This window comes from Protopterus annectens, chromosome 3.part1, assembly GCF_019279795.1.
Source record: "Protopterus annectens isolate FY-2018-M chromosome 3.part1, PAN1.0, whole genome shotgun sequence".
NCBI classification, from domain to species: Eukaryota; Metazoa; Chordata; order Ceratodontiformes; family Protopteridae; genus Protopterus; species Protopterus annectens.
Window position 1 is genome coordinate 1,778,865,614 of NC_056732.1, and position 125,623 is coordinate 1,778,991,236.

Here is a 125,623-nt window from a genome sequence, read left to right on the forward strand (position 1 = left end):
TTTGTCAGCCAGAGTCCCTTCATGTTGGACTGGATTTCTGAGAAGTAGATACCAAAAAGAAGAGGACCCAGGACCGATCCCTGTGGGATTCTACTACTGACTGGTCGGCAGTCTGACTTGGAGTCAGCTACTTTCACATTGTGGGTTCTATCTGTGAGCCAGTTTGCAACCCTCCTAGTGATATAGGGGTTGATGCCTAGATTAGTGAGTTTTTCTATGATTCCTGAGTGGGCAATGGTATCAAAGGCCTTGGCGAGATCAAGGTAGGCTGTATGAACTACCTTGCCTTAATCCACAGCTCTGGTGACTGACTCAAAGAAGTTGACCAAGTTGAGCAGGCATGATTCCCTATATCCTTGTTTATTAAGTCCATGATGATGGGTTCCATAGCTTTGCATATCAGACTTGTTAGGCTAATGGGGCAATAGTTCCCAGGGTCTGTAGTCACTCCTTCTTTGTGGAGAGGGATGACTATAGCAGTGCACCATTCGGTAGGGACAAAGCCTGACATGAGGCTGTGATTGAACAGGGCACACAGGTGAGGTGTCAGTTCACTCTGTAGTTCATGTATAACACAGCCAAGGATATTGTTGGGTCCCATAGAAGCTGTATTCTTGGCCTTGGACAGTGCTGTCTTAACCTGTGCAGCAGTAATACTGGGTGTCTGGTATTCTACTGGTATTGTGATTGGTCCTTTTGGGGGGAGAGAGGGGAAAAGTTGGCACTGAATCAGTCGGCCAGTATATTGGCAATATCTGTTGGCTAGGTATAGGAGGTACCATTGTGCAGTAGCTCAGAGCAAATCTGAGTATTGCTATGGACATTCTTTACATAACTATAGAAGGCCTTGTGGTTGTCTTTACTATCTGTTGCAATTCTGTTTTCATAGCTAGCTTTAGAGGATTTGATGAGGGATCTCAACTTTTTATTGAGGGTGATAAGAGAGTTTTTCCGGTCTTGGGACTTCACCTTATTCTGCATCAGTTTCCTCCTTCTGTTGTATAGCTTGTTTACGGCAGGGGACCACCACAATGGCTTCCTTTTTGGAGGAGTGCCTTGGTTCTATTGGGTATGGTGAGATCCATGCATTTGTGTACGTGTTTGTACAGTGCATTGGTGTATGATTCGGTGGTCATGCAACTATTCTCCATTTGCATGGGTGCCATGAAGTTTGCCACCTCTGTTGTAAGGAGCCCAAAGTTAGCTTTGGAGAAGTTTGTCATGGTGGTTACCTTTGTGGGGTGGGGTGGGGTGGGAGGGATGTGGATTTCCAAGGTGATTAGATTGTGGTCGGATCTAACCAGGGAGGAGTTGACTATTGGTGTAGAGCAATGGTCGCCCATGTTAGTAATGACCAGGTCAAGGATGTTGCTACCTCTAGTGGGGCTAAGAACAAGCTGGTCAAGGGCAATGGAATTAATGAATTCCAGGAAACGTTGGGCAAGTGTATTGGTACAGGAGTAGTTTTCCCACTTAATGGAGGGGTAGTTGAAGTTGCCCAGTATGAGTGTTAGGTTGGACCCTAATATTCTCCAGGGTGCTTAGGAACATGGAGTGAGTGTTTTGAGACATAGTTGGGGATGTGCAACAAGCAACGACCTGAATCGATGTCTTACCCAATGTTAGCTGCAATTGAAGTATCGCTGATGCATTATGTTGGGCTACCAGTCTGGAGGTGTGCACATCCTTTATGAATATTGAAACATCACCACCTTTGGAGCTTCAGTAGTGTGCTACATGGTGGAAGAAATGAATACTGCTGGTCCTCTCCTCATGGGTGTGGGTGAAAATAAATGTGCTCACTGACATGTGTTTGCATGGCATTTAGGAACTGGTAGAGTAACCTGGATGCTGATGCCTGTGAGACTCCCATCATGTCCCCAGTTGGTCTTTGGAAAGTACTTGTAGCTCGTATTCTAAGAGCTACACATAACTTTGTTTCCACTGGCATGGGTTCCTCACCTGTTGGCTCTGGGTCTGAGTTGTGGGTGGCAGAGCTCAATGAGTTCTTGTAGTATGTCCCTGTCCACCCGGTAGTGCTCTACAATCTCCAGCTCATGTAGATCCTGGAAGGTTACCCTGGGCCTGAACACTCTTCTCCTTCTCAGTCTAGGCCTATTGCCAGCATCAGCATCAGCAGTGATCTCAGCATCTAGCACATACAGATTTAGCAGACCTGTGGTAGCCCCTAGTATTCTCTCAGTTAAAATTCTCAAGTCTGTACTTTAATGGTGCAGATTATGGGGGGAAATTCAGATTGTAGGGTGTATGCATACTTTACAGTGCTCTGCTGTAGGTGCTGACTGTGTGATTGGCTACTTATGATGCATTCCACCTGCCCAGTACATCATTATCAGTGTTTTACTTGCCCAGGTTAAGTGGTACAGGGATCATCAGTAATTAATATATGACTGGCTTTCCCAGGCAATTTTATTTCTTTTATTTTAACAGCCTTCCCTGCTAAGCACTGCAGGTATAAACATTGCTCAGCACTGAATGGGCACGCCCCACTGAAACACGTGTCCCAGAGGTAAACAAAGCTTAGCCACCACTGGAAACACCCTCCTGCTCAGCAAAGAGGTGAGCTCTACAAACAGATGCTGCCGAACTCCAATGTGCTAAAAGTAATACAGACACACCAACTTTTGATGTCAGCTGCCTCCTCTGTGGATACCGACACAGTTCTGGAGCTACATGGGTTTGATTTGTGGGCACAGATACCTATTTTTGCTGTTCAGTAAACCCAGATCATTTGCATACAGATCCATGCACACAACTAGAAAACTACACTACTCCAGGCCCTGCCTCTTTAGCAACCACAGAAATCTACCATTGTACATACTCCATGCAAGGCCTTATAATGCATTGTTGCCACATATTCATATTTTTCATTTTTACACTTTTAAATATATTTTTTTGCATAACGGCACGTTTTGCGCACTGCTGCATGATGCTCAAACATGGATCTTGTTATTAGACATAATGAGAAATCTATTGAGGCCTTGAGTATAAAGGTATATCAATTAGATAATTTAATTTTACGAGATCCATTGTATGTATCTAATAGTTTTGAATATGTTCAGATTTTTAAGTAGCAAAAATGAAGACTGATTTATTTTAAGCGCTTTCGGAGGAGACAATACCCCTCCTTCCTCAAAAAATATAAAAGAACAAACAAGATGTGCAGACAACATAGCCTATTTAAGGCCAATTAAACAAATCACATGACATTCTGTTACTATTGTTGCTTTATTCATTAAAGCAACCTGTACAAGTCATCTAAACACGTAACAACTTATTTTTAAATAGCTTATTTTTAAATACAAACGCAGTTCTGCCGCATAAAACTAAAAAAAGGTCAAGATGTCAACAGCATAAGCTACTTAAAATTAAATAATAATGCTTAGTTGTTAACATGATCATGAATATATTTAAAAATGCCCTATAAACCACATTAAAAACATAATATGTCAGTCTTTTTAAAATCAATGTGTTAATATATTAATAATCACTAGGAAGTGTAACTCTAACTTTCAAAAACTTGGCATAACAAAAGGTGACTTTACTACTAAAACGTAACTTGCAAGATCTAAAATCATTTAGATTATCTCCTTAATGCCAATTTTTTTAAAATGCATGCAATTGAGATATTCTCATTTAGCCCTGGAGGGAAACTGGCTGCTGTTTTAATTTGCCACTGTAACTCTTCTATTTCCAATTGAATCTGCCATGGGCCTGTGTACGGAGCATCATCCACTTGTTTCAAAATTGTAAACCTAAACTCGTGACTGGGATGCTCGTTGATATGGCAAGCCAGGGCATTTGTTTGTTCCCTCTTAGAAATGGCATAAGCATGGTCATACATGCGCTGTTTCAATTTGCGCTCAGTCTTACCGATGTAAAAAGCGCTGCAGCCTATACAAGTTGCTGCATAAACCACTGCCCTAGTATTACAGTTGTATTTACCTTTCACTTTGTAATTGATACTATTAATCTTTACAAAAGTGCCTTCCTTTATAAGTTTACATTGTTTACAGAAGCCGCATTTTCTCATACTGCTTGGATCTCCCAGCTTCTAAAAGGGTCTTGAGGTTCACACCCCTCCTGAAAGTTATTGGTGGTGGGGCCTCAAAAGTCGCACAGATGTTTTTATCCCCTGCCAGTAGTTTCCAATTTTTACATAAAATGTCCCTGATGAAATGATGGTCTGTAGAAAATGTACATAAAAACCTCAAAGTGTGCTGATGTTTGTTATCAGGTGAATTTGTACTAGGGGCCCCAACCGCTTGGGTGGATACCAATTGTAGGCTCAGAATGGGACGAAAATGCCCTACGGAACGTTTATGTATTACTTCCTCCCTAATGTCATCCACCAATTTACTAGGGTAGCCCCTGTCTCGAAACATTCCAGAAAGTTTAGTACATTCCATTAAAAATTCACTCTCATCAGTGACCATCCTAGCCGCCCGTACCATTTGCCCTTTCACTACCGCTTTTTTTGATGGTACGGGTGGCAACTCGAATAATGTAGGAATCCATTAGAATATGTCGATTTTCTGTATATTCTACTTTTAAATCTGGAGTTCAGGTTGTCTTTAGATAACCAGATGTCTAGAAAACTGATCTGAGTGTCATGGAAATCGAAAGTGAATTCCAAAAAATTAGTTAGTTTGGTCATTGTAGCAATAAAACAAGGGATGTTCTCTGGGGTTCCTTTCCATAAAAAGAACATGTCGTCCTGGTATGTAGTGTATCAGGCGACATGTCTTTTAAAGGTGGAATCCTGAAACAACAGGCTATTCTCCCATTGAGCCATGATGCAATTAGCGTAGGCTCCCCCACAGGGACTGACATATTATGTTTTTAATGTGGTTTATAGGGCATTTATAAATATATTCATGATCATGTTAACAACTAAGCATTATTATTTAATTTTAAGTAGCTTATGCTGTTGACATCTTGACCTTTTTTTAGTTTTATGAGGCAGAACTGTGTTTGTATTTAAAAATAAGCTATTTAAAAATAAGTTATTTAAAAATAAGTTGTGTTTAGATGACTTGTATAGGTTGCTTTAATGAATAAAGCAACAAAAGTAACAGAATGTCATGTGATTTGTTTAATTGGCCTTAAATAGGCTATGTTGTCTGCACATCTTGTTTGTTCTTTTATATTTTCTGAGGAAGGAGGGGTATTGTCTCCTCCGAAAGCGCTTAAAATAAATCAGTCTTCATTTTTGCTACTTGATTGTCTCTTGGGCTTGGTCTTCGCATTTTGTGTTTTCGCTAGTTTGTTCAAGCTTTTGTGGTTCATGGTTTGTTTATGGCAAATGAAGACGTAGCCTCTGCACATAGTTCTCCATCTATGTTTACTCAGCATTTTGGGCATAATACACCCACTGGTAACAGGATAAATGATTCTACGGACGAGGTCGGAGAAGCGAACGCTGACGTCAACCTCACAACGCTTATACAGGTCATGCTGGGATGTTTAGACTGCTTAACTCAACGCATTGACAGGCTGGATAATACTTTTAGCAACGTAAATGTTAATCTCCTGAATGGCAAGCAGAAAGAAGGAGCAAACGAGTGCCCCGAGTTACTTCTTCAACAACCTGCTGCTTCTAACACTGGTGGCAATTTAGTTCGGAGTGGCAATGCTCATGCAGACAACACTATATCGGAGATTTCAGACATACCAGCAGGGCAACGACGTGCTGATATGTCAATGGGAAGCGCGGTTCAAGCTGCTGCAATACCACACAACAATGAACACTGTTTACCCTCCATTAGCAACTTTTTGAGCAAAAAGGATTTTTTTGGGATTGAGGCTGTTAGTGAAAGCAGCCCTAAACAACAGCAAGAAAATGTGAGTAATGACATTACTACTCTTATTAGTGAGCTAGACTATAAACTGTTTAAATGTAGGAAACTCCAATTAGAGGTGGCCTACCTGGAGGAGTGTTTGGATAAGAAAATTGTTCCAAAAGGGTTAAGGCAATGGAGGTTCCCAGTAGGTTTAATTAATGGTTCCACTTTACACAACAGATTATTGGACCTATTTGATCAACAGGGTTTCGAATTCATGCGAGTGTTAGTGGGACACTACCTGGAACAAATTGAGAACTACCAGCACGATCTGGAAGTTTTAGAAGTGGATATTAAAGGTAGCGTGGACTTTACTAGATATAAGTATGAATATACACGTATATTTTCTAGCATTGATGCCACTATGAAAAAACTATCCGCTAACAAGGAAAAGAAAATCAAAAGGGATTTATATCAATATGCTAACCATAAAGCATATCCCTTTCCCCCTTTGGTTACTCAAACTAAGTTTGCGTTTAAAGGAATAAGTAACTCTAACAATAGTAATTATCAGGAAGCAGGTGGGTCTTCATCGTTCCCACCTAATGTGGTTCCACACCCTGAACAAGGGGGGCTCCAGCAGGAAGCTTTGGATGAACAGGGTTTTAATAGCCAAAACCAACATGATGACAATTACATTGGTAACCATCTGGAAGGTAATAAAAAACCAGTGCACAACAACAGAAACATGGAAGGTGCACAAAACATTCAGGGTTTTCCACAGGGACAGAATTTCCACCAAAGGAACTTGAGGTCCAACAAGAACCAGAATGTTCCGACGAACAAACGGAACCAGAAGAGGAGGTAGTTGTACCTCCTTTAACATTGGATATAGTACATAGTACTGAAGGAGACTTCAAGATGTATAATTATACGTCCTTTGGTGTAGATCAAAACACTTGTGACTTTTTTTCTAAAGGACTCACTTTTGTCCCTGATTCACGTTTTGATATAGTAAAAACTATTATTGATCTGAAACTACTTGTACTCAAACTGAATTTGAGAATTTTGTTGGGGGATAGACCCACCCTTCTTAACAACTTCAGAATGTCTAGCGTCTTTAATCCACCATTACATAATAAATTAAAAATCTTTGAGATGGTTTGTGAGTTACATCTGAGACACCTAGCAGGTCAACATGGTAGGGGCAAGGGACTCAAACCTAACATCACTTTGCAGGAAAGGGACTTCATTAAGATCTTAAGGGATTGTAACATCAGGGTCTCGAAACCTGATAAGGGGAATGGCCTCATTCTTATGGATTATCACATATATGTCAACAGAATGTTGGGCCATTTGGAGTCAGGACCATATCAGGAGATCAGCATTAATGAGATCAATGTTGCCTATGGTAAGGTCAAAAGTATATTGGAGGACCTGTTTTTGGAAAACACTATAGACACAGATTTATATGCGTATCTAACTGTTCCATCACCTAGGTTGCCGGTCTTCTTTGGAGTGCCGAAAATCCACAAATCGATATCTGACCCTCCATTTAGACCTATTGTTGATGGTAGGGGGTCCTTATTGAGTGCCGCGGCCACTTACATTGACACCTTACTTAAACCATTTATTGAGAAGGAGACACAAATCTGCAAAGATTCGTGGAGTTTCCTGAATGGAATCAATAAGGTCCCTTTTAATCCAGATTATGTCCTTTTAACTGTTGATGTGAAAAATCTATACACAGTCATTCCCCACAACATAGGTCACGACTGGATCAGGGAATTTTTATTAGTAAGGAAGGTGAACGACAATACCATATGTTTGGTTGAGACACTCTTAGAACTGATACTTTGTTCCAATTTTTTCCGATTTGAAGGACGCACTTTTATTCAAACATCAGGAGTAGCGATGGGCTCGCCCTGTGGGGAGCCTACGCTAATTGCGTCATGGCTCAATGGGAGAATAGCCTGTTGTTTCAGGATTCCACCTTTAAAAGACATGTCGCCTGGTACACTAGATACCAGGACGACATGTTCTTTTTATGGAAAGGAACCCCAGAGAACATCCCTTGTTTTATTGCTACAATGACCAAACTAACTAATTTTTTGGAATTCACTTTCGATTTCCATGACACTCACATCAGTTTTCTAGACATCTGGTTATCTAAAGACAACCTGAACTCCAGATTTAAAAGTAGAATATACAGAAAATCGACATATTCTAATGGATTCCTACATTATTCGAGTTGCCACCCGTACCATCAAAAGAAAGCGGTAGTGAAAGGGCAAATGGTACGGGCGGCTAGGATGGTCACTGATGAGAGTGAATTTTTAATGGAATGTACTAAACTTTCCGGAATGTTTCAAGACAGGGGCTACCCTAGTAAATTGGTGGATGACATTATGGAGGAAGTAATACATAAACGTTCCGTAGGGCATTTTTATCCCATTCTGTGCCTACAATTGGTATCTACCCAAGAGGTTGGGGCCCCTAGTACAAATTCACCTGAAAACAAACATCAGCACACTTTGAGGTTTTTATGTACATTTTCTACAGCCCATCATTTCATCAGGGACATTTTATGTAAAAATTGGAAACTACTGGCAGGGGATAAAAACATCTGCGAGACTTTTGAGGCCCCACCACCAATAACTTTCAGGAGGGGTGTGAACCTCAAGACCCTTTTAGAAGCTGGGAGATCCAAGCAGAGGACACAGATGTGCAGTATGAGAAAATGCGGCTTCTGTAAACAATGTAAACTTATAAAGGAAGGCACTTTTGTAACGATTAATAGTATCAATTACAAAATGAAAGGTAAATACAACTGTAATACTAGGGCAGTGGTTTATGCAGCAACTTGAATAGGCTGCAGTGCTTTTTACATCGGTAAGACTGAGCGCAAATTGAAACAGCGCATGTATGACCATGCTTATGCCATTTCTAAGAGGGAACAAACAAATGCCCTGGCTTGCCATATCAACAAGCATCCCAGTCACGAGTTTAGGTTTACAATTTTGAAACAAGTGGATGATGCTCCGTACACAGGCACATGGCAGATTCAATTGGAAATAGAAGAGTTACAGTGGCAAATTAAAACAGCAGCCAGTTTCCCTCCAGGGCTAAATGAGCATATCTCAATTGCATGCATTTTAAAAAAAATTGGCATTAAGGAGATAATCTAAATGATTTTAGATTTTGCAAGTTACGTTTTAGTAGTAAAGTCACCTTTTGTTATGCCAAGTTTTTGAAAGTTAGAGTTATACTTCCTAGTGATTATTAATATATTAACACATTGATTTTAAAAAGACTGACATATTATGTTTTTAATGTGGTTTATAGGGCATTTTTAAATATATTCATGATCATGTTAACAACTAAGCATTATTATTTAATTTTAAGTAGCTTATGCTGTTGACATCTTGACCTTTTTTAGTTTTATGCGGCAGAACTGCGTTTGTATTTAAAAATAAGCTATTTAAAAATAAGTTATTTAAAAATAAGTTGTTATGTGTTTAGATGACTTGTATAGGTTGCTTTAATGAATAAAGCAACAATAGTAACAGAATGTCATGTGATTTGTTTAATTGGCCTTAAATAGGCTATGTTGTCTGCACATCTTGTTTGCTCTTTTATATTTTCTGAGGAAGGAGGGGTATTGTCTCCTCCGAAAGCGCTTAAAATAAATCAGTCTTCATTTTTGCTACTTGATTGTCTCTTGGGCTTGGTCTTCGCATTTTGTGTTTTTGCTAGTTTGTTCAAGCTTTTGTGGTTCATGTTCTGATTTTTACGAGCATTAAAGACCAACTGGCTATTACAAAAAACAGGAAGGTCAAAAAACTTATGAGAGATAAGAATGAATGTAACAATAATCTAACATACCCTCAACTCCCCAATCACAGAAATGGGGAAGCAAACAACAGAAAGGTTCTAACACCTTTCATAGTGGTGATAGAAGTATGAATAATGGGGACAATGATGATTTTTTAGATGAGCAAGAATATCCAACATTGAGGTGATCAGAGCATTTGTGGGACCGATATCAAGGACAAAACAACCAATGAAGTTCACAACAGTCCAACAAGCCTCAAAAAGGGGTGGCTTCAATGCACACAGAGTGAAAATGAGAGGGAATTTCCATGGCAGGAGACAGCCAGCCTAGTTGAGCAAGTTGATAATGAAATGAACAGTGTCTGACTTCCACTAGTTAATATTGTTTTAAATAGTGAAAAAGGCTTTAAAGTTTATAACTTGTCATCTGTTCCATGATATAAATACCACAGTAAACCCTCTGAATATTTCAAGTACATATAACCCCCTGATTCATTCAACCTTACAATTATTTGAAAAGTTATGTGAAATTGATGTATTTAATCTGAATTTTGATAATAATGTGAGTAATTTGAATGCTGATGAAATAAGTAGATTAAGAATTTAAAAAAATGAAAAAAAGATTAGAATTATATAGACTGATAAAGGTAGTCAGCTTGTGATTATGAATAGTAATGATTATTTAAGTAAAATGAGGGAAATCCTTCACAATGATATTTAAGGGATGGCCTTGTTGAATCAATTAAAAAAGGGCTTATAGGTGTATAAAACGCTTTTAGCAGGATTTATTTATCAAAGGTAGTATCTCGTTTGATGAGTTTAACTTCCTGAATGTACCTTATCCTATTACTCCATAGATATTTGGTTTGACTAAATTGCATAAAACCATTGAGCAACCTCCAATGCACCCCATCATTGACACAAGAGGCTCCATTACTCATCCTTTAGCTAAGTTGTTAGATATCAATTTAAAGGGTTTTCTAATGATGAACCCTGTATCTGTAAATATTCATGGGATATCCTACAAATGATTAATTTTGCAACTTATAATGAGTCATGTATGTTTATTACAATTGACATCAAGGATTTATACATGGTAATTCCCCATGAACTGTGTGTGAAATGGTTTTGTGAATATCTATATGATAAAGCAATCTCCCAGGCACAAATAAATATGTTTGAACGACTTATTTAATGGTGTTGAGGAATAATTTTACAGAATTTTTCCTACAGACAGAAGGAGTAGCCATGGGGTCAGCTTGTGGCAGTTTATATGTAAATATTATTATGTTACAGTGGGAGAAAAATATTTGTTTAACTCACCATATTTTGCTTTTTGTCATCTTTATACCCATTTTTGGATGACATTTTATACTATGGAATGGTCCAAAAAATTGATGGGTTTTTGAAATACATAAATGAAACAACTTCTTTTTTGTGTTTTACACACACACACACACACACACACACACACACACACACACACACACACACACACACACACACACACACACATGCACACACATACGCACGCACGCACACACACACACACACACACAAAATTAATGATATAGGCATTTCATATTTGGCTATATGGTTAACAAAAGATGTACATAATAAGAGATTTGTTTCTGAAATTTTTCGAAAAAAGACATATTCTAATAGTTTATTGCATTTCACTAGTGCCCATAATTTTAAACAAAAACAGACTGTTGTCAAAGGACAGTTTGTATGGGTCGCTCAGATGGTGATTACTTTAGTATCATTCTTGGATAAATGTGAAGTATTAAGGGACATCTTAATTAAGCAAGGTTATCCTACATATTTACTGAATGAAGTTATGTTAGAAGCTGTTAATAAGCAGGAGAGGGGACATTTTGTTCCCATTTTTGATGAATCTCCAGTGGACCCTGTAACAGGAGCAACTGCAGAAACTATATCTATAGAGGGAGGATCTAGTGATCAGTGCTCACAGTGTATGACTGACAGTAATATGAATAATATGATTTTTAAAAGCTCATTTATTACCATCTTTGGTAATAATAGCCACCAAGTTAAGAATATTTTATTTAAAATCTGGGAGATTTTAAATAATGATAAGGACATTATGGATTATTTAGGTGACAGACCTAATATTCTATATAGAAAAAGGATAAATTTGAAAAATTATGTACTAGGTTACAAGTAGTGAGAAAATGTGGTTCCTGTCCCTACTGTACCTTTATTTTGGAGGTCTGTGAAGTTAATATCAACAGCCTGAAGGTTAAATTACAAGAGAAAATTTCATGTAATTCAGATAGAGTTGTGTATTGTGCCCTGTCTTGAGTTGCTCTTGTCTTTATATCTGTAAGAATGACAGAAAATTGAAGAACAGAATATATGAGAATTTTAGGGGCATAAAATTTAAAAAAAGGTTACAAATGCACTTTCTAAACATTGCACAGAAAAAGCAGGTCATCGTTTCATATTTATTGTACTGGAGACTTTAGTGATGAATGAAAAGGTGGGCCATGGACTTTAACTTTGGAAAGACATGAGTTGCTGTGGCAAATGTGTGAAGGCAACACACTGACCCAGTTTAAATGAACATGTTGCCATCTCATGTATGATTAAACTTAAAGCATTAGAAAGATGTCTTTTTAATTTAATAATTTTATTTTATTTATTAATATTTTTAAGGATATGTGTGTGATTTCAACTACTTAATAATATTTTATTTACATGACTAGCAAAGGTTTCATGTGTTCTGATATGCTATGCTGGGGGGAGGGTGTTTAATCAGCTGTGATGACTTTTATTTTAATTTTAATATAAATAGAAGGGAATCGATTATGTTTTTTGTCTGATGAAGTTTCTAGTTTAACCAAAATGAAAGTGCTCATCTTTACTCTGAATAAAAATATTTTTGCAACCTTCAGTGTGCTTTGGTGGTCCTGCTTTACCAGATAGCTCTTTGGATTTACTCACCCCAAGGATGCAATAAACTCCATGCAGGAGTAGTGCTATTCCTGCATGGAGTGAACTGTGTCCATTTCTGCATAGCTTTAACAGCAGTGCGCCTGGCATATTCATGAAGGTGTGCTAATGCTAAGGCTAAGCGGACACAAACATTACTGAGTTCAGGGGGCATGTTTAAGTAGTGCATGCAGATCTAACATGCCCCCTACACTCTCAAAGTGCCGTATGGCACTTTTTAAATGCTTTTCATTGTCGGCGGACACTGAAAGCAAATAAAATAGTAAAACAGTGCCCGTGGACACTAAAATAGCCAGGTGATCAATAAACAGGCAGATCCCAGACATGCTATGGTGTTGAGGTTATCCAAGATATATTGGTTAGTCATCAACAAAACATTTCAAATTTAGTTATAACAGCATGCATGGGTGATCCAATTAACCCAAACCAACAGATGTGAACCAGTTACATAGCAAACAGAACACATGTATAAATGGAACACCGTAAGCATTTTAACAGCATGCAAGTTACATTGATGGCAACAGGCCACTAATAATAGTATTTGAACAAAGTATATTAATATGCAACCAATTAAATATAACAATAATGAGCACATGTTCCAACAATAGGTTTTGAGAACAACATACCTGTAGTATATGAATAATAATGGGGGGAGAGAAAAAAGTCCATTAACAACTGTATTGGCTTACATTTTTCACAACAGTACTACTCAATACTGTACAGGTCTGCCCTCAATTTAATTCTACCTATGGCCCATAGCTTCTGTAGCACATACATACCCATTAGACTGTCAACCTGTAATGGTGTGGGACAGACTGGGAGGACAATGGCTACATTACTGGAGGGGGCTTGTACATGTCAGGGTTACATAGTTGACAGAGATGGGGTACCCTGCACTGATGTTGTGTGAGTCTGCTACTGGCATACTTCCCTGGGTTCCTATATGTGTCCAAGGTTATTGGCAGCACTGACCACTAGCCATGACAGCATGATACTTGAGGGAAATGTATAGGGGGGAGTGCATGGTATATGAACCTATCCTGCTGTCATTGCAGGCATATGGGTTTGGTCAGTGGAACAATTGTACACGGTCTATTAGTATCCCCTTCATACAGCTACTGCACACATTTCTTTAACTGTAAGACTTGTGGAGAAAATATCTGTTAACATTTTCTGACTGCTTCTACAAATATTCAGGATTTCTTTAGTGTATAAATATATATATATATATATATATATATATATATATATATATATATATATATATATATGTATATATACACACATCTCTGTACCACTCCCTGGATTTGAACCATGTCTGGTTGTGCTAAAATGAACAACAGGGCTATTGTCCATCACACTGAGCTATTGGGAAACTGATATCTGTGGTTTGAATGATTTCTGCCTAATACTTTCTGGGTTAGACAGTCTGACCTCGTAATCCTTACATTCATACATGGCAGATAGTTATTGTACTGTGTATTAATCCTTTGAAATAATACAATCTGTAAAGCAAAGGTTAACACAAGAATGCAATGCTGCTGGGGACACACTATAATACTGTAGACATTGCTATTCAGGGTTCAAAACTTAGTTCATGCAATATTTCATATTTCCATTATATCTTGTTTTACAGCTACACATTCTACTGTTTTGCATACTAGCGGGTTCTCAGAACAATCTCAGTTACGTCATGCTGTCAATGCCATATTTGCTGTGAAGAACCTGTACACATTCTATTTCTACAACAACATACTAGAGTAAACACAACAGTTTGTGTTATATATCTTTATTAGAGTGAAATGACACTTTTATTAATGGATATCCGGTACATCAATATTAATGTGACAAACGTCATTTATTCATTAGACACAGTACACACTATTCCTACTGGCAGTAAACAATGTACTCCTTTTACTTTATGCCACTATATACTGCAAGATAGATCTGTACTCACCAGCCTGTTGACGCATCCATGTCAGTCTGTCAGCATGAGCCTCAATGTTACTAGTCCTCTCTGGTGCAGCTATAGGGGTGAGAAACAAGCATTATACATACCTGTCTAAGACATACTCGGGTTAGAATCTGGTACATCTATATCTGTGATACTTACAAACTGCTAGAGTTGTCCTGAGCATCGTGGATATATTGGGCCAATAGCTCCCCCTTCCTCCACTTTAGGTCAGCATAGTGATGCCATACCTGCTCACCAGTTTGGGGGATACCATTGCCACTGGTGAGATTGTGTGCCAGGTGATCTCTGGCCTCCACTTTATACTGTGAGCCCGGGAACTACCCCTGCAGCAGTCTGTCATCATGGTTTGATACGAGTAGCCCCGCCATGACCCTAGACTGCAAAATGTCTCAGCACTGCACCCAAAAACATAATCACTCTCAAACACCTGACATGGTTCCTGTAGAGATCAGACACGTTATGGCTGTATTCCCACCTGTGCAGTTTAAATAAGGCCATATCCCCACCTTTTTCTGTTATTGGACCACTTTGAAAATGCTAAGCTCAGCTAAGCGGTGCGCAAATCTGCTAAGATGAGTTGAACAATGCTTAAAGGGGTAAATGCTGAGCGCTGTTTAACAGTGTGCATATCTGTTTAGCTGAGCTAACTTCTGCTTTGAATTTACTTCTAAGCAATGCTTAAACTGGCTAAGAATAGCTGAGCGCTACTTACCATTGCTCAGTTTTCATTTAAAAAAAAATATCAGGATTGTAGATTAATTCATCATTACTAACATATTATTAAGTATATATGATTTACTTTACATGGCGTACCCCTATATGCTTTCATTACATTACCTTGGGGTGTGACTATACTGTATGGGACACTTGTGTATACATGGGTAATTTCACATGCTATATGCACTCACACTTCCATTTTGGGCCAGCTGCACTACCCTGGGTGACAAATATCACTTGCTACATAATTTAACATAAAAAATTAATTTTAACAATTCTTTCCCATGTAAAAATTAAGTGCCTCTCCTTGTATTCGAACCATTAACACCTGTATGTAAAGTCAGGACTCTAACCACAGACTCTAACCACTACGCTATTGCATCATTGAGAGTTTAGCTATACATTTGTATTTAGCTGCTATAAGATATTTAAGCAATGCTGAGTAGAGGGCCCTAACACGCAAACCCTCTCAGCTTTGCTTAAACATGCCTTAGAATGGAAAAGAGCAAATTAATAAAACCACTTTATTTAAATGTATCAATACTCCTTGTCAGTCACAGTAAGGGCAATTGCAAGTAGACATAATGGGGGCAGATTTTAAATATTGCTCTTACATACCTAGAAAGTTGATAAAATAATAGGTTTTGCAGTAGCATGACTTTTCCAACATCTTAAACTCAATTTTTTATCATTATTTAATGACTCCAGTCCTCTGCTATTTGCCAGGTAGGGACAGATATTTGGAGGAACACACCAAAACAAGAGTCAGTATACCTCTCAACTGTACAGATTTTTGTAAAATGTCCAGCTTATTGTTTCATATTTTTGGTCCATTTCTCATATGACTGTGGTTTTCTAGCAAATCACTGGTAAATCACTCAGGATTTAAGTCAGAAAATAATTACAGACATTTGAGTTTCAGATTTCATATCATTCAGAAAATCCATGCTAATACAAAACCTGTTATTTTATCAACTTTCCAAGCTCATCTGGGACCCAATCTGGAAATTCCTGCACCACCTTTGGGTGGAATAGCCTCAGGGGATGAGGTCTGTTCACCCGGGCATGGATGCTCACAGAAGCCTGTCTCCTGCCACAAATTCCAGGGTATGGCGCGCAGTGTTTTCCACTCTGAGTTGGATGGACATCTGCACTAGATGGAGGGCCACCTGGTGCACCTAGAAGGCCAGGCTGCCCATGTTGTCCAGCCCCCAGCACAGCTTCCTTCAGGGCTGTGAAGGTGGAGTGGTGACTACTTATTGCTGGGGACCTCAGTCCCACTGTATTCATTTGGGGGCTTGTGGACCTCTGATTCCCAGCCATCCTCACCATCCTAGGTGTTTACCCCCTCATGTGTCATATACATCCCTGACTGCTGTCTTGTGTTTCTTGACTGCCTGCGAATGCAACCTATCCTCCCCAACCTACATCCCCAAACAATACCTACAGCCCTTTCCCAACATCCCACTCTAACCTTAATAAAAAAGGGCATCTGTCCCACAAAAAATCATTGCTCCATACATAGCTCTACATTTTGCCCCAATGTCGAGTGACATAAATCAATTAACACTAAAATTAGCCTACACATGTATGTTGCCAACACCCCTCCCTGTGAGGTGTGAAGCTATAAATCCCAAATTTTTAACATCAGTCACAGCTGTTGCTGCAGTAGAAATGTAGAGCTATGGTCTTTTCCTACACCCATTCTAAACATCCCTACCTGATTTTCCTAATGTTTTATCCCCTGCTTGCCCCCATTTCACCACTTTCTTATCATCCTTTTTTTCTATACTTTAATTAAAATTAGAGTGAATGTAAGCAGGAGTAAGCACTGCTAAGCAAAGCTAAGAGGATTTAATCATCTGTTAGCATTGCTTAGCTTCGCACAAAACTGCATAAACCCACTTACAACTGCTTAAAAGTGCTTTAATCACTCTGTCTCCAGCAACCCTTGTTTTGCCCAGCAACAAAAAAAGTAGCTCTGCCAGGTCTCAAACTCAGGATGCAGTGCACTACAACCACAGTAACATACCCCCACACCATTTGAGCTGCAAAGATGTGCAATGCTTTTACAAACATATCATGCATTATGCTCATTTAACATTAATGAAAAAAGACATCTCTAATAATTCTTGAATGCAGGACACTGTGCACTACAATCACAGCAATAAACCTCTACACCATCTGAGCTGGGGGAATTGGCAGTGCTTTTACAAACATATCATGCACAACAGTCATTTAACACATTTAACATAAGGGAAATACATATCCATAGTAATCTGATATACATATATATGTGTGACACACACACACACACACACACACACACACACACACACACACACACACACACACACACACACACACACACACACTGAACCTCTTACTGAAAGACATCTGCAAAAAGCCTGATCAAGTGGGGGATAAAGGACAACCAATAGTGACATATTTGGAATATAGATGTTATACACATAGAAGCCTGCTAGAGTAGCATGGTGTGTATTAACATATATTTTCTGATAGATTCCAGGTTTGGAACACAAATGATTGTCATCATGTACTGGTGTCAATGCTCACATCAGCCCAGTGAATTGTCAGAAACCCACAACTGTTATGGGGAACAGACCAAATACATGAGACATGCATGTGGATAGTGTATAGACATCTGGACCGTGGAGAGGTATGACTGCAGTCATGTAACAGAAGAGAAAAACAACTGACAGCTGCCAACCAAGTCACCCAGCACCTTCTGAACTACAGTCAGACCAACACGACACTATCCCAAATCAGCTCTGGAGAATTACCCATGCATTTTCAAATATATCATGCACTACAGGGATGTAACTGTAGGGAAAAGCAGACATCAGTGGAAATTGTCCACCCACAACCATTTGCACCACAGTCACAGCAACATACCAGTACCTCAACTGAACTCTAGAGTATAAAGACTGTTTGGCCAAACATAGCCTGATTTCCAGTGACACACTACATCAACATATACTGCCCCAAGTCATAGTCTACTGGGAATCCTGAGCGGTTGCAGGACATTTCTCAGTCTACCCCTACACACCTGATAGACCACCAGAAACTGTAGAACATGCACAGTAAGATAGAAATGGATCCATGACACTCACATATGTCACTTTACCTACTCAGTCTGACAAACATTTACATACTACACTGCTACACAATCTTGACAGTCTGTTAACAATGGCCACACATACCTAACTCTCACCTGTACAGAGTTCCCCAGAATGTCCAGGGTATGGGACCATATTCAAGTCTACTGCCACATACCACTTCTGAGAGTCTTCTAAGTCATTGGGATGATATCAGGAGTGAAGGCACTAAATCATGATATACCATACCTCTGAACCACTTACTGCAAGACGTCTGGACAAAGCCTGACATACTTAGGGGACAGGGGGCCAAAAAGAGGGACATAGCTCACATAATTGTGTTACAAACTGAAACAGTTGCTGGTGTTGCAAGCTTTGTTGTAACATAACATCCCTGAAGGATATGATGTCTGAAAGAAAAAAGGATGTCAACATTTACTGATTACAATCCTCACATTATTCTACTGATTTCTCAAAAACAGAAATTGTCTGAGGAACAGAACAAACATAACAGACAAACCTCTGGGCAGTCTGTGGACATCTGGACAGTTGAGAGCTATGTCAGAGATATATCACTGTCAGACATCAAGTCACACAAACAATGCATGTCCAGACAAACCCTGTTAATCTAGCAATCTTCTATGTGTATAACTGCAATACGTACTTACAATCTGTACCCAATTCTGAAACTTTGTCCCCCATGTTTTTAGACTGTCTCCACATTTCTTGTAATGAGAGGTATTTTGACCTACCATCTGTGAAGCTGTAGTCCCCACACCTCCATAATGTCCTCCTCACAGGCAAGGAAAAGTGGCAAGGCCCACATGAAGGACTTAATTATAGCACTATATTGCTATGGCATTGGCTAATGGAAAGACAGCACAGCTGCTCTGGATACAAGTAGCAAGTGGGAGACACCATTTGGTGCACAGGCCATCATCTGCTCATGAGCATTACCCACAAAAGGCAAGCTGCTGCATATGCAGCACAGTTCTGAACCCATCTACACAAAGGCAGACTGGGACTACACAAACCTAAACATTTTCAGTATTCTTAGGATACTCTTCAGCACTATAACTGGTATGGCAACCACTTAAGCTTGTAATGGAATGCAGAAGGGGATGCAATAATGTGAAACAGGAAGTTAAACACTAGATCGCAACAAGACCAGCTGGACTCACATGCTGCTATCCAGCACCTATGGCCATACCTGCTTGCCCTCTCTGCAGTGACATGAATCACAGCTTGGGCCCCTGAATCACCCCAGCAAAGGTCAGCTCATGTATGACTACTACCGGAGTGTCTGTTGTCCAATGCTGACTGTGACACTGCTAGGACAGCTACCTGGGATATTACAAATATTTTTGAAAAACAGTGGTGCTAGTACCAATTATCACACCATATACGAAGTTACACCATAAAAAATTTATTCGATAAAGCTTTCGGGTCTACACCCTTCATCAGTATAATTTTACAACAGTAATAACACATTTAAATAGGAGAATCAATTGAACACATGCTTCAGCCCAACCCACTCATTCAACAAACTAGAAATAATTAAAATTATTTAAAAGGGCAACACCATATAACATAGAAATTGTACATGCTATAAGCTTACTATATCACTTGTAGAATTATATAAATATGCTTCAATAAATTTAATTTAGACTAATTATATATAACTATACTTATGAATGTATGCCTATACTAACACAATACAAACATAACAAATTCTAATACCCAACTTTTACAACTAACTCAATTGCTACTTCATAGCTTCTCTCTCATCAATCGGATGTAAGGTAGAGATTATTTTGAACATCTGATTGATGGTCAAACTTTTAAAATAAATACATTAACAACATGTAATGCAGAAAAAATTGTGTACTTAGCTACATGTTCAGCTTGCACTTCATTTTATGTAGGGAAAACCATTAGAAAACTTAAAGAAAGAATAATAGAACATAAATCAGAGATTAGGAGAAAAATACCAACAAATGCTTTAAGTAAACATATCATGGAGAAAGGAACAAATCATGTATTTAAATTTAGGGTACTAGCAACAGTTAATATTAGTATAAGAAAAGGAGATATTAATAATCTCCTAGAATTAAAAGAACTGGAATGGATCATCAGGCTTCAAGCTGATGTAAGTCCAGGTTTAAATAATGCTGTGAACTTGAAGCCTTTATTAGTCAAGAAACAGAGAGAGAAGGTATGAAGTAGCAATTGAGTTAGTTGTAAAAGTTGGGTATTAGAATTTGTTATGTTTGTATTGTGTTAGTATAGGCATACATTCATAAGTATAGTTATATATAATTAGTCTAAATTAAATTTATTGAAGCATATTTATATAATTCTACATGTATAGTTTTTAAGTTATATTCAAGTGATATATTAAGCTTATAGCCATGACTCTGGACACCCATCACACCTATCTGGACTTGCTGGAATCTGTCAGGATTCAACCATCTACCCTGCTCCTGGGTGAATTTAACTACCCAACCATAGTGTGCATGACCTATGCTACCTGAACATGAATGCACAGAGAGTTCTCGGCTTTGTCAATGGTAATGCAGTGGATCAGCTGGTCAACACACCTACGGCAGGTAGAAATATCCTGTACCTGGTCCTAACCAAAATGAGTAGCCACTATAGAACTCCTACAGTGTCATCCTCATTGGTAAGCTCTGACCACATAGCCATCACTATTCAGGTCACCATCTCCCCTGCCCCCCACCCCCGCCAGGGTCAAACAAAATAAACTTTACAAAAATGACTATAAATCTCCTTAGAGCAGGTAGAAGTAGCTTTAAAGCTATTGTCCCATCAGTTGAAACTAGCAGTAATGTCCAAGCCCACACCACAATACTATATGAGCACCTACATAACTGTATGGACTCAGCAATACCTGATAGGACAACATCATCTTCCTCAAGGTAGTCAGCAGCAATACACAAGTACCATAATAGGTGGAAATAATTGCTGGACAGGGCCAAGAAGGAACAGGTGACTTATTGGAAGCAATGTCACCTTGGTCTGAACAAGCAAGTAAGGTCATAGGTGAATTATCCTATGGCTAACTTTGAGTGCAAATTGGACACATCTACCAAGGCCAATCGCTAGGCCTTCCACACACATGTCTGCAATACCAGAGGCAACACCCAAATTTGCTCTATTATGGTGGTCAATAACACCACATACGGCATAGATATAGCCAACCTGCTGCAGACAGGTGAAGTGTAAACATCCACCCCCTTGTCCCCCCATTGGTACACATGTGCATGCACAGCACCTGTTGCCCTCCTCTCATCATCAGGAAGTAGGTCTGTAATGCCTTCTCAAAGAACACACACAAGTCTCCATAGGCCTGATACCATCCCTGGCTCCATCCTAGATGAACTCAGGCATGAGCTCTCAACTCCATTACACACTGTAGTCAACCAAAGCCTGAGCACCAGTGTCATCCCATCTGCACAAAGGACAGCCACTGCCATCCCTATACACAAAGGTGGAGCAATCCACTGGCCCAGCCAATCATATGCATATCAGCCTAACTAGCCTGCTCTGCAAGGGCATGGAAGGCAATATCAAGGACATTATGAACAGGGACATCGGCAACCTCAAAATGCTTGAGTCCACACAGTGTGGTATTGTCAAAAGGAGATCAGGCCTGTTAAACCTGGTCGACTTCTCTGAAGTGGTCAATAAACACAAGGATGAGGGGAAGATGGTGAACAATGCCTACCTTCACCTAGCCCAATTCTCTCACAATAATCCCCAGGTGGTCAGGATACATAAGCCTACAAAGCTATGCGTCAACCTGTATGTTACCAGATGGGTAGCTAACTGGGTCAGTGATAGTACCCACTCGGTCAAAGTAATAGAACCCACCTCTAGAAGTAGACTCTTCCAGAGCAGTGCACCCCAATGATCAATATGGGGGCCTCTACTGTTTGAGATATATGTATCTGAGGTATAAGACAAAAGCAGTAGTCGGTGTCTGACCAGGTTTACAGATGTTTGCAAGCTGGCTACTGTCTTACATTCCCCCACTGATGTGAGCATCCTCCAAGAGGCCCTAACCCAAATTAATGACTGTTGCAAGAAGCATTGCCTCAAACTGAATGCCAGGAGATGCATAATTTTCCCTGCTGTGGCAGATATCATCCACACTAATTATGACAGTAATAATGTACTGAGCATGCAATCCATTGTGAGGTGACAGAGTGATGAAACCTGACAGTTTCCCACCATGTGGGCACCATTGTACAGAAGGCTGACTACAATAACCACCTCACAAATACGGGTATGTTATCCAGGAACCAGGAAGCCACAGCATCCCTGTACTCCACCCTTATCAGACATATTACCAAGTACAATGGCTCCTTTGGCATGTACCTTGCCAAGCAAATGCAGCAGTTGCATAGACCACAGTGGTTCCTGACCAGGCAAATCCAGGGTCTGCAACACTTATCCTATACAGATAGGCTGAAAGCCCTGCCACTGTACTCAGTCTCATACAGTCTGATCACAGGTGACCTGTATCTGGCATACAAGGCCATTTCCAAACCAGCCTTGATGGCATTTCTGCATATCTGTAAGTCAAGCCCCACTCATGCAACATACACGCAAGGCCCTCACCTGGTCTGTGAAATGTATAGTACTTGTTAGCAGGATAGTGTAGTGTCCCACACAATACACTGTCTGTAAAATACACTCCCACCCCATGTCTGTCAGAGTACATGTATAGCCCTCTTGAAGAAGAAGCTGAATGACTGCATGGGAAATGGATAAGACACCCCTTGGATCCTGCATGTGTCCCAGCTGAACAGGGGAAACAGGTGCTGGCTTTGAAGGGATATGGGTGAAATTCTGGGCTAGGCTTATGAGGGCATCAGGGCCAATAGCCTGGTATCATCTTATGAGGCTATACACCTAGTGCTTTACATGTTTCCTGTATGTATTACAGACGGTCTTGCAATGTTGTCTAAAATTAATCCCTGTGAGTCTGAACTGTGCAAGTATTGCAGTGATAGTGTATACTCTTGTTCCTTCATCAATTATCATCACATATTGTTACACCTTGTCATTGTGTGTGGTCTGTATAGCAGTAATTCAGCTCTTAAAGTACTTGCATATGCACTTGGTGACACTGTATAGCTCACTCCAATAGCCTTGGTCTTGGTCACAATTACCATTCTGCTAATAGACCCATCACGCAGCAGGATTTTTCACCCTTTGTTGTGGGCCTTACAGTAGCTGTGAAAGAGATGGATTGTTGCAAGCAGAACTACCATAAGGTCTGGCCTGAAGGGCCCATAGGTGTCAAAGCTGTGCCAGACATTACCAGGAGTCTGTATGTGTGTGTGTGTGTGTGTGTGTGTGTGTGTGTGTGTGTGTGTGTGTGTGTGTGTATGAGCAAACATAATACTGCAGGGTATTAATTTACATATGTCGTCTTCCCCTCTCAGGTAAACATGGGGATTAGTGTCTCTCCCCTTCACAATCTGATGTCAGTGTCTTAGTGGACTCCCATGACGATGGTGGTCATAGTGAGGCACAGGTGGGGTTGTTGGGGCCTGAATCTGTGCCATTGTTTGGTATCCCACTTTCACCCATAATGTCCCCACACACAGTCAGTATGCCCATACATACCCAGTCCCCAGCAGCCATAGATAATGGACAGTTGCAGGGTGGTGGCATGGAACAGGCTAGTGTGTTGACTATGGCAAGTGTTAGCGTAGACACCATGTAAAAAATAAGAAAAGCACTAAACACACTGAGAAAAACCAACGCATCCAAGGCAAAAAGAAGGAAGCTGCAATCAAATAATGTTAAACTGATGATATTTTAATCTATGCTTTTCATTCGAACAGAGTACAAACTTCTTCAGACAATGAATTAATTTAAAAACATAACATTTAAACTCTACAGCACAAATCACATGATATTCCATACCCTATATGAGGGAAGCTGATGAATAATTAATTAAATCCATCATTAATCCCCGCCAAACAAGCCTCATTCATAAAAAAATAAAAGGATGTTTATTGGGCACCCTGGTGCACTAAATATACGATATACTAACATATCCTCATATTCTAATAAGACATCTTCTTATATCAAAAAAATAGACATATATTAAACAAGCCCATAGTGAAGACTTGTCTCATTACATAAAATAGAGGCATCAGTTCTTTTCTATACAGCCTAGCTCATTCATACCTCTGCAAAATTAGCTTACCATATGAGCATATTCTTGGGGTTCATAATAGGCTCTGAATTTAAAAATAAAATAGCTCCCACGTTGAATATCAATGGGTGGGGATTAATGATGGATTTTATTAATTAGTCATCAGCTTCCCTCATATAGGGTACAGAATATCATGTGATTAGTACTGTAGAGTTTAAATGTTATGTTTTTAAATGAATTAATTGTCTGAAGAAGTTCGTACTCTTGAAAAGCGTAAATTAAAATATCAGCAGCTTAACAGTATTTGATTGCAGCTTCCTTCTTTTTCCCTCAGACCCGTTGGTTTGTCTTCGTGTAGACACCAGCCATAGACAGAGAGCAGGCGAGGTAACATACAGGCAGATGGACAGGGGTGCTCAACGGAGGACTGCAGCCCATCAAACCCCTGTTGCAAGTGCCACAGCAGGTGTCACCAGATGCATGTTACAGTCCATCATGGAGGCACAGGTGCGTACTGACTGCAACACAAGACAGATGCTAAGGATCATGAATGCTGTGCTTCCTGCCATGTGTGATGAACTCCACGGCATTTGTGATGCCATACATCATCTTCCTGTTGTTGTGGATAGACTGTCGGATGAGACGTGCAATGTCTATGCTTGAGCATGTGGTGGGAGTAGGGCATCAGCCAGGTGGACGTAGGTTAACAACATGATCAGCTGAGAGCCCACGTGGCCATGCACATTCACAGTCGCATAGTGGCAGTACCAACAGCACTACCAAAGGGAGGGTGCTTTCTACTCCACACTGGAGCAGGCCATAGACATGTTGTCTGGCTAGTCCCATCAGGGATGCAGATCCAGCAGACTGCAGGCACCATCAGGGAGTAGTACTGCATCTGTCCTTGGGCCTGGTAGTGCCAGTGAAACTCCTGGCTTACCCAGTTCCTGGATCACTGCCAGGAGATGGTGAACCTTACATCCTGCCATGTACAATTCATGACTTGATGATGTGCAGACAAACACTCACACATTCCTATCACAGGCCAGTCACAACAAGACATGCACAGCTCCTCTGCATGGCCCAGTTGAATACCAAACCCACACACACACACACACACACACACACACACACACACACACACACATGCACACACAATGTCAGCAATATGGCCCAACCTAGGCCTCTGGAAATCCAACACCACACCCTGTGCATGTGATGAGACTTGTGCCACAGCCCTGTTATCCATGCCATCAGTGCACAGACATGCTTATATGGGTCTGATGCACAGAATGACTATGGTACAGTGTAACAATGTCATGCTGTGTAAGGTGCTGTCTGCTGGCAATAGTTATGGGTACACATCGAGGTGTATGTACCCTGTTAGCCATGATGCATTATTGCTGTTAGTACCGCTGACTGACATTAATGTCACGCACTGTATTCTGTTTGTGTTCCAAGTGTCGGTGTGTCTGCAGGCTGTGGGGTTGTGGATAGTAGCAATGATAAGGTGGAGTGGAAACACAGTGACCTTTTTATTGCCAAGGTACAACTGTAAGGTAAACACCTTAACCATTATGCCATCCTCCCACCAAAGAACAATCCTGATCCCCAGTCAGACAAACCTAAACCTGGAAGACCATATGAACACCCTGCATATGTACATGTTTACCAGGTGTGTTTACATGCAACAGTATGTGCAGGGAAAGTGTGGCAGACAGTGTTACCTTACATACATACCCTCACACATACAGAGGAGGTTACTTGAATAATAGCACTAGGTCCCTCACAGGCTTATCCGTTACTTTAACTGCAACAGATTCAGCTATCAGCACCTGTTGCCCCTGTCATTTCTGTCACATCCACTCAACCATCAAGCAGAAGATGAGGGTATGCCTGGTACTGTGTATGACAGGTTTGGGATATGTATTCCTGACACAGGTCAGCCTGTGTTAGTCTAACCTGACAATCACCAGCATGTATGTCTGCTATCTAATATGCATGTCTGTCCTCTCGTGCTAGTAGTGCACACAGAGTCATAGTCCTGTATATGGGGCAGCTGGTGAAGGGCTGAGCACAGCCCTGACCTGCATAGTCTTATGAATGATAGCACTAGATACATAACACAAATAGGACAGCAGTACTGTAGGGTGGCAGTGTCTGCCACTACTATTGAAGTGGGTGACAATTGCAGGGGCTGTTAGGATTGCCAATGGTGGGTTCAGAGGCTCTTAACATGTTAGAGCCATCACACACACACACACACACACACACACACACACACACACACACACACAATGCTGCTGCATGAGGATATGCATTGAAACACACATGCACATGGAGGTGACACTTCTCAGTGTACATGACCTACCCATCTATTAAAGTACATACATAGTGATATGACCATTGCATGCACCACAGTGGCTTGGTGTTAGAAACTGTGTAACTGTGCTTGTCCAGTGGGTGACATCTGTATGGGCTGACACTAGATTGGCAATGGGGAGCTCACAGGGTGGAAGAGGCACACAAAGTGGTATAGCCATCACATACACACAATACAGGCAGCCACAGTTGCTGCACATACAAAAACACATACACATGTGCCAACAGACATATCAGTAACCCTATGTATCCACTTGTATGCACTATAGTGCTGCGTACACATGATGTGCTCCACACAGATTATATGTCTGAGACATAACACACAAACTCTTACAACAGATAATCTTGTGAATGCCTTCATGGATGGTGGTATAATCCACCAGACATGGCACTTGGTCTCATCTACTGCTACTACAAACCTGCACAAGTGATAGAGTGACAGACTTTGTATCAACATGATGTGTCAGTTAGGTACAATGTCTGATCCTGGCATGTGTGTCACTATGGTAACAGTGACATATTTGGCAATGATATCACAGGAATGCTCATTGTTAGGGGACACAGACCATATATATGCTGCAAACATGTGGTATTCCATGTACATCTGTACAGATGACTGGTATAGGCTGTATAGTCGTACATGGTGCATGTGAGGCAGATGCCATTAAGAGGCTCTTAAAATAATGTCATGGGTAGGGCATCAACAGGCCTTAAAATGGTATAACCTACACACACAACAACCACAGGGAATATGCTTCACACACACTATTATAGTTGTCAGTATTGAGATTAAAACCCCTACCTATCTAATTATTTCCACTCTAGTATTACGTAGTTATTGCACACACCACAGAGTTTAGAGAGCTAAGTGTATACAGGTACATCTAACGTGAATGACATCAGCAGGTCTTGTAAAGTAGGTCAATGGGACATGTACTGGGTGATACATGCCTCAAAATGGTATAACCCACACCCCAGAGGATATGATTTTTACTCACACACATACGGATGATGTGATTCTCACACACACACACATACACACACACACACACACACACACACACACAAACACACACACACACACACACACACACACACACACACTTGCCAGAACTGAGTGTAGAACCCCTACATATTTAGTTATCTGTCCTATACTGTTAGTTATTACATGTTCCACAGAGCTTATAAGGTAGAGTGCTGTCCAAAAAAGGTATTTATAAGGGCAATGACATCAGCAGGACTGTTAAAGTAGGTCACTTGGAAGTGTTGTGGGTGGGAAAGTCCTCAAAATACTTCATTCTACAAACATACACACTTACAAACTTTTGTACATACACTTATACACACACACACACACACACACACACACACACACACACACACACACACACACACACATTTGTCAGACCTAAGAATAGTACCCCTGCCTATCTAATTATTTGTATTATACTGTTACATAGTTATTGCACACACCACAGAGCTTATATGGCTGAAAGCTCTTCAAAGGTACCTCTGGGTGGAATGACATCAGCAGGACTGCTAAAGTAGGACTCTAGGAAGTATAGTGGTTGGGAATGACATAAAACTATTTCCCCTACAAGAAACATGCACACATACTTACATTTGCCAGGATTGGAATTAGAACCACATACCTAACTAGTTATTTGTACTATAGTATTAAATGGTCATCGCATGCACTACAGAGCTTACAGGGCTGATAAGTGCCAAAGGTACTTCAAAGGTGAATGACATCAGCAGGCCTGCTAAAGTAGGGCACTGGGATGTGTACTGGGTGGCAAAATCTTCAAACGTCTTCATCTAAAAACACTTGTACACACACCCATACATTTGCCAGAACTGGGAATATAACCCCTACCTATTTAGTTATTTGTACTACAGTGTTACGCAGGACTGTTAAAGTAGGGCATTGGGAAGTGTTGTGGAAGGGAAAGTCCTCAATATACACACTTGTACACACACATACACACACGCACACACACACACACGTGCGCGCACACACGCACACACGCACACACACACACACACACACACACACACACACACACACACACACATACCCACTTGCCAGAAGAATTGAGAGTAGAACCCCTGTCTATCTAGTTATTTATATTATAGTGTTACATAGTTTTTGCACATGCTACAGAGCTTATAGGACTGACATCTGCCCAAAGGTACTTCTAAGGTGAAAGACATAAGCAGGACTGCTAATGTAGGGCTCTGAGAAGTGTACTGGATGGGAAAGTCCTCCAAATACTTCATCCTACAAACATACACAAACACACATTTGCCAGAACTGGAAATAGAACACCTTCCTTTTTAGTTATTTGTACTATAGTGTTAGGTATTGCATGCACTATAGAGCTGAGATAGGTGTCCAATGGTGCTTCTAATATGAATGACAGAAGCAGATCTTGTGAAGTAGGGAAATGGGAAGTGGACTGGGTGGGAACAGCCTCCTAATACTTAAACCAATGGAGACACACACACACAAGGCAGGTGATGTGATATTATAACTCCCACCTCAGTACTATTATACAATGGAGCTCACCTTTATGCTGGCATGTGCGACTGGTTATGACCTGTATGCCACTGTCCACAGCAGGACATCACTCTATGCCACTCAGAGTATCCCTGTGTATGACTCACTGTCTGTGTGTCCCCCTGTGTCTCTCTCTCTCTCTCTCTCTCTATCACTGTCTATCTCTCTCTCTTCCCCACGTCTATGTGTGTGTATGTCTGACATATTGTTATATGTTGCCCATATATATATATATATATTTGTGTATCACATGCAACAGATGCAGATATATCACATATAGGACATCTACAGCTTGCTGGGGGCAATCCTGTCTGATGTGTGTGTGTGTAGGGACAGTTAAGGTGTACATAGCTGTCTGTATGGAAAGATATATATGCACAATACAGTTATATAGTCCAATGTGGGTTCCGACGGCCTGTGATCTCTAAGTGTAGGAGCATGCCCAGTTTGACCTACAATAGTGAGAGTGGGACTCCATTTCAGAGATAGTTATACTCTTGCCTGGGATTTTGTGTGCTACAGCCATACCTCTCAAAAGTAAACAGGAATTTGCTAGAGGTACTGGGTTTGTTTTAGCAGACATTTTCTGACATATCTGAAGTCTGACTCTGAAATGTATTGTGTCATTACCTAGTGACAGACATCCTCATATCATCACAGTGCTTTACCAGAGGATTACAAGATGCATGTTACACAGACCAATATTATGAGCCCAACTATATACATTCTTGCCCAAAAAGGCCATTTGAGAGGTGTGGGTACAGCCGGTTGACTGATGAAGCTGTGTAAATAGACCAGTAACTTGGTGGTATACTGGCTGGGTATTCTTCTTACCTGAAAAGTCATATCCTGGTGTGGTCATACTTCTCAACTGTACATTTTCTGGCAGATTGTCCAGGTGTTTGTCTAGAAGTTTCATCCAGTCTACATAAACTTGTGTTTTTATGTCAAGTTAGTTACATATAATTGAAGACTGACATTACAAAATAATGACAGACATTAGTTTTTCATACTTCATAAACTTCAGACAATTCCTGCTAATGCAAAACAACTTATTCTACCAACTTTTTCAGTATGTAAGGGTAATATTTACAACACGTGCCTATCACTGGGCCTTTGTCCCACTTTTATTTATGACCTTGTCCAGATGTCTTGCTATCAGAGGTTGAGAGGTATGGGTGTGGGTACAGAGTGTATTCTACTGTGCATAAATGTCCATCATATGTCTAGTATATTCCACATAGCAGTGTAACTGCCAGGTATGTCAGTGGCAGAGCAGTACAGAGTAATGTGGTAAACCATTGACAGACAGTTGTGTATAGATTGATAGGTTGCTATGACATTAGTAGGGAATTGGCCCTGAAGCTCTTATAACCCACACAGATGAGAATGTAGCCCATGTTATGACATGTCAGTACACAGAGCCCCTGTCCAGCAGGGACACTGGTGGAGTAACAGGACTGTATTTTATGTTTTCCATGCACTTCTACAGGGAGCACATCACTAGGGGTATTGAGGCACTTGGCTTGCTGTTGACAGGGAGTGTATTCCACAGATGGGGGAGTGTGTGGTACATGTATCTGTCACACTGACAAGCCATACTGATATCACAGCCCAGCTTGAACCTGTACCTACAGGATGATGGAGTGGGCCTTGAGTTCCAGATGTGCAAAAGTCCCATCAAGGCAGGGTCTGGATTGCTTTGTATGCCAGAGAGGGGTCACCTCAGCAGACTCTGTATGGAACGAGGTAGAAGGACAGTGTTGTTAGCCTATCTGTGTAGGCATTAGTGTTTGCAAGACCCTGGTGTGTGGAGTCTACATGGTCTGTGGTGTGTAGGTTTGTGGAGTTCTCATGTGATTTTGCCTCTGAGGTGTCCATTGTTTGGGTTTATTTTTTGTTGCAGACCTCCACTTACATGGGTGTGTGTTGTGTATTTGCAGGCAATGTTTACTGACTCCATACACTGCATGGCACCTATGTTACTGCACAATTTATTCTGGTATATACATTCTACTTTTGTCTGGCCAGTGGTTCCCCTTCCCCTTATGTGTGTCTCTTTGTCCTTCTGTAGTCCAGTCACACACAGGCTTTGGCCACAGTGGCTGCTATGTATTTGTAATTCTGATTTGAGTGGGGTAAATGCTGTAACATCACACACAAGGTTGTGGACTTAACACCTCTGAGTGCACCTATTTAGCTGGTTGTCCATCATTGTACCACTCCATTTGCTGTGGTCCTTAGACGGTTTGTGTTGCTATATGTTATTATGAGGCTACATGTGAGCCTAGCTGCCATACCATCACAGAGTGACATCTGGACAGGTCCAAATATGACAGTCAGACAAAGGCCCACACATGGGTATAGGGTGTTAATAATGTTCTGTCAAACATAGACAGTTGGGAGATCAGTTTGATAGTTGCTTGTTTGCTCTTATAGGTATGATGTCTGCTTCCCCACTGATTGCCATTGCTGTTTTAACATGACCCTTTCTTGTTTTGCAAATAGTTGAAAGGCAAATGCAATGTTAAGACAAGCAGAGCAGATATACAAGGCATACTTGTGCTCCTTCTGTGACAACCTGTGTCATTCAAGGGGTATGACTGTTGGCCAGTGACATGTCAGTGCTGACACAGAAAGGTATCGGTCTTTTATAAACTGGCAGTACCCTGACCTTCAGGTACATGCTATCCTACTAGGCACCATACCTCTCAAATTCTGAGAGCCAGACATCTGGACAAATCCATAAGTCATTGGGGGGGACAGAGGCCTAAATATAGGGACCTTTTTTAAGTATTGGCCTTACAACCCTAGAAAGGTGATTCAATAACAGGTTTTGCATTAGCATGCATTTTTCTATAGGTTATGACGTCTTACACTACAATCTGTCATTATTTTCTGACCTTAGTCTTACGTGATTTGCCAGTGAATTGCCAGACAACCACTATTTCATGATATACAGCCCACAGATATGATGCACAACTCTGGACATTCTGCAATAGGTCTGTACAATTGAGAGGTATAGTAGGCACTGTGTAGTTACTCCAAGCCGTGTACTGACCATATGTCTTGCCCCCTGTCCATGACCTGTCCAGCTTTCCTGCAATAACAGATATTGATGTCTGGATAGTGTGTACAACTCCTACCATAGGTGTAGCTGACATGCAGAATAGTTAGCACTGAAGTTCTTGGAACATGGCCCTGTCAACCACAGTACTGTGCGTAGGCCACTACGATACAACAGCCGGGATTAAGTGCTGGCCACATCCTGACAGAATTAATCACACATATACATAGCTCATTGAAGGACATGCAGCAAGTTGTCACATTGATTGGGACAACCCTGGCAATGTGTGCTCTGCTGCTATTTCCCTACAAACATGCATGTTACTGCATTTTATGGGACTATGGGTGTGGGAGGGGCACATCTGTCAACTGTACAAATTTGCACAGACTGTGCTAATATTTGCTTTACATTTTGGTTCCATTTAGCATAGTATTGTGCCCTGTTGTGGACACTAGAGGCATGCCACTAAAGACCACAGGTCAGATTGTAATGGCATACATTTAAGTTTCAGACTTCTTACCCTTCAAAGCCTTACTGTAACTGCAAGACCTGCTGTACTATCACTGTGGAAGTCTGTAGGGGGTATTTCATCAGTGTCGCCATTTGTGGGCCTTTGTCAGACATTTCTTTACTGTTTTCTATGGCTGACTTGCTGGGTGAGGCTGAGAGATGAGTATGGGACCCCCCACACTTACATCCATGCCTGTGACCTATGACACCCAAGTTAGTTGGCCCTTCACATATACTGCAGTGGAATTTGTAACACTGAATATTACTGCATAGTGTGGGGAAGCCAGTATTAGGAAAACATTTCCTGGTGTCCCACATAGCTGTCAGTTGTCTGCTGATATCCCAGTTGGCCACCCTATTCCCTTGCATGCATGCCATGATACCATAGATATGCTACTAGAACATACTACTCCATTCATTTATTGTTAAGAAGACTGACTTACCTTGTGCCTGCAGCAGCTGTGAGGATGGTGTCTGAGGGCTGCCTATGTCAGATGCATGCAGTACTCTGCCTATACATGGTAAGGTACAGGTAGTGTGATGTGTGTGGCATCCATTTTACTGTGTGTGTGAGTCAGAGAGAGGTGTCAGTCCCTGGGTCCCTAAAGTGTCAGTGTGTGTGTGCTATGCATTGCCTCTTTGCCAAGGCCAGAGCATATTGAGCATGCCTCCATCTGCCTACAGGAGCTTGCTCAGGGGGTTCTCCCTTCAAGTCTCTATGTGCCTGTGGGGACTTTGGCAATGGTGGGGTGGCTTTGTGTCCCTTATCCATGCTGTTCTTGCCACACATGTTTCCAGAGGATCATATTATGTAACATGGCACATACTATGAACATGTGTGCACATGTGTCTGGAGAGTACTGCAGGGCTCCACCAGATATGTCAAGGCAGCAGAAACATTACTTGAGCATCCCAAACACATGCTCTATAATGATCCTGGTTTGTGTGTGTGCCTCATTATGGCCTTCTTGACTGCGTGTGTGTGCACTTCTGATGGGTGTCATCATTCACGGATCCAGTGCATAGCCAGCATCCCCCACCAGATGGCAACACAGGATGTCCTCCCTGGCAAATCCCTGGTACAGCTGTGAGGAATGCCAGATGTAGGAGTTGTGATAGCTTCCAGGGCTGCCAGTGCACACATTAATGATAATGCCCTGGGAATTGCACATGGCTTGGCAGTTGATGGAGTGAAAGCCCTTGTGGTTTAAGTAGAGCCTACCCTCTTCACTGGGTGGTGCTGTGATGTGGATGTGAGTGCAGTCTATGGCACCGAGTACCTCCGGGTAGGCTGCTACACAGTGGAAGAGGTGCATATTGCTGGTCCTCTCCTCCCAGATGCTGGGTAAGTAAATGTGGTCACCAGCATGTGGTAGCATGTCATTCAGGAACTGGTAGAGTACCTTGGATGCAGATGCCTGTGAGACCCCAATGATGTTCCCAGTAGGTCTTTGGAAAGTACCTGTAGCTATTATTCTTAAGGTACACATACCTTGGTATCCAATGAGATGCGTTCCCCTATGTTGGCTCTGGGTCTGAAGTGAGGCCGGCACAGCTCGATGAGTTGCTGAAGTATGTCCCTGTCCACCGTGTAGAGCTCTAGTATCTCCAGATCATGTAGCCCCTGGTAGGTTACTCTGGGTTTGAACACTTTACTTCTCCTCCTTAGTCTAGGGTAGTTGTCAGAATTATGCTCCTCATCACCCTCAGCCTCTAGGAATACTGATGTATCAAAGTGACAGCAGCCCCTAACATTTTGTCAGTTAGAATTCCACCGAGTGTGTACACAAATGGTGCAGAGTTTGTGGGAAAAAATAGACTGAAAGGTGTTTGCATACTTTATACTGTTGTGCTGCAGATGCTGCCTGTATGATTGGCTGATTATGATGCATTCTACCTGCCAGCTATATTATTTGTACTTAATTGCTTTTATTCTGTTATTTCCCATTTTTTCCCATTTCTGCCCCCTTTTAAGCTCCACAGCATGCCACACAAACCTGCTGCCCAAATGAAAACAGTTCTGCTATTTCTGTTTTTTTTAAGACCCAGTGCATGCCATGCAAACCCATTAACTAATATAAACACTTTTAAGCAGAAATGCCCCTCCCCTGGATGTAAACATGCTCCTTATTTCATGGAATAAGTAAATACAGCCTCAGCCACACACCCTTGCTTAGCTGTGCTTAGCTAAGCTCAAATGGAAGCAGTGGAGCTCCAATGTACTTACACCAAGCATGGCACACCCCCTTTTCATGTCATCTGTTCTCCTGCTTACACCACTGCATTATAGCGCCTACATGGTTAGATGCATTCAGACAATGGTCTCCCATTTTGCTATTCAGTAAATGTTGCTCATTTGCATACTCCACTGCCTTAGTCCCTTGTTACACGACTACACCAGAGCCTATGTCCTTAGCAACCAGTTCTTCTTGTTATTCTTTTGGTTCTACATACTACCCACTATAATGGCAAAATTCATATTTCACATAGAATTGTGTTTTTACACTTTTTTTTATTTTTTGCATGATCTCATTTGAACACCACTGTGCTATGCATAAACGGATGAAATTGGCCCCAAAAAGTTTTGATTTTTAGAATTTTGACACAGTTCTGCATACCAATGGCCATATTTATGGCCACTGGCATGCCCAATGATCATAATACATGCTGTCATGCCCGTTTTGATTTTTTCAGAAATGTACATGGTTAGTAACCAAATACATTTCTGCAGCGAACACTGTTCTAGCACGGATTCTGTCTGCTTACTGAATCACTAATTCACCTTCAGTTTCACCAGCAAATGAGATAATTAGCATTATTCAGTGGTGTCCATGCCAAAATAGTGCTGTCAGATTTGTGCACTCCCCAGCCTTGTTTAATGAATCACTCGACGGCCATATTCCATGCAGAAGCTGCTACACTATTTTGGCACAGTAAAATTGCTTTATTGAATCCCAGGGTGAGTCTTGTAGTTGGAATATATAAAAATATAACTTTAGATACTCCACCAAAGGCTGCCTGCTCACAAAAAATTCCAAAGGAAAGAAGAAAAAAGCAGGTACTAGCCACCATGCTGAACAGCTTCAAAACTTTTATTAAACACACAATTAAAAGCAAAATAATGAGCGCCTTCAGGACTTCAGATATTAAACTCAAATGAAACTGCAGTTTTTATATAGTTCTTCAGTTAACATTTAGTACTGCACCCTCCTTTTTCTTAGTGCAGGTCTTAAAGGCATAATCCCATTTAAACCTGGGGTTTTGTATGCTGCTAGTTCAATTATGTATTTAGTCTCATTCAACTATGTCTCATTAATAAAATCACCTCCCCATTTGTTTTTATTTACATATTTTATAACCATAAACTTAAACTTATGATATTCATACTTAGAAATGTGCTGGAAAAATGCATTATGTTCATGTTTTAATCTTACTGAATACAAATGGTTCATAATTCTGTTTTTCAGCATACTGTTAGTTTTTCCTACATAGAATGAACTGCAGTCTTGACAGACAGACAGGTAAGCATCATTCTTTGTTCTACAGTCTGCATACAAATCAAAACAATATTGTTTTCCTGATACGGGTGTACATAAGATTCTGCCTCCTCAATATACTCACATGCTTTGCAATTTCTGCACTTTCGAGTACCTGCATGTCGTGTAAAGTTGCTCCTACTTTTTTCTATCTTCCCTTCATAACATAATAAATCTTTCAAATTTTTATTTCTTCTTTTTTTTTTTAATTCTTTTTATTTTATTTATTTTTCAAAAACACACATTACAAACAAAACCACATAAAATCCACACACCACAAGTAAATAAAGAAAACAAGTATATACAAATTGTTCATAGCCCAAATACAACAACTATTATAAATGCAATGGTATAAAAGTAAATGCAGGATAAACAGAAAAGATTAAATGCTTTAATGTGGTAGTTGTTGATCATAAGCCTCGAGGGGGTAAAAGAGGGTTGCTAATTATGTTTCATAATACCCTGTTAGTAAAATCATCTTTGATTCTCAGAAGTGGTATAGACAGATTGTTAGTCTGGTTGAGAACCATAAATAATGAAATATGGGTGATTGGCAACATTTATGCACCTAATAAGGATGACTTAACCTTTCTTGAGGACTTCCTAAAAGTATGGAGTGATGAAACAGCTGATATCCCTTTAGTATCTTGGAGTAGGATTTTAATCTGGTCCTAGATGACCACATTGACAAGCTTTATGGAAGGCTCAAGCATCGTAAAAACCCCCAAATACTACTGAATGCCTGGATACATAAGGAAAGCTGGACTGACATGCAAATGCAACCTGGATGAGCAGACCACTTATTTTTCTAGAGATTTGGCTCTACAGGGGAGTGCAACTGATTTCATGTTAATTGTGAATCACTGTAGGCCTAACATGCAAACACCAATTATCCACTCTTCTGCCTTGTTAGATCATAGCTTCAAAGATTCATAGTAAGACTAGTTGCTGTTGCAGGCCATTTTAATCCTCAGCAATTTCCCTTTTTGTACTATAAATAATCTAGCCCATTTTGTTATAGAATGTCCTTACCTATCCCATGGTTGACAATTCTATATTACCCCTAATAAGAATAACTGGGATTGTACCAGATATAAACTTAGGGAAGTAATACATGGGATAAAGCATTTAAAAAGTGCCTCAGTCCATTAGTAGTACAAGGGAAATCTTTAGGTAAATTTTTTCATTTCTATCTATATCTCTAAGTTGCACTTGAAAATGGGCAGGGATGAGTCTATGTGGATGGGGAGTCTGTTCCGCAGCAGCATTGTCCTCTATGGCATATACCAACCCCTCCAAACCATTTGCTGATGTTGCAGAAGAGATTAAGATCCCTAACCTGAGTATTTCTGATATCATATGACTTGCTGATGTGCAGTAAATCTATCAGTAAGGAGTTTGAGGATGCCTTGCATGCCAGACACAGGTCATCTCTTAGTCTGTAGAATGTTGAGTATAATAACAGGCTTTTAGTCAGAGTTGGTCCATGTAGGACATGTTGTTTAGGCCTTGTATCCTTTTTGTGAGGTATCTTTGTGGGTGTTCCAGTTGTTGCTTGTGTCTGGACATCTGGGATTTTCTACTTGCTAGTAAGACCTTTAACGGATAAAAAAATCTCAGGATTTAGCCCCATTGTAAGATTGGGTTTCACTTAAATGTAAATTGTCAGACATAAATACAATATTCTCTTTACATATTCCAAGAAGTATAGGTATATTAAATCAGGCCTTTATCTTCATTTTCTGTTTTACATTTTACTTGCAGTTTCAGTGAATGCAATTTCAATACAAAGGAAAGTTTCAGTACAAATGCATAACCTTAAGTAACAAGACTGATAAGAATGAAATGTGCTAACAGAATGTGCACTACACTGAGTACAAACAGATCTTCATTAGATGGTACAAGGCTTGGGATGCAAGGTTAGAAAGGTGTGTAGAACTTGTAGGAAATTTACAGAGTTTTGGTATTATTAGGACAAATATTTCAGACACATTAGTCATTAAGTTAGTTTGGACTGATTCATAGAAAGTCACTGCAGTCTAGTCCACAGAAGTTCAGTACAGACACTTGAGAGTGAGTGCAGAAGTCAAATATCTAGCATTTCAGAATACTAATTCTGCCATTCAGGAGGAAAGGAATCATTCTGAATACAGAATTTGCAGACAGTATAATGACTGTAGAAGTTATGGACATTATAATTCAGTCTATTTCAATTTACCAGTGCTGTTATTAAAGTGCAGTAAGATTTGACCAGATCTTGTGTGCAGACCGCTATTTTGACAGGTACAAGAAGATTGGCACATGAAGGAAAGACTGGCACTTTTTCAACACAGTTCTAAGTAATTAACAGATAAAGGCATTCTTCCAGTCATTCCAGCTTTGATACAGCATCTTACAGTTTCACACAGTCCTTTTGATTACTGGCAATTATGCATATAAGCTCCAAGGAATAGATGTTTCAGATAAAGTGACCCTCTCCCTCTTAATTAAGCTAGACTCTGAGGTACCAAAATGTGGGTCATGATGCTGGGCACATTTTAGATAGAATCCTGATAAGGTGAAAAGCAAACTGAAGGCTATTGTTTATGATGTGCTACAGAATAATACCATTATGGATAATTCTCACTATATTTTATTGTGGGAGGGCTGCAAAGCATTGAAAAGGGGTAATATTATGGAAGGAGAGGGATGGAGAAGAAAACACACTTATGGCTTGTTAGCTGTGCTATGTATGGAGTTTAGGGAGCTGTAGATGCAGATAGTGACTGGACAGGCAAATGCAGTGCTTAAGTGTAAGAAAGGCAGTCTTTCAAACTAGGAATAGTATGTTAGAAACAACCCAAGTGAAGGAGAAACTGCTCAGAAGGGGCCAATTTTGGTGCGTCAAGCGGGAGGCTAACCCCAGATGCATTGCATGGTTCTGTAAGCAATCTGCCTCATGAATGGCCATAAATTCTGTTACCACAGAATAGGACCAACTCGGAAAGGAAAGCAATGAAGTCAGAAATGCCTTTAAAGATTTTTAAATATGATTTATGATAAAAGTTAAGAATGCTGGCCATGCAGATTGGGATTTTTCCACTGCACAAACTAGACTTTTAACAGATAGTACAGGCAATGATGCATATAAGCTCTTACATGGTACCCAGAATAGATGTTTTTACTTTTCTGTGCAATTTTACAAGTGGACTGGTACAGATATTAATGACATTTAGGAAAGGTTTTTAATTCCCGTGAGCCTAGAGGTGACCTCCTAGCATATCTGAATCAGGCAATTGCAAGTCACTGCTACGAATGTAAGGGAACTGATCTACTGTTGAATAAATTTCATCCTATCTCTTTAATATATCTTGAACAGAAGATTTTTGCTATAGTATAGGCCTCAAGGGTAGAGAAGGTTATGAAGACTTTGATCATTGAGGCCAAGCTAGGGTTGTTAAGGGAAGGAAGTGGCTTGATAATTTATATACTTTGACTTATTTTTTTGTGGAGCTATGGTTGTTTCAAGAAAAGTGTGGATGTCTTGTTCTTCAATATTAGGAAAGCTTTTGACACGGTGAGCTGGGACATCTTTTTTATAACCCTCCATAATAGGAATCTAGGCCATACATTTATCAATCAGTTTAGGTCTCTGTATGCTGAATCTTCTTTTAGGGTTATGGTTAGTGGTGGCTTAATGTCTCCCGTCATTACTAAAAGAGGGACATCGCAAGAATGCCCTCTTTCACCATGTCTTTTTCTACTGGTCAAGGAAGAGATGGCCTATGAGATAATATTCTTTCTATAAGCTCAGGTGAGGGTTGATGGATCTTTCCAGGTTTTTATAATGTTTGCGGATGACTGTGCTCTTTTGAGCTTGATGTTATAGGTAGCATTGGAAAGGTTTTGCAAGTCTTCTGTCACTGTGGATGTTTCAAGACTCCAGTACAACCTCATCAAATCAGCTTTGATTAAGTGCGGTCTTTCTAAACTTAATTTAGTCAATTCTTTCATATTCATGATAAATCAGGTCATGCCCACTCTAGAGGCCACTATAGACTGTAATATGCAAGAAGTGCTTAGTAAGGTAATTCAACTCCTTCCTAAGGATAGTAATTTCCAGACTTTGTTAGGGGGAACAGGGCAGTTCAGAACATGATTCTTCCACATATCCTTTACATAATTAGGAATTTACCCATCCAGCCATATCACACAGTCGTGGTTCATATCCAGGAACTTACAGCTTCAACAGTGCTTGGTGCTAGGGGGCAGAAGATTGCCTCTTTCAATGGCATACCTTTCCAAGTTTTCCTGTGGAATTGGTATTCCCCAATTGAGCACCTATGTGGTAGCATCCTTACTTACATTGTTTTGACAAAACCTCCTTGGGAATTGACTCTCAGTCTTGATGGAGTATGTAGCACTAGTATATTTGACATGTCCCAGGAATGGTTATATCATCTCTATAAGGAAGGAACATATATCAGTGGCTTAAGTTAGGGGTAGGGACCTCAGTGGCATAATATGGCATCATCCTGAGGTATGAAATATTGTAAATAAGGTAGGCATTTCAAAATGGCCCTTTAAGGGAATAAGTGACTGGAACCCGATAAATGATCCAGCAGATAATTGATCTAGATCATCCCACATCCCAGAAATGCTGGAATAATCTGCAGGAGGAGTTTCATTTAGATAGGACTGATTGGCTGCAGTACTGGCAAAGAGGGCAAATATGGGCCAAGTCAAGTAAATCTTCAGAGAAGGCAGGGAAGTTTTTTCCATGAAATAAGTGGATATGTTCCCATTCTGGAATAATAATAATAATAATAATAATAATAATTAATATATAAGGACTTGTAGAGTCTCAAAACTATTGCATTGAAGCAGCTGATTTGCAGGAACTGGAAAAGGCAGGAGCAGGTTAATTTGTTGCATTATCAATGTGAAAAGGTGTAGGAAACCATGATGAAGTTAACTAAATTGTCCAAGTTTCAGAATCAACAGTTACATCTTATCTTTCATTGGTGTGCTACTCCTCAAAGACAGAAACGTATGGGGCTTAAGAGGGAGGGTAGGTGTTGCAGATGTGACTTACAGGGTGCCGATAATCTTCACATGTTTTTGGACTGCCTGGTTATACAGTTGCATTGGGATGTTCTTTCTGGCAAACTAAGTAAAATGTTTGATCTACCTTGGTACTGAACTAGACCTGAAATTTGGATTTTTATTAGACCTGGAAGTAGACCTGATATCCATGCTGATCTGGAAATGAAATGGGTTCTTGCTAGGGTGGTTAAAGTGTCTGAGGCTAGAGCTTAGAAGAAAAATATAACACCCTCATCAGATCATGTCAGCAATCTTAATCACCAGCAGATAGGGAATATTTTATATGCTTTTAAAAGTGGTGACATTCCTGGTAGTCTTCTTTATCAGTGCAAGTGGTTTGGACAATGTATTAATATTAGGCTGCCTTTCTGAGGTATGAAGCTGGGGGGCTTTGTTGTATTACATTTCAGATAGTAGATTTTAGTATACTAACTTTGCTTTGTTGAGCTTTGTATGTATTGTAAATAGTTGTTTGCTCTTTTTTGTTATTATGTTGTTCTTGTTATATTGGAAGATTTTATCATTTCCTTGTTTTATGTAAATTTAATGTCACATACCAGGTTAAGGTCTTTAGAATGAGTAACCTGTGTACCATTTGACTTGAGGATATTCAGCATTTACAATAAAGCAGGGACAGATATTGCCTTATATGCAAGGCAGAGATCACCTCTGAGTAGTGTGTATGAAACAGAATAATATGACAGTGATTTCAGATGATCCAGATAGGACAGATGCTGAAGAACTGGAATTTTCCTTGTGAGGAAACTTTGTGGTTTCTCCAGTTGCTACAGGCACCTGGAAAGTTACATACCAAAGGGGGCATTGTACTCAATTATTGGCCTGATGAGGGAATAGTACGGGGAGGTTATAAGTTCTTTTTTTCTGGAGGAAATGCCCTTACTTATGAGATGAGCAATGTAGAATGCCCTTCTTACAACTGTGGAGACATGGGGGTCAAAGGTAAGGTTGCTGTCAAACTGTGTGCCTAGGTTCAAACAGTAGAGGTCCCAGAACTTATCCCTATGGAACATCACTGGATACAGGTCTGCTGTTGGAGGTATATTCCCCTATTTTGACTATGTGTGTTCTACCATTATCATCATCATCATCAAAAAATGTAAGAGTTGATATCTAGCTGAGTGAGTTTGTCAATGATGCCTGAGTGGGGGAGAGTGTCAAAATCCTTGCCTAAGTCTAAGTAGGCTGTATGCACATATTTCCCCTCATCCAGGGCCTTGTGACTTTCTCAAAGAAGTCTACCAGGTTTAAGAGGCATGATCTCCCTTTGACAAGGGGGTCAACTGTTGGGAGATTATCTATATCTTTGTTGATAAAGTCTATGATGATTTGCTCCGTGGCCTTGCAGATAAGGCTAGTCAGGCTAATCGGTCTATAATTCCCAGGGTCAGTGGAAGCACTACCTTTGTACAAGGGAATAACAGTGGCTGTTTTCCATTTGGCTGGGATGAAGCCAGTGTTTAGACTATGACTGAAGAGAGCACCCAATGGCATTGTTAGTTCTTGTTGAAGGGAATGTAGGGCATAGCCTGGGATGTCAAGTCCCATAGATGCTGTGTTTTTGACTTTAGAGTCTGTTTATGACCTGCTCTTTAGAGATACAAGGTAGGGGCAGGTGGTAGGGATGTCATGGGACACTACTTATATCTCCTTTTCCCACTTTATTTACTAAAACTTTACTGCTTACCAGACAACCTTATTTGTCTCTTTCACCTTTAGTCTCATGCAGACAAACAATATGAGCTTCCTTTTTCTTAATCCATTGAAGTATCCTTGCACTATGGATATGGTGGGAACTTTCTCCCAAATTCCAGGACATAAGCTCTAAATCTGATACTGGAAACACAGTCAGTGTAGTCGAGGTACAAACCCTCCTTAAAACAGTCGCTGTAAGATGAGCGTCTCTCCTCCGCCTCCCATTCAACAAATCTAGGGGCATCTCCCAAGCTAGGCTTTACAAAGTAAATACCTATGCCTGGTATAGAAGCTCTGATCAGCTATTTGAATGGAAGAAAGCCTAATCTAACCATCCCCCCATCCATCCCAAGCCTTGAAAGGGCACTAATGACATCTGATTTGCCCCTGAGATAGACATCTTACACACCTGTCGCTTTTGTGTTGGTATACAAATAAACGAGCCTTCATGGATTCTGTTTAAGCAGCTTTATTCTATACAAACACATTCCTGTAAAGCTTATTTGACTATAACTAAGTAACTTATATACAAACTTACTGCTGTGATTGTACATGCTTACACACTGGCTGCTTCTTCAAAATGGGACTAGGAATTGCACGTTTCTGGAATTTATATGTGCATGCACAGCCTCGCCTATGTCTTAAAGACATAGCGTACACACACTACACTCTGATCTATAACATCTAAGTTGGAAACTGATGTATGCAGCAAAATGCAAACAGCACAATGCATTACACCAACATGATAGTACACATAAACATGAAAGCAAAATAAATGGCATCCAAAAACTTGGAATGGAATGGTGAAACAGCACACTGATATAATACATTAAAACAGTAAACTAAGTTAAATTAAATACAGGTTAGGTACCTGTCTGTCACAGTAAACTTACCTCCCTCTTGGATTTCAGCACCACTGTAACAGCTAGATAAAGGTGTCATGACAAGAAAAAGAAAAACTTAATAAAGGTGTGATATCAACATAAGGCACTGTGGTTTGATAGGGAAACCACCCACCACCACCACCACCACCAATAGTAAGCAAAAGAAAAAAAGCTTCACATATGGTTACCCAATTTTATATTGTCCTTAGAAGAGTGAAATTAATAACAATGTCTACCGCTGGGTATATCCTCAAACCGATCAGCCAAGACCATCCTTTAAAGTTTTATCCAACCTTTCCAATCCCTTAGCATCTCAACAGCCCTTGCCAATAGTAATCAAGGACCCCGAGAAAATGTCATACCACACTTTGTCACATGAAGGACTTGACTTTTCTGGAGTAGTGTAAAACTGGAGCTCTTTTCTAGTGTCTCTAGACCCTTGTTTGGACCATTTCTGAAACTCCTCTTATTACCAGTTAGAGCCATCTCCATTTTTGGACATAATAGAGCATGAGGAAGCATTGGTTTTCTGAACAGAGCTCTGATCCAAACCATACTGATGTTTAAATTCTGTTTTGGAGATTTAGCTGGCAAAGTTGGTCTCTGATGTTTCTTAGTCCCCATTTCACACTTTAGCTCTCTTTCCATCCAGTGGGTATTGCTCCTCATCCACTGTATGTTTCAAATGGTTTCTGCTACTGTTCAGGAATGTAAACAAAATAAAATGCACAGACTACTATAAAACAAACACAATACTGGTTAAAAGCCATAGCCAGTATTGTGTTTGTTTTATAGTAGACTGTTCAGGAATGTGCTGGCTTCCTGATATGAATGCCAGAAAACATGATTTCCCACATTCATATCATAGTGACTTGCCATGCATATCAGTATTCTTAAAGTGAATGCATGTATCTTTTCATTCCAACATTGCCATCAAGTGTCTTCACCTTTTATCAGTTGCTGTTGGGACAAACGTTACAAGAAAATAGACATATAAGGCTCAAGGTGATTGAGAGAAAAATAGCTATGGAGCCATCTTCCTCGGGCTAGCCACACCCCTCATTGTAAGGAAGACATGTTGGTGAAAATTTTGTGTCTGCACCTTTTTAGTAGCATTTACTGTTCTCAAGATATTTATATTTGTTTGACTTACATTCTTGAAACTGCCTTGGGATTCAGAAACATTGGCCATATCAAGGTCAGCAGTTGTGTGCAGTGAGTGACAACATGCAAGGTGTGTGCAATTTAGAGGTGTATTTAACTCAAATATACAAGGTCAAGCAGCAAGGCTGCTTGCAGTATATTCTAATGGCATTATAAGCAAGATGATAATGAGCAGCAGTATCAAAATTAGGTGCTCTGTACATGCAAATTATGTGAAAGAAAATGGTGGAGCAATTCAGAAATGTGTAAAGAGCAGAACATGATGAGGCAACACCATTTTTAATGACCATAGCAAAGGTTGCATGCATATAGTGGAATCATGTAAATCTGCTAGGGGTTGTAACAGTATTTGAAAGCACGTGTATGTAGCAGGCTAGTATTGCTGCCATGGTGCATGGTCATGCACACTGTCTGTCATAAAGGTACAGTGTCATCTTGCCATGCTTAACAATTCCTGACCTTGATGTCACAGACATTGTAGACCATTTATATGTGGATGGGGACATCATAAAGGAGCTATTTGATGTGCCAGCCTCCTCTGTAGATCAGTGGGAGTCAGGGATTACCTATCTCAGTCTACTCAAAGTATGTGTCTCTTAATATAAACATGCTATCTACAGAGGCTTTTCAGTGACCAGCAGGGAACACAGTGGGGGTATGAAAAGCAACTGCTTTAAGAATACTCCATCAGTTTCTTGATGCCATGCTACAGTATGTAGGGAAACATATGTAGATACATTTCACCATAGAGGTGAAAGCCAACACCATGCAGAAGTTTATGAAATAGTCTATTTTCCTGAGGTACTAGTGGTCATAGACTGCATCCACATTATAATAAAGGCCAATCTGGTGACCTGGGAAGAAGGTATGTGAAATGTAAAGGTTATCACTCCATCAACTGTCAGATGGTCTGTAATGCAGGATATCATCTACAATGTGTATGCAAGCCACCCAGGCAATTATCATGACTCCCACATTTGGCACACATGTGACCTATAACAATTATTTGTGAGGTGTGACGTCAGACAAGGGCATCTTATCAACAATGTTAGCTATGCCTCAGAGTCCTGACTGATAGTACTTATTTAAAATACACAGACTGTGACAGACAATGCATACAGTCATATCCTATCACAGTCACATGTCATTGCGAAACATATATTTGGGCTTCTGAAGGAATGTTTAGCTGCTGAGATGTATCTGGTGGTGCCCTGAAATATGTCTTTGGTGCATGTTAAAAAATATTTTCATTATGTGCAGCGCTGCACCATATATAATTAGAACAGTGCTGCACCATATATAATATAAACAGTGCTGCACCATATATAATTAGAACAGTGCTGCACCATATATAATTAGAACAGTGCTGCACCATATATAATTAGAACAGTGCTGCACCATATATAATATAAACAGTGCTGCACCATATATAATTAGAACAGTGCTGCACCATATATAATTAGAACAGTGCTGCACCATATATAATATAAACAGTGCTGCACCATATATAATTAGAACAGTGCTGCACCATATACAATGAGAACAGTGCTGCACCATATATAATTAGAACAGTGCTGCACCATATATAATTAGAACAGTGCTGCACCATATATAATTAGAACAGTGCTGCACCATATATAATATAAACAGTGCTGCACCATATATAATTAGAACAGTGCTGCACCATATATAATTAGAACAGTGCTGCACCATATATAATTAGAACAGTGCTGCACCATATATAATTAGAACAGTGCTGCACCATATACAATGAGAACAGTGCTGCACCATATATAATTAGAACAGTGCTGCACCATATATAATTAGAACAGTGCTGCACCATATATAATTAGAAAGCAATTGCAGCAGAAAAGCCCTTGAAAAGATGAACATCTCCCAGCAAACCAGACAGTGGAGACTGAGCCGTATGAGGAGTTACTGGAGGACTGAGCAGCAATGCAAGAGCATGCTAGACAGAGACAGGCAGATTACACTCTGGCACTGGCACATGCAGGTGGCATGCAGCTTTTGTAAACAGTAAAGCATGCACACAAAAATAGAAGTGATACATTCAAATACACTACCGGACTATGCTTACACATGCTTACTTTGACCATACTGTGCATCAGACATTGAGAACACAAGTGAATAGAAAAAAGGGCAGGGCACAGTCATCATACTATACACAGGTGGGTGGGGTTGGGGAGGACCACAAGTGTGCAATGTCTTCCACAGGGGAATGTGTGAGGGCTGTACAAATTGAAAATAAATGATTGCAATACATGTGAGTTTGTGTGAGTGTGAGGTGGGGTTACAAGAGAATACATCAAATTTATTTGTGATAGGTCACTGTCACGGGTTTTGAGAGCCTGTGAGGTACAGGGTACTGCAGTGGGATACAGCCTCAGCAGTAGATGTGACCATACTGCTTGATTTAATGGACATGTCCATCACATGCATGTAAGATGAGCAAGCATCCTGTATGCCCCAGCTCATGGAATCCACCTCCACCAGAAGTTTCACTGGGTGTCCTATAGGCCTGGCCAAGTGTAGGTGTGTCACATGACTGTGATCATCTGTTACCAGAGGTGCTACTGCAATGACTGCAATGACCTTGAGAATACCCTCACCTGCTATATACATCCACACCTAATTTCACTGTGGAAGTGTCGGTACTTGTGACCATGTCCTGGCCATACACATTCAGAGTTGGATTAGCTGCATGGGCCACACTCATCAAGTGGCACATGAGCCTGGGAACACCCACCTTGAACAAGAAGCTGATCTGTTTTGTCAAAATTTCCCTCATACAGGACATACACTCCCATAAATCATCCTGCATGTGCTATAGTACTGGCATCGTCTCTATAAAGGGGGCCTGGTACTAGGCTGCTCCATCATGATGGCCCTGCTCTTACACTGGGTTGCAACCATCAACACGGGTAGTTCAGGAGGAGAGCCGTACCCATGTTTTCAATGCTCACCAGTACACACACCATTTGGTCAACTGGGTTGATCGGGAAAAAAAAAGAGGTGGTGGAATAGCTGTTATGTATAGAAGTACCCTTAATATCATCATGAATCCTATACAACCGCCTAAGGTTGCTAATGCAGAGTTAATTGCCCTAAAACTTTGCATAAATAATCTAAAAAGTATCAATCTTATTGTAATCTATATTCCACCAGGGAGCAACTTAGAAATGTTGGAGTCAACACTAAACTGGTTAGCTTCTAACTACCCTCAGGAAACCATTGTTTTAGGGGATGTTAATATTGATTGGCCCAAATGTTCCACTGAGACTAATCCCATGCCCATAAATTTATATGGATTTTCACAAAAAATTGTCTCCCCAACAAGAATTGGTAATACCAGCCAAAAGGAGAGCATAATTGACTGGATTCTTACTAATAATGGGACACATAAATATACTACAGGGACCCTCCCTAATGACCTTAGCGACCACCTCATCACATTCATAATTAAACACAAATTTACCAACTTAAACCTTCCCATATATAGACTTGTTAGAAATAAAAAGAAATTTGTTCCAGCTCTATTCTTAACAGAACTCAAATCCTGTAACTGGTCCAAGCTAAAAACTCTGCCTCTTGAGGAGAGTGTGGCATTCTTTAATGACACATTCCTCAACATTCTGGACTCTCATGCACCTAACCGACATATCAGAACCAAGACACGGATAGCACCCTGGCTAACTACAGAAACCAAATCTAAAATTAAACTTAGAGATAAGGCCTGGGACAAATGGCGAGTTACTAAGACACATCAGGATCGCATTAAGTTCCAGCAGCTCAGAAATGAAACGAAAAGAGACAGTACCCTGGACAAAAAGAACTATTTTTGTCACCTCCAAGATAAACACCAGAATAATCCAAAGAAGTTCTGGGCAGGCTTAAATAATCTCCTCCATTCAGGGAAATCGTCTACACCCACCCCAGAGAAACTTATTGGTAAAAATCCAGAAGAAGTAGCAAATACCTTTAACTCCTTCTTCACAGAGACCATTCAGTCACTAGCCAATCAACTAACTTCTTCCCCCTTACTTGCTGTCCCTGAGGAATCATCCTTCTCCTTTACTCTTCAGCCAACACCCACCTCTTACATTAGAGCCTTATTGAAGAAACTCAAACCAACCACCCTCTCTGCCGATCGACTCCCAGCTGAATACCTGCAAATAGCAGCAGACGTTATAGTCTACCCCATCTCAATTCTTATTAACCGAACAATAACAGAGGCCACCATCCCGGCCATATGGAAAATATCCTATGTCATTCCACTTCACAAGGGTGGCTCCTCCACTGAACCATCTAACTATAGACCCATAGCAATTTTGTCTCCAATAGCCAAAATTATGGAAAGATGCATTCATAAACAATTACTTCACTATCTTAACCTAAATAATCTTTTGTCCCATACTCAACACGGTTTCAGACCCCACCATAGTACGACCACCGCTCTACTTTCCTTTACGGACTCAGTAAATAAAAACCGTAACAGCAAAAAAATAACTTCTGCACTCTTTCTTGATCTGTCAAAAGCTTTTGACATGGTCAATCACGAGATTCTGCTCCACACCCTAGAAACCTTACACCTTGATAATCCAGCTCTCAGCTGGTTCAAGGCTTACCTCTCTGGCAGACAACAAGCAGTCCAATGGCAAAATAAGCTATCTCACTTGCTGCCTAATACCATAGGAGTCCCTCAGGGCTCCATACTAGGTCCCCTCCTCTTTTCTGTATTCATAAATGAACTCCACACTGTTATCCCTAAAGCCACCTACATCCAATATGCAGATGACTCCACCCTGATTTGCTCTGCAGTCTCTCTCTTTGATCTACAAGTAGTCACCCAACACTCCTTTACTGCAGTAGAAAAATGGCTCGCAGCACGGAAACTCATCCTCAATCCAAAAAAAACAAATTACTAATATTTCTTCCCTCCTCAGGGCCTCCACCAGTTCAACTTTCTCCACTATCTAATAACAATACCTTCTTCGTCCAATCTACAAATGGTACCAAAATTGAGCCTGATACCAACACTAAACTGTTAGGGGTCACTATTGATAATAAGCTTAGATTTGATAACCATATCAGTCAAACCATAAAGACAGTAAATAAGAAACTCGGATCCTTGTATAGAATCAAAAACTTCCTAACCCCTACTGCCAAACTCACTATTGCACGCACACATCTCCTCTCTACCTTACTGTATGCCTCTCCTGTCCTTTCCTTCCTCAATAAAAATGAGATCAAGAAACTCTCTGTTGCCTATAATCACATTGCCAGATTTGTAATAAGTGCTCCCCATAGAACTCATCATTGTCATAATCTAAGGAAACTTGACTGGCTTGAACTACCCAATCTTCTTAAAATGAACCAACTCACTGAAGCATTTAAAATAATCAAACAACCTGAAAAAACCCCTTCACTGAGTGAAATACTGATTCCCTACTCCAATCTTAGCTGTCTTCGCTCCTCAAATAGATTTCTGGTTCAAACCATCAAAGCCAACAACTTGGGTGGTGAAGCTCTCTTTGCCAATTCCATAGGGAAGGTTTGGAATTCCCTCCCTAATAACCTAAGACTTTCCACCTCCCTTTGTCAATTCAAAAATAATCTTAAGCAATATTTTAAGTCTCATTGGCTTTGCCCATGTATTAACCCTGATTAACTCTCCTTGACCCATACTATACCCACTCCTCTGTACCTACTAGATCCTACTCTTCCATTTCAAAGTCTCAAATAATTATCAACCAACGTCCTTAGATCCTACCTCCTCTGGTTTCTATAGAAATCAAGCTCCTCCCTGCTTGACTGCATACTATAACAGTAAGGATCCTGTAACAACTTATAGAAATATTATTGCATTTTGAGTTGTATCTAATTCACTCTGCTGACAAATGTATCTAAACCAAAAAAAAAAAAAAAAAAAAATATTGTCCCTGTAACTGTGTATTATCTGTATGTATCTGTATGTAATTAATGTTGTATTTTTACTCTGTGGAGCTTTTCTCCCCGGGCCTCCGCTGAAAATGGACATGCATCCAGTCGGACTATCCCGGTCAACAAATGTAAAATAAAATAAAATAATAAATAAAATAAATAAAATTGTTGTAAGGACACAAAAGTCCTTTCTGGGAATACTGCCTGCCTCCCTACCCCACAAAGAAAAAGACAGTGCATCTCTCTGATGTTAGACTGTGATGAAAGCAGAAGTTGAGATGACTGTGGTCATGCATTTTAAGTGACTGCTTTTGTATATATACATAGCATGCCTTTTTTCTCCTCACCACTACCCTCCCAAAGGCAATCACCACTATATGTAATTGGTGTGAGATTGTGACAAAAGTGGGGAAACAAAAAATAATGACTACAGTAATGAATTCCACTAGTTGCTAATATACAGCTCACTGCACATGGTATAGTAACTTTTTTTTGTACACCACTGAGGTCTGAGAGAAAAGTAAAATAAACAATGACCCCATCTCTAACAGAAGCTATAATGACCTCTTCTGCATACCTCTAAAGTTTGATTGTGATGAGAATTAAAGAAGTAATGAACACGCAATCACCAGTTCCCCACACAACTTCACTCCCCTGTCACCACTACACATTTATTTATTTTATTTTATTTTATTTTATTTTACATTTGTTAACCGGGCTAGTCTAACGGGATATATTTCCATTTTCAGTAGAGGCCCAGGGAGAAAAGCTCCAGTAGTAGCAAATAGAAATTAAAACCAATATTGTTACATAGTAAATGAAAGGATTTCAATAAAAATACAACAAGTAATTGTAGAATAGGTATTTACACTAGAAAAGTGGCATACAGTATAATAGAAATTATTATACAGTATGATACATGAGAAATTTCAGTACATCAACAGGATAGAATACACACAGTACATTGATTTGAGTTTATTAGTTACAGTCTGCTTCCAAGAGGTAAGCAGTAAACTTTTAGTAAATAAAGTGGGAAAAGGAGATATAAGTAGTGTCCCATGACATCCCTACCACCTGCCCCCTACCTTGTATCTCTAAAGAGCAGGTCATAAACAGACTCTAAAGTCAAAAACACAGCATCTATGGGACTTGACATCCCAGGCTATGCCCTACATTCCCTTCAACAAGAATTAGCAATGCCATTGAGTGCTCTCTTCAGTCATAGTCTAAACACTGGCTTCATCCCAGCCAAATGGAAAGCAGCCACTGTTATTCCCTTGTACAAAGGTAGTGTTTCCACTGACCCTGGGAATTATAGACCAATTAGCCTGACTAGCCTTATCTGCAAGGCTATGGAGCAAATCATCATAGACTTTATCAACAAAGATATAGGTAATCTCCCAACAGTTGACCCAACTCAGCTTGTCAAAGGGAGATCATGCCTCTTAAACCTGGTAGACTTCTTTGAGAAAGTCACAAGGCCCTGGATGAGGGGAAATCTGTGCATACAGCCTACTTAGACTTAGGCAAGGATTTTGACACTCTCCCCCACTCAGGCATCATTGACAAACTCACTCAGCTAGATATCAACTCTTACATTTTTTGATGATGATGATGATAATGGTAGAACACACATAGTCAAAATAGGGGAATATACCTCCAACAGCAGACCTGTATCCAGTGATGTTCCATAGGGATCAGTCCTGGGACCTCTACTGTTTGAACCTAGGCACACAGTTTGAAAGCAACCTTACCTTTGACCCCCATGTCTCCACAGTTGTAAGAAGGGCATTCTATATTGCTCATCTCATAAGTAAGGGCATTTCCTCCAGAAAAAAAAAACTTATAATCTCCCCGTACTATTCCTTCATCAGGCCAATAATTGAGTACAATGCCCCCTTTGGTATGTAACTTTCCAGGTGCCTGTAGCAGCTGGAGAAACTACAAAGTTTCCTCACAAGGAAAATTCAAGTTCTTCAGCATCTGTCTTATGTGGATCATCTGAAATCACTGTCATATTATTCTGTTTCATACACACTACTCAGAGGTGATCTCTGCCTTGCATATATGGCAATATCTGTCCCTGCTTTATTGTAAATGCTGAATATCCTCAAGTCAAATGGTACACAGGTTACTCATTCCAAAGACCTTAACCTGGTATGTGACATTAAAACAGAACCTGCTGGAGGGACAGATTTGTCTCCCAGAGGTTACCAGACCTTTGGAACAGGCTCCCACTTCATGTCAAACAGAGCACCTCATTGGCCAAGACAACTTGTCAAATCCTCCAAGAGCTCCTTTGAGAGAAACATAGCAAGTGCTCCCAAGGATAACCATATGGCCGTTTACAGCTATGTACATAATATAAATGGTAGGACCCATGCATGTGCAGAATTTGTGGCCAACAGTATCACACACACTGATCCCACAGACATAGTGAACCTGCTGGCAGATAGGTTTGGTGAAAATTTCACTCCATTATCCCTTCCTAAGTTACAACAAACACTCCCCAACCCCCCCCCCCCCACCTTACATATCTGAAGAGCAGATCCTCAAAGCCCTGTCCAAGACAAAGAAAACTGCCTCTGTAGGACCAGATGATATCACAGGCTGTCTTCTAAACAGGCTAAAGCATGAACTAGCATCAACATTAAGTACCATTTTTAATCATAGCATAACCACAGACTTTGTTCCTGCAGAATGTAGAACAGCTACAGTTATTCCCTTCCACAAAGGTGGCCTAGTAACAGACCTGGGTAATTACAGACCCATAAGCCTGACCAGCCTCATCTGTAAGACCATGGAACGTATCATTATGGACCTCATAAATAAAGACTTAGGTGACCTCCATACCCTGGATTCTACCCAATTCAGCTTCATGAAAGGCAGATCCTGCCTGATAAATCTGGTTGATTTCTTTGAAAGTGTGTCCAAGGCTATTGATGAGGGCAAATCTGTGCATACAGCATACCTTGACTTGGCCAAGGCTTTCAACACAATCCCACATTCAGGCATTACTGATATTTAAATCCCTTTGTTGTAAGATGGGTTGCCAACTGGCTCACAAACCAAACACACACTATCAAAGAGGGTGACTCCACATCAACCAGCAGACCTGTTAACAGCTGGGTGCCACAGGGTTCAGTCCTGGGCCCCCTACTGTTTGGTATATACTTCTCAAAAGTTAAGCCAAAATTAAAGGTTGTGGCTGACTGAGTTTGCAGATGACTGCGAACTAACTGCAATCACTGAATCACCAAATGATGTCAGTATACTCCAGGAGGGTCTCACACAGCCCAACGACTGGCGTATTAGTCACACTCTCAAACTTAATGCAAAGAAATTCATCATCATTCCCTTCGGCACAAACAATGTCCCTTCACAATATCAACTCAATAACAATACCCTAAGTACCCATGAATTGGTATTGATCTGGGATCACAGGTTGACCGCAACCTTAACTGAGCCCACCATGAGTCTACTTTTGAGAGGAAAGCTTTCCACCTAGCTCACTTGATTAGTTAAGGCATTGCCTCGAGAGCAAAAGAAGTTATATCCTCCCTATACTCTGCACATATCCACCCCATAATTGAGTATAATGCCCCATTCGGTATGTACTATAATGAAGAATAATTAGTTCCTTTGAGCTAATCAAACTGTTTCCTGTACACAAACTGATTTGATCATCATGGATTGCATGGTGTAATTCTGGGGATATGATATATTAGCTGCCATAATTTAACTGATGCATTTTAAGCAGGTTAAAAAGTAGCTTATTTTGGGTGGGAGGTTGGCATAATGGTTAAGGTGCTCACCTTACAGAGACAACATGCAGGGCTTGATTCTCACATGAGGTAATTAGCTAAAATGGCTTATGAAGGCAGTTAGCCTAGTACTAATCTATGAAACTATGAAAATAAACCTTCATTAATTCATCCCTGTATTGTTTAAATATTGACAGCTACAATACCACAATGTTATTAAAAACTGGTGAAAAATATGGGGCTAAAATCTGGACATTCTGTGAATATCTGTACAGTTGGGAGATACATTGACCCTACTCTGGAATAATAAAAAAAATACAACTTACTTTCCTGGTGCTGCAGCCATTAAAATCCCTGGCTTCACTTAAACAGACCTGATTGACTGCAGCTTACCAACAAATGAAAAAAAAAAAGGAAACATTTTTCTGACCTCGCGGTGACATCACACAGTCATGCGGATGTCAACCACAAGCTGCCAAGGTATGAGCAGAGGAAATGGTGAAACCTGTGGCTGCTGCATGAGGGCCCTCGTACACTGGGGAAATAATTGGGGGCTCCCCACGGCCGTGGTTTGTGTGGGTGCCTAATGCCAGCTATGAGTGGCTGTGGTCTCTTTCAGTAGGCCCAGTCACCCACATAGACTTTGTCTTGTAGAGGGCAGCTGCATTAGTCTCAGATGTTTATGACAGTTTCACAAATGACTATTATATGCAACCACTGATGTCTTACTACAATTCTATACAAAGCTATATGTGTGGCCCATTCTATTAGAAGGCAACACTGCATTTCATGATTATATTACACACATTTATATATACTCTTTCTGCACTGCTGTGTCTATTTTCTTTAGTTAAAACACATGACAAATTTTGCATACTTCACCTCAGGAGATAATTTTACTAAAATACCTTCATTAACATCAACAGCCAAGCAGTACTAAGTAAAACACTGTGCATACCTTCAGCAAGAACAATTTAGTTTTGAACAGTGTTTTCCTTCAACAGGTGTAGCTCATTCACTCATAGTAGCTCCATAAGTTATTTTGTAGTGCAGTGAGTCTCTCTGTAGCTACTAGGGTTTGTATTGTACTAATTCAGCCCTATCAGCATGATGATTATGCTAATTAGGCCTCATCTCATGAATGCCTTGGAATCGCTTATTTTGTGAGTCATACCTAGGAGCATAGCATCACATACAGCTCCACGTGGCCTGATGTACAAGCCAGAGGTTAATTTCACTGCTCTTCTATTTCCAGCTCATAGTGGAGTCACTAAAAAGCACTAATTTTCTACTGCTTGCAGGCATGCTGCATAGTAGAACTATGACTGCTTTATGTCACATCTTTCACCCCGATTTATCCCTGCAGAATTAAACAGTAGTTCATTGTTTTATGTCTAAAGGTGATCTCATTTCTAGTCTAGGCCAATTAATTATTACCCATCTGGTGCTGGTGCTGTAAACAAATTTTGCATATCTACATGTAATAATATATTCCAAATCAATACCTTAACTATGAACTAAAACAGACCCAAAATGCTATTATCTTCATTTCTTCACTCACCAAACAGACCACAGAACTAAACTGGACTAGAATATTGACCTCACAGGGTTAAGTTAGTGCTAAAATCATAAATTTGTCTACATTTAATATTTTTCTTGAACAAATACTTAAACCCAGTAACTGAAACATTATTACATTCTCTTATGTTTCTAGCCTAACTTCATACCCACCCTTGATCCAAAATGAAATGTCAGCAAAATGGTGAACCTGCTGTTGCCAGCCTCATATCACTTGGCATACTCAGGCAATGTAATAATTGCCTGATGCACATGAACAATGATCCTTTACTTCAGTCAGCACAGTCGGTTTTTCAAAGATGCAAGTACACAGCCAGACTCAAGGATGCACTCCCACAATCAAGCACCGCCTATCACTTACTTACACAAAACTCTATACACACACACATAGACACACACACACGCACACACCCGCACACACACACACACACACACACACACACACACACACACACACACGCACACACACACACACACGCACACACACACACACACACACACACACGCACACACACACACGCACACGCACACTCACACACACGCACATGCGCACACACAAACACACACACGCACACACAATCACAAACGCACTCATGCACACACACATACACACACACACACACACACACACACACACACACACACACACACACACACACATGCACACCAAATTATCATAACTTTCATAGGCTGAGGCACTAAAAAAAATAATTAAAGTATGTGTAAGGCACAGCATATATTAAATAATGCAATACCAATTAATGACAACACAACTGAGAGTCAACAGCAAACAACATGTCCCAAACCAATTACAACTAAGCAATCTTCTAACACAAATAGAAATGTATAAGTGATTAGTCACTCCATTGTTGGACTCATTGATTCTACACTCACACGGCTGGACAAAAAGAGGGTGATGGTGTGCCTTCACAACCCTTAAAAAGACACATATGAGCATGGCATGGTAGTGGCCCATGTTGCAGAAGATGACCTGAAATGCAAAACCCAGAGGGATATAAAGAGTGACATGATAGAGCTCCCCATGCATGTTACAAATGCAGGAAAGGCCCTAATATTGAGTGGAATCCTCCCATTACCAAAAACAATGCCAAGGTATTAGGAAAATTGATTAGCATTAACAAAGGACTGAATACTTATTGTTATTTTAGGGAAATCCAGTATGTCTCAGCATGGGATAAGGTGCTTGACAACAGTGTCGTTTTGCTATTGTACCAGTCATTCCAAGGCTATTACATACTGGTGAAAGCTTTTCCCTCTTTTAGGCAAGGTCCAGTTGATAAGACTACCAACCTAACTTCCAAAACAAATCAAGAATCAATCATATCTGCATCTAAAACAACAAGCTGCCAAATTTTGAGACCTTCCTGCATTCGAAGCACATCCACGCATTTGTTGTTACTGAAGCTGGATCATAAAACCGTAGAACACTCCCTTAATGGTGGATATTGACAATACCACTCATTTAGGGCAAATGGAAACTGTGGTTATGTGTTTATATTTATTAGAGACCACATTATCTTAAGACAGATACCTAGAGACCTGTAAGAAGACCTTATTGAGGTCTAAATCGCACCAAATACAGTTAGCTATAAGTTACAGCATGCTATATAACCACCTTCCATGTCTACAGAAAATCACACAACATTCCTAAATATTCTTAATGAACTCCTATTAATTAGGAACATTGTTATCCTAGGATATTTTAACTTCCCAATGATTAAATGGGGAACTTATACCAGCAATGCAGGATACACTCAAAAATTCTTAGCTTTTATAATAAAAAAGTTCCTGGAGCAGATTGTTAAAGACCCTGCTAAAGAACAGAACAGACAAGACTTGGTCTTAAAAAGGTGTATGCACCATCCCCGGTGTTTTCCCCTCATTGGTCAAATCAGAACAGAACCTAGTTACCTTCTCTATCAGAATCTCCAAAATATTAATTACAAATATCACAGAGTTCAATGACTTCAAATGTACAAATATCCTGCAATTATATGATAATGTCTGTAAATTGAAGTATAACAGTATTACCCAAAATGTTAATACTGCAAAAAGTTATTCAGAAAAGTTTTACTCACATCTGAGCAAATGCATTAATTTAACTGTCCCAATTAGATACAAGCAAAGGGGGGGGGGTCTAAAAGCAAACCAGAGTAGTGTCCTCAAGCATATATAAACTATATGCTCCTAAACCTACACAACAGAACAAACAACCCCCAAATTAAGGAGAACATCAAACAGCATGATTAAAAAGTAAAACAAAGGACACAAGAAAAACAAAAACATTGCATGAACTCAGACAAGCTACAGGAATCATATACAACTACAAATCCTTCTTTAATTTTGTCAGAAAATAAGAGAACAATAAGCAATAATACTCAGAGTTTATTTGTAATGGTACCAACTACTTTGACCCAGTGGATCTTGCCAATATTCTGGCTAAAAAATTCAGTGCTAACTATACCCCAACCTGATGGAATCAGTCCACCAACCATCATGAAAGAGCATACAATAAAACTACACTTCAGAACAAAAGACTGTAATATCAATGAGGCCTGACAACATATATGCCTGCCTAATTAATAACACTAACCATGTATTTATGGACTCACTCCTTAGTCTCTTCAGCCTGGGCCTAGCAAGTGGCTTTGTCCCACAGGAGTGGTACACACCTGTTGTGATGTTACTCCATAAGGGTGGCCTCACTACAGACCCCATGAATTACAGATTTATCAGTCTAACAGTCTTTAATGGAAAGCCATGGAATATATCAAAATTGATTCAATTAACAATTACATCAAAACCCATTATCAAATTTACCCACAGCAGTTTGGCTTCACCAAGGGAAGATACTGCCTAATGGATCTGGTGAACTTCTTTGATTGAGTTACTTAAGCTGTGGATTATGTTCAAGCTGTCCACACAACATACATTGACATAGCCAAGAAATTTGATACCATACTACATGCAAATATAATAAGGAAGTTGAAGGAGCTCCAGATCAATCCATATATGGTTAGATGGACATCCAACTGGCTTAGAGACAGGAATCATATAGTAAGAGTATGAAGTGTAACCCCTGAGAGCATAAAGTTGACCAGTGGAGTTTTGCAGGGCTCTTTGCAGGGACCTCTTTTGCTTGGCGTCTACTTTTCAAATCTCCACTTATCAAATAATGATCTTTAGTAACAAAGTTCATGGATTACTGTAAGATGGAAGTTGTAGTGCTCTGACATACATGCACACCAGCATGAGTTGACACTTGTCAATAACTGATGCAGTAAATATGGACTCAAGCTCAATGTCAAAAAATGCAGAATTGTAGATTTTGAGAAGCATATTCAGCTCCAGCCTATAGCAGAGATAACACACCATTTCACAATGAAAATGTATTGAGAGACCTGGCACTTAAGTGGAAAGCTGTCTGACATTTAACCATCACATTGCAGTGGTGGCTAGGAAACCGCTTTACCTTGATAGCTCACAGCAAAATGTATTTCTTCCAGATCAAAATAAGTACTCACCTCCTTGTACTCCACTTTGATTTGACCCATTAAGAGTACAATACCCACTTTGGGATGTACCTTAGTACGCACATCAAGCAATTGGAAAGACCCCAGAGGTTTGTAACTAAAACCAGCAGGCTCCAAAAAGATCTGAACTACAAAGACAGACTTAAGGGTTTATCCCTTTACTCAGCTTTTTAAAGAATCCTTAGGAGAGACCAGTGTCTTGCTTATAGGGCTATAAAGGATCCGGTAGGTTAAGAATTCTTATACCTCAAAAAATTAAACAATTCAGTTAATACCCATGTGAGAGATCCAAATGTACTCCTGCAAATAAATTAGACTAAGAGAAGGGTAAGCAGATTTTTTTATGCAAAACTTAGCCCTACTATGAACAAACACCCTTGTGATGCCCATGCACTGGCCCTGCAATCAAGGAGCCTCAATCCTCACCACTAACACCAGTGAGGGGCATCCATATAGGGAAATGATAATAAATACACACACATTAAAGTACAATTTCCCTTAAGAGAACACAGAGATCACAGTCAGTCTAGGGCTGGTTTCTCCTTTTCTCTCCAGGTCCCCAATAAGACTCCTCACTGGTGCAGCTATATTGTCCAGATCTCAGCCTAGTGGTTAAACTAAAACCTCCAGCACCCTCTATGTCCAACCAGTGCTTCATGTCCCTGCCCAAGTAGCTGACACACACACACTTTGAGATAAGAGTCTATACAACCACACAGACACTCCTGGGGAAGGGTGGCACAGGTTCTCCAGCTGTGCCCCTTTTACCCAGACTATACAGTAGAAATCACTGCCACCACCCAGCTAATATTTGTCAGCTACTTAAAGGCCCTTATGAAAGGGTATCCAATTATATTGTGCAATATTATTATCCAAATGGTAAGTGCGACCAAACAGTCAAAGCTTATTGGGGTGGGTTGCCCAGTATCACTATATACATGCAATGTACTCTAGAGCTTAAATTATCTCTACACAAAACAGCCACAGTTGAAAGGTTTAAAATATTGAATAATAAATAATAAAAACACAAGACAATACTTCTTACTACACAGTACTAGTCAAGAGTTCAGAGATCACAGTGAAATGTTTAAAATAATACCGTAGAAAAGTTCTGATCTCACAGAAAAACAAACTAGTCTAATCTTCCTATTTCCTAGCTATATCTAAGAGAAACACTAAAGTCTAAGATCCTACTTACATATAGAAAAAGGCAGTGGTGATGTTGGATGCTCTCAAGATAAATGCTGTAATGCTCTCATTCTTTCTGTCCTTAAATTGATAACACAGTACCACTGATTCATTTCAGATTACATCATTTCTTTCTGGTTCCCAGGCTAAGAGATTTTCAGAGGTTAATAGCCCTTAATCTTGCACCTGATCAGGAAGCAAGAACAATAAATTAATTTATACACGCAAATTCTAGCAATTAACTCTTGTTTCAAGACAATAGCCAGCATTCCTTCATCCAGACACATCAGCTCCCAAGTTTTGACATCAAAGAATTGACTTATTAGCTTTGTTACAGCAGAGTGCACTGTTGTTACATTTTTGCAGTTCAATATCCAATGCAGCCTTTTCACATTTAAGAGAACAAGCCTGTGGCTTACATTAATTTTATTTTTTTATTTTATTTTACATTTGTTGACCGGGCTAGTCTAGCTGGAGACATGTCCATTTTCAGTAGAGGCCCGGGAGGCCCGGGGAGAAAAGCTCCAAGAATCATACAGATTTTTTTACAAAGTTAAAAACAGGAGTTATACAGATAATAGAGATAGCAATATTACAAAAAATGTTTTAATTCATTTAATATTTACAAATGACAGAAATATCTACAAAATTCTATCTGGCTAGGTTGGCAGCCTTCACCTATCTTCACATCCCTTTCCAAGTTAAGCAGTGCAACACTTAAAAAGGAACTGGGCAACTGAAAGTGTGTTCACAAAATCAGTCCTGGTATGAGTGGCCTGGTCATCCTTGAAAAAGGGTCAAGGCCTGTGGGTGGGTACTAGCAAGGTGAGAATGGCCTTGAAGCTCAGTTGCCATTTAACACCTGTGATCCTATTTGCACAAAAGGGCATATTCCATGATGGTCCCTGCCCAAGGCTGAGCTAATGAGCTGCTCTATATTCCTGCTCCCAGGAGACACAAATACTTTGATATCTCCTCCATTGAGACCATCATCACCATTTGCTGGGGAATAGTTATGAAGGCCCCGAATATAAGGTGATTTCCTGGCACTGCCTCACCAGGGCTCTTACTGATGCCACTGACTTTCCACAAACTGGCGAGCAGTCCAGTCTCCAAAAGGTGACTGCCAGATATTCTTGGCTGCTGGAGGACCAAGGTCACAGAAATAGCTCTTGACATGTACTGTAAGTATAACTTTTTTCCCTCATATCATAGAATTGTGTTATGTGTAGTTCTTATTATCATGGTCATCATGATCATCACGATCATCATCAACCCTCCTTTTCACATTTTTCTACATGGAGTCAGGGTGTCACCTCAACTGTTTCCATATTTCTTGATTCAGTTCCGCTTTCCTGCCTTCTTCAATGTTCGTACCTGAATGTTGGCAGACCTTGTCTCATGCAATCCATCCATGTCTGCTGGACACCTTCATTTCTTCTTGCGTTTGTCCCATTCCTCACAAATCTCCTTTACCAGATTGTCTTCTGTTTTCCTGCAAATGTCCCAAACCTCAGTAGTATGTTCACATTTACCTTCTCTGCAATTGGAGCTACTTTGAGTTCTGTTCTGATGTCAACATTTCTTCTTCTGTCCCACAGCATGCATCCTACCACCCATTTCAGGCATGTCATCATCATCTCTAGCTTCATCAACTGCCTTGCCTTCATTGCTCAGGTTTCTATACCTTGCAGTATTATTGGATGCACAACAGTTTTGTACACCTTACTTTTCAGCTTCTTTGGCCTTCTTCTGTCACACACTACTCCTGACATTTTGTGCCAGTTGGCTGCAGCCCCTCTGATTTTAGCTATGACCTCCTCATTCAGGCTTTCATTCTCCTCAACCACCCCTCACTGGTACTTGAAGCCATTAATCCATTCCACTATTTCCCTTTCTATCTCAGTTCTCATCTTCTTCTGATTTACCCCATTTGCTGCAATTACAGCTGTGTTATCTGTACCCAGTTTCATCCTATATGCCTTCTGTTTTGCATTCCAATCATCTATCGTTTGCTGAAGTTCTTGTTCAAAGTGTGCCTGTAAAGACACATCATCTGCATTCAGCAACTTAGTTGATCTGTTCACTCCTACCTGGGACCCTCTCTGTAAATCTGAACACTGTTCATACTTGTCTAACTGTGTCCTTGTACATAGCCTGCACTAATTCTCAAATGTTTCTGGGACTTAAAGCCATCACAGATCTGCCTAGACCAGCTTTCTTAGGACCTTGTCATAGAATTTCCCAGTTAGACTTTTCTCATTTCTAGCTTCTTCTTAACTATCTGTTTCACTCCAAACATTGGGTCAGTTGTGCTACCTCCTGATCTAAATCTGAACTGTTTATCTTCCATATTACTTTCTACTTCTTTACATCTTTGTTTATCAGTCATCCTGTACAGAACTTTCATGCGGTGTGGCAGGAGTTTGATACCGCTATACTGCCCAGATATGTGAATCTATCCTTTGTTCTTGTACACTGGCAGTAGGATGTGTATTCTCGAGTCTTTTTGGATGCACCTTTTCCTCCACTGCTATGAGTACCCTCAGGAGCCATTTCCATCCTAACTCAAGCAGCATCTTGATCATATCTGCTGTGACCTCATCTGAGCCTCTTATTTTCAAGACTTCATTTTCCTTAGTGCTATTTTTGCTTTTTCTAGGGTGGCCTCCTCTTCTTTTATCATAGGCTGTGTCTAGGGGCAGTACAGCTTCTGTGGGTTTTTTTTTCTTTCAGAAGCTGCTGGAAGTACTCCTACCATTTGCATCTGTCCTGATTACTGGTGAGCAGGTTGTTGCAGTCATCCTTCATGACAGATGGCTGATGAATATCTTCTTTATCTTTCTGTGCTTGCTTTGCAACCTAATAGTTTCTTTGTGCCATCTATTGTGTCACTTTCCACAAGCTGGTGGAGTGTCTCTGATGCCTTGCTCTTTGCTATTGCAACTTCTCTATTAGTCTCTTTGTTGGCTAACCAGTTCTCCTTTTTAATCTGGTCCTTCTTTTTTTATCTCCCACTTTTCCCTCCAGTCCTTCTTTCTTTTGATGACTTCATGGACGTCTGCATTCCACCACCAGCTTTCCTTATGTACCTTATTTCCATTCTTGGCTCAGCTGCATTATTGTTCTGTAGCCCTCAAGCATGGTGTTTTGACATGAAGCCATTATTCTTCTTCTTCTTAGCTCCACTTATGTCCTCTTCTTCCTGAGGTGCTATAGCCCAGAGCATTTTTTTGTACTCGTATGATTTCTCAGCAGTCAACTTTCTTATCTTCATCATCCAAGTATCTATTGAATATAAAGCCTTCTCTGACCACTGCTTGCAGATGATTTTGACAACCAGTAGTTTTGTACTGTACTCCAACTGTTTCAGTGGGGCTGACTTTGTAATTCCTGATTCTACCCCAATGCTCCTTCCTTACTAAGAGTAAGTATATATTAGAAAGTCAATTATTTAAACTAATTGGGACTTAGGGTAGTTAGGATAATCAAACTGTTTGGATAATCAGACATATAATTGAATTGGATAAAAAACTTCTAAAATCTTGTTTTCCTTCATGCAGGGAATACACTTTTCAACTATTCAGCGAATCCAGTGGACAATAAAGAATATTTTTCACACATGAGCTGGCAACAAGCTCAAAAAACACACATAACAAAATATGTATAACATTCAAATATTCAGACTTTATGATTTTTCCTACCTGAAAACTTTAGAAGGCTGCATTTGGATAATTGACATTTCAGATAATCAATGTTCGGATAACCGACTCTCTACTGTACCTGAGTTGCATGTTGGCTGCTATTGCATGTGATGTTCTGACTGTCTGTCTTTCTGAATCATGTGCTGGCCACCATCAAGCCATTTTCCAGGCAGAAGTCTAAAACTGCCTCTCCTTCTTTATTCCTCTTGACCCACCCATGTGGATCCAGGCAGTCCTCATATCCTGTTTTGTCTGTATACCAACCACGATATGCGTATTCAGATCCCCGTTATCAACATCAACTCATGTTGTCCTGTTTTATCTAGTAGATGCTACAACTACCGTATGAATGCACTCTTTTCCTTGCTATCTTAGCCCTGATTCTTCACCTTATATTCTATCCTCCGCTGTCTTATGCCTTTTTAACACCTTCTTATCTTTCCATTTGCACACATTAATTTGGTCAAAAATATCTCAGCACACAAGTTTCCTGGTCCTTTAAGGCTGCCACATAATTTTTACTTGTCGATACTGAGCATCCAGGATTGCATAGATCGTAATCAATGGTTGAGCACAATCAATAAGCACTAATGGAGATCATATTTCCCTGTGGCCACATCCTGCTATTACCTGCTTTTCCTGCAATTTGTGCTGGAGTCACTAGACATATATTAAATTCAGTGATTACCTTGCAGTTTCGCCTGCATGCATTCATTGTTAATGAGCATCGCGGCTTGTCATGCACCCAAAGTAAATTAAGGAGAGCTGGCTGTGATTGTGCTTGTGTTTCTGATTGTCAGGTAAAGACATTTACAACTGCAACTAAATATGAAGTATTATAAATATGTTATTTTATGCCAACTATTATCAGAAACAAGAAAAGAAGATGGCATTTTGATCAATCTAGCATGACTATTGCTTGTTCTTCATTGGTGGCACAAAACTTCCACATGGAATCATGACCTAAGGTCATTATAACTGCAAAGTGGCTCAAACTGCCTTAAATGCTTTCAGTTTATGGCAGCAAACAAATTTCATAATTAAAGTAAGATATATGTTACATGTTGTGCCGGATTGTGTAAAACATTTTCTCATATGACAGAATGACTTGGGTTCACAGTATTATCCAAGCCTTCAAAAGCAATTCACTATCTAATTATAGCACATTCCTTAAGCTGGTTAAATAACAGTTTGCTAATATGCAATATTCTTACTCAGCATGTGTTTATTTTTATTTAATGTACTGTGAGCAATTTTCCAGAGAAATTGCCCAAGAGAATGTCTCTATGGTTTATTGGTGTGAATCAGCTTTAATTATTAGACGTTGAGGAAACATGAATGAGTCATAGCACCTTTATGGCAGATTCCAAAATAGAAAACTTGCAGCATTGATTTGACTGTTTGCTTCAGAGTCATAGCTTTCAACATCTAAGCATTAAAAATTATAGCACTAGCCTTTACGGTTCACAGCAGAAAGTCAGAAAGAGGAACATTTTCTTATTTTTCACAGTAGGTCTTTATTATAATACATCCTGTATAGTTAGTAATCGTGAATCTTTGTATAGGCTTTGCATATCTGTTTAATAAATTATGTACTCATAAACAGGGCTGACTTTATAAAGAACATCATATGTCTAGAAGGAGCAAAGATAAATCTGGGGACCAAGATCATTGTGATATGTCTGAATCACAGCAGTTGAGAGGAGTGTTACAAGTTGGTGTAATTTTGAAATTGAAAGTAAATGAGTTACACTACTGGTAAAAACTGTATGAAAATATTGCATGTAATATCAGCTGCAACATCATCTTTTTTAAACATATATATTTTTACATAAATACAAGGTGATATGGTTAAAAGGGATCCCCTTACTTTGATAATCCAGATACTATTTTTAGCATAAATGTTTTTTTCTTGGAATGTGCACCTTTGATACTCATATCTGATAAGCAGCACAGTCACCCATTTTACTTTGCTTTCCTAATAAATACTGAAGGCTTCCCACAGAAGTCAGTGAAACCTTCCTCAACTAGGCTAGCCTTATCAAAATGAGTGCTAAGATGCATCAAGGCTGCATACCAGGTCTGATTTCTTTTTCTTGTTATAGCAAGATGTTATAAATACACATTATACACAGATTATTGTCTCATTGTCAGTTTTCTTTTGGTGTTAATAGCAGGTGTTAGCAAAACAGTGCAACATTTAGGAATAAATATACAAATAAGTAAGCCAGCACTGGAAACCAGGATGGCAAATATCTCTACGGCAGCCATGTACTTCCCTTTGGTACTCAGATATGCAGGGATAAAAGAAAGCCAAACACTTATGAAAACAAGCATGCTGAATGTTATATATTTTGCCTCATTAAATGTATCTGGCAAATTTCTAGCCAAGAATGCAAGTACAAAGCACACACTAGCCAGAAGGCCCAGGTATCCTAGCATGAGGTAGAACATTACTACCGAACCTTCATTGCACTCATATACAATTTTTCCAGCTTCAGATTCCATATTTTTCTGTGCATATGGAGTAGCAGTAGACAACCATACTGTGCAAATAATAAGCTGAAATAGGAAGCCAAAGAAAACAATGGAAATGGGTAACCATCGCGATCCCACATATTTCCTTAGTTTGCTGGTTGGCCTTTTGGCATTAAAGGCAATGAAGACAACGACAGTTTTGGCAAGGATACAGGAAACACAAACAGCAAAGATTACACCAAAAGCAATCTGACGGAGGAGGCAGATGCTTTTTGTTGGAAGTCCAATAAATAGCAATGATGTCAAAAAACACAATGTGAGACAAACAAGTAGAAGATAGCTGAGTGAGCGGTTGTTAGCTTTTACAACTGGAGTATTTTGGAATTTTACAAAGATGGAAAGGATGGACAATGTCAGAATAGAAGTGGTAACTGATAAAGCAGTCAGTAATATGCCAAAGGAATTTTCAAAAGAAAGGAAATCTATGATTTTGGGAATACATTTTTCTTGCTTGTCATCTGGCCAGAGTTCTTCAAAACATTGAATGCATTCACCAAGACCTGAAAAAAAAAACGAATGTAAAACAATTTTGAGAATGCTAAAAGCAGCATAACTTGCAAAGTGTTGCACAGATGCATGCCTGTATGTATGCACAAACATACAGATACACTTTAATACACATGGCTTCTATATCTGGTTTGGGGAGAAATGTTAGAGCTGGAACAAACCACATTAAACTAATTATGTTTGGAGGATACCAGTGCACATCTCAGGATTTGTCAAGAAAAAAAACCCTGTTATGAACACTATTTCAGGCAGTACAGTAACAAAAATTCTTCCCATAAATTTTGCATAAATCTTTCAGAGGTTATAACACTTTAGACACATGTTATTATATCTTGTGGTAGATAACAGTGTTACTATTGTCTAATAGTCATAATCAAGATTTGTTGAATATTCTTGTTAACAAAACCTCACTGTTCTCTTTATCTCATTTTTATTTATTTCATTGGCATGCCTATATGACCACATAACACAACCCCCCCCCCCCATTTGGACCATTTATTCCAACTGTGAGGTTAAGAACCAGAGTGGCTCCCAGGCTAGGTAAGGCCTCTAGGGTCCATCTGCTTCAAGCCTGATATGAGAAACCAAGAGGCTCATTTGTTCGCCCAGGTGGTCAAATGTTACTGAGATATTCAGTGTGTTAGTCATGCAGGTCCCACTACTTTACTGGCCAAACTCTATCCCTCACAGCAATCATGGCAATGCCAGTGGTAGTGCTGCAAGGAAGCCTCAAGTAAGTGTCTACCTTCTCAAGACATTAATTTCTGGCTTTGCAACATGAGCTGTTATGCTTTCCACATCTGTGCCATGATGTTTCCCCACTTAACCATTAGAACCCAGCAATGCAGTTGCATTAGACAACTCCTCTCCTCCCACCACCAGAATGGATAAGCCATTATTGACTACTCCCCCACCCTCTCTGTCATGGTCATTCTATGGCCTAGGCCTGATAATTGAAGCTAGAGCTTATGAGGTGTAGTGAAGAGCAAATCTCTACTCTGAAGTTGCGGCACTGATGAAATTTTGCTATGTAATTTACTTGTGTCAAGTGATATAGCTACAGAAGAAAATATGTTTTAATAAGTGAAAGTGGTGAGGTAGCACAGTACTATTTCCACTAAGCCAATCATCATGTCCCTAATGTCTAGGCATGTGAACACCAGCACCTGCACAAAGTATTATTATTAGATCAATTTTAAAATTCACAGAAATACCCATGCACCTGTAATAACAGGAGTCATCATTCAGTGATATGAATGGCTAACATGCTTTAAGAACTGAAGAAGCCCAGTGATATGCTCTTTGCCCTTAGTCTGTCTTAAAATAATAAGTAAAATAAGTAAAAAATAAATAGTCATTAGTAAAAGTATTACATGTTTCCCATGACACAAATCTTATTCCTTAAAAATATGCCAGAGGTCCTCAAATTTATGAAATCTATATTGAGTTTTCGAATGCTTTTCCTTTCTTAACTCATTCTATCCAACGGCACTCTGGAAGTATGAACTGCAATGATATGCATGCAATAATGCCTCACAGGGTGTGTGTTAATGTGTAATTAATGCCCACCTGGGGGTGTTATAAAGTCCGACGCCACAGGCATTAATTACACATTAAGACACACCCTGAAGAGTATTATTGTGCTTAGAGAATGGGCTCTTTGTAAAATTGTGTTTTACTTGTTTATTTAGTTTCTTTAAGTGATATATTATTTTTTATATATTTTTAATGTAAAATAGTCCTTCCACCTGATGTTTCAAACTTGCTGTTGAATACATTACTGATGTTGGAGGAAGCATTTTACATCAAACATATATAAAAATAATGTAGTGCTTAAAAAAATAATAAGCAATTAAAACACAACAATTTTACTTAGAGCCCACTCTTTCTCCAATACACACACACACACACACACACACACACACACACACACACACACACACACACACACACACACACACGCACACACAGACACACACACACACACACACACACACACACACACACACACACACACACACACGCAGTCTCCTCTGCTTTCAAACATGCATTCAGTTACAGAAGAGCACTCTCACTGTCTCTCTCACTCTCTTAATCACATACACACACACACACACACACACACACACACACACACACACACACACACACACGCACAGACTCTTTCTCTCTCCTGCTTTCATGCACCCATTCACTCACACACACACAGAGCAACATAGACACACATACCTTCGATCGTCTCTCTCTCTCTCACCTTCCTGCATACACACACTCTCTCTCTCTCTCACACACATGCATGCTTTTTATTTTACACTCGTTAAACAGAAGAAGTGCTGCTTAGTGAGCGGTGAAACAATGGTAGCTGTTCTGTTTTCTCAGTCAGAGTTTGATACGCTGCCGTAAAGCTGCAGACATGTTTTTCTTCAGGCACTACTTGTACATTAATACCCCGCTGAAGAACGCTCATTCTCCAATCAGAGTACTGATGTACAATAAGCCCATTGTCTAAAATCAAATTATGTCCTCACATTTCAAATAGGGCATCAGAGGCACTCTGAGGCACCAACTTCTGGAAAGTGACTCAGTAAGAGACACAAAGAAACTATATCAGGTTGCAAGGCAAAGACAGAAATATAAAGAAGATAGTCAGATACCCTTCATAATGGGATGCCAGCAACAACCTGCTCACCAGTCCATAGGACATCAAAGGCAAATGGAAGGAGTATTTCCAGCAGCTTCTGAATAAAGAAAACCTCACAGAAGATGCACTGTCCCAGAAACAGCTTATGATGAGAGAAGAAGGGGAGCCCACATTAGAAGAAGTAAGAACAACATTAAGGAAAATGAAGTCAGGGAAAGCAGCAGGATCAGATGAGGTCACAGCAGATATGATAAAGATGCTGGGTGAGATAGGGGAGAAATGGCTCCTGAGGGTAGTAATAGCAGTGTGGAGAGAAAGGCATATCCCAGATGACTGGAGAATAAGCATACTTGTGCCAGTGTACAAGAACAAAGGGGACATCCACAATTGTGAGCAGTACAGAAGCATCAAACTCCTATCACATTGCATGAAAGTTCTGGAGTGGGTGACTGGTAAACGGACACATAGAGTAGTAGAATGTAAGATGGGAGATGAGCAGTTTGGATTCAGATCAGGATGCAGCACAATTGACCCGATGTTTGCAGTGAGACAAATACTTGAGAAGAAGCTAGAGATTAAGAGTCCAACTGGGCATTCCTAGACTTGGAGAAAGTATATGACAAGGTCCCAAGAAAGCTGATCTGGGCAGTGCTGTGGTGGTTTGAAGTCCCAGAAACATTGGTAGAATTAGTGCATACTATGTACAAGGACTCAATGACTCAAGTATGAACAGTGTTTGGCCTCACAGAGGGGTTCCCAGTGGGAGAGGGTGCATACCAGGGTTCAGTTCTGAGCCCACTGCTGTTCATACTGGTGAGGAATTACATTAGCAAATAGGTCAGAGGGAACAGATCAACAAAGTTGTTGTATGCAGATGATGTGGCATTACAGGCAGACTCCGAGGTAGAATGTCAGCAAAGGATAGGAGAATGGAATGCAAAACTGAAGGCACATGGGATGAAACTAAGCACAGATAAGATGGTGGTAATGGCAGCAAACTGGGGAAATCAGAAGAAGCTGAGAATAGAAATAGAAGGGAAGGTAGTGGAACAGGTAAACAGCTTCAAGTATCTGGGAAAGATGGTTGTGGAGAAAGGAACTCTGAATGAAGAGGTCAAAGCTAGAATCGGAGGGGCTGCAGCCAACTGGCATAGAGTGTCAGGTGTATTCTATGACAGAAGAATGCTAAAGAAGCGGAAAGCTAAGGTGTACAAGACAGTGGTGTGACCAGTACTAATGTATGGTACAGAAACCTGGGCACTAAGGCAACACAGTTGAAGAAGCTAGAGGTGATGGAAATGAAGTACCTTGGATGGTAGGATGCACTCTGTGGGACAGATGAAGAAATAAGGACATAAGGGCAGAAGCAAAAGTAGCTCCAATTACAGAAACGATCAAAGAGAACATATTATGGTGGTTTGGACACATGCAGAAAAGCTGAAGACAATCTGGTGAGAAAGACTTGGAATAGACAGGAAGAAGATAAGAGGAAGCAAGGACATCCAACAAAGAGGTGGATGGATTGTGTGAAAGAAGATCTGCGACAGTCGGGCATGAGTGTTGAAGAAGGCAGGAGTGTGGCACTGAATCGAGAGAGCTGACGACAGTTAACACAATACTCCAACCCCATGTAGAAAAAGTGGGAAAAAGGAGGCCAATGGTGATGATTTCAAACAAATATTTCTATCTCTGGAACCACAGGAGTTACTAAGGAAGTGTAAATGGCAAACTGTTTAGGACAAATTGTTTTAAGTTGGTAGTATTCTTTATGTTCTTGTCTTAAAATGGATTTTATAAGTCACAGTAAACACTAACTATTAAGAATGTAATATTTTGTAAACAACTTACCATATGTCAGCAACCACTAAAGTTACACACATACTACCAGCTGGATTGTGCTCATCCAGCTGAGAGCTTTCATATAAGGCTAAGCACTTCAGCCTGTGCTACTTGGTTGTCAAAATATTTAAATAATGTGAAAATGATGACAATATAAATAACTATTCCATGAACAACAATTAACATTTCATTACCTGCACTAGACAGAGATCAACTATCAATCATACCTCTCAACCTCTTAGAGCAAAAAAATCTGGACAAACCCTAAAATTATGGGGGGATAAACAGGGACAGATTTTAAATGTTGCTCTTACAAACTTAAAGAGTTGATATAATAATAGATTTTGCATTAGCATGAATTTTCTGAAGGATATGGAGTCTTAAACTCAAATGTTTGTCATTATTTAATGACGTCAGTCGTCATATTTGCCAGGAAAGTACAGATTTTTAGGAAGGACACACCAAAAATATGAGGCAAAACTCAGAACATTCTGTGAAAATCTATACAGTTGAGAGGTATGATATCAAAACAGTTATGTTTGCCATTATGCAAGCATTAAGATGAAATCTTCTAATAAACTGCATGTGGCATAGTTTTCGAAGAAAGACAAAAATACAATTAGCACCAATGGATATAACAATAATTACAAAGAATTGAAAAAAATTAACAAAACTTCAAAGAGAGAGAAAAAAAATACTTAAAACTATGTACACTATATACAGTAGAAGTCACATCTATTAGGTTAAGTTTTCATAGCAAGAAAAAGAAGATTAAGGTGGGAGCATCTTGTATTAAGATGTGTAGGTGAAGTATGCAGACTCCTTTTTAATTCTAACTAGGTAGTAAATAAGTACATGATAAATTAGTGGAAAGTTTAGACTGAAATTGTTGTTCTGATAACTAAATGGTTGAAGGGAATTAGCTTAATCATATTTTCAATAGCCAATCTTTTATTTTCATATGAAATCAGTTGACTTTTCTCTTGCTAATAAGTTGAGAAGAGGAGGGAATTCTGGGATTTTATTTTTGTGATTAGTTTATATGTCTTGGGATTCATTTTATTTTTAGTTGCTAGCATTTTGAGAATTAAGATAGCAGAGTTAATATCTTGGTGATCAATTTTAACAGAAAATAATTTCTTTTTTAATAAATAAATCAGCGGTCTGAGAATAATATCATATTTCTTTGGAAGTTCAAGCTTCTGTCTTAGGTCAGTTATATTAGAGTCTTGCCATTTGTATAATTCCCAAACTGTGATGTCTTTTATGTGAGGGAAGTTTGTTAAGTTTATTGGTTGGCTGTTAATTAATAAGTTACGATTTAGGTGAAGCGGTTGAATGAGATCAAGAATATTGGAGAGCTGTATTGATTTGAGCAGACTTTGAAAAGTAGGGATCATATGTTTGATAAGAGGGTGTAGGTTCTTTGGGAAGCAGATTTTTTTATTTAGATTTAGAAAGGGGAGACATTTTGGATTTATATCCAGTGATTTAATTTGATTATACCAGATTTTGATCCACTGAGGTGTCCAGCAACTCAGTGTAGGATCATAGTTGACTATATGGATCAGTCTGCTAGAACTGATTACATAGTAGTAAAGTTTAAAATCTGGTAACCCCAGTCCTCCTTTATCTTTTGATAGAGAAAGTTTGTCATATTTTATTCTAACAGATTTAGGGGGCCACAATAATTTTGATAAGGCCTTTCTACATTTGTGAAGAATTTTGTGAAATAATTGACAGAGTAGCATTTAGCTGAAAGAGGATTTTAGGTAGGACATTCATTTTGACCACAAGTTTTCAAATTATTAATGCAAATATGAACAAGCAATATTTTATGCCTAGAGGTGACAGTAGGATGTAACTGTAAAAACACCTGGAGGCATCACTTGGCTGCAATGGGTACTTTTCTGTTATCAGGGCAACACCGACATATGGAAGCTAACAAGGTTGACAACAAACATACAGAAGCTAACAGAGAGGATTCCAAGCAGTAGCTACTGCATTTATAATGTTGCCCCAGGACACAACGTTAATTGTGAAATTTATGCCCTCATATCACTCTGCTTATCTGGTTTACCTTAGTTTGGTGTGTGTAAATGATACACCATTTAATTTCCCTCACTCCATTCAGGGATTGCTGCGGTGGTTTTATGTGTAGATATGTCTATCCTTCAGAATGATAAATCATTCATCTGGAGTACATTACTTACCCATTACCTAATAATTTCCCTACCTTTGAATGGTTTACGGTTGTGATGAATGCTTCCAGGATAACAGTATAATCTTTGCTTGTGATAAACCTATTAGAGATCTGAATGTTACTCTACTTTTTAGGAGGTAGAAGTACAATGGTAATTGATGTGTAAACATCATTAGTATGTTGTGTTTTTTTTCATAACTGTAAAAAAAAAAGCCACTTTTTTTAAATATAGTATGTTGCATTTTTTTTTTTTTTTAATAATGCTTCCTCATGTTCTGGTTACTTTACCGATAGTGAACTAAGCTGCAGTGTCAATTCCAGCCAATAGAAGGAGCTTCAAATATTGTATATTGTCCAACAAAGAGGAATCTGTACAAAACTAACATTCATCTCCTGAGGGAAATTGAGCCATGTTGGTGCTGGTAAGGAGCTGCATCACTTTTTTTCAGACCAAAAAAAAAAAAAAAAAAACATTTACGAAACTATCTCAATTATGAAGTGGTTGGCCAACAAACATATGGGTACTTTTTTTCCACATTTATACTGCTGCCTCATTAACGGAAAAGTACCCTGCAATGAGTTTACTAATCTGTGCAATTGTTGTTATAAGAGTAGTACTAAAGCAATAAAGCATTACTACATTGATGACATGCAGACAGCACTGGGAAACACAGATTAATAGTGTCCTTCTGTTGCCAGAGAAGAAACTGCCTGCCAAGCCATTAAGAACTGCCTTCATTGCTATTTTGTAACATTTTCATTTATATTTAGGCAATGAACTTACTTGTCATTAGTTCCATATTAAGGTTCTAAAATGTATCTGAAAGGAGAGGTTATAACATATGACAGATAATCATTAAGCTGACATATACAGTTACATATAGAGTTAAAGACCAGTGAGATGAATTACAGTGGTACAGGAAGAAAGTCTGTAGAGCACAGTGAACTAGTCTGCTTCATAAAATCGATAATAATGAGGGTGAAGCAAAGAGTGAGACTACAAAACACTCCCTATCACATCGCAAGTGCCATTAACTGAGGATGGTTGCATGTAATCAAGACACAAATATTTATCTTTGGATGAGGACAGAATACGACTTCAACACCTTGTACAACCTTGCTCCTTACCAGAACCAACATTTGCTCACTCAACTGAGTACAGCGAGATCATATTTTGATTTTGGATACTCCTACCAGTCCCATCTCCTCTGCGGTGTACAGAGAGAGCACTTGGGAAGGGCATAATTTGCACTTCATCTGCCTTACTGTATCTCTGTTTCTTCCTACTTTATTACCTTATTTTGCTTTTGCCTCTTCTTAAAAGTACTCAATTGAATTTATTCTGCTGCCTTTATTACTGCTTGTTAGTAGTCTGATTAAATTGTAACGGTTATTCTAAGGCCCTTGGTTTAAGCACTTGGGCTTCAAACCAGTTGTTTTTCATTAAGAAGGTTTGTGGTCTGCACTGTAGTGGCATGCCAGGTAGCGTACATCCTTCTAAGTTGGGAACTGCTGATTGAAGGCTCAGTGTCTGTTATTCTAAAAGTGTATTAGTTCTAGGTTAAGAACTTGGGCTTCAGGCCAGTTATTTTACATTAAGAAGGTTTGTGGTCTGCACTCTTGTGGGAGGAGAGGCTAGATTCTGCCCTTCTGAGCTGGGAATTTCTGGTTAAAGGCTTATTGCGCATGCTTACTTGAACTGTTTCTTTCTGAAATCGGTACGCCTTGTTTGTTGTAGCATAGACTAGATTCAGGCCGGCTGGATCTAGCTTTGTTTGTATAACTTGTGCACTGATCCAGGCCATCTTTTTTGGAGAAGGTTTCTCTGTACCCTAATGGCAGGACTGTGCAGTTAGAACTTGTCTGATTGAAGACTGTTGGAACAGGGCTCAGTTTTAAGCTTTTTAACTGGTTAATTGGGTAAAGTGTTGTTTTGATTGTATCTGCTCTATTTTCTTTAAAAATATATATATATACTTGTTTCTCACCTTTCTGAAATAGTATAGTCCAGTTTTCATGTTATTGCTGAATCCAGGACTGTGTTACAAGTTTCTGTGTTGCCATACCTTACTTGGATAGAAGGAAGTTTCTCTGTTCACCTGTGAGAAAGGGGAGCTTTGAGCAGGCTATTTGTCCCTGGAGGAGTGGTTTCAGCCCAGAAGTTAATAGTTTATTGGCCTTTATGGGCTAATTTTGATTGTATCTGCTCTATTTTCTGAAAAAAAAAATGATATACTTGTTTCCCGCCTTTCTGAACTAGTATAGCCCAGTTTTCAGGTTATTGCTGAATCCAGGGCTGTGTTACAAGTTACTGTGTTGCCATTACCGTACTTGGATAGAAGGAAGCTTCTCTGTTCACCTGTGAGAGAGGGGAGCTTTGAGCAGCCTATCTGTCCCTGGAGGAGTGGTTTCAGCCCAGAAGTTAATAATTTATTGGCCATTTTGGGCTAATTTCTATCTCTTTCACTTCCCTGCTATAAAAACCTCATTTGCACAGTTTTTATGCTTGTATTCCACTCAGCAAGTGCCTTCCAGGTGTTCTGCAGAGTTTACAGCAGCACAGAGACAAAAGAGTGACTTTGGAGTGATTAAGTATCACTTTTCTACTTTTCTTGCTGTCTTAACTAATTCCGCCTAAAACGCCAGTTTTTTTAGCGAATCTGTGATTTAAAAAGTTTGTTATTGTATACAACTCCGCACAGCTCCTCGTGCTGTCCTGCAGAGTGATGCAGGCAACAGAGAGACCCAAGAGAGACTTTTCCAGATTTAGGTTCATAGGTTCATAGGTTCATACTAGGCTATCTGCCCTAGGGCATTTATAAGCCTAGCCAGAGTGTGTTTGGCTTTCGCCACCCATTTTAAATTAATTTTGCTATGCCTTTTTTTGAGGTTAGTATACTGTGCCTCTGTCTAACAGTGACACAGAAGTGATAGCCGGGGTAAACCTATGATCTCCCATCCACTCATCAAGATTCCTCTTGAAGAGAGTCAATGTGGGACTCTGCCTAACTTGGACTGGGATTTTATTCCAGAGTGAAGGGAGCCTCTGGGTTATGAATCTGTCCCGCCAGCATGTCCTATTTATTTCAGTGCTGAGGTTCAAGTCTCTCGAGCGCATAGCTCGATGGGATTTGGATTTTCTGAGGTGCAGCATGTCCATTAATTCCGGGTTGGACATGGCTTTATACGTCAGGCAAAGATCGCCTCTGAGCAGGCGGTATGCCACTGAGTAGAGCTGGAGTTTCTTTAACCGGGCAGCATATGGCATCTGTTTGAGCCCTTTGATCCTCTTGGTGAGGTACTTTTGGGGTCTTTCCAGTTGCTGCAGGTGTTTGGTAAGGTACATCCCAAAAGAGGCATTGTACTCAATTATGGGCCTGATGAGGGATGAGTAAAGAGGTACAATGACCTCCCCTGATCTAGATGTGAATCCCTTCATGATTAGGTGGGCTATATAAAATGTTTTTCTAACCACTTTGGCCACGTGGTTGTCAAATGAGAGATTGCTATCAACTTGGGTCCCCAGGTCCCTAATGACTTCTTCTGTACTTAATGGATTACCACCTATGTGGTAATTTGTGGGCACTTTGTTTTTGCCAAAGGGGATGACTATACACCTTTTGGCGTTTAGCTTGAGGCCATGGCTCTGGCACCAGTTGTCTGTTTCTATGAGGCCCTTTTGGAGGATGCTTGTGTCGGTTGGAGAGTTGATTATGGCACCCAGTTTGCAGTCATCTGCGAACTTGGTCAGCCACAGTCCTTCCGTGTTGGCCTGTACCACCGAGAAATATATACCGAACAAGAGAGGTCCCAGGACTGAGCCTTGTGGGACGCCACTTGTAACTGGTTTGGAGTCTGACATGGCTCCAGCAATTCTAACCATGTGGGTTCTGTCCTTGAGCCAGTTTGCAACCCATCTAGTGACATAGGGGTTTATATTTAAGCTGGTGAGCTTATCTATAATGCCCGAGTGGGGTATTGTATCGAAGGCTTTTGCGAGGTCCAGGTAGGCTGTGTGGACCACCTTCCCCTCGTCAATGGCCTTGGTGACTGTTTCAAAGAAATCAACCAGGTTTAAGAGGCAGGATCTGCCCTTAACAAAGCCAAATTGGGTAGGATCCAGTGTCTGTAGGTCCCCAATATCTTTATTTATGAGGTCCATGATGATCCTTTCCATAGCTTTGCAGACCAAGCTAGTCAGGCTTATGGGGTGATAGTTTCCAGGATCCGTTGAGGCACCACCTTTGTGGAGAGGGACCACTGTTGCTGTACGCCACTCTTTGGGTACATATCCTGTAGTAAGGCTAAGATTGAACAGTAGTTTTATGTTTGGGTTTAGCTCTTCTTGGAGTTCATGTAGGACGCAGCCCGGGACACCATCTGGTCCCATTGATGCTGTGTTTTTTGCTTTGGAGAGGGCGGCTCTTATCTGAGCATCTGAGATGTCAGGGGCAGCACTCTGTTGGGATAGATATTTGCCCTTTGGTGGGGAGAGGGGAGAAGTTTGCACTGAACCTGTCAGCTAGGATGTTGGCAATGTCTGTGGGCTCGGTGTATTTTTGTCATTTTGGACTAATTCTGAGCATATCTGGGAATTCCCACCCAGGTTCCTAACATAACTAAAGAAAGCCTTGTGATTATCCTTAGTGTCCTGTGCAATTTTTCTCTCGAAGCTGGCCTTAGACGATTTTATGTGTGCCCGTAGTTTTTTGCTAATACTGATCAGAGATGCCTTCCCTTTTTGGGATTTTGCTCTATCATGTAGTAGCTTCCTCCTTCTATTGTATAGTTTGTTTATGGCTGGGGTCCACCAGACCGGACGTCTGCCTTTGGAGGATTGGGTCTTGGTTTTATTTGGGATTGCATGATCCATGCATTCCTGAAGGTGTTCATAGAATGCGTTTATAAAGGATTCTGCGGTCTGGGCCGTATTTTCCACAGGCCCGGGGCTTTGAAGGATTTCCTCGGTTTTGAGGCGTGAAATTTGCTTTAGAGAAGTTTTTCACTGTGGTTTTCTGGGCAGGGGGTGGGGTCGGGATGTGAATATCCAGTGAGATTAGTTTATGGTCTGATCTTACCAGTGAGGGATACACTTCTGGTCTGGAGCATAGTGTCCCCATGTTGGTGATGATCAGGTCCAGTATGTTTTCCCCTCTTGTGGGAGTGGTAACAAGTTGTTCCATAGCATTTGAGTTTATAAATTCTAGGAACCTTTGGGCTAGGGTGTTGGAGCTAGAGTAATGCTCCCAGTCTATGTTTGGGTAGTTGAAGTCTCCCAATATAATGGTGTTTGTAGAGACCTTCATATTTTCCAGTATTCTCAGGAAGGCCAAGTGGGGTTCCTGTGTTTGGGAGGGTGGTCTGTAGCAGGCTATAAAATGGAAGGCAGTTTTACCCACAGTTAGTTGCACATGGATAGTCTCTGATGCTTCGTGCTGTGCCACCAACCTGGAGGTGTGGGTATCTTTGACGAATATTGATACTCCCCCTCCTTTTGTGGTTCGGTCCAAGTTTTGGGGCCGAAAAGCATGGTATGAGGTATAACCTGGTAGTGCTGGGGTGCTCTCGGGAGCCTTGAACCAGGTTTCTGTTACTGCACAGATATCGATGTTCTCCATGCTAAGGAGAGTTTCGAAAGTCGTGCATCTTGAGGTTTAGACTTCTGGCGTTGAGTAGCATTACTCTTAGTTTCTTATCCCTTGTGATACCTATGGAGGTGGGTTTGTCTTTTGAGCCTTGCCTAAATAAGGCACTATGGGGGTAGCAAGAGCCTTTGCCAATATCCTAAAGCCCAGGGGTGACAGGTGCAAGCCGTCCCTAGTGAAGCATCGTGGCTTGTCGAGCATGTCATCCCAGGCTGACAGGCATTGGAGCCCTTTGAATGACACCAACACTTAAGCCAATTGTTGAAATTGATCATCTTGTCTTCATATTGTGGCATCATTCTTGGTGATGGTAAGATGCTACTCAAGGTCAGGGTCATACGGCCTGGGCTACATGCTCAGAGAGCTCCTCTATGTCTCTTTTCATGTAGTCCAGGGAGGTATGTCTCAGGTCATTCACACCAGCATGGACAATGACTGAGTCATATTTGTACTTGCCTTGGAGTGACCTGAGTGCTTGTGTTATGTGGCGGATCCTAGCGCCCGACAGGCAGCTCACCGTGACCTTCTCTTTGTTCAGCCTGGTGAGCGGGACGTCAGTGTGCCTGACTATAGAGTCACCTATTACAAGTGTATCAGGTGTGTTGTTTAGCCTTAAGGGCTGTGACTGTTCGGCACACTGGCTTTGTGAGCTATGTGTTGCACGTGTTTTGTTTTGGGGTAGCGGTTGCTTGGGTGTCTGCTTTGGAGGTCTCTGCTGCTTAGGCAGATTTTTATTTAGAGCCCCCGAGTATGTTTTTGTGTGTTTATGTGTTTGGTTTAAGTATTTTTTTCTCTGTTTTTTTGCTCCGACTGCCTTTTCTCACCTAAAAAGCAGATTTCTAACTGATCTGTGCTTTAAAAAGTTTAAATTGCATTTTCATTCTGCTTTTTACAGTTTTTGCATTTTTATTATATCAATTTAAGTTGTTTTTGTATTGTATAACTGTTGTAGGCAACACACTAAAGTGCACTAGCCTGTTTATAGCATTTACAGTGTTTTCTGTGCGTTTTTCTGCTGTTTCCTGAAAAAAACAAAAAAACAAAAAAAAAAAAAAACAAACAAAAAGAAATATTCTCTTTTTCTGCCTTTGCTGAACTAAATTATCCCAGATTTCAAGTTTTGCTGAATTCCGGACTGTGGTATAGTTTTCTGTGTTGCCCATATCCTTACTTGGATAGGAGGAAGCTTCTCTGTTCACCAGTGAGAGTGGGGAGCTTTGAGCAGCCTATCTGTCCCTGGAGGAATGGTCTCAGCCCTGAAACTAGTAGCTTATTGGCCATTTTGGGTCAATTCCTATCTCTTTCAGTTTCCCTGTTTAAAACCCGCATTTGCGCAACTCCGCACAGCTCCACGTGGTGTCCTGTGGAGTGATACAGGCAACAGAGAGACCCAAGAGAGACTTTTCCAGATTTAAGTATTTTTTTTCTCTGTTTTGTTGCGCTGACTGCCTTTTCCCACCTAAAAAGCGAATTTCTAACTAATCTGTGCTTTAAAAAGTTTAAATTGCATTTGCCTTCTGCTTTTTACAGTTTTTGCACTTGTTTTATATCAATGTAAGTCGTTTTTGTATTGTATAACTGTTGTAGGCTATACACTAAGGTGCACTAGCTTGTTTATAGCATTTGCAGTGTTGTCTGTGTGTTTTTCCTCTGTTTCCTGAAAAAAAAAAATATTCTCTTTTCCCTCCTTTGCTGAACTAGATTAGTCCAGATTTCAGGTTTTGCTGAAGTCCGGACTGTGGTATAGTTTCCTGTGTTGCCCATATCCTTACTTGGATAGGGGGAAGCTTCTCTGTTCACCAGTGAGAGTGGGGAGCTTTGAGCAGCCTATCTGTCCGTGGAGGAGTGGTCTCAGCCCTGAAACTAGTAGCTTATTGGCCGTTTTGGGTCAATTCCTATCTCTTTCAGTTTCCCTGCTTTAAAACCCGCATTTGCGAGGTTTTGCACGATTTTGCGCATAGCGCAGCATCGGGCAGCGCCGCATAAACGGGTTTAAACTATTCCCAGATCCACAAAGTCTGCTCTTCACTTTTTCCCTTAGAACTGTTCTAAATCTCAAAGTAAGCACTCTATTTTCATTCTAAAGCTCTGCAGTTGCTCGTATAAGTAATCTTATAAGTAAGCACTAATAAACTAAAGCACTACACCCTCTTATACTCCCTTTAAATACTTAGCTCCCTATTGGTCCTTTTTGATCAGTCAAAAAGTAGTTCCTTATACTGTTCTGGCATGTCCAAAAGTCAGTTTTGGGTTTACTCTCCAGTCTAGCTGGTGAATCTGGGAATCTTGAGGCAATGTTACAACTTCCTTATGTACACAGACCACCCTCTCCTCTTCCCAACAAGCTCAACGATATATGAGAGATGCAACTATATAGCCAAACTGGAGGCTGAGCTCTTTCAACCCAGTACTGGCGCAGTCAGTAAGGAGGAGAAGGTAACCACACACACCACAAATCCAGTCTCACACAGACCTATCACAATAGCAAACCAAACACATAAACACACAAAAACATACTCAGAGGCTCTAAATAAAAATCTGCCCAAGCAGCAGAGACCTCCAAAGCAGACTTCCAAGCAACTGCTACCCCACAACAATACCCACGTATCACATAGTTGTCAAAGTCAGTGTGCCACACAGTCACAGCCCTTAAGGCTAAACAACGTGCCTAATACACTTGTAATAGGTGACTCTATTGTCAGACACACGGACGTCCCACTCACCAAGCTGAACAAGGAGAAGGTCACTGTAAGCTGCCTGTTGGGTGCCAGGATCCGCCACATAACACAAGCACTCAAGTCACTCCAAAGCAAGTACAAATATGACTCTGTCATTGTCCATGCTGGTGTGAATGACCTTAGACATACCTCCCTGGACTACATGAAAAGAGACATAGAAGAGCTCTCTGATCATGTAGCGCAGGCCGGTATGACCCTGACCTTGAGTAGCATCTTATCCTCACCAAGAATGATGCCACAGTATAAAGACAAAATGATCAATTTTAACAATTGGCTAAAGTATTGGTGTCATTCAAAGGGGATCCAGTGTCTGTCAGCCTGGGATGACATGCTTGACAAGCCACGTTGCTTTGCTAAGAACAGCTTGCACCTGTCACCCCTGGGCTTTCGAATACTGGCTAAGGCTCTTGCCATCCCCATAGTGCCTTTTTTAGGCAAGGATCAAAAGACAAACCCACCTCCATAGTCAACACAAGGAAAAAGAAACTAAGGGTAATGCTGCTGAATGCCAGAAGTCTAAACCTCAAGATGCATGCACTCGAGGCTCTCCTCAGTATGGAGAATATCGATATCTGTGCAGTAACAGAAACCTGGTTCAAGGCTCCTGAGAGCACCCCAGCACTGCCAGGTTATACCTCATACCATGCTTTTCGGCCCCAAAACTCAGACTGAGCCACAAAAGGAGGGGGAGTATCCATATTCATCAAAGATACCCACACCTCCAGGTTAGTGGCACTGCACGAAGCATCAGAGACCATCCATGTACAACTAATAATGGGCAAAACTGCCTTTCAGTTTGTAGCCTGCTACAGACCACCCTCCCAAACTCAGGAACCCCACTCGGCTTTCCTGAGAACACTGGAGAATATGAAGGTCTCTCCAAACACCATTATGTTGGGTGACTTCAACTACCGAAACATAGACTGGGGGCACTACTCAAGCCCCAACCCCCTCACCCAATGGTTCCTAGAATTTATAAACTCAAATGCTATGGAACAACTGGTCACCACTCCCACAAGAGGGGAAAACATACTGGACCTGATCATCACCAACATGGGGACTCTATGTTCCATACCAGAGGTATACCCTTCATTGGTAAGATCTGACCATAAATTAATCTCACTGGACATCCATATCCCATCCCCAACCCTAGCCAAGGAAACCACGGTGAAGAACTTCTCAAAAGCAAACGTCATACTTCTCAAAACCAAAGTGAAATCCTTCAAAGCCCTCGGGCTAGTGGAAAATATGGCCCACACTGCAGAATCCTTTACAAACGCATTCTATGGACACCTACAGGAATACATGGATTGTGCTATCACAAATAAAACCAAGACTAACTCCTCCAATGGCAGGAGACCTGTCTGGTGGACCCCAGCCATAAATAAGCTATACAACAGAAGGAGGAAGCTACTACATGATAGAGCAAAATCCCAAAAAGGGAAGGCATCTCTGATCAGTACTAGCAAGAAACTACGATCCCTCATAAAATCATCTAAGGCCAGCTTTGAAAGAAAAATTGCACAAGATGCTAAAGATGATCACAAGACCTTCTTTAGTTATGTCAGGAACCTGGGTGGCAACTCCCAGATATGCTCTGAGTTAGTGCAAAATGACAAAAAAATACACTGAACCCACAGACATTGCCAACATCCTGGCAGACAGGTTCAGTAAAAACTTCTCCCCCTCCTTCCCCCCCAAAAGAGCAAATGTCTAAACCAACAGAGTGTAGCCTCCCTGACATCACAGATGCACAGGTGAGAGCTGCCCTCTCTAAAGCAAAAAACACAGCATCAGTGGGACCGGACGGTGTCCCGGGCTGAGTCTTACACGAGCTCCAAGAAGAACTGAACCCTCACATAAAGTCACTGTTCAATCTCAGCCTTACTACAGGATATGTACCCAAGGAATGGCATACAGCAACAGTGGTCCCACTCCACAAAGGTGGTGCCACAACGGACCCCGGAAACTATTGCCCTATAAGCCTGACTAGCCTGGTCTGCAAAGCTATGGAGCGTATCATCATGGAACTCATAAACAAAGGCATTGGGAACCTCCAAACACTGGATCCTACCCAATTTGGCTTTGTTAAGGGCAGATCTTGCCTCTTGAACCTGGTCAACTTCTTTGAAACAGTCACCAAGGCCATAGATGAAGGGAAGGTAGTCCACACAGCCTACCTGGACCTCACAAAAGCCTTTGACACAATACCCCACTCGGGCATCATAAATAAGCTCACCAGCTTAAATATCAACCCCTAAGTCACAAGATGGGTTGCAAACTGGCTCAGGGATAGAACCCACATTGTCAGAATTGCAGGTGCCATGTCAGACTCTAAACCAGTTACAAGTGGTGTCCCACAGGGCTCAGTCCTGGGACCTCTCTTGTTCGGTATATATTTCTCTGAGGTACAGGCTAACACGGGAGGTCTATGGCTGACCAAGTTCGCAGATGACTGCAAACTGGGTACCATAATCGACTCATCGACTGACACAAACATCCTCCAAAAGGGTCTCACAGAGATGGATAACTGGTGCCAGAGCCATGGCCTAAAGCTAAATGCCAAAAAGTGCATAGTCATCTCCTTTGGGAAAAACAAAGTGCCCACAAATTACCACATAGGTGGTAATCCATTAAGTACGGAAGAAGTAATTAGGGATTTGGGGACCCAGGTAGATAGCAATCTCTCCTTTGACAATCACATTGCCAAAGTGGTTAGAAAGACCTTCTATATAACCCACCTTATCATGAAAGGGTTCACATTTAGATCAAGAGAGGTCATTGTGCCCCTCTACTCATCACTCATCAGGCCCATAATTGAATACAATGCCCCATTTGGGATGTACCTTACCCGACACCTGCAGCAACTGGGAAGACCCCAAAAGTACCTCACCGATAGGATCAATGGACTCAAACAGATGCCCTACGCAGTTAGGCTAAAGAAACTCCAGCTCTACTCAGTTGCTTACCGCCTACTCAGAGGCGATCTGTGCCTGACGTATAAAGCCATGTCCAAACCAAAATTAATGGACATGCTCCACCTCAGGAAATCCAAATCCCTTAGAGCCACACGCTCCAGGGACTTAAACCTCAGCACAGAAATAAATAGAACATGCTGGAGGGACAGATTCATATCCCAGAGGCTCCCCTCACTCTGGAACAAAATTCCAATCCATGTTAGGCAGAGCCCCTCAATGACCCTCTTCAAGAGAATTCTTGACGAGTGGATGGGTGATCGTAGGTTTACCCCTGGGATCTCTTCTGTGTCCCTACTATACAGAGGCACAGTCAACTAATCTAAAAGGGTGGCGAAAGCCAAACACACTCTGGCTAGGCTTATAAATGCCCTAGGGCAGATAGCCTATTATCAACCTATGAACCTATGAACCTATGAACAACCAATATCTCAGTATTCGGAAATTATTCCAAGGCTAATCTGCTGAAACTGATTGATAACTTGGTTAATTGCAACATCCCTTTCAAACACGATGATGCTGCTTTTTATGCAGAATCCTTTATTGACAAATTCTGTGCAGACAAAAGTCGTTGCATACCGACATCCCTCTGAAGTAAGTGCAATGCAGATTTGAAAATAAACAGAGTCTAGGATAAAGAAAAAAAGTCATTCCATGTAAACATAAATGTAGCTCTCAAGATGCAAAATGCTCCAGATAAACTAAACAGGGAATTCCAGGCTCTGGTCAGATCAGATAAAACCATATATGAGATAAAACGTGTTGCCACCCTAGCAAAGGGCAACCGCACATTCCTTTTTAACTAATGTTAGAAATCTTAGAAACAATGTCCAGCACACTGTGGAAACAAAACAGTAAATTATATCTCATACTCAGATTCAGAGGACATAGCCAATCTACTAGAGGACAAATTTAACTCAAACTTCACTCCTGTACATTCCTATATTTCATACCCACATTTAAAACCACCCTCAAATCTCACAGAAACAAGTCTACAAGATGCTATACAAGGCCATAAATGCTGCTGCTATGGGGACAGATACATACTGATTGCTTATTGGACAGCCTGAATCAAGACTGGTCAGACCGCCTACAAGGGCTATTCAATGTCAGCTTCCAAACAGGCCTTGTGCCATATGAATGGAGAACAATAGCGGTCATCTGCTTCTACAAAAATGGGGTGTCAAGAGATCAGGAGAAATTATAGACCCACAAGACAGATCAGTCACATCTGTAAGGCCATGGAAAGGATTATTGCAGAATTAATAAATAAGGGCATAGGTAACCTAGAAATGCTCAACTCAAGCTAGTATAGATTTGCTAAGGGCAAATCCTGACAACTTAACATGTCATATTCTTGTTACTGAAGTAATGGACAAGGGAAAATTGGTACTCACTGTATATTTAGGCTTTGCAAAGGCATTTGACACCATCCCCCACTCAGATAATGTAGCTAAACCTACCTAAGTAAATATTAATCCTGTGAAACTCACCAGATAGTGAAATGGCTCATAATTAGAACCCCTGAAATTAGGGTGGTCTGCCCTACCTCTTGCAAAAGACCAGTTACTAGTGGTGTACTCCAGGGTTCGGTCTTTGGGCCACTCTTCTTTTGCTTTTACTTCTTATTGGTCAAAGCTACTGTCAAGGATTTATGACCTAACAAGTCTGCAGATGACTGTAATCTTGGTGCCAACATAAATGCCCAAGGGGACACAGGTCCTCCAAGAAGATCTTTCCCAAACTAGTAACTAGTGTCAAAACCATAAACCTAAACTGAAGGCCAAGAAAGGTATAACAGTCAACTTCAGCAACCAATATGTCCCCTTGTAACTGTCACATTGACAACTCATCCCTGAAACCTGATGCAATACTTAGGCACCCGAGAACCTATGTAGACAATGAACTGTCCTTTGATCATCATGTATCAACTATTCTAAGAGTTATTTTTCATTGCACAGCTTTTTACTAAGGGTAAGCTTCAGGGATGTCATCATTCCACTTTATTTTGCACTCATCAGACCATTCACTGAGTATTAATACTCCCTTTTGGTATGTACCTTCCAAACATCTGCCATAACTTGAATGCCTACAGTGCCTTCTTACTATGAAAATCAGTGGTCTAAATCATAAAACCGTATGGAGTGTATGAAAGCCTTTCCCTCTCCTCAGTGTCATAATGCAGTTCAAGGTTAATGTCCTCCTCACCTGCAATGCTTTAGCAGAGCTAATCCTGTCAGACATGTTACATATTCAGAAGTAAAATGTGGGCATAAACACTTACTGAAGTGATCTTAATCTGTTCTGCAACATAAATAGAATGTGTTTGACTGATATCACAGAGAATAATACTTTTTTGCAATAATCTACATCTCCATATGAAACAAATTACTTCTCTTACATTATTCAGACATAATCTAGACTAATAGATAACTAATAATTCACCCTTGCTTTATTACCCTTGCCTATCATGGAGATGGGCAATATATAAATGTTCTACTGGCCTCGTTGTTTATACTTGAAATATAAGGGACAAAAACTTCATGTGACTGTATGGCCACACTTATAAAGATCCTCATGGCTCACTGGAATAGCAATTACCTATCAACCCATGAACATCTACTAAATGACTGAGAAACAACTATTTAGCTCTTTAATTTGGCATAATTTTATGCTATAGAAAGATTACTTCTTTTCTTACAATTCTAATCAAGGAAGCATTGAAACAAATATTTCTTAACATAATCCCTTATTAACAAAGTATTATATGTAAGTCATATATGGTTATAGGACAATGCCATGAAATTGAAAATGTAGCTAACAGATTAATTGATTATTAGCTAATAATACGGTAAAATGGTCAGATGTTTTCGGGTTCATGATAGCAGCTTGGATAAAGGCCTTGTGGAAATTTAATTAATAATATCTCCAAAAGCAGCGTACAACACAAATAACTGAGAAAATATAAATAAAAGATGTAGTATCTGTAGGATATAACAACTTTTATTGCAAACGTGCCTCCAGTTAGCGTTTTTGTCTCCTTACAACTCACTTCTTCAGACTGAGGCTGTAATACTTCATTTAACACATAAATACGCATTTACAACCCTCACATGATACTATCACGATACCAATAAAAACAATAACAACTACTAAAACCACATTTCAATAATTTAACCCTTTCCTTCTCAAATATATCACAAATTCCTCTCTATTGTTTAACCCTGGTGGAAAACATGCAATTAACCTCACTTGCCAGCAATATTCTAGCCAGCCTAACTCTTTTTCTACAGTTATAATATTCCTATTATTTTTTAAAACTTCTAACACTAAATGTTTAACATTTATTCTACATTTTTTTCTATCTATAGTGTTTACTCATAGCATTTCTTACATCCCCACTGGTAATAGCATACTTATGTTCATGCGTCCTATATAGTTCCCTCCTTGTTCTTCCCATATAGAAGGATCTACATTTGAGGCACACTAATAAATAAATAACATTCTTGGCTTTACAAGTGAATATTCCTGGCACTTTTAATTTAAAATTTCCCACCTTCAGTTCAGTGGATTCAATATATAAATATTGACAGAAATTGCAATTAAAGCATTAGACCATTCCCCTCTTACCTTCTAATGGTATAGGCCTATTTAATTTACTTTGGAAGACATCTTTATAGTTTTTGGCTCTTTTCTGTACAAACTTAGGTTCTAAACCTATCTTTTCTATGATTTCACTATTGCCTTTACATATTCCCCAGTTTCTACTTACAATAGTTTTTATAGCCTTATAGTCAACATAGTATTGGACTACCAATGCTGTTTTGAAATACTTTCCACTTCTATACCTCTCTACCTCATTACAGTGGCTCTATTTGCAATTTCATTGTCCAAAATATTTCTTACTTTTTCTTCAGGATGTCCTATTTTTTCCATCCTTGTGCAGAACTTCTTGGCTTCCTCCACAAATTCACTGTCATTTTTTGTTAAGTTGCTATTTTTTTAAGCTGGCCTTTGACTATATTTATTTTTGTTCTTTTTGGGTGTAAGCTGGAATAATGTAAATACATATTGCTTTGAAAGTCTTTTTTATATATTTTCGATACAAGTCTATTACTTTCTTTATAAATGGTGAGGTCCAAAAAATTAATCCTATTCATATCATAACTATACAAAAATTTCAGATATGAACATGTATTGTTTATATATTTTAAAAATTCTTGTAATTCTTCATTTGAACCCCTCTATATTAAAAAGATATAATCAATAAAGCGTATAATTTTAACTATACATTTATTAAAGCCACTTTCTAATATATTTAGTCTCCCACCCTTGCATAAAGACATTTGCATATCTTGGGGCTAATGCTGCTCCCATGGCCACTCCATTTGTTTGAACATAGATATGTTCATAAAATTAAAAAAAACTGTAACTTAATGCCAAATCAATCATTTCCATCAATAATCCCACAGTGCTGCACAAAAATATTTTCGATTTCAAAAGTTCAATTCTGTTTCCATACCTTCAGTATTTAGGAGCATAGTATAAAGAAAATTAATATCTAAAGTTACTAGTATGTCTGCTTCGTTGACTTCAATTTCATCTGTTTTGTTTAGAAAATTGTAGCTGTCCCTTATGTATGTCCTACTTTTAGGGACAACTTTTTGTAGATGCTTATCAACAAATACTGACATCCCTTCAATCTTACTGTTTGTACTAGCAACTATAGGTCTTAAAGGTGGCTGGTCCAAGTTTTTATGGATTTTTGAACTTGAACTCCCTTATTAAAAGCAGTAAGGGGACATTTGTTTGAAAGAGTAGTAGAAATGGAACATTTCCCAACATTGCCTCATTCCAAAAACCCCACTGCTTTTTTTCAAGTTATGTGACTTTTTCCTAAAAGTTAAAAGTAGCACCACAGCTCAACTATTTATTTGTTTGGAGTGTTTAGAGAATTTATAGACTAGGAACAGTAAATGTACCTTTGCGAGTAATGCACAAGAGAAGAGACAGCATGCTGCCAAGAGTTAGTTCATGTGTGTACATTTTTGCATGCAAGTTTTCTGTAACCACTTAATGGTCTTACAACCCATAAGGTGATAGAATATAGTTAAATTCATGCTATTTCTGCCTGTTAAAAATGTATGTTTTCGTGGGCAAGGGTATATTTGTTAGTAGATTTAATTTTCAAAGTGCATTGCTTTATTCATTTAAGTAAAAGTTTCATTTCTCAGTTTCAAAAGCTTGTGTCTGGTTCTTTATTAGTTCATATAAGTGTAGTTGGGCAACTGGTGGGTTATTACTATTGTCATTTACATTTTAAAAAGAGACTGTTCCTCCATACCTATCATAAATTAATAGCATAGTTTGGTAATTTTAAAAGACTTCAATACCAGTGTCCTGGAGTGCCACATTGGTCTAGCTGGTAGCAGTGTATTGCTATTGATGCAGGAAGGGTTACTAGCACTATAAAGGAATTATGAACTCATTACTGAAATCACTGCATATGTCTCAGTGCAATAGTTTTAAACAAGATATAGCTATTGTTAGTAAGGCAGCACCAAATGCAATTCGGCTCTTAATGCCTTGCATCTGTCTCCCTTGGGGCCTTGCAAAATGACCGAATATGGTGCCTTTGGCATTCTGCTGATTTTGCCATTTGTGTTGCTTCCTTACACTTTAATTGCTTCCATTGTATGTTTTATATTAATTGTTGAGTTTTATTATTTAAAACATTTTTTGTTGTTATCTCACCTTGTTGAATACTGCCTTATGCATTTTTCCATTTTTTATCTTGGAGTGACTTTTACACATCAGCAATGTTTTCTTTTTTTTTTTTCTCATTTTTGTTTTTTTTTTCATTGCAAGCAATCTATGGATATTATTAATTAACATAAATAAAAGATGCAGTATGTGTAGGATATAACACCTTTTATTACAAAAGTGCCTCCAGTTAGCGCTTTTGTCTTCTTACAACTCACTCAGAGACTTCAGACTGAGTCTGAGTTCCTGCAGAGTCAAACATTTAAATTTAAATAATGCACCCCAAAGAAGAGTTGCTTGGATAACAGGAATGTTCCAAGATAATTTAACTAACAGAGAAAAATTGACAGTCAAAAGAGTTGTAAGTTTTGATAGTGTGTGTGTGTGTGTGTGTGTGTGTGTGTGTGTGTGTGTGTGTGTGTGTGTGTGTGTGTGTGTGTGTGTGTGTGGTGGTTGGAATAATTACACTTTTCAAAACTTGACTGAGTTTTTACTTAACAATTAAGGTTTTTTTGTATAATTTTGGTTTTACATTTTACATCTTTGTTGCATATTTACTTAAAGCAATTGTATGTTTTGTGCAGTTTTGTTCCCACTTAGCTATTTACTATTCAAATCAATATTCAAATATGATGCAGTCCAAAAAGTGAAAGCAAGATTCAGAGGATGGGTGTTAGTATTCTGAGGAAAAGTATTGGAGAGTTGTAAAAGTGTAATAATCCTTCAACGGATGAAAAACAATTTACTGAGACAACATGAATGCCGAGCTTGTAACATAGAAAAGTTGCAATATCATAAAACAATTGCAGCAATCTCTCTTTGAGATCCAAAAGGGCAGATGGCAGACACATGAAAGCTTTGTTTGTATACAGACCTATTCTATAATCTTTTCTGTACTTTTTGAAATCATAAAGATTTAAAATATCCCATAGGGCTTTAGCTCAAACATATACACTTAGGAAAATACTTACCTGTGCTGCTACATGTAAGAAAACAGCCCACTTCACATATGTTAAAAGGACAGCACAATCATTTTCCAGATCATTCAAATATCGTAGCTACTTACAAGACATGGATTTCTCCAAAAGTGAAAGAAAAAGAATGTTGATTCACATTAATTAACCGAACTGATCATTGAATGACAATTTTCACTTCTCTGCCAGTGGTCTGTAAAATCTGTAAAATCACAGATGAAGCTGTAAAACAGTTGAAGTGTGAAGAAAGTTCACTCACCATAAAAGGACACTACCAGATGTAACTATTCTCCTCACCTTTGGGAGATGCAGAGGGGTGGGTTGCAATAACTAGAAAAGTAAACGAAGACAGGAGATAACGATATGCATCAAACTCCTAGAATGCAAACTGCAGTCAAAAAAGACTAATCCTGGGATTCATTAACAATCATGTAGGCACACATTAATCCTACACTGTTTAAGCATGTTAGCACAATCAACATATGCAATGAGCAGCAGTGCTGATCAAATATGCATGTTGCTCATCACACCTACATGGCTCCAACCATCTTCCCATGACCAGCAATAGTGTTCACAGCCTTGGAAAGGTGCTCACATGATGTAAACAAAACAGATGACATGTAGGCAATGCTCAGATATTGCCCAGATATATTAAAGGATAAGTACGGGGAAACAATACAGAATGAGGGAAAGTGAAATGGAAGAACTATTACACAAAATGGTGCAGTGGTGCAGTAGTAGCATTGTTACCTCACAGCAAGAGGTTCTCCAGTTTGATTATCGACTGTGATGCCTTCTTTGCAGAGTCTGCATGTCCTCCCTGCATTCGTGTGGGTTTTCTCCGGGTGCTCCAGTTTCCTCCCACGTTGTAAAGACATTCATCTGGAGTGTTTTTCCCTGGGTATCTGCTGAAAATTGGCTTCATTCCAAGTCAGACTTTCCTGGTAAACAAATGTTAAATAAAAATATAGTGCTGTAGTAATGCTGAAGAGGAGAATGTTTAAAGTGTACTTGTATCTTGCAGGCAAATGTGACAAAAGTGCATAAGCAACATTTCTGACATAAAACCTACAATACTGATATCATGATAGTGTGAATGTTGATCCTGCAGTTACTCACACAAATAATAATGGACATGCTGATAAAGGATGTGATAAGGCCAAAAACATCCAGTGTAACAAATGGGAGAGATAATGTGATATATATGTTAATTAAATGCTGACTTGAGATAACAGTTAGCAAGGATGGAAGACACATTATTGGGATGAATGTGTAGAATGCAGTTTTTGCATATAAGGATGTATATACAGTGAACTGATGTAAGGAAGCAGACAGCACTACTGCATTATCCAACTCATCATGTATAAGCAAGAACAAAAGGACCTTACAGATGTGATGTTAAGTGACTCTTAAATAGACATGTTTATGCAAATAAATGACAGTGGCACCGATAGGAAAGAGGGTTTTCACCTATGAGCATATAATAGACAGACAAGTGTTGTATGTTTATGTAAATGACACATGGCACTCTAGTAACAAACAACATATATAAATAACCAATGTCAAGACTGAGTGGATGACATGTCAGGATTCCAGTTTTGCCATTGCCAATTTGCAATCATCAGCAGCAACACAATAGAAAGTGTTGTAACAGAGGACCATTCACATGTCCTGATGGTCTCCCTGCATTCCATGCAGGAAGACATGTTTATGGAATCACACACCTGCCATTGAGCTGTATACTGTGATGGAAACAATTGCATTATACAACGACCCCCATTAATATTCCAAAACGTGCACACTGATTGGTCAGCATACATGTTGTAAATCAGAGTTATAGTAATGGAAAAAGGTCCGGTTGCCCTGACTTTTTCCATTAGTATAACTCTTTTTTTTACAGCAATGGAGAACGCAAGATCTCCGTTGCTTTTTACACACTGTCTTGCTATGTTAAATGAATTTAACACAGTGAGACAGCTTTAAAAAAAGTAACAGAGATCTTCCTATCTTGTTGCTTTTTTTAAAGGTGTCTTGCTATGTTAAATGGGTTTAACATAGTGAGGCAGCTTTAAAAAAAGCAACGGAGATTCTCCTCCTTTAACATAGCAAGACACTTTGTAAAAAGCAACGGAGATCTTGCTTTCTCCATTGCTTTTTTTCAAAACTGTCTTGCTATGTTAAATGGGTTTAACATAGCGAGACAGTTTGTAAAAAGCAACGGAGATCTTGCTTTTTCCGTTGCTTCCGCCCACAGTTCTGATGTAATGCGTACGCATATGCATGTACAGTACATCAGAACTGCCGCAGAATACCAGACAGCTGCGGAGGTGCAGCAAGGAGGCATTATACAATGCCATTCTTTAAAAAAAGTATTTTTTTTCTTAAATAATGTCATTGTATGATAGCAATAACCCACTTCTGGGTGTGAGTAATGCTGGATTTACCCATGGTTGTCTTTGTTTGGCCACTCGGGCTTCGCCCTCGTGCCAAACTACACCAACTGTGGGTAAATCCAGAATTACCCACACCCTGGTGTGGGTTATTGCTATAGAATTAAACACATGTCTGGAGGAAGATACGTAATACAGAGCATAATTATCTTGTGACTAGATAATGCATATGAGCAAGGGATGACCTAAGAAACATTGGCTTCATGTTCTTTCAGAACACACATGTAAACAGATATCAGTCAAATTTATAACAATCATGGGTAGCATACTTCTCAATATCTTAGCCAAAGAAATCTGGACAAAGCCTGACATAATGCTGGGACAAACACCCTAAAATAGGAACATAATTTAAATACTGCTCTTATAAACATAAAAAGTAGATTTCATTCCTCAGGTCATTCCAGTGATTTGCTAGAAAAACACAATGTTTCTGAGGAACAGACCAAACTTCTGAGGCAAAAATCTAGACATTCTGCAAAAATCTTGACAGCTGAGAGGTATGATGGGCACCCCAGACATACACATATCGGGTGTACTGTACTGTCATACCATATAAGGAGTACTGATGACCCAATTGAGAGGTATGATGGGCACCACAGATGGACACATAGGTGTACAGCACTGTCATACCATATAAGGTGAATTGATGACCTATCAGAGAGGTATGATGGCCACCACAGATATACACATATCTGGTGTGCAGCAATATCATACCATATAAGATGCACTGATGACCCAGCTGATAGGTATGATGTGTGCCACATATGTACACATATCAGGTGTGCAACACTATCATACCATATAAGATGTACTGATATCCAGCTGAGAGGTAGGATGGGCACCACAGATATACACATATTGGGCATACAGCACTATCATACCATATAAGATGCACTGATGACCCAGCTGATAGGTATGATGGGTGCCACATATGTACACATAGGTGTGCAACACTAACATACCATATAAGGTGTACTGATGACCCAGCTGAGAGGTACAATGAGTGCCACAGACCTACACATATTGACCTGCCTAAATACATATATCAGGTGTACAGCACTATAATACCATATAAGGTGCACTGATGACTTGCCTACATACCCACATCAGGTGTACAGCACTATAATATCATATAAGGTGCTCTGATGACCTGCCTACATACACATATCAGGTGTACAGCACTATAATACCATATAAGGTGCACTGTTGACCTGCCTGTTATGAACAGGCCTGTAAAAGATGGCCATGTGATTGTGTTTAAGCCACTGTTGTGTGGCACATTTGTCTGATAGACAGACTGTATCAGATTCAAACCTCTGTCTATTATTCAAGCCTCTGTACAGACCCCTTTATTGACAGCATATGCCACATTATATAGAAAAGGAAGCTGTCAAAAACAACTGAGCTGAATGTGTGTGTTAACATAGGGGGCATGGATATAATATGAGCTATCAAATTTAGACAGAATTCCAGAAACGAGCTGTACATGTTACCATCCACACGACACTAAGCATTACAATATGACTGCTTTTTGACAAGAAAACTGTTTCCATCATGTAGTGCACACACTGTCCCAGAACTGAACAGCAGTCTATCTGTGTAGGTATGCTATTAAACAGTGGCAAGGACCAGCACTAAGGTAAGCCTTCACTGAGACAACCAAAAGTCCAAACAGAAGCAAAAGTCCAATGAAAGGAAATGCCTGACACATAGAAATATAATCCAAACAGACTTTAATAAATCCAAATCACAATGTCACAAAGCTTTTAGACTTGCGTCCTTCATCAGTGTGTAAAGAAAGAGATTTTTCAGCCTCTTTAAATACAGTCATTATACAATCATATGACACAGCTCATTAAACTAGAAATTTCTTCTTAAATGTATTGCCTTAAAAATCTAGATTATGAATATATAACATAAAGAATGCACAGTATAACATAAAAAATACAAAATACATATACAGATAAAAAAATCTAAAAATTCATTTGTTATTTTCTTCTAACCATTTCTTTGTTTTTCACTACTGGTTTATGACTTATATTAGCATTAACTCCAGGTTTAACATCTGCCTGAAGTAGTGTTATCCATTCACACTTGCTCATATCTAGAGTATTATTAATATTACCACATTTAATATTTGGATATATAATATTCATAACAAGAAATTTAAATCTATGCTTGGGACAGCATCCTTAAGATGTTTTGCTAGTGCATTTCACACTATCACAACTATCACAACCTGTGTCACTGTCCAACATAAAAATGGGTGTGAATAACTAGACACAATGGTGTTTATGTAACATCATTGCATTCATATAATCTTGACTATGTCAGGAATTGAACAAGTGATGCAGCTCTACTGACTGATCATGTCTGGATGAACCACAAGTGCCACAGTGGAAGTCTTACAACTAATGTGACAATTAACCTGTGCTAACTTATGACATCACATGTATGTCTGGTAAGCAGTCTCTGAGATGAAATGATTATGGAGTACTTAATATATAATATATTAATATTATAAAATATAAAAATATTATGTTAGATAATATAAAATCCTCTGATTGCTTACCATATATTATAAGTGACTACTTCCCAATCTATATAATCAGATGCCAAGGCCTTTGACACCATCCCCCACTCTGGAATCATAGATAAACTTACTAAGCTGGGCATTAATCCCTACATCACTTGATGGGTTGCCAACTGGCTTACTGACAGAACCCACACTGTAAAAGTAGCTGACTCCAAATCCAGCTCCAGACAAGTGACAAGTGGAGTACCTCAGGGTTCAGTCCTGGGACCTCTCTTGTTTGGCATCTACTTCTCTGAAGTACAGGCCAACACTAAGGGACTCTGGTTAACAAAGTTCACAGATGACTGCAAACTGGGAGCCATTATTGAATTCCCAAATTATGTTGATACTCTACAAAAGGGCCTTACAGAAACAGATGCTTGGTGCCAGAACCATGGGCTCAAGCTCAAGGCCAAGAAATGTATAGTTATCCCCTTTGGGAAAAAACATGTACCCGTGAATTACCACATAGGTGGCAGTACATTAACACCGAAAGTGTGATAAGAGACTAAGGGGCACAGGTGGACAGTGGTCTCACCTTCAATAACTACATTGCCACAACAGTCAGGAAATCCTTTTATGTGGCAAACCTCATCCCTAAGGGCTTTTCATCCAGAAAAAAGGAGGTCATTGTTCCACTGTACTCATCCCTCATTAGACCCATTATAGAATACAACGCCCCATTTGGTATGTATCTCTCAAGACATCTGCAACAACTGGAAAGGCTGCAGAAATACCTCACTAAAAAAATCACAGGCCTGAAGCAGATGTCCTATGCTGACCGCCTTAAAAAACTCCAGCTATACTCTGTCGGATATCATCTACTCCGAGGCGATCTCTTGCTGAACATACAAGGCCATGTCAAACCCAGAGCTTCTGCACATGCTACTCTTAAAGAAATCCCAATCCCTCCGAGCCACACGCTCCAGGGATCTAAACCTTGTCATCACAATAAACAAAACATGCTGGAGGGATAGGTTTCTGACCCAGAGACTCCCCAGACTCTGGAATAGACTGCCCATACAAGTCAAGCAGAGTGCCTCTTTGGCCCTCCTCAAAAGGAACCTTGATGATTGGATGGGAGAAAGGAAATTCACCCCAGGGATCACATCAGTTGCCCTGCTAGACCGGGGGTCAGGGAAGTAAATAGTGTCGGAAGAAATAGCCAGGGAATTGTTATGGCTAGGCTTGTATAGGCCCTAGGGCCGAGAGTCTAGTACCAACCTATGAACCTATGAACAACATGGTTCACCCAAACAAATAATCTATAAACAAGTACGCAATTTAACCAAATCTGACAAAGACACACTTAGTATTGCCTTGTCCATTACAACCTGGAATTTATTAAGAGGAATGCCCCTAGATGAAGCAGTTATTCGCTTCAATTAATCCTTCCTAAAAATACTAAATGATAAAGCACCAGTTATGACAAGAAGGGTAAAATCTAACACAGCACCATGGCTGACAAAAGAGATGAAACAGCTCGTGCTGCAAAGAGATAAAGCATGGGAAGAACGGTATAAGCATAAAACACATCATGACTTCCAACAATTTGGATACCTCAGAAAATATATCATGATCCTTGTTAAATCTGGCAAGAATCATATTAGAATAATTACCGAAAAAGCACAAAAACAACCCCAAGCTATTTTGGTTTTCTCCAAATAAACTATCACATCCTGGCCATACCACTACACCCTGTCCTTCTACTTCAGACAACAGAGTCCACTGCCACTCACTTCAACACTCATTTTATCCAGTCAGCTCTATCACTAATCGATGACCACCTCACTTTACTTTTCCAGCTTCAATCTGTTCTCAAAAGCAACATGCTGTCTTTTAATTTTCAGCCTGTCCAAACATCAGCCATAAAAAATTAATAGCTAAGTTAAAAGTAACAGACTCATCTGCCAATAATCTTCCCATTGAGTTCCTCAAAATAGGTGCAGGAGCACTAGCCTTTCCTGTCTCCATTCTAATCAACTGGTGAACAACTGAAACTTATGTCCCATCCATCTGGAAAAAAAACATTATTATATCCCTTCATAAAGAAGGTACTTAAACTATAGATCTATTGCTATTCAACCACCCATCTTTAAAATCCTTAAGAAATGTACTCACTCTCAGCTTATGAAACATAAAACCAAACACAACCTCCTCTCTAGCACCCAGCCCAGCTTCAGTCCCATCCATAATACTACTACTACTGCCTTCTTCAACTTCACCAACATAGTGAACCAGTACAGAAATGAAGGCAACCTTGTTTATTCATTTTTTCTTGACCTTTCCAAAGCATCTGACAGTATATCACCAAAAGGACCTTTCTCAACTTACAGCACTAGGTGTCATTTATACCTCCCTCTCCTGGTTTCACAGTTATTTATGCAATCGTCATCAGGTAACTAAATGACAACAAAACTTTTCAGCATTTCAACCAATCTCTGCTGGTGCTCCTCAAGGGTAAATACATGGCCCTCTTCTATTTAATGTTTTCATAAATAAACTTCATACCTGTGCAACACTTGCCACTCTCTTATAATATGCCGACAATTCAGTCCTTATCTGGTCTCCCTCATCCATAACAAAATTACAGGAAATCTCTCAAAAATCATTTACTGACATTAAAATATGGCTAAAACATTCTAACTTGTGGTTTAATGCCAAAAAAAAAAAAAAAAAAAAAAAAAAACAGAAACTTATGCTATTTACTCCAAAACAGCACCTTAACCAGAAACACATATTTCATGTCACCTCAAGTAATAACACAAAAATAGAAGCTATAAACCAAACTAAACTACTCAGAGTCATAATATATGACAACCTCACATTTAATTGCCACATACTTCATTCTATCAAGAAAACTCACAAAAATTTGACTCTTTCTATAGGGCTAAACACTACTTGACAGATCAAACAAGTATTACCTTAGCAGCAACATACCTCCTTCCTTCCCTGTTATACGCTGCCTCTATTCTTACAAATATGAACCCTACATATAAAACTAAAGTAGTTGTAGCTACTACAAAATAACTAAATCTGCAATCAACCAACCTTATAAAACATACCACTGTCTTGCAATAAAACAATTAAACTGGCTTGCACTCCCAAACTAGTTGACATACGACTAATCATTGCCCACAACCTATTGTACTCTCCAGACAAATGCGCAGCATTACAAAATACTCTGCTGTACTATTCACCCAACACTGCTGGAGACTCCCTCTGCTTTAATTATGTGTCAGACTCTGGAATGAAATCTTCAAGCAATTAAAACGGATAGAAAATTGAAATAGTTTCACAACTTTGCTTAAACAGCACCTACAGCCAAGGATAGCTCTTTTCTTCCTGCTCCCCTCGCTAGCTTTACTCAGATTACTTTTTTCCTACTTACAGCCACTTTGCTTCCTAGTCTTTTTTGTACCTTATCGTTCCTCCTCTCACTGCACTTATTTCCTAAATACTTACTTTTTCTCCTCCTCTCACACCCCACCACTAACCATAAATCCTCCTCTGTCCATTTATCTTTCTGCTCAATTCCATAACTTTTATTTTAATATCTCTTGTATCATTTTAAAGCTACTTCTCTGTCTGTAAATTATTACTAAACTCAAAAACACCCCAGTTTTATATTTTCCCTGCAGCAGTCATGCTATAAATGCATTAACTGCCACTTTATGTTATTTCTCTCTTTAGTAATTAGCCACTTTATGTTAATTTCTCTCTTATTTTGTGTTAAAATGTTATGTTCATGTAAGAAATATTTAAATATTATGTAAATAAGCCCATGTATAGATGTTTTTACTCTGCAATTATAAATGTATATCATGTGTAATTTAAATGTGGAGCTTTTCTTCCTGGCCCTCTGCTGAAAATGGGTTTTGCTCAGTCAGATTTTTCCTGGTCAACAAAGACAAATAAATAAATGCATATGTACATACATACATAAATAAATAATACATGGCTGTGTGCCTTTATAACTCCAGGCTAATTTCATTAATAACTACAGCACAATAACATGCCTAACCTGTTTGCAGTGCTCTGTACTCTAAGATGATGACCTAATGTATAGCAAATACTTTACACATTGAACTTTGTGTTATGCATGTAACTGTATAGGTAATATTTTGTCTGCATTCCTTTGCTGTATTGCATTGTATTGTATTTAATCATGTAGCCTAAAGTGTATGCCTGCAGCTTTTCTCCCTGGGCTTCCACTGAAAATGGGTTTTGTCCTCATTTGCACTTTCCCAGTCCACAAATGGAATAGATAAACAAATAAATAAATCAGGTGAAAATTTGGAGTTACACATCCATTCATCCAAGTTACATTTGAATAGAGTAAGAGAAACACTTTGCTTTATGTGGAGGATAAGCTGGTTTATAGAAGTGGCATTCCCTGTGACACATACCTGTTTCTCCAGAATGTTCTGTTTATCTTGCAAAGGATATTGAGATCCCTTGAGTGAGTGGTTCTGGTACCATGTGTAATAGGTCTGATAAAAGAGGGTATACTGAAACACTATGCATGAGGCTGTATCTCAGTATTCACCCATACCTTCTTCTGTTAGATACTGAGAAAAGAGACAAGACTTTGAGATGGTATCCATAGTTTTTACTATACCCCATACAGGGCGGCACAGTGGTGCTGTGTAAATGCTGTCGCCTCACAGCAAGAGGTTCTCTCCGGTTTGATTCTCAGCTGGGGTGCCTTCTATGTGGAATTTGCATTTTCTCCCTGCATTCACATGGGTTTCCTCCCACATTTTAAAGACATGCATCTGGACCATTTCTCCCCGGGCCTCCGCTGAAAACAGGATCTGTGGAACCTAGTCGGACTTTCCCGGTCAACAAATGTTAAATAAATAAAAAATATTTTTTTTTATAATTTAAACTCTTGATTTGTTTAGTTCTAACTCTGAGAAATGCTTAGACAAATACATACTGAGAGGGGCATTATACTCAATGATCTGACTACTGAGTGACAAGTACAGAGGAATAATTATGTGCCTGGAGCTGGATGGCAAAACCTTCAATAGAAAGTGTGCAGTGAAGAAGGACTTCCTTACAATAGTGCATATGTGGTGATCAAAGGACATTTCACTGACAACATAGGTTCCCTGATCTCTAACCGCAAGATCAGTTCCCAAGGAGGTATTGTCTATGTAATGTTTAAAAATGCTTGCTGGAGAATCATCATCATCATCATTATGAACCACCTTTTTTCTCAAATTTTTCATGGAGTCAGGGAGTTGTGTCAACTGTTGTCATCTCTCTTTCTCTTTTCAATGCCACTCTCCTTCCTCCTTCAGTGCTCATGCCTGACTCTCACAGGTCTTCTCTCATACAATCAATCCACCTCTTTGCTGGATGTCCTGGTTTCCTTTTGCCTTCTTCCTGTCTGTCCAAAATCTTCTTCACCAGATTGTCTTTTGTTTTTGCAGATGTATCCAAACCACCATAATCTGGTCTCTTTGATCTCTTCTGCAATTGGAGATACTTTGGCTTCTCCTCTGATGTTTGGCTGTCTCACAGTGTGCATCTTACAACCCATCTCAGGCACCTCATTTTCATCGCCTCTAGGTTCCTCAGCTACTCTGCCTTTACTGTTTTGGTTTCCTGCAGTAGTACTGGTCACACCACTGTTTTGCACACCTTATGTTTCACCTTCTTTGGTATTCTTCTGTCACAAACTACGTCTGATGCTGTGCTAATTTGCTGCAGCCCCCCCCCCCACTTCCAGTCTTAACCTCCTCATTCAGATTTTCCTTCTACTCAGCCACCCATACCTTCTATCTCAGTTCTCATCTTCTTCTTATTTCCCCCATTTGCTGCCATTACAACTGTCTTATCTGTACTCAGTTTCATTCATGTGTCTTCAGTTTTGAGTTCCATTCCTTATACTTTGTTGAAGTTCTTGCTCATAGTCTGCATATAATGACACATTGTCTGCATACAGCAATTCTGTTGATCTGTCCCGTCTGATCTGTTTGCTAATGTAGTCCATCACCATTATGAACAACAATGGGCCCAAAGCTGAAATATGAAGCACCCCCACACCCAAAGGGATCCCTCTGTGAGACCCAACACTGTCCATACTTGAGTCATTGGCTCCTTGTACATAGCCTGCACTAATTCTACCAGTGTTTCAGGAACTTCAAGATGGAACATATCAGGCTTCTTGGGACCATGTTATATGCTTTCTCCAAGTCTAGGGATACCCAGTTGGGATCTTTCCTCATTTCTAGCTTCTTCTCAACTATCTGTTTCACTGTAAACGCTGGTTTACTTGTACTGCATCCTGATCTGAATCCAAACTGCTCATTTCCCATCTTAGTTTCTACTAATCTGCATATCTGCTTTATCAGTCAACATCTCAAGAATGTTCATGCAGTGTGATAGGAGTTTGATAAAGATATACTGCCCATTGTTGTGAAAGTTCCCTTTATTCTTTAAAAGTGGTACTGGTATGCTTATTCTCCAGTCATCTGGGTATGCCTTTCTCTCCACACTGCTATGAGTACCCTCATTTATGCTCTATCTCATATAACATAATTATCATGTCTGCAGTGACCTCATCTGAGCCTGCTGCTTTTCAGATTTCCTTCTAATTAATACTGTTCGTACTTCTTCTAGGATAGACTCCTACTCTTCTTTCATTGTAGGCTGTGTCTGGGGCAGTACAGCTTCTGTGGTGTTTATTCATTCAGAAGCTGTTGAAGGTATCCCTTCCATCTGCCTTTGATGTCCTGTGGACTGGTGAGGAGGTTGTTTCTGGCATCCTTTATGAAAGGTGTCTGACTATCATCTTTATCTTTGTTTTTGCCTTGCAACCTGATAGAGTTTATTTGTGCCACCTACTGAGTCGCTTTCCAGAAGTTAGTAGAGTACCTGTGATGCCATGTTCTGTGCTATTTCATTTCCTCATTTGCCCCCTTTGTTAGCCAGCCAGTATTTTGTCCTAGTGTGGCCTGTCTTTTCTCTCTCCCATTTTTTTCCTGCACTCCTTTCTTTTGGTGACTTCCTGGACTTCTGCATTCCACTATGAGCTTTTCTTATGTACCTAATTTCCATACCTGGCTCATTTGCATATCTGTTCTGTAGTCCTCACACGTGCAGTTTTGAGGCCATTCATCTTCAGCTTCACCTATTTTTGTCTTCTTCTTGAAGAGTTACAGCCCTGAGTAATGCTTTGAACTGTTGTGCTTTCTCTCCAGTAAACTTCCAGGTCTTCAGCCTGGTCTTTTATGACCTTAGAGCCTTCAATAACCACCGCTTGCAGCTGATTTGGCAACTACTGGTGTATGCTGTGGGCTGACTGTTTTACTGGGGATGACTTTGCAATCATTGATTCTACCCCATTGCCATTTCCTTAGTTGGAGGAAGTCTACCTGAGTTGCATATTGGCCACTGTTGTATGAGATCTTGTGACTGCCTGACTTGCTGAACCATGTGTTGGCCATCATCAAGACATTTGCCAGACAGAAGTCAAGAAAGGCCTCTCCTTCTTTATTCTTGTTGCCTCATCATAGGATCATAAGAAGTTAGTAGGCTAATGGCCCTAGGGCTCTTACAAACCTAGCCAAGTTTGACCCTTATTTCTACGGTCAGCACCATCCATGTGAACACAGGCAGTCCTCATGTTCTGTTATATCTGTCCAAATATGTGCATTCAGGTCACACATTGTCAACACCAGTTCCTGTTGTCCTGCTTTATCTACTAAGTCTTGCAACTGTTGTCTGAATGTATTCTTACCATCACTATCACAGCCCTACTGTGAGGCATAGGCTGAGATTATAAATCCTGCCCTATCATTAGTCTGGAGTCTGACTGCCATACGTTTGTCACTAATTCTAATGACATTCCTCACTGCCTTCTGAAGCCTCTCTCTCAGCACAATTCCCACACCATTCCTAGCCTGTCCTCCTCCTCCGCTTGAGTAGTAGAGTCTGGATCTCAAGCCAAATGGCTTTGCGATGCTGCCCTTCCACTTTATCTGCTGGATATATAGGATATCCAGCCTCCTCCTTACCATCATTTCATCCAATTCCAAGCTGCATTCAGGCAGTGAATCTACACTGAATGCAACAATTCTTAGTTCATGTTTGGCAGTTTGGTTTATGTCCAACTTTCACTCAACAGAATTATCCAAGGTAACCCAAACTGGGTAAATGGACACCAGCTAGCTAGCAGTTTATTGACTCAGGGCTGCTTGGCTTTATGATGAACACACACTGGCCAGTAGAGGCATACACCCCTGCCATGTTTAGTATGGGTCCCTGGTGTAAGTCGGAGTAGGGTAGGTCCTCAAACCACTTATCATCTGCAAATACCCATGTCAATTTGGTGACATTAGTCAACATCATTGAATAACCTAGAACCATATTTTACACCATCGAGTGGCTATCCCTTCTATTGCATGCAGTCTGTAATCCATGTTCCATGATCCAAAACCCAGCAATATTTCACAGCTGCTGAATCATGGCTGACAAAATCCCAACTCTTTCTACCCCCCCCCAAAAAAAAACAAGATTATTGTCTTTCACCACAAAAATACTCCCCCTAGCCCCAGACCAATTTAACATTCTTGCAACTGACAAAAACATCTTAGAAAATACTCAAGAAATGAAACTCCTAAGGGTTACAATCAGTGGCAAACTCATGTTTGACCCTCACATCCAACAAAACATAAAAAAAACTCATGTGAAACTAGAACTCCTCTATAGAAACAGATAATTTCTTACTACCTCCACCAGCACCACCCTGGCTAAAACCTTCCTCCTGGCTTCACTTTTATATCGCTCCTGCAAACTTACCAATTTAAAAAACTCCATTAAGAACAAATTGGAATAAATGCTACAACAAAATAGCAAAATTTGTGACTAAATCCAACTATCATTCACACCACTGTATACCACTAAACAAACTCAATTGGCTCGAACTTGCAAGCCAGCTTACATATACACAACTAACTACAATCCATATACAAGCCTAATGCCAGTCTTGCCCTTACCAACCTAATCCAACATTAAAAAACAAACAGAACTCTTTGATATGAAGACAAACACCTAGAAACACACAAACCCTCCAGAAACCAAAGAAAATCACTTTATTCACACATGGTCATCAAAGTGTGGAACTCCCTCCCACTTAATATTAGGCTAACCCCTAGCCTACCTCACTTTAAAACCTACCTAAAAGAATATCTAAACACAGAATGGTTCTGTCCATGCCTTTTTCCAGCCTAATCTAGCTCTTCCTCTCCTCACCCCTCCTCCCTCTCATCCCTTCCTCTCACCAAGACAAATCTACCTCCTCCCCTCCTCACACTATCCTCTCACCTTCCTCTCATCCACTCTGCTTACCTTCTAATGCTTCCTTCAGTACCCTACGCACCCTTTCTTAAGCTAACCAACTAAATAGTTCTGTTCAATCACTGGAAACAGGACATAATCCTGTACACCAGGGGACTAGTAACCTGACTAACTCAAGCCTAGTCATGCTTTCAAACTCACTCTATATGAACAGCATTTACAATTTGTGTGCAAATTTAATCTGTAAAGATTCTAATACCACTATTATATAATCTTATGTACCTTCTTTATAGTCAACTACTAGTAAAGTTCTGTTACTACTATAACATATTGTATAACTGTGTATGTAATCTTAGCTGCAATATAAATTATACTGTTTGTAAAGTTTGTAACACTATGTTTAACTAAGTCTATAAATGTTTTCCTACATGTGGAGCTTTTCTCGAAATGGGTAATATACCCGGTCGGACTATCCCCGTAAACAAATGTCAGATAAATAAATAATGTTGTCCTGATTGTCCCAGGGTATGATTATACATATTATGGCATTTAGTTTTAGTCTATGCTTTTGGTATAAACTGTTTGGGACTGACCATCATGTAGGATCATGCAGTCCACTGTGGAATATTAATAGCACCAAGTTTGCAGTCATCTGCAAACGTGGTCAGCATTTAACAATAACTTTGACCTTGAGAAGTAATTGCCAAAGAGAAATGGAACAAGAAATGGATGCTGGGGCATTCCATTAGTGACAGGTCTTTTAGTGGAGGTAGAACTACTCAACCTTATTATCTGTGTTCTATTTGTGAGGCAGTTTTGTATCAGCAAACTTCATAGGAGTTAACATTTAGCAGGGAGAGTTTATCTGTGATTCCTTATTGTGAGACGGTGTTGATTGCTGAGTCCAGTCGGGCAGTGTGCCCTGATTTGCCCTTGTTCATTGCCTTAATGACTTTTTCAAAGAAGTCAGGCAGGTTAAGTTGACAGGGCTTGCCACTGATGAATCCAGACTGGTTTGAGTTAAGAGTCTGTAGGTCACCTATATCCCTGTTTATTAGAGTTCCATAATGATCTTTTTCCATAGCCATGCAGATAAGGCTTGTCCAGCTTATGGGTATGTAATCACTTGGGTTTCTTGTACCCAACTTTTGTGTAAGGGAATGATTGTTGCTGCCCTTCATTCATTCAGCACAAAGACTGTTTTAAGGCTAATTTTGAATGGTCTTTGTAGAGGGCCTGACAAATCATGTTTCAGGCTAGCCAGTTGGCAGTCTGGTGTGTTATCTGACCTCACTGACTTAGTGTTCCTGGCCTTCGACAGTGCCTTGAGAACTTGTTCTTTGGAGATTTGATGAAGAGGGTAGATGTGAGAATAGTGGAGGGGACAGTTGGTGAAGCTGGAGTTTAATTTATCCTTTAGTAGACTGACAATTTCCTGTGGGTCTGAGTGTATATGGCATCATCTGGGCATTGTTTCTAAGATTTGTAACATAGTTTAAAAATGCTTTGTGGTTATCTTTTGCCTAGGTGACTGTATTCACCTAATATCTGTATATTTTAGTTGATATGATCAGGATTCATAGTTTTCTTGTTTAGTTTAGCAAGAGTGTTTTGGCTCTATTAGAGTTAGATTTATTTTTGTGTGCAATGAGATTTTTATTTAGTTATAGACCCTTCTGGAGATTCAATAAACTCTATATAGACTTATCACGAAACCTACATGGAGTTTACTGGTTTGTGTGGTCAGTAGCAGCGCTAATTACATATTCATGCTCCACACCATGCTTAAATGGAAACAAAAGCAGTTTCATGGTTAGCAACTGTGTTGCTGGCCAGGAAACCATGTGAAGCAAAACAGACAGTCTCAGACATATAAACTTGTTTACCTATGGGTAAACTAGGTCAGTGTGTTTGTGCGAAATGCCAGAGTGATTACCAGGGTTATTAATACAGCAACACATATATTTCCAACACATTACATGACAATGTACACACTGCAGAATATTGTGGAAAATGTTTTTAAGTATACTGAACAAAATATTGTGTAAGTGATCAGTAAGGGAATGTAGAATGCATTATAAATAAACAGTTAGGGGAAGTATGTGTATTGAATAGGGACACACAGATGACCTGTAGGAATAAACACAGGGAAAGAGGATAGGTGAAACATGGTAATGTACATCAGATGAGGGCATGTCAATGAAGACAGTTGTAGCATGAACACTAATCACATATTGAAATGATACGGTACGGACTACCCAGTGAATGTATTTGTAGAATGTACTGCCACCCAGGATGGTGCCACAATATAAGCAAGAAATGGTCAGCATCAGTATCAACAATTAGCTTAGCTTCTGGTGTCAATCTAGGGGGATCAAATATCTCTCAAACTGGAATGAGATGGTTGACAGACCATGCTGTTTTGTCTAAACATGAAGCTGCACTGGAGGAAATTGCCAACCTGCCAGCTGACAGATTTGGTGAAAACTTCACCCCCCCCCCCGGACCCACAGGACATACCCCAAAGCACACTTGACAACAGTCCTCTGCCAAGTATATTTTGAGATCAAAGCATATCTGAGTTCTCCAAGGCTAAAAACACAGCCTCAGTGGTACCAAGTAACATCCCAGGTTGCTTACTAAGCAATCTAAAACAGGACCTAGTGGACCCACTTACCATCCTCATTAAACATAGCCTGAGAACTGCCTTTATTCCAGTAGAGTGGAAAACAGCAACAGTACTCCCAAAAGGGGGGGGGGCATCAACCAATCTTGGGAACTATAGACTTCTTAAGTCTAACCAGTCTCATCTGCAAGGCCAACATAAGAAACATTATGGACATTGTCGATAAGGACATAGGTGATCTTCAAACTCTAGGCCCAAAACAATTTGGCTTTGATAAGGGTAGATCATGCTTATTAAGCCTAGTAGACGTCTTCAAGAAAGTTACCAAAGACTTGGCTGAAGGTAAAACAGTGCATACCACCTATTTTGACCTGCCCATGGTTTTTGACACAATCTCCAGCTGGGTTTAACCCTTATGTCACTAGATGGATAGCTAATTGTCTCAATGATAGAACACATAGTGTCAAAGGTGGTGACTCAACCTCTAACAGTAGAGATGTCACCAGTGGTGTACCTCAGTGATCTATGCTGGGGACTTAACTGTTCAGAATCTATTTTTTGGAAGTCCAGCTACAGTAGACAGCCTTTGGCTTCCCAAGTTTGCTGTTGCTTGCAAATTGGGTGCAATCATTGAGTCCACCAACAATGTTAACATATTAGAGGAGGGACTAACACAGACAAATGACTGTTGCCAAAGCCAAGGTCTACAACTAAATGCAAAAAGTGCCATTATTATAACCTTTGCAAAGTGGAATTCCCCATTAATTACAGTATTGACAACACCCCCCCAGTGTTGCAAGGCCTGAGAACACAGGTAGATATCAATCTGAACTTCATCCAACAAGTTTCCCTAGTGGTAAGGAAAGCCCTCTATGTTGCCCACCTCAAAAGTAAGGGCATTGCATCCAGGTCTATTAGTGTTCTGCTGAGCTTGACCATCAACAGAACACTAATAGAATACAACACTCCATTTTGCATGTACCTCAACAGGTACCTGCAGCAGCTGGAGAGACTACAGGGGTTTCTCAACAAGAAAATACAGGGCCTCCAAACCATGCCATGATGTACATGGATAGACTGAAAGCCCTGTCACTGTACTCTGTATCGTACTGGGTTTTGAGAAGTGACTTGTGCCTGACCTACATTCTGAGCTCTGACCATAAACTAATGGAAATGCTGTACATACGCAAATCTAAAGGCACAAGAGTCACTCACTCTAGGGATCTTAACATAGCCTTTGGCATTAACAGAACATGCTTGAGAGACAGATATACCTCCCACAGACTGCCACTCCTCTGAAAAACTCTTCCAAATCACTTGAAGCATAGCTCCTCACTGACTCTATTCAAGCACAACCTAGATAAATGGATGGAAGTCTGCAAATTTACCCCAGGGGTGGTACCCATGTCCTTCATGGACAGGGGTAGTTGGTGTTGACTATAGACTCAATCTGCGAATTACATTCACCTAATAAGGACAGTTGGTGCTACTTGTGGTGAACATGTCTAGACTTGAAAGGGCTGTAGGACCGCTAGCCTAGTAACCTCCTATGAAACTATGAACCTATGTCAACAGTTCTCAGGGGGCATATTACTACAACTATTATAGAAGGAGCATGTAAAATAATGTTAACAATTCCCAAAAATACATTAGGTCACATCACAGACTGTAATATCCTCTGGTAGCCATACTGCACATCCACACCTCAATATAACATATGTCAATAACAGCAACATTGACATGTCAAGTGATCATAGGATCATTGGCCATTATTAAGCTGATGGCCAACATCACATGAAATCCTAGCCATTATTATAACATGAAAGTAAAAATGCCTATATGCATATTATGGAAGATAGTAAGACTATTGTGTGTATGTGTATATTTGCTGGATTGCATTACAAGGGAGGATAGAGGAGTGGTGAGGATGCAGGGAGTAGAGTTGGTGAAGGTGAATGAGTTTAAATACTTGGGATCAACAGTTAAGAATAATGCTGAGTGTGGACATCAGGTGAAGAAGAGAGTGCAGGCAGGGTGGAGTGGGTGGAGAACAGTGTCAGGAGTGATTTGTGACAGACAGGTAACAGTAATAGTGAAAGGGAAAGGCTAAAAGATGGTATTGAGATGGTGGCACTGATGAAAAGACAGGAGTCAGAGCTGGAAGTGTCAGAGTTAAAGATGTTAAGATTTGCACTGGGTGTGACATGGGTGGATATGATTGGAAATTAGTATGTTAGAAGGTCAGCTTAGGTTGGATGGTTTAGAGACAAAGCCAAAAATGTGAGAATACATTGATTTGGACATATGCTGAGGAGGGACACTGAGTATATTGGGAGAAGGATGCTAAGGATGGAGCTGTCAAATAAGAGAAAAAGAGGAAGGCCTAATATAAGGTTTATGGACGTGGAGAGAGAGAGGACATGCAGGTGTTTGGTGTGACAGAGCAAGATGCAGAGGACAGGAAGCAATGGAAACAGATGATATGCTGTGGTGACCCCTAACAGGAACAGCTAAAAGAAAAAGAAGAAGAAACATTACATTCTGACACTGTCCATATGGAACATGTGCACCACACCATGACAACATTAGCAATCACAATGCAGTGATCTAGGGTTGTCTTGCATAGACTCATGGAAGGACTCTGTTTCATGATGTATGTATGCATATTTGACATGTGGGCATGCTTCACTCCTCTGCAAGAAGGATGTCATGTGACCAGAGGACAAAGGAGGATGTGTGGGGCTATGTGAATGGTACTACAAGTGGTAGTGAAAACCTATTAAAAAGATCACACAAAAGCCATAATGTACCAGCAACCAAACACACTGTAGTACACTGAACCTAATAGGAACATTACACCTGTGTAGCCATAGAATATGAATCCCATGCAATGTCACATTAGCAACACCACATATATCTTGACAGTAACACTGTCACAATGCAGTATATGGAGTATGATAGCATCATTGTATGCTGAGGAAAACATGTTGCAACCACTGTAGGTCATGGGTGTGGAGTCACAACCCTGTGTAAAAGTGACTCATAAGTGATAGCTGTATGTAAAGATACACAAGTAGCTTGCTGTCATATTTGAACACCTACATGTGTAGTTAAAGTACATTGCAAACACAGTAGTTAATGTTACTGTCACAGCACATGTTTTCTTGAATACTGTCAGAGTGCATGTTACACAGGATGACATAATTATTGTATTCTGCAACAAGATGTTTCAAGGAGTGTTGAAATACTTGTGGACTCACATGTCATTCTAAAACTACCTATTTACAGAGCACATTACTTAACACAGGTGTCAGAGCACAATTCTATATTTTACAGTGTCAGAGACTACTTTATAGCTGTTGACATTAGCAGAGTCAGGTGAAAGGAAGATGATAATAGCAGTATCCCACATGTTGGTGTAAAATGCTCTTTCTAATATCAAGTAAGTGCACAAACACACACACACACACACACACACACACACACACACACACCAGTTGACTGCAGTGAGAACAGAACCCCTACCAATCTAAGTACACAGACTACAGAACTCCACACCACTGCACACGTCTAACCTTTAAAAGGCTGCAGGACAATTTATAGTGGATAACATCATCATTGGACATTGGGCAGAAAATGCTGGTAGGACTGAATGAAATGTATGTGTAGGCATGTCCAACTTTCAAATATTGGTACTCCATGGGATTGTAGTGATGACTGCATGATACACAATTATGCTGTTCTTACTAGACAGACACACAGACACTAGCTGACTGTAGTGAGATTAGAATCCCTACCTTACTCAATATTTAAAGTAAGTGCCATGGCACAAGTCTGACTTTTGCAAGGCTATAGGGTAATTTATAGTGGATGACATTATCAATGCATGTTTGGCAGAAGATTTTGGGAGGCCTGAATATAATGTTTGTGTAGAAATGTCCAATTGTCAAAAAATATTGCTACTGCTTGGGATTGTAGTGATGACTGCAATATACACAGTTAGGTTCTTCTGATGAGACAGACACCAGTGGACTGCAGTTAGAATAGAACACCTACCTAAGTACACATATTAGAGAATTCTGTATTTAATGCGGCACAAGTCTGACTTTTACAAAGCTGCAGGACAATTTATAATGGATGGCATCATTGTAATTGGTTGTTTGAGAGACGATGATGGAAGGCATGTCTGAAATGGATAGCTAGCCATATACAACTGTCAAGATATTAAAGTTCTGCATATTACTAGATTGATGAGCATGCAACGTGTGGTATCTTCTGTTATGTTTCCAATGTACAGGCATACTTTAAGAGGCAGCTTTATAAATTATATGCAAACAGCTGTCCACATTACTACAAGTGCTGGAAAATATGAATGTGTATTGTCATTATAAAGATGTGCATGATATATAAGTATTTGTTATTTATTTCTTTATTGTGGTTGATATATTTCTGAACAAGTACTGAGAGACCAAGTTTGAAGTGCATGTGTGGAGGTAACAGATGGCTGCAGTGTAAATATGTGTTTTTGACTTAAACAGTGCCTTCCCTTTGTGCTTTTACATGTACTTTGATGCCATAAAGACTACAAGGACAGTAGTCTTAAGTAATACATTCTTATGTATACTTTCCTTAGTGAACCACTGTGCAGCAATTGATGGGAAAGTGTTTGCTCGTGTAAGATGCACATTTCTACTTCTTTCCCTGTTTGTGTGTAGTTAAGCGCCAAACAGACAGAAGCCTCATTAATAAGATTAGGACAGTTGGGCATACTGAGGGTAAGAAACACACCTGCTGCATAGTTGATTCTGTGGCAGCAGGTGTAAATGCATTGACACATTTCTGTTGGAGACCAGATTATATAGGATTCAAATCCATGTGTATATAATAGTTTTATAAATGCATTCATAGTGCAACAAAATAATTATTTACTCTATATGCCCTTTGTGTTACCTTAGCAGAGCCTGTGTAAGCAGCATTGCATGAAGGTAACCTTACCAATGAAGAGCCATTCAGTTCACTGTCACTTGGCATTGGTGCATGATGCCAAACTCAGAAGACAAAAAGTGAAGGGCTGCGTTACTTTTTTTTTTTTTTTTTTTTACTTTTGTGTGCTGTGTGTGATTCTATTTTTTGACTAGATTAAAGGTATTAAAATCAGGTAGATAGAAAAGGGGTGAAATAGGGACTAAGCAGGGGGGAAAAACAAAGGGAAGGCAATATAGGAATGTGCAGGAGGGAGGTAGGAAAGAACAATAGCTGTCCATTTCTTCAACAGTACAAAATTAATATGTATATATTATTGGCTGAATTTGGGCTGTCACCTCAACAAAGAGAGGTGACAACAACAACACAGTTATGTTGTATAGCCTACTGAACTGAATCAAGTGTGCCAGGAAGGCATATGTGTGAAGTGGAGAGCTATATATAGGGCAATTTTTTTTGAGAGACAGGTGTCCATTTTCTTATTTTTAGCTCAGTAAGAGGTGGATGTTAAGTAATGGATACAGGCAATTCTGGGTCAGATAAATATTGTAGGTTATGAAGCAGATGCAAAAGAAGAAGACAAACAAGACAAGACATAGGGATGGTGAGGGACACAAAAGTTTAGCGGACACCATGATTGGGGTTAAGGCGGGGTCAACAGATGCTCATGCCCCTCAAACATGAGGACAGTGAGACTCAAGTCCTCACCCACAGGACTGTCATCACTTTCCCCTTACTCTATTGGCTGTTGGAGTGCTTAGCATCTTCTCATATGGACCATAACAGAGAGCAGCCTCTCCACGTGGCATATGGGTGCACCAATGGTGGTGTGCATCACCTTATGCACCACACCTGGATCTCCTAGCAGTTGATAAAATTCCCACCTCTGTCAATACTCCCAGAGGGTAACATAGCACCAGCCGCCAAGGTAGTGCTACCTGAGGGTGCAGGTAGTGAAGGGGTAGCTGAGGCAGTACTATCAGGTTGGGTCCCAGATGTACTGGTCATCAGTGCCAGAGCTGGTGGAGGGAGGGCAGGCAGCACCACTGGGGTTAGCCTATCTCCCTGTGCTATAAAATATTTTGTGATTTGTCAGAGATGGGTGACATGAAACAATTTGACGACACACAGAAAAAAAAAAAGAGATAAGGGTTGGGGTGAGTGAAAAAAAAAGAGATAAAATGAGTACCATCATTTGTAACATACAGTGCATTATCACAATAATGAAGTATTTTATCTGAACTTTTAAGTATACTTTGTAACAGCTGCAAACTATACCAGTAAAATAGCAATGACAAGGTGTCAGGATGAACAAAGGCTGCTACTATATAAACGCATCCAATGAAAACCAGTATCTTCCTCAAAATCTTGCTTTATTCAAAAAACAGAAACAGTGGTGCTTCCAATGATGACGTCAGTGATGTGCCCATGGAGCCTTTTGACTGAGTGAAGCTGTGGTCAGCAGTGGATAAATTAGAAGCAGATTTCCTGAAACTGAAGAGGCTACAAACCAAAAGGCAGCACTTTGAAGTCTGCATTCATCGTAGGATTATACCGAGGGGCCTAAGAGTGTTGAAGATGCCGACAACTGGGACATTGTTTCCAGATTTACTGTTTAAATGGCAGCAATTGAACATAGAGGTAAGACTCAAATATATGAGTTTACTCAATGAGTTCTTTATGCCTGAGGGGGACAGTTGGCGTAGAGACATTATTAATCAACAAAGGCTGTTGTATGAACGTTTTCCGAAAATGATAGTGGATGGAGCAATTGAAATGTTGTTGGACAATGTGTTGTTATTTGAAAAGCAGCTGCTTGTCCAGAAACAGAATAAGCTGAGGAGGGGCATTGAAGATTTTCAGCTGGGCCATGTCTTCACCTGGCCCAGAATGGACTTTCACAATCATAATAACAGTGATGATGTTAACAGACAAACTGTGCCTAGAGACTCTGATATTATAGGTGTGGGAGAACCACACAACGCTCAAAGAAATGATGTTCACACTGTAATTGTAAACAGTATTAAGGGGCCACTTAATGTTAAGATCCCAGTGATAGTAGGATGAATGTGAGAGAATCTGGTATAGAAGGAGGTGTGAACACAACACGAGAGAGTGCTGTGATTACAGGGACTGATAGAAATGTGAATGCTAACTCAAGTGGGCGGACTGCAGAATTAGTAGTGAGGAGGAAAATAAACTCTAATGTAGTTGACCCACGTATTGGTGAGTCCAGTTGGACTGATAGTGATATTACTCAGTGCCCTTTCCCCATCTCTGCTGTGTCCAGGGGAGGGGGGAGAACAAGGTTGATGAGCATAGGCAGGCAGAAAAGGAAACTATCAGCAGATGTTCAAACCAATCAGCATCTCAAGAAAATGTGGGAGAGGACCTTGACTCACTAGTCTATAATATATCATCTCGTAGACTTTCTCCAGATGAATTAATAGTTTTATCTAAAGGATCAACATTTATTCCTACCAGTACCAGTAATATTACAGACACTGTAGTGGATTTTAGATTATTTGTAAGGAACTTGTGTCTTAAATTAGAGTTTACCAATAGTTGCAATGTGTCCAATCCTGTGCAGTTTAAGAAACCTAGTGTATATGTTCCAGGGATTCCACCTTTAGTGGCCGCCTTTAGTAAATTAGTAGAGAATGATCTACATGAAATGGACATCAGGGATAAAAGGTATAGAACTAAAGGGAATTTAACCTTTGGTAAGAGGAGAGCTTTAACTGTATTAAGGAATGATCATTCCATCACCATCAGACCTGCCGACAAGAAAGGCAGTCTGGTAGTGATGGATACTGAATTTTATGATCAGGCCATGAAAAAGATGTTGGGAGATGAACAGTTCTATTTTGTTATTGAACAGGACATAATTAGGAATCATGTATATAGGATATGTGGGATGTTGGATGATCTTCTCAAGAGCCATGTCATCACTGAAGAATTGTATGAGTATTTGTTTGTTAGTGACCCCCTCATACCTGTAATTCAGGGCCTACCTATGATCCGTAAGGATGAGCGTGCTCCCCTATGAGGGCCATTGTTGCAGGTAGGGGGTGGTCGACTGAACCCTTTTCTATATATGTTAAAAGGTTCTTGCATCCAGTTGTGGACACCAATTCTTTTACATTAAAATATACCAATTTCTTTTGGATCTACATGAGTGTATGAGGACAGTACCTATTCAATCCCCTTTTATAATGGTAACACTAGATGTTCATTCATTGTTCACTGTGATCCCGAATGAAGAAGGTGTTGAGAGGGTCCATGACTATCTGAAACGACACACTGAACTTAGTGGCTCCAGAATGGAGCTCTTGGTTCTTTTTTTGGAGGTGGTATTAGAAAACAACATTTTTTGTTTTGGTTTACAGAGTTACTTACAGAAGGATGGCGTAGCTATGGGCACCTCATGTGCAAATAGCTACTCCAACCTATTCATGGCCGTATGGGAAACAGAATATTTGTTTAAGTTAGATGAGTTCTCCCTTAATATCCTTTTCTATAGATGTTTTGTGGATGATATCTTCATCATCTGGAGTGGTAAGGTTGAGGAATTGGTTGCGTTCATTGATCGTGTTAATGGGCTATCTCCATACTTGAAATTTAGTTATGAATTTTTTGATAGATGGATACCATTCCTTGATGTTTATGTAGAAAGATTAACGAATGGTCTCTTGAATACAGGAGTTTATAGGAAAGAATGCCATCGGAATGCTCTTTTACATAGACACAGTATGCATCCTGGATATATTTTCAGGAATATTGTGAAGGGTCAAGTCATGAGAGCCTCACGATATAATCCTTCAGATGAAGGTTTTGATATTGCATACAATGATCTATGTAATAGATTTAGGGAAAGAGCTTATAAAGAGGAAGATATTGTGACAGGTATTTCGGGCCTTTCAGCATTAAGAGTGAGTAGAGACAGTCCATATTTTTCAGACCTAGTAGGTGATGAGGTAAAGAGTGATCAGCATGAGATTGTAGCTACACCTGATCGAGGTGTTAAGATCAGAGTCCCATTGTTTTACACCACTGTTTCTGTTATATGAATAAAGCAAGATTTTGAGGAAGATACTGGTTTTCATTGGATGAGTTTATATAGGTGCAGCCTTTGTTTGTTCTGACACCTTGTCATTGCTATTTTACTGGTTACTGGATTGTGTTTGGTGTACAGGGCATTTACTCCTTGGGTGACAACGTTTTTGTGGATTATTCTCTGTTGCTGCTGGTGTACCCATGGAGACATGGCTGGAAGGGATGATGGTGTCGTTGAGCTACCTTATGTACCTAACTAGGATAAAGATAATGTTCCTGGTCCGGATCGTTTTTTGAGCTGCATAGCTGGGATTGTCAATCCCCTGATGGTTTGAGGCAGCCAACGATGACGTCAGTGATGCATCCATGGAGCCTTTTGATCGAGTGAAGCTGCAGTCAGCAGTGGATAAATTGTAAGCAGATTTCCTGAAACTGAATAGGCTACAAACCCAAAGGCAGCACTTTGATGTCTGCATTCATCGGAGGATTATACCGAGGGGCCTAAGAGTGTTGAAGATGTCGACAACCAGGACATTGTTTCCCGATTTACTGTTTAAATGGCAGCAATTGAACATAGAGGTAAGCCTCAAATATATGAGTTTACTCAATGAGTTCTTTATGCCTGAGGAGGACAGTTTGTGTAGACATATTATTAATCAGCAAAGGCTGTTGTATGGACATTTTCTGAAAATGATAGTGGATGGAGCAATTGAAATGTTGTTGAACAATGTGTTGTTATTTGAAAAGTGGCTGCTTGTCCAGAAACGGAATAAGCTGAGGAGGGACATTGAAGATTTTCAGCTGGGCCTTGTCTTCACATGGCCCAGAATGGACTTTCATAATCATAATAACAGTGATGATGTTAACAGACAAACTGTGCCTAGAGACTCTGATATTATAGGTGTGGGAGAACCACACAACTCTCAAAGAAATGATGTTCACACTGTAATTGTAAACAGTGATAGTAGGAAGAATGTAAGAGAATCTGGTTTAGAAGAAGGTGTGAACACAACATGACAGAGTGTTGTGATTATGGGGACTGATAGAAATGTGAATGCTAACTCAAGTGGACAGACTGCAGAATTAGTAGTGAGGAGGAAAATAAACAGTAATGTAGTTGACCCACATATGGTGAATCCAGTGGGACTGATAGTGATATTACTCAGTGCCCTTTCCCCATCTCTGCTGTGTCCAGGGTAGGGGGAGAACAAGGTCGATGAGCATAGGCATGCAGAAAAGGAAACTGTCAGCAGATTTTCAAACCAATCAGCATCTCAAGAAAATGTGGGAGAGGACTTTGACTCACTAATCTATAATATATCATATTGTAGACTTTCTCCAGATGAATTAATAGTTTTATCTAAAGGATCGACATTTGTTCTTACCAGTACCAGTAATATTACAGACACTATAGTGGATTTTAGCTTATTTGTATGGAACTTGTGTCTTAAATTAGAGTTTACCAATAGTTGAAATATGTGCAATCCTGAGCGGTTTAAGAAACCTAGTGTATATGTTTCGGGGATTCCATCTTTAGTGGCTGCCTTAAGTAAATTAGTAGAGAATGATCTACATGAAATGGACATCAGAGATAAAAGGTATAGGATTAAAGGGAATTTAACCTTTAGTCAGAGGAGAGCTTTAACTGGATTAAGGAATGATCATTCCATCACCATCAGACCTGCTGACAAGGGAGGCAGTCTAGTAGTGATGGATACTGAATTTTATGATCAGGCCATGAAAAGGATGTTGAGGGATGAACAGTTCTATTGTGTTATTGAGCAGGACACAATCAGGACTCATGTATATAGGATATGTGGGATGTTGGATGATCTTCTCTAGAGCCATGTCATCACTGAAGAATTGTATGAGTATATGTTTGTTAGTGACCCCCTCATACCTGTAATTCAGGGCCTACCTGTGATCCATAAGGATGAGCGTGCTCCCCCTATGAGGCCCATTGTTGCAGGTTAGGGCTGGTCAACTTCACCCTTTTCTATATATGTTAAAAGTTTCTTGCGTCCAGTTGTGGACACCAATTCTTTTATATTAAAAGATACCAAACAATTTATTTTGGATCTATATGAGTGTATGAGGACAGTGCCTATTCAATCCCCTTTTATAATGGTCACACTAGATGTTCATTCATTGTTCACTGTGTTCCAAATGAGGAAGGTGTTGAGAGGGCCCATGACTATCTGAAACGCCACACTATACTTAGTGGCTCCAGAATGGAGCTCTTGGTTCTTTTTTTGGAGGTGGTATTATAAAACAACATTTTTTGTTTTGGTTCACAGAGTTACTTACAGAAGGATGGCGTAGCTTTGGGCACCTCATGTGCAAATAGCTATGCCAACCTATTTATGGCCACATGGGAAACAGAATATTTGTTTAAGTTAGATGAGTTCTTCCTTAATGTGCTTTTCTATAGATGTTTTGTGGATGATATCTTCATCATCTGGAGTGGCAAGGTTGAGGAATTGGTTGTGTTCATTGATCATGTTAATGGGCTGTCTCCATACTTGAAATTTAGTTATGAATTTTCTGATAGATTGATACCGTTCCTTGATGTTTATGTAGAAAGATTAATGAATGGTCTCTTGAATACAGGAGTTTATAGGAAAGCATGCCATCAGAATGCTCTTTTACATAGACACAGTATGCATCCTGGACATATTTTCAGGAATATTGTGAAGGATCAAGTCATGAGACCCTCACGATATAATCCTTCAGATGAAGGTTTTGATATAGCACTCAATGATCTATGTAATAGATTTAGGGAAAGACCTTATAAAGAGGAATATATTGTGAAAGGTATGCCTGGCCTTTCAGCATTAAGAGTGGGTAGAGCCAGTCGATATTTTTTGGACCTAGTAGGAGATGAGGTAAAGAGTGATCAGCATGAGATTGTAGCTAGACCTGATTGAGGTGTTAAGATCAGAGTCCCATTGTTTTATAACCACTGTTTCTGTTTTCTGAATAAAGCAAGATTTTGAGGAAGATACTGGTTTTCATTGGATGAGTTTATATAAGAGCAGCTTTTGTTCATCCCAACACCTTGTCATTGCTATTTTACTGGTTACTGGATTGTATTTGGTGTATGGTGCGTTTACTCCTTGGGTGACAATGTTTTTGTTTGCTACAAACTATAATTAAGGATTGCTCAAAGTAATCCTTGCAATGTGCATGTATTGTACATATACTTGGTCTAATTATATAGATTAAGTTAACAGCAGGACACTTATGCCATTTGTGTAGAAATTAATTTAGGTAATATTATTAAAAGATTTTAATATTTTACATTTTTTACTTGTGGTATTTGAACCCATAATGTCTAACTACAGCCTTAGACTTGACTCCTACAGTTGGCTTCTGCTACAGACTGAAGCAATGAATACTTGCTTTTACAGTTAAGATATGCATGCTTAGTTTGCTACAACTGTATAGAAAAGAAATAAATTTAAAAGCTAAAATAATACTTGTATTGTGCTGCATGCATACCCTTTGCTTCCCTCAGTTTCTCTAGATACTCAGCATGAGCCTCTCTGTTCACTATAATCTCTGCATTGCCTGTGGAATAAAGAGAATAAAACCAGAGCATTGTACATACCAGTATTGCCTCTATGCAGCTTTCTATCTACTATAAATTCTCTTTATCAGTATACTTACAAAACTGTGGGAAGTTACCAGTCCTGAACACATCCAGCCACTAGTGGGGTGTATCCCTCTTGTGCCTTTTCAGGTCTCGAGTGAGTAGAATCCCAGTTTCACTGTAGACATTCTTTAGCCAGACTATTCCCAGCCTCAGACTTGTACTGGGAGCCAGTACAGTCCCCCCTGCAGACCTTTCAGCTGTGGTCCTTTACAATGAGTCCAATGAAAGTTTTGGACTCCTCAACAATCTATCTCTGCACCCTAAATTTAGCACCTTCTCTTCTACCATGAGACATGTCCAACCAGGGAGAACAGCAATAGCTAAGAATGATTTCCCACCAATGCATATTATCACATTTATTGGTAATGCGCAAACCCAAACAACAATGCTGACCATGTTTGTGTGATGTTAAGCAAAGCGCAACAGTGCCAAACAGAGAGGAAAGCAGTTTTTAAAACTGAAAGGTTAATTTGACACTTAGCATTAGTTTGAGGGTTGTTTGCTGGTGTAATTGTTAGGTGATTTAACTTTGCAGATGTACTGGGGGTATAAATTTCATGACCTGACACATTTTTGGTTTGGCTTTATACACTGATAAAATTGATGTTTACAATGTGGGACTCAAACCTATGCATAAGATACAAACATTTTTTTCACACAGTGAATTTCCATCCTTGCCATAGAAAAAGTGCTTTAAAGGCATATTCATAAAATATATATAAATACACATGACAGATTGAGAGGTTAACCATGTATGTGTGTGACCTGACAAGGTCCTGGTTTATACATTCATGTGTGTATGAGTCTTATTGAAGTATGAAGGCCCTCCAGGGCCAAATAGCACAATTATAATTACAGAAACATAGTAGTCAGTATACTCTCAGTGATAAATAATTGTCTTTTGGCTTTTCCCGGTGGGTTGCCACAGTGGAACTCCAGTCTGCTAATGATTGGCAGTGGATTTTTACAGTGCCGAGTTGCCAGCCTGACGCCAAACCTTCAAAGAAGGCACACCCATTCACGCACGCACCTACCTGCATATCGTTAACGTCACTCAACAGTGGTGAGGACATGCAGACTCCACGCAGAAGGTGATCCAGCCGTGAATTGAACAGAAGAACCTCTTGCTGTGAGGTGACAATGCTATCCACTGCACCACCGTGACCTACTCTCAGTGATATGTATAATTAATATGAGCTCAACTGGTATACATACTTATTGTTATTTATATTTATGTTTAAAATGTTTTATGTGATATTTAATATAACGTGAAATAGAACAATAGTAAAAATATTTAGAATTTGATGTATTAGAACCCAGGACCATCTGTATTGTAGCTCAGCACTTTGACTTGCTGTCATAGGAATAGTTAAATAATGGTTGCATATTTTCCAGTTCATTATTAACTTCTGTCTGTTAACTGCCATGCGATGCCACTTAGCGTGTTTGTGCAGTGCCCAACATACTTGATAGAATACAAGTGTTTTGAAATTGTCTACTGTCTGCTTCCTCTCTGCAGGTGTTCCCTGGTTGGTGTCCTGATTTCTATATGTGTACAATCTATGGCTCTCAGGACTTCAGGACAGTGTGCTGCAGGGTAGAACTCCTTCATAGTTCTGGCTCTGTCCTCAGGTGTACAGGGAAAATATTTCTACTCACTGGCACTTTGCAACATAGCATTCAGGAATTGATGGATGATCCAGGATGCTGATGCCTGAGACACCCCACCATGTCCACTGTTGGGTTCAAGAAGTTTTCTGTAGCTAAAATTCTAAGTGCTACACATACCTTAGGCTCCACTGGTATTGGTTCCCTTCAGTTTGCCCTTGCTCTCAGTTGAGGACAACAGAAGTTGCAGAGTTCCTGTAGTGTGTCTCTATCCACCCTGTTGCGCTCTATAATTTCCACCTCATGCAGATTATGAAAAGTTAAATGGGATCTAAAAACCCTTCTCCTTCTTGGCCATGATCTAGCAGCAGCAGCAGCAGCATAGACATGGGCCTGCTGTACATACACATGAATAAGAACAACTGCAGCCCCTAACATTCTTTCCATTTAGCCTAGTTTCTATGTTGTATTCCAGTAGGCTTTGGAATTTGCATGGAAAACCAGCACTGAGTCTACACAGTTGCTTTATAGCTTATTGAATAGGACCTTCATGTTGGATTGGTTGATTAACATACAGTTCAGCTGCTTATGCTGTAATTAGCAATCCATGATGTTTACCATGTTTGCGCAGCTATAGACAATGTGTAGAGACACTTATTGAATACAAACGCACACACGATTTTAGCGGAATATTGAATCTGCACCACTCTTTATATTAGTGCTCAACCATAAAGGTTTATTTTTAAATTTTGCATTGTATTTTTTTCCAAAAAGAAAATGCAACTATTTACATGTGCATAGAACTTGACAATAAAGGATTTCACATCAGCAGTGGGATTGTTGAGGTGGAAGGGGCTTTTGAATTTACTGAGGTCATCACTCATCCTGCAGTGCATTAAAGGGATATGCATGAGAATGACTTTACTAAAAAGGCTGCTTCCAGGACATGCCAATTTGAGAGTCAGAGACATTTTAGTCGAGATAAGAAAAGACCTCATTATTGCCTTATTAGCGTGTCTCTGAATATCACATTTACTATCTTGATGTGTAGATCATTGCTATGGCAACAACCTGCTGCTTGTGTAAGCAGAGGTATTCTACTCAGTCACTCTCCCAGATACACAAAAGTACACAAACTGAACACACACACACACACACACACACACACACACACACACACACACACACACACACACACACACACACACACACATGCACACAGGCGCACACACACACACACACACACACACACACACACACACAC

At 39.9% G+C, this 125,623-nt stretch overlaps 1 protein-coding gene across 1 annotated transcript; it reads right to left on the bottom strand.

Moving 5' to 3' along the window:
- Positions 1-67,407: 67,407 nt before the first annotated feature.
- On the bottom strand, positions 67,408-116,582 carry LOC122797864 (vomeronasal type-2 receptor 26-like). The gene is made up of 2 exons (XM_044066386.1): positions 116,552-116,582; positions 67,408-68,309 (listed from the first exon to the last, which is right to left on the bottom strand). Exons 1-2 carry the CDS (start codon positions 116,580-116,582, stop codon positions 67,408-67,410), a joined length of 933 nt encoding a protein of 310 aa, XP_043922321.1.
- Between the last annotated feature and the right edge of the window lie 9,041 nt (positions 116,583-125,623).

Bases quoted from the DNA above. Each gene is read 5' to 3' on its own strand.
- LOC122797864 (XM_044066386.1), bottom strand. From the start codon at position 116,582: ATGAATGCAGACTTCAAAGTGCTGCCTTTTG. The intron at 68,310-116,551 runs GTTTGTAGCCTC...TTTTTTTTTCAG, and splicing joins CTTCAAAGTGCTGCCTTTTG to GTCTTGGTGAATGCATTCAA.